The sequence below is a fragment of the Leptodactylus fuscus genome, chromosome 5 (assembly GCF_031893055.1).
Source record: "Leptodactylus fuscus isolate aLepFus1 chromosome 5, aLepFus1.hap2, whole genome shotgun sequence".
Lineage (NCBI taxonomy): Eukaryota > Metazoa > Chordata > Amphibia > Anura > Leptodactylidae > Leptodactylus > Leptodactylus fuscus.
Window position 1 is genome coordinate 190,076,870 of NC_134269.1, and position 123,879 is coordinate 190,200,748.

The window sequence follows — 123,879 nt, forward strand, 5'->3', positions numbered from 1 at the left end:
TGGGGTTTTTGGGCATTGGATCCCCCGACCCCCACCCCCATCAATCACATATTGATGACCTTCCCTAAAGATAGATCAACAATCTGTAAGTTCCGGAAACACGTTAAGGCTAAGGCCCCACGGGCCGTATCTGCAGCACTAAAGCACTGCGGGAAGAACTGCTGCGTGAATGCATTGTGGTTCTTTCCGCAGCGCTTTTAAGAGAACGTTCGCAGAGTTTTCCTCTGCGGACTCTCTCTTAACATTATATATACGGGAAAGCTGCCGGCGTTTCTGTAGATATAATTGACATGCTGCGATTTGCAAAGCCGCAACGGCTTTGCAAATTGCAGCGTGTCCATGCTGCAATCTATTCCGCAAAGTGGGGATGGTATTCGCATGAATCCCATCCACTTTGCCTGCACTGTACAACGCCGCAATTTTTCCCGCAGCGTCTCCGCTGAAGGCAAATCGCAGCATTTCCAGTCCGTGGGGCCCCGGCCTAAAGAGATATTTCTTTTGGCTTAGCCTTGTCTCCATCTCCTGGAGGTGGTCGGTATATGGGAAACGCTGCTTTCAGTTATTTTCTCAACCCCAATCTGGTGGACAGGAGCACCCATATTTCCACCTCGGCCATGTTTGGTTAATATGGTAGGTACCCCTTTAATAATCTCTGCTCTCTGTCACTGAATGGGGATGTTCTTGTTAGCAACAAGAGGCTGAAAATAGGCTGACCTAATACAAAACACAGCTGAGGATTTGCTACAGTTGTAGACAGTCCTTTATCTTCTATCCTTATAGTCTGTTACCATGTATCAGTCTGGAATCTAGGGTGTTTGCTGGCCTGTCGTGAAGGTGTAGGATAAAGAGGTGTCTGACTTAAGATCAGCTTCTTTGTTTAGTTTGCCCTTCTACCTTCCTGCTGTCTAGTAATGGTGGTTCAGAGCATGGCTGATCTGTCCCTTTAAAGGGGGTTTTTTGGGCTTTAATTAATAACCCATTGTTAGGTCTGGTTATCAATTGAAGTTCCGTGGGGGTCTGACACCTGGGACCCCTGTGGACCAGGCGTTTGAGGTATTAGCAGCACTTCATAACCTCACATTCCTTTGTCACGTAACTTATTCAAGTGAATGGGATTGAGCTGCAATACCAAGCACGGCCAGTATGCAGTGTACGACGCTGTGCTTGGTTTTCATTGGAAGGGGCCGCAACACTCTCCAAACATCCGATACCCCTGCAAATCTTCAATTGATAAACTATTCCAACAATAGACCATCCATATCCTGATCCTGAAAATCCCCTTTGGCTTACAGAAGATTGTCTAGACTGGAAACAGTAGTAACAAACCCTCAGTTGTGGTATTAGTATTAGGTCTGTACAGGTCTCAGCCTCTGGATGTAAAGATAAAATTATGTTTTATATACTCATTACCTTAAGATCTATGAATGGGGGGTTGGATAGTATCCAAAATTCTGGTAATATATCGGCACTTAGAAATGACCACCACTAGGGGCAGCTGACTACACATCGAATATATGGTTAGCATTGAACTCAATGGGAGATGTATAAATCCATATGCCTTGGGATCCTCTAGTGGTCGCTGCAGGTTGCTGCAATGTCATTATGAGTTTCGGGTCTTGCCTCATCCCACCACACATTCTTTAGCATTTACATCCCCTGTGTATGTGAAGGACATGAACTCCTAAAATGGGACATATATTGAAGCCACAAGTGCTGTCCTGCACCCGTCGGGGGTTATGGATGTCCTTTTTGGTCATAAGTGGTGGCATTCATGCAATAAACCCAAATACTACTAATAAAGAAATGTTCTTCAAACTGTATTTCTGGTGTCTGCCTTGTGTGCGCCTCTATAGACAGTCTGCAGGGCTTGTTGTGAGGGAGAATATTTCCACTATTTCTCTCACCTCCACTAGAGGGCGCTGTTCTAGCATTTAGACGTTGTTTATTCCATGTGTGAATGCCCTCAGCATTTCGCTCAGTCCTATGTACATGTTCTCAAAACTCCTGACTAGAATCAGCTTTATGTGATGGTGCCAGCCACGAGATCATGCCCTGCTGCTGCGGAGTACAGGTGGTGTCTCCTCCCCACTCCTCTGTTGTTACATAAATATCAGGAAGGGTTTGGCATCATTAATATTCTTACCTTACCCTCATGTTATGCCCAGGCATGCAGCAACCAACTGTCTGGCATCTACATGTATCACTGCAGCAGAGGGTGGAGACTGTCAGCAGGCATGTTAGACTCATATGAATGTGAATGTACAGTGACCAACCAAAGGGATTATATAGAGTGGAACGTACAGCAGACATCAATATAGACTTACATCAGCGACATATATTCTATGGAGATGATGGACAAAATCTACACAACAAATAGAATCACTATATACATATATTACTGATTCTGTATTATACTCCAGAGCTCCGCTCGCTATTCTGCTGGAGCAGTCACTTTGTACATACATTACATTACATATCCTGTACTGATCCTAATATGTATTCTACTCCAGAGCTGCACTCACTATTCTGCTTGGTAGCCGTGATCTTATTATATGATGCATGACCTTGCAAAAGGTTACTGAGTGTTATGGGTTACGCTCCTTCTACTATCTGCAGCAGAGAGTATTTGAGTAGACTCTTGGGCTGCTCTTGTGGGGGTGGCAGTGACCTTCTTACTTCTGTGAGGTGTACTTGTGCCTGGGGCAGTGATATAACCGTGATTGCAGCTGTCACTAGATTGACTATGATGTGTGATGCCATCGGGCTCCTTTGGGTTTTTACATGGTGACTTCACAGAACCTTCTCGGAATCTAGCCACTTAATGACTTGTTTCTCTTCCTGGTAGAATTTGCCTGGCCTGTCATTATCTGGTGACTCAGAGGGTGACACAACCCAAACGGAGGGCATCAGCCCTAAGGTGATGACCATGTAGGGGCCCTGTCCTCTCATCCCATCCATATCAGAAGAAGGGGGACAATTCAAGGCAGACACAATTTGTTCTGTTTGGTGCACGGAGCGGAGCCTAGACTTTGGGCCATGATGGTGACAGACGCCATTGTACTAAAGCTGTGAACTGTTAAATACTGACAACTGCTTTGCCCCAGAACTGAAGCATGACCCCAAAATATCGTGAGACCCTCAGGTGGCTGTGGGCTTTGTTTCTATAAAACCCTGCCCAGGAAATATCATTGGCATCAGGAAAACTACTAAGTCGGGGCAACACGGTGGCTCAGTGGTTAGCACTGGGTTCAAATCCCGCCAGGAATAACATCTGCAAGGAGTTTGTATGTTCTCCCCATGTTTGCGTGGATTTCCTCCCATTCTACAAAGACATATTGATAGGAAAAACAATGTACATTGTGATCCCTATATGGGGCTCACAATCTACATAAAAAAAATTAAAAAAGGAAAACTGCTAAGTCATGAATAATTTACTAATTTTTAACCATATGTCTTGCCTACTCTCTATAGAACATGCCCAAAATCAAAACTACAAATACTGAGCCCAGACCCTAAACATAGAGGCCGTATGCCCTAAATACATATCCTAGACCAGATTAAATACCCTTTATGATCCCCATGACCTGAACCCCTAAACAAACATAGTTCCCATTTGACACTGTTGACCATCATCTCCTCCTCACTATGCTCCGCTCAGTGGGCCTCATGGACCCCGCGCTCTCCTGGTTCTCCTCTTATCTCTCAGGCCGCACTTTCAGTATATTATTTGCAGGCTCTATTTCTTCCCCTCTTCCCGTTGAGGTTCCTCAGGGCTCGGTCCTAGGCACGCTGCTCTTCTCTCTCTACACAGCCCCCATTGGACAAATCATCACCAGATTTGGCTTCCGGTACCATCTTTAGGGCTCATTCACATGGGGCTAGCGAGGCGGAATTTGGACGCAGAATCCACCTCCATACAAAAGTAGTCTGTAGACTGCTAGTGTTCGTTTTTCCACTAGAGTTTTTTTTGCTGCTAGCGGAAAAAAGTGACATGACCTTTCTTGAGGCGGATTGTGCCTCAGGAAATCAATACAAGTGAGTGGGAGGCGGAAAATCGCTAGCTGTTTTTTTTTTGCCAAAAACCGCGAGGCGTTTTGTCAAGGTCCATTCACTGTGCTGGAGGGAAAAACTGCCTCATGTCCAAAAACCGCTTCCTAATTCCTGAACCATTTTTTTTCAGGATCAAATTCCGCCACCCCCTATTCACGTATGAACTAGCCCTTATGCTAATGACGCCCAATTATACAAATCCTCCCATGATGTCACCCCAGCACTAATACAGAACACCAGTGACTGTCTTTCTGCTGTCTTTAATATCATGTCTTCGCTTTATCTGAAACTGAATCTCTCAAAGACTGAACTACTACTGTTTCCACCATCTAATAGATCTGTCCCTGATATATCCATTGCAGTCTCAGGCCTTACTATTACTCCTAGGCAGCATGGTCGCTGCTTCAGGGTTGTGTTTGACACAGACCTTTCCTTTACTACCCCCATATCCAAGCACTCGCATGCTTGTGTCATCTCCACCTCAAAAACATCTCCAGAATACACCCTTAAAGACACTTATTGTCTCTCTGATTCATTCTCGCCTTGACTACTGTAACTCCTTACTAATCGGTCTTCCCCTCACTAAACTCTCCCCTCTACAATCTATTCTGAATGCAGCGGCCAGGCTCATCTATCAGGCTAGACGCTATAGCGATGCCTCTGGTCTGTGCCAGTCGTTACATTGGCTGCCTATTCATTATAGAATAAAATATAAACTTATCACACTCATCCACAAGGCTCTCCATAATGCCGCACCTCCCTACATTTCCTCCCTCATCTCTATCACCCAACCCGTGCTCTCCATTCACTCAATGACCTAACACTTACATCCTCTATTATCAGAACCTCCCACACTCGTATACAAGACTTCTCCCGAGCTGCACCACTTCTCTGGAATGCTCTACCCCGGACAATCAGATTAACTCCCAATTTCTAGTTTCAAACCCAAACTAAAGACGCATCTTTTCAGACAGGCCTATCACAATTCCTCATGTAAATCTTTCCGTAACGTAATTAGAATCCCTAAAATGAACCCTCCTCTGTCCCGCTTTGTATAATGACGGTAACTGCTATTACAGAATTGTCTGACCACTATATATATGAATTTTGTTATGAAGGTGTCCGTTAAAAACCCCCCAAAAATGGGGGACATTAGTGGACACTAATTCACACTTGTGCCCCTGTCCAGTGTTTGCCATGCTGATGGGTTTCCGCCCTCCACCAGCGGTCACCTTTACAGACCCATTCAAGTGAATGGGTTTTAAAACTTACCGCCGTGTTTCCGTTCCCAGCGGAATAGCAAACACTGGACAAGGACGCAAGTGTGAACGCCCCTTTACTGATGTTAATGTGTTTGTTTTTTTAACTGTTCCACTTAATGGATCAATTTAAAAAAAAATAGACACACTAGCATTATGTCCTTTTTTTTCTTTTTATACTGTCTTTTTTTTTTTTTTGTTTCTGCTTTCTGGGCATGTGCAGAAAAAACGGACACAAAATAACAGACTGTAACACAGACTTCAATGTTAAAAAAAAATAACGGACACTTGCTGTCCGTTTTTTTTTAAGGAACAGAAAAGTCCTGCATGTAGAATTTTTTTTTGTCCGCTGGGAAAAAAAACCATACTTCTGACAGATTGGGTGTAAACGGACACAAGTTAAATTCCCATTGAAATTAATGGAAATTTTAACGGATTTCTGACGGTTTAGCTAGTGTCTGTTGCTAAAATCTTGTAACGGACAATAGCCACGGACACTGCTGACAGTCACCAACGGTAATGTGAACACCCCCTTAGTTGGCGCTATATAAATAAAATGTATTATTCCTAGAGCAGACCCCTAAACTAATACAGACCCCAGAACTGAACCCCAAACTTATACAAACCCCAGACCGGACCACTAAACTAATACAGACCCCAGGCTAGACGTGTAAACTAATACAGAAAACAAGAACTGAGCCCCAAAACTTATAGGTCAGGGTCCCACAGGACGTAAACACTGTGATTTGTCCGCAGCAGAGACAATGCGGGAAAAATCACGGCGTTGTACAGTGCAGGCAAAGTGGATGGGATTCATGCGAATCCCATCCCCATTTTGTGGAAAAGATCGCAGCGCGGACACACAGCGATTTACAAAGCCGTTGCGGCTTTGCAAATCGCAGCATGTCAATTATATCTACGGAAACGCCGGCGGCTTTCCTCTAGATATATTGTTAAGTGAAAGTCTGCAGAGGAAAACTCTGAACTTTCTCTTAAAAGCGCTGCGGAAAGAACCGCAATGCATTCACACCGTGGTTCTTTCCGCAGCGCTTTATTGCTGCGATTACAGCCCGTGGGGCTTTAGCCATACAAACCCCAGACCAGACCTCTAAACTAATACAGACCCCCAGACGAGACCCCTAAACTAATACAGACCCCAGACCAGACCCCTAAACTAATACAGACCCCCAGACGAGACCCCTAAACTAATACAGACCCCCAGACGAGACCCCTAAACTAATACAGACCCCAGACCAGACCCCTAAACTAATACAGACCCCCAGACGAGACCCCTAAACTAATACAGACCCCCAGACCAGACCCCTAAACTAATACAGACCCCCAGACCAGACCCCTAAACTAATACAGACCCCAGACCAGACCCCTAAACTAATACAGACCCCCAGACGAGACCCCTAAACTAATACAGACCCCGGACCAGACCCCTAAACTAATACAGACCCCCAGACGAGACCCCTAAACTAATACAGACCCCTAAAGTAATACAGACCCCAGACCAGACCCCTAAACTAATACAGACCCCAGACCAGACCCCTAAACTAATACAGACCCCCAGACGAGACCCCTAAACTAATACAGACCCCCAGACGAGACCCCTAAACTAATACAGACCCCCAGACGAGACCCCTAAACTAATACAGACCCCCAGACGAGACCCCTAAACTAATACAGACCCCTAAAGTAATACAGACCCCAGACCAGACCCCTAAACTAATACAGACCCCCAGACCAGACCCCTAAACTAATAAGTTCCGTGCACCAGCCCCAAACTACTACAGACACCAAACCAGACCTCTAAACTAGAGACCCTGAACCAATATTGACACCCTAAATTGCTAAAGACTTCACACCTAGCTCCCTACACTAATACAGACCCTAGACCTCCAGCCCTGAGTAGATCCCTTCATCTAACGTTAAGGGGTTGCCCTTATTCACCAGGTTCCATCTTTCTCATCTCTTGTAGGCAGCTCCTGATTGGCTGAGACCTCCGCTCTTTGCCATGTGACCGGCCCCCGATGAGCAGCCCCTCTCATGCCCTGCGAATTTATTGCTAAGCATCGCCGTTACCTTGGAGACGCTCGGCTCCGCCTCCCAAAACTCTCGCGGTTTTTTCCACTAACCAATAACTTATGTACGTCGTGTTGTGGGCGGGGCAGAGTTGACAGGAAAGGGCGTGGCCTGTCGGAGGGCTCAGCAGTCGGAGCCGGCTCCGGCCAGGAGTGCGGGTTCCTCAATGCAGGCTGTTGGGGAGAATCATGTCCGTCAACGGGGGGGACGGGGAGGAGCTGCCGGGTAAGTGTCCGGGGGGCAGCGGACGTATAGTCTCCGTATACAGTGTATCGTATATAGTAATGTACAGAAAGCTATAGTGTTATACAGGAGTATACGGCAATCTGTATACATAAATCTATACTAGTAATAAACAGCACAGAACATGAGTATACAGCCATCTGTAGTAGTATATAGATGAATATACAGTAGAGTACATAGTTATACAGCAATCTATGGTAGTATACAGGAGAACACAGCCATCTATAGTAGTATGCAGCATTGTACAGTAGTATACAGCAGCCTATAGTAGTATACGGAACTGTACATGAGTATACAGCAGCCTATAGTAGTATACAGAACTGTACATGAGTATACAGCAGCCTATAGTAGTATACAGAACTGTACATGAGTATATAGCAGCCTATAGTAGTATACAGAACTGTACATGAGTATACAGCAGCCTATAGTAGTATACAGAACTGTACATGAGTATACAGCAGTGTACATGAGTATACCATGCTGAGTAGTATTATTCATTTATATATATAGTAGTCTAAAGCTGTATACAGAAGCATACATCTCTCTGTAGTAGTGTATATATAGTGTATATATGTATACACCTTCATGATGTTTCCACAGCGCTACTACATCTAAACAGCTGTTGAGCTCATTATACGTTATACATGTTACAGACACAACACACTCAGCTCTGCTACATCTCATGGTGTTGTGCAGGTGAATGTATTACAGGTGCAGCCAGAAATGGCGCCTTGTAGCTCTGTACTATAACAGTGTAATGTGAATCGTGCTGTATATGGAACTATCCAGTATAATCGTCCCTGTAGTGCACCATGTCTGTATTCTATCTCTATAGCACCTCTGTATGGATATATACTGATCCTCTATATATTTCTTGTGACACAGTGTATAAACTTATATGATATATACTGTTTCTCTATATACTCTGCGTGACACTGTATTTAGATGTGTATGATATATATACTGCTCCTCTATATAACCCTAATGACACTTTATATAGATGTGTATGATATATACTGCTCCTCTATATACTCCTAGTTACACTGTATATAGATATGTATGATACACTGCTCCTCTATATACTCTTAGTTACACTGTATATAAATGTGTATGGTATATACTGCGCCTCTAAACGCTGTTACTCTGTATATAGATATGTATGATATATACTGCTCCTCTATATACTCCTAGTTACACTGTATATAAATGTGTATGATATATACTGCTTCTCTATATACTCCTAGTTACTCTGTATATAGATATGTATGATATACACTATACTGCTCCTCTATATACTCCTAGTTACACTGTATATACAGTAAATGTGTATGATATATACTGCTCCTCTATATACTCCTAGTTACACTCTATATAGATATGTATGATATACACTATACTGCTCCTCTATATACTCCTAGTTACACTGTATATAGATATGTATGATACACTGCTCCTCTATATACTCTTAGTTACACTGTATATAAATGTGTATGGTATATACTGCGCCTCTAAACGCTGTTACTCTGTATATAGATATGTATGATATATACTGCTCCTCTATATACTCCTAGTTACACTGTATATAAATGTGTATGATATATACTGCTTCTCTATATACTCCTAGTTACTCTGTATATAGATATGTATGATATACACTATACTGCTCCTCTATATACTCCTAGTTACTCTGTATATAGATATGTATGATATATACTGCTCCTCTATATATTCCTAGTTACTCTGTATATAGATATGTATGATATATACTGCTCCTCTATATATTCCTAGTTACTCTGTATATAGATATGTATGATATATACTGCTCCTCTATATACTCCTAGTCACACTGTATATAAATGTGTATGATATATACTGCTCCTCTATATACTCCTAGTTACTCTGTATATAGATATGTATGATATATACTGCTCCTCTATATACTCCTAGTCACACTGTATATAAATGTGTATGATATATACTGCTCCTCTATATACTCCTAGTTACTCTGTATATAGATATGTATGATATATACTGCTCCTCTATATACTCCTAGTCACACTGTATATAAATGTGTATGATATATACTGCTCCTCTATATACTCCTAGTTACTCTGTATATAGATATGTATGATATATACTGCTCCTCTATATACTCCTAGTCACACTGTATATAAATGTGTATGATATATACTGCTCCTCTATATACTCCTAGTTACTCTGTATATAGATATGTATGATATATACTGCTCCTCTATATACTCCTAGTTACACTCTATATAAATGTGTATGATATATACTGCTCCTCTATATACTCCTAGTTACACTCTATATAAATGTGTATGATATATACTGCTCCTCTATATACTCCTAGTTACACTCTATATAAATGTGTATGATATATACTGCTCCTCTATATACTCCTAGTTACACTCTATATAAATGTGTATGATATATACTGCTCCTCTATATACTCCTAGTTACACTCTATATAAATGTGTATGATATATACTGCTCCTCTAAATACTCTTAGTTTCTCGGTATATAGTTGTGAATAATATATACTGCTCCTCTATATACTCTGTTGCTGTGGTTCGGGTTCTCTCATGTATCCTTAGTCATTGACTAATTGCTATCGGTTGAGGTGATATTTGTGAGTCACATGACCTGCAGCAATAATTAATGAAGCCATCATATTACACAGTATTACTGGCTGGACCGGTTGGTGTGTAAATCCTGGAGATGCTCCTCACGTGTGCAGTAGACGCTGGGTAAAAATAACATACAGTTGGCATTACAGTAACTGGCCCATCGGGGGCGGTACTCAGCTCCTTATACCTTGAATGTACAGTATGTCACAGACAGAGGACAGGCAACACTGAGCTGGTACTTTTTGCAGCTGAGGGTTTGTTACTATTGTATCCAGGCTAGACGGTCTCTTTTAAAAAGACCTTTCACCACATCCACCAGTGCTTTCTATCCTTAAAGGGATCCTATCACTCAGACACAATTTTTTCTAGGTACCACATCGGAATAGCCTTAAGAATGGCTATTAGTCTCCTACGTTTCGTCATCTTCTCTGCGCCGCCGTTCGCCTACAATCCCGGTTTCTCTCGGTATGCAAATTAGCTCTCTCACAGCACTGGGGGCGGGCCACATTGCTCAAACAGCACTGGGGGCATCCCCAATGCTGCGAGAGAACTCTTTCCAGCACCGCCTCCATCTTCGTCAGCAGCGGCCTCTTCTTCCGGCGGTGGTTTGTAACTTCTAGGCCTCGGGCAGAGCAGACTGCGCATGCCCACAGGCCACAATACTGTGCAAGCAGCCATTTTCTCGTGGCCTGTGGGCATGCGCAGTCTGTTCTGCCTGAGGCCTAGAAGTTACAAACCACCGTCGGAAGAAGAGGCTGAAGAGGACGCTGCTGACGAAGATGGATGTGGCGCTGGAGAGAGTTCTCTTGCAGTACAGGGGATGCCCCCAGTGCTGCGAGACATCTAATTTACATACCGAGAGAAACCGGGATTGTAGGCGAACGGCGGCATGGAGAAGACGATGAAAGGTAGGAGACGAAAAGCCTTTCTTAAAGAGGACCTTTCACCACTTTTGGGCACATGCAGTGTTGTATACTGCCAGAAAGCCGACAGTGCGCTGAGTTCAGCGCACTGTCGGCTTTCCCGATCTGTGCCCGGTGTAAAGAGCTTACGGTGCCGGTACCGTAGTGCTCTATGGTCAGAAGGGCGTTTCTGACCATTAGCCAGAGACATCCTTCTGCCTCGCGGCGCCAATCGCGCTGTACTGTGGAGCGGGGAGGAACTCCCCCCTCCCGCTCCTGGTAATGCTTGTCTATGGACGAGTACTGCGAGCAGAGGGAGGGGGGCGTTCCTCCCCGCTCCACAGTACAGCGCGATTGGCGCCGCGAGGCAGAAGGATGTCTCTGGCTAATGGTCAGAAACGCCCTTCTGACCATAGAGCACTACGGTACCGGCACCGTAAGCTCTTTACACCGGGCACAGATCGGGAAAGCCGACAGTGCGCTGAACTCAGCGCACTGTCGGCTTTCTGGCAGTATATAACACTGCATGTGCCCAAAAGTGGTGAAAGGTCCTCTTTAAGGCTATTCCGGCGTGGTACCTAGAAAAAATTGTGTCTGAGAGATAGGATCCCTTTAAATAGCCACTGATTCTGACACAGTGGGAATTTTTCTCTCTAGCCCCCACCATTCCCTGGCAATCACTGCTGTTAGTTTTGGTGCCTGATATGTAACTAGACTCTCTAATGTCCAGTGGGTGGTGTCTGACAGGAGCAGGAAAATGTGTGAGTGACTCTATCCGCCTCTGATTGGAGCTCTGAGCCGCGCCCCCTTCCTGCCTGACACCACCCACTGGACATTAGAGAGTCTAGATGCATATCCGGCACCAAAACTAACAGCATTGATTCCTCGGGTATGGTGTGGGCTAGAGAAAAAAATTCAGCTGCTCTGGAATGTCTTCCTGACAGCAATCAGAAGGTTGGATAAATAAAGTTCTCCAGATTTCTTAAAGACTTTGTATTCCTGTTTCTAAGATTCTTGCTTGCTGTTGGTGAATGCGAACCTTCCTGATCCATGCCAATTATGTTTCACAGCTGCGGGTTTGTTACACCTCTATCCGGTATAGACTGTCTTCTGTGAGCTAAAGCCACAAATCTCTGCTGGTTCTGATAGTTTGTTACAATGTATCAGTGCAGGTCAGCTTTTTTAGGCCTGGTTCACATCTACGTTCCATTTAGGAAGTTCACTTGCGGACCCCCAGAACTGAATGCCGAATGCATTGACAAACGGTGAGCACTGAGGGCACACGGACCCCATAGAGTATAATGTTTTAGGGTGATATCTCTGCTTGCTGTCAGCAACCCTGCACAGACCTCATTCTTGTCACAGCTGAGGGTCTGTCACTAGTCTCAATCCTGTGTGAGGTGCCAACATGAACAGCACAGAACATGGGCGTCCTGATCTTTCTACCCACACCGATACAGCGTAACAAACTATCAGGATGGCAGATGAGACGAGTGTACCAGACCCTCAGCTGTGACAAGTGTGAACAGGATTATCAGCATCTTCCAGTCATTGACAGCAGACGGAGATCCTGAAACTGATGAGAGAATCTAGTAGAAGCATCTGCCATCGCCTTCCCTGGCACATGGGCACGGCTCCTTCACACCTGTGCGCCTGGCCATGAGGATCCAGGCTATTCCGGGGATTGATAAGATCAGGTGACGGCACATAACCTGTTCACATTTAGCAGTAATTCTTTTCCCCCCACAATACACAGGGTGAGAACATTTGCTGATAGGCTATTGTTCCCTGATGTCGGCCTCTCCTGGCCGGGGCTTACAGGACTTTTCTATGCCGTGTATTAAACCCTTCCCCTTAATCTGGTCTTTGTCACTTCCTCAAAAATTTCCAAATCTGGCTGCGTTTCGAGCTCTTGTGTAAGTGTTGCACTGTGATGAAATGGTGTTTGCCAGGTGTATAAGTAGACGCGCCCAGTGGATGGGTACGACGATATGCTGTCCTTATGGCCCCCTACATGTAATCGCTGGCCCCCAAACCTTACTGCATGATATGTAACCTTATATACGTTTCCTACTGCCATGTGTCAGTCTATACTGTAGTGCTCAAATTATATTCATCCAGGTAATAGGCGCTTCAGACTCAACAGAGATATGGGAGCCTTATAAAATGAAGAAGCAAGCTGTTTATAAGACGCTGAATTGTAGACCGTGAATGTATACCAGCAGCACAGAGTATTTTATCAGAAATGGACTGAGAGTTGTACAAAGTGTCCCTGCGACACAGAGTGTTACAGGAGAGGAGTGTTCTGATATTGGGGGAGGTTACATGGTGGAAGCAGCAGGGTCTCCAGCAGCGCAGAGGATTACAGCAGGGGAGAATGCTGATGTTTGGAGAGGTTGTTTGCTGAGTATTATATAGTGTAAGGAGAATGGTCCACAGCAGTGCAGAGGATTTTAGGAGAGGAGTATGCTGATCTTGAAGCTCTCAGACTGAGTGTCCAAATAGTGGATGGAGAAGGGTTTCCAGCAGCACAGAGTGTTTCAGGGCAGGAGTGTGTATTGATTTTATGGGAGGTCATAGGTTCAGTGCTTTATAGGAGAAAGAGCATTTGAGTCTGCCAGCAGCACAAAGTATTTTAGGGCAGCTGAGCGGTGATCAAGTGAGAGGTTATGTCCTATAGAGCAAGGCTTCCAGCAGCACCGAGTATTTCAGGAGAGAAGCGTAATAGTCTATGAACCTCCCCCTCAAGATCGAGAGTTTTATAGTAGGAGCAAGGTCTCCCAGTGGCACAGAGGGTTTCAGGGGAGGAGAGTGGTAATCTCATTAGATGCCATACTGCAAGAAGCAAGGTTTCCAGCAGCACAGAGTATAGGGTTTTATAGGGCTAATAGGATGATGGGTTGTATTGTAGAAGCACAGAGTATTTCAGGAGAAAAGTGTAATGTCCTTATGAGAGTTGCATTATGTAGGATGTAAAGTCCTCTTGCAGCACACAGTATTTCAGGAGAGACGTGTGACTGTCTCAGCTCTACTGCTCCAGAACGCACAGGGCGGATTCTCTGTGGTTGAAGCGGGAAGTGGATGAGGTGCCGGTTTTGCAGGATTGATGCGATCAGTCAGGATGGTCTGTGACTAACCAGTTGTATCATGTCGTAGTCAATGTGATGTCTGTACTATGCATTCTTCACAGCGCCCCCTGGGGGTGTTTGTGGGGGTACTGTGTACCCACTCACAGCAACGTTTTTGTCTCTGGTGGGAGCGATTAAATAATCAGACAAGTCCTTAAAGGGGCAGTAACACTAAGGGCAGTGGGCTTTCTCCATGTTGACTTAATAGTGATGAACTTCCTAAAATAGAATAAAAGGGACAGAATTCTGGATTTTTTCCCTACACTGGTAACAGTTGATGCCAACTAATAACAACCTGTGCAATGTTCATACAGGTTGTCATCTAGCTGTCCACACATCTTTCATTGTGTCAGTCTTCACTGTGATTCTGGCATTCTATGTATGAACCAGAAGCTAGGGCTGCAATGCCACTTATAACCTGTGGACAAGTGTGGCGCTGTTTATGAAAATAAAAATATCCATTAAAGAAAAAAAAACAAAAACAAATCCTGCTGATTTCTATCGGATATGTTTGTCTCTTGTCCTCTGCAGCCCCTGCAGTCATCCTTCCTTGTTTCTGCAGGTAACATTATGCAGGGACATGACTGCTCTGTAACGCTGCCAGCAACGACAAGGAAGCGCGGGCATGTCCTGAAGACAAAACATGTAGTGTCGTCTTCACAGGCCGTCTTAATACTTCCTCACGTCTCTGGAGAAGTAGGTCAGGGTGTGGTGCTCACAAGGAGGCATTGTGTGGGGATCGATCACCCGCTGAGTGTGTGCGCCAGCCGCCCGCCTATACGAATGAGGCCTTTATTGGAGACAAATGATTGCGGTTTATTGTCATGTCCCAGTGTTACAGCAAATGTGCAAAGTTTTTTTTTTCCATAAATTGATCCAATACATCTCTTTCTGATATATGGCTCCAAATCCTCTATATAGACATCAAATTCTTATTTTTCTTTTTTTTTTTTTTTTTTTTTTACCTGCAGCCACCATTAGAGGGCGCTCATTGTGGACTGATTCTACATTGATCTCCATAATAACACAGTATGCATTAAGCTCCTGAGCTCCTTCTAGTGGTGAAAGGAGGCAAGAAGTATTTTATTCCATAAAAATGGAGCTGTGATTACTATAAAAACATAGAAATTAGTTGGCACAGAATGTTAAATGGATGATCCCTTTAAGGCTGTGGGGTATGATGGGAGTTGTTGTTGTGAAAGCTGAACTCTAGGCTAATGCCCATCACGATTCTTCCCATAACGCTTTTCATGGCAAGTTCAGAGTTTTCCTCTCCTCACTTTCTGCTTCCATTATACCTATAGGGAAACCACCAGCATTTCCGTAGGTATAATTGACATGACGCGACTTCCAAAACCGCGACGGACACTTTTCTCAAAAGTTCAAAGGAGGTTGGAAAATGGAGCTTTTATGGTGTTAAATTGCTAGGTGCCAAAAAAAGTGCCGTTTTATTCTCCACCGCGGGGGTGTCAAAAATTATTGCATTACAGCCCTCACACTAGATGGCGCCAATGCTGCCCTAAATAGTCTCCCGGAGGTAGGTTAAATTCACACAGCAGAGTTTGGATCTGCCACAAATTGTTGTTCACGTGACTGGTCCTTACACTGATTTGGCCCCTTAGGGGCTAGTTCAGTGCACTGCATAGGCATCCCATCGCAGCCGCCATGACGGAATGTGTACATGCGGAACTCCATGTGAACTAGCCCTTAGTGTAAGAGGTTAATCAGTGAGCAAAATTGCAGCAGAAAGCCAGAATCTGAGGCAGAAAAATTCCTCCCCAAAATCTACCATGGCAACCCAGCCTTACTGGAACAAAAGCTTGTCATGTGGACCCCCGGCCCTTCTACAGAGCAGCAATGACCCTGATCGTGTTTATAATGAATTGTATATTATTATTTATGTCATGGCGCAGGGTCAGCAGAAACCGGAACCAAAAAGTGCAGGTGCAGAGGCCCGGTCACAATACTGCCGGCACCCATTGAAGTTAATGGGATCTGTTTTGAAGCTCCTCGCTCTGACATGTATTTACGTGTCTAAATGAGTGGCGCATTACTCAGTGGGAACAGAGCCTAAGACAGAACGGAACACACGTCAATGATGTAAGCCTTATTGTGGTGCAGTGGAAATCTTTGTAGGTTATAGATTTTCTTTTATTTTTTTCTCCGTGCTAAAATTCTAAATCTAGCGATAACTTTTTGGTTACAAAAATATATTATTAAAATAATAAATTCTATTTAAAAAAAAAAAATGGAAGAAAAGCTGTGCCCGAGATCCCGTCATAACCAGAGGTCAGAGAGAATTTTTTTAAATTCAGTTTTAGTTTATTCGGCGTGGTCATTTTAATTTTTTTTTCCACTGTACTGATAGGACTTTGCAAACACAAGCATGTGACATTGTTCGATCTCCAGAGCAACTGATTGTTTTCCTGCATTGCTCTGTAACTTACCATATGGCAAATTTTTATATTATTTATGGAGCGATGTCCCCCCCCCCCCCCCATAGGGAAATTCATTTAATACTTTTCTTGATGTGTTTTATCTAAAAATAAAAAAACTCATTTGGAAATATATGGTTTTCTTTTATTTTATAATTGTAAGATTTCTATTTCTAAATTTGAATAACTTTATCTGTTCTTTCATTTTACATTTGCGTAAAAACCAAAAAATAATTTTATTTATTTTTCTAATTATGGTCTCCCCCCCACCTCTTACAGAGAAGTGTTTAGGAAACCATCTAAAATAAAACAACGGATTGAGAGCGTAGCTCAATTGGCAAAAAAAAATTGGGAAAGTACAAAAAAAAAAATTAAAAAATTCCACACGGACAAACTGCGGCCTGGAATCACAGGAACGCTGCGTAAAATGGGCCTAAATACTATACATTTTTCATACCCGTTTTGCACCTGAGGGGCGTTTGGTTTCACTGATCCCTCTTATATTTCAGTGAGAGATTTGGTAAAAATAGGACATTTTCTAGGTTTTGACTTTTGGTGAAAAATGAACGTCAAAAAACCTGTAATGTGAACAGCTCCACTTGACATACAGGGAATTAAAAAAAAATAAAAAAAAATAAAAGAAGTCGTGATTGTAGGCTAAAGATTACTTGTTATTGGATGGGACTGAGATTACCCTGAGCCTAGCAATATAGGGGGTCATGCTTCTGTTTTAGGGGACCCAAACCTGGCGACTGTACCGATCCCCTGTTGCTCCCATTCTGACCCCTTTTAAGTGCACCCATAATCCATGTATATGATGGAAGATTGCCATGTTGACTTGACGTACCTTGCGTGAATCTTTTTCACGTGGCCACAAAATGGCCGCCTCGGCCCTATGAGTCAGATCCAACGTAAAATTTAATTCGGGAGCTTTAGATTAAATAACGAGTGACGCGAGGATTAAAATTATAGCTAATAATTACCCCGGGCCTGCGACTAACCTCATATTAATTAGTAGATAATTACCACCCTCATCAGTGCCGACTGTACACACTACACATAAATACTTCATCACCGTGCAGTGATCTCACATCTCCTGTCTGAACACGTGCCTTATCTGTGTTTTATAGCCTGTCAAAGGAGGGGGGGCTTTTCTTGGCAGTGGTCTTTCCATAACCCCCAGTGGCATAACTAGGAATGGTGGGGCCACGTGACGAACCTTTGACATGTCCCGTCCCCCCCCCGACTGACGCCTGCCATAGACCCCGACCGACCCAATTCCCCCCCCTTCCCACACACACACATTCCTGCGCTCTCTTCCTGGCCTCTGCACAAAGTATTATTTCCCTAGTGGCCCCTGCACACACTATTATGCCCCACTGTAGACACCCATTAACAGTTATTATACTGTGTATAATAATCGGAGACCGATAGGGGATACAAACATAAAAAACAATGTTACTTGCCTATCCCCGGCTCCCCTGCAGTCTTCGGTGGTGTCTGCCTTCATTAATGACGTCCGGGACGTCACATGACTGGGCCCGGAGCGTGGAAAGGTAAGTAACATGTTTACACCTTTACCTCCCCTGGACCTCCGATCATTATACTTGGTATAATAATGATGTTTATGGGGCCTGCGGCGACACTTACTGATCCCGGCCACTGCTAGGATTGGTAAGTACATTTAGCAAATTTAACTCCGCCCACATTTATGTTGACTCCGCCCATTCTCGTTCATTTTTCCTGTGCTCCCACACAGTATAATCCTCCTGCAGTCACCCGTAAATTATATATCTCCATCTCTCCCCCAGTTTCATATAACCCCTCCATCTCTGTCCCCAGTTTCATGTCCCCCCTCCATCTCTGTCCCCAGTTTCATGTTCCCCCCATCTCTGTCCCCAGTTTCATGCCGTTCTCGCCTCTTCATCTACTCATGGTTTCATGGTCCCCCTTCATTATGTTCCCCTCAATGTTTAACACAAAAACCCCACTGATGCTCACCTTCTAACGCTCCCCCTGCCACTCTCTCCGTGGTCACTCACATAGTTGTAGGCGCGATGTGACATCATCACATCGCGCCTACACATGCAGAAGCCAGAGCGCAGTGTTAAAGCGGGAGCTGAGCTGTGACAACTCCGGCTTTACTCACTTATGTGTTCAACTCATCGGCGTCCTCCGGACACCGATGAGTTGAAACCGGGACGTACCTCCCGCCAACTGGAACTACGGGACAGGACACCAAATTCGTGAATGTCCTGCGGAATTTGGGACGGTTGGGAGGTGTGGGTATCGATCATCGGTGATGGCCATGGCTGCTTGTGATTTCATGTTCCTGCTGGCTACAAAATGAGGGGCTCCGACTTTTTGGGGTAATGTAATTTGTTAAATTTCAGTATAATTTACTGTTTCTTATGATACTTTCAGTACCGCACGGATAATACACACAGTGATGTCACAGTACAGGGATAATATACACAGTGATGTCACAGTACAGGGATAATATACACAGTGATGTCACAGTACAGGGATAATACACACAGTGATGTCACAGTACAGAGATAATACACACAGTGATGTCACAGTACAGAGATAATACACACAGTGATGTCACAGTACAGAGATAATACACACAGTGATGTCACAGTACAGAGATAATACACACAGTGATGTCACAGTACAGAGATAATACACACAGTGATGTCACAGTACAGGGATAATGCACACAGTGATGTCACAGTACAGGGATAATGCACACAGTGATGTCACAGTACAGGGATAATGCACGCAGTGATGTCACAGTACAGGGATAATGCACGCAGTGATGTGACAGTACAGAGATAATACACACAGTGATGTCACAGTACAGAGATAATACACACAGTGATGTCACAGTACAGAGATAATACACACAGTGATGTCACAGTAGAGAGATAATATACAGAGTGATGTCACAGTACAGGGATAATATACACAGTGATGTCACAGTACAGGGATAATACACGCAGTGATGTCACTGTACAGAGATAATGCACACAGTGATGTGTTCATTATCCCTGTACTGTGTGTATTATCTCTGTACTGTGACATCACTGTGTGTATTATCCCTGTACTGTGACATCACTGTGTGTATTATCCCTGTACTGTGACATCACTGTGTGTATTATCCCTGTACTGTGACATCACTGTGTACATCTGGGGTAGGCAACCTTTTTTGTTTGGTGTGCCGATTTAATTAAAAAAAAAAAAAAAAAAATCGAAGATGAGGTCCTTGGAGTGCCGACCAATAATTGTAAGGCTGACAGTCCCTATACTAAAGTTATATAGCACAAACCGTAACAGCTATACTGTGCTCCCAGCTACATGTGTTTCTGGCTATTTGCATGCATACACATGTACTTTTCCATTAGAGGCATTGTAAGTACATTTGTAACCTGCAATTAGTGATAATGTAGATGACTGGTAGCAGAGTGTGGTAACACCTGTAGGGGGTGACACAATATGTACCTAGATTCTGCATGTAGCCCCAGTATGTCGCTGGTCGTGTGGAGCTCCTCTAAGGTTGAGGGCCCACTGTGCAGAAATGCAGCTTTTTTTTATTGCAGATTTTGCTGCATTTTTCTGAACCAAATGCAAGTAGTGGACTGAGCAGAAGGGAGAAATAAGAAGCTTCCTGTATATTTCCCATTCCTTTTGTAGCCATTCTTGGCTTTAGCTCAAAAAACTACAGCAAAATCTGCAACTAAAATGCTGCGTTTCCACAACATGGGGCCTCAGCACACGACCAGCGACATACCGTCCTGTACTGTAATTGATACAGGGCAGAATGTTGCAGGGAGGAAGGCTCGTCTGTGAGGAGGTGGTCTAAGATCGGACCAGAATAGAGACTGCAGTGGACCGATCTTAGACTCCGCCTCCCCCGACAGAACCAGCGTTGATTGGCTGAATGCTGTACTCTGTATGGCATTCGGCCAATCAACGCTGGTCAATGCATTCCTATGGGAAAAAGTCTGCTCGCACATATCGCAAGCTGACAGGGATCCCGACCAGATAGAGACCAGATCCCGACCAGATAGACCCCAAAGAACTGTTTGAGTAACATTCCCCCCTAAATAAAGGTAATCCCTAGCTATCCCTGCATGTAGCTCTATCCCTGTCTCCCAGTCACATAGTTCACTGTCTAAAATTAACCGAATGTTAAATCCACCATTCATATACACTGGAGGTCACCTGATTTCGGCCGCCAGTTCCTTTTTCCGATTTTTTTTTTTCCGATGCCTCCGTTGTCGTAGTTCCTGTCCCACCTCCCTTCAGTTATTGGTGCAAAAAACGCGCCAGGGAAGGTGGTAGGGGATACAAATTTTTAGTGCGTTTTCCTCATGGTATTCGATTGTAATCGAATACCTTGAACGGCCTGATATTCGATCGAATATCTATTCGATTGAACAGTGTTCGCTCATCTCTAATAGTGACATGTAGTCCTTGGGGTCTTGGGTTAGAATATTTGGGGCACTGTGTAGCAGGTATTATTCTTATTCTTCCAGAGCTCTGCTGTCAGTCTCTCACAGCACCCCTGCTGACTTCTGATTTCCCTCTGGAGCTGGGGCTACTGTATAGATTTCGCCGTCCTCCACTAATCCCTGCTCCAGTTTCTCTCTATGGCTGCCACCGTCTGTCGTGGTATTTTTAAGTATTTGGGTTAGTGGGTCTCGCCAGGTCTGCTCGCGGCTTAATCTCAATTGACAAAAAGGATTTTGTATTTCAAGAATTTTTATTTTTACCACGTTCTTGTTGTCAGTCGTGCTGGCCCTGGATTTTATTGCTTTTTTTCTCCCTCTTTCTGCCCCCCAGGCTACCCGAAACTGCGTCATCTCGATCAATGTTACATTGGCCTTGTGGATTTTCCAGAATTCCCTGCTGTATAATTACCCACAGATTAAAGGATTGTGAAATGATAGTGTTATTACCCGCAACTGGGTCACATGGTTCCATGTCTATGTGTATACAGCTTCGGAATTCACAGTGCTGTTTTCTTAAAGGGGAAGTCCACCCTAGTGTGAATGACATTGGTTAAGTTGCAGTGGAGTGTAGATGGTGTAGGCCTTAGAGAATGGGGAGGGGGGTTTGACTCTTGGAGAACGGGGTTCCATTTGCTCAGTGTGACTTGTGTGGTCTGTTTTGCACCTGAGGGGAAACTTTCTGCTGCTGCAAGATGTATATTCTGAACAACTTCTTTAAGCCATATCCTATTGTTGCTCACTGAAAGAAATGAATGCTACCGTCTAGAAAATGGGACCTGGGGAGCTCACTTATTAGATGTTTATACCAAAATACAGTGCTCCAACAATGGTGACATATGGTGCCATATACAGAATTTCCTAAACAATACTGTCACTTAGTGTACAAATAGTACCATCACATTTCTCCTACACAATACTGTCATAGAGGGCATTCACACGGAGTAATGCCGGGCGTGTATCACAGCCGTACACGCCGGCGTTACGGCAGACTGCCAAACACTTCCCATTCACTTCAATGGGAGCGCTCGTAAACGCCGCTGTTACGAGCGCTCCCATTGAAGTGAATGGGAAGTGTTCGGCAGTCTGCCGTAACGCCGGTGTGTACGGCTGTGATACACGCCCGGCGTTACTCCGTGTGAATGCCCCCATATAGTGATCAAATATTTCTGCCATATATTTCACATACAATATTGTCCTTTAGTGCTTAAATGATACTGCTGTATATCTCCTGTCCCAATAATACCGCCATATACCTGCCACATGCTGTCTTGTAGTGTTAAAGTAAAACTGCCATATAGCTCATACAAAATATTGCCATCCAAACAATGTCTACTATACAATACTGTCATGTAGTAATGAAATAATACTATATTTGAGTCTGGAGCTTTGCAGATGCCCAGTAGACCACATGGGCCATGATCATCATGTGCACTGTTCTTCCTCCATTATTCCTTTACGGTTTTATCTTGCTCAGGAGGTAACAAGGTGCTCGATGTAAAGTTCACTATCCTAGTAATATTTAGGACTAGCTCCCGACTTGGTCCCTTTTAGTCCTGTTCCTTGGAGTGTATGGTAAATGATCCTGTTGTTACTGGTATGGCAGCGCATTATTAGACCTAAGCTTTATGTAATCGGCAGTGCGGGCCGAGCTGATCGGAGGCCTATTATCTCCAAGCTTTAGTGTATTATGTTGTGCAGTGTAGCCTGCGGGGTCAGGTCAGACGGCATTTCTAAGAATGGTTTAATCTCCTGTAATGACAGTGTCAGATCATGAAGAGCTCCGTGTGAGCACCGCTTCACCTGGACATGGCGAGGAGGAGGAGGAGGCCGAATTAGGATTACTGCCGCGTGAGACTCACATTAGTGGATGTTAAAAATATCTGGTTCTTGGACAGCTGGGTTTCCAACCATGTTGGCTGGCATAAGGGCTCTTACAGGTCTCTCAAGTGTCACAGTTGCTCAGCAGTGTAAACATTGGGGATCTTGAGAAATGATAGAATTAGAATGGATACTGGTAATGCTCCTGTCCTTACATCTCCACAGCTTTCCTGTACTCCAGAATGGTAAACCTCCCTAGTGATACGGCCGGGTAAAAATTCTAGACTATCAGGTTATGGTTTACTAAAGAAGGTTGACTTTGTTCTGAGATGCTCTGCTTGTCTTGAGGACCAGGGCCTGCCTCTTGAGGTCCAGGCCCCTTTAGTATTACTTTTTCCCCAGAAGTGACTTCATCTGTTGGTAAGTACTGATCCCTAGAGATCAGCTCATCGCTGCAGCACTTCTATTGGTATAGGGTTGTCTTCCTGGGATTGATACCGGATGCATCGCACATTGTTGGTAATGCCTTGGCTATTGTTGAAGACCACCAATGTGTGAGGATATAAACTAAATACTGAGCTAAATCTTATATTTTACCTTCATATTTTTTGATTTTCATGGGTTGTGGTCTCATGACACTGTCATCTTCTTCCATAGACACCCTGATAATGGAACCAAATCAGTGCCTGGCCGTCTCCAGCATTCTGGGTCCTAAACCCGGCTCTACGAATATCTCCTCCAGTTCTTTCTCTTCCCTAATGGTGGAATATCCTCGGAAAAGGAAATTAAGTGAATCGGATAAACAGTAAGTTCCTCTCCATCCTGGGCCTCGATTCTTCCTCAATACACAATGGGAATTAAAGGAACTTCCTTCTCACAGTTCTCAGTTTGACCGTATAACTGTCTACAGCAGGAGCCCCCCAAATACCCTGCCTCGCTGCATTGACTAAACCCCATCCAGTTACCAGTAGGAGCTCACTGCATGTAGATTTTTTTTAGCTGCCATTGAAACCAGTAGAAGCAATATAGAGTCATGTAATATGTATACGGCGCCTGCTAGTGGTGGCGACAGTTATTTTAAGGGAATGATCTGGGGTGCATAACAGGCTGTCTTGATGCCTTCTATATAAAATTGCCGTATTTGCCTTGGCATCTTAGTCATGCTCCCTCTATGCTTTGTCTTGCTGTAACACAACTGGCCGCAGCAGGAGCCTCTCCCCTTTTTTTTTTTTTTTTTTTTTTTTTTTTTTCTACAGTAGACAGTAGAAAAACACCACCACTGTTCAGATCAGGTCTTCCTACCTGTTTTTCATATAATAATTTTCGAATGTGGGAGCAAGAACCACCCAATAACAAAAAGACAGAAGGCATCACCCACCACATGTCGTGTGACAACCAGTGTGAGCGCGTTTCATGCTCAGAGCAGCAGTTGTCGTGTCTCCTCTGTATATCAGATGCCGCTTTTGCAGCCTTTGTTTTCCCTGTAGACACAGGATTATTTAAGGGCACATTCCGAGGAATACAACAGGATATAAAATATTCACTGCCAGAGCCAAGTCATTTCAGCAAAACAATTCACCCAAACTAGGAAATATTCTCTGCCGATTCAATCCAGATGTCACCCATGTTTGCGAGGAACAGGAATTCTTGTGTTTTTCTAAAACATGGGTGTCTGTAACAGGAAGATACGAGTCATAGGGACTTTGTGTAGGGATGTGTAATGGGCCGTAATAATAGACCTAATCAGTTTAAGTACTTCCATTGGTCATGTTCACCTTTTGGTTGCTATAACTGGTGAAATAATAGCTAGGAGGATGTGTAGGTGTCTGCTCCAATGTACCCAAAATAAAGAAAAAAGGAAAGTGTTTGAAAATTGTTTTGATTAAAAAAAACTTCTGTTTTGTATGTATTTCCATGGTAACAGACTACAAACAAACTGTGTAGTCTGACTCTGCAGTCTTGTCTTACACCACTCTTTACTGTGTGTAGGTTATCAAGGAGAGGAGACTGAGGGGGCGGAGTCTCGTCCAGTGATTAACCCTTGCTTGTATCTTCTGCACCATGTCATTTTTTTTTTCTCCTATAGAGTTTCTGAAGGCACTGATGGCAGTGATGTCCAAAGCAAGTAAGAGAAACATCTGCAGTGTAGAGATCCTTAGTGCTCCTGCCCCTTCCCTTCCTCTTTTCTTTTTTTCCTTTCTTCCTTCCTTCATGTAATATTTTTCTCTATTTATTCTACTTTCCTTTTTCACTTAATTTCTCCTTCACACCTTCTGTCCATATTTTTAACATTTCCTTTTTACTCTCCGTCTCTTCCTTCTTTTCTTTTTTCCCCTCTTTTCTCGCTCACTGTTTCGCTCGTCCTCTTTCGCTCGTCCTCTTTCGCTCGTCCATTGCTCGCTCGTCCATTGCTCGCTCGTCCATCGCTCGCTCGCTCTCCATCGCTCGCTCTCCATCGCTCGCTTTCCATCGCTCGCTCTCCCTTACATTCATTGTATTTCGCTCACCAGACTGTTATATTCAGTATTTTTGCCCTTTGCAGACAGGCTCACAGTGAGACAGAGAAGAGACGGCGGGATAAAATGAACACCTTGATTGAAGAACTTTCCGCCATGATTCCCCAGTGTGAGCCTTTACCACGCAAGCTGGACAAACTGACAGTACTGAAGATGGCCGTCCAACACCTGAAGTCACTGAAAGGTATGTCAGTCGTGCAGTGGCCGCTATATGGTAGGCAGAATCCTTTTAGCTGATGCCCTGTGGGACACTTCACTTGGCCCCTTCTTGGTAGAAGGTTGAACACAAAACACCTAATTTTTTAGGTTAGTATTAAGTGTTGCCCTAATTGAGAGTAACCAGAGCCTCAGCCTCAGTGGGGATGGGTCATATTCACTCATATGACCACTAGTTTTCCTCCATTTAGCATTGCAAAATTATTCAACCCTCTTTTCAAGGCTTTAAGGGAACATGTAGTCCAGGGGGAGTAAATACTTTAAATACTTTTTTTTTCCTCAGGCATTATTCACGTTACTTCTGCTATTTTTATTTTTTAGAATCACGTTAAGCAAAAACTTTTGCGTTGCAACAGCGCCCCCGTAGTCATAGGATTGATATGTTGAAAACCTAGCCGTGCTGAAGTGCGATGTTTGTCATGTGTGTTGTCTGCTATCATTTCAGGATCCAGCAACTCATTTGCAGAGGAGAGCTACAAGCCATCGTTCTTACGGCAGGATGAGCTGAAACGGTTAATTCTGAAGGTTTGTCACCCCACTTGATTTGTTGAATGGGGTCCTCGTGGATGGGTGGTAGACGGACCACTGCCATGGGGGTATGGGAGTGGTGGACATGCTTCTGGCATGTGGCCCCAGAGGTGGTGGATGTGCTTCTGTTATGGTGACACCTCACATGGTCACTATGGGGTCTCTTCTATGGCTTGATGTTGGCAGGCATGCTTCTTCTGCTATAGGCCCTGGAGTTGGTGGATATGCCTCTACCATGGTGGGCTCAAGGGTGGCGGATGTCCTTATGCTATATGGTGTCCTCTAGAACTTCAGCCACAGGCCCTATGGGGCCTCTGCTATGGGTGTGTTCTGGGTTTTGACAGACCTTTGCTATGGGGTACATTCAGGGGTTATATGGGCCTCTGCCATGTGATGTCTACAGGGGGCTGGGAGGTCCATTACATGTAGTGCCTTCTAGGTGTTGGATGATCAACTATCCAGGGAAGCTCCACTGTTATGGGCCCCCTAGGAGTTGAAGCGCCACTGTCATGAACCCCCTATGAGTTGAAGCTTCACTGTCATGGGCCCCCTAGGAGTTGAAGCACCACTGTCATGGGCCCCCTAGGAGTTGAAGCTCCACTGTCATGGGCCCTCTAGGAGTTGAAGCGCCACTGTCATGGGCTCTCTAGGAGTTGAAGCTCCACTGTCATGGGCCCCCTAGGAGTTGACGCTCCACTGTCATGGGCCCCTTAGCAGTTGAAGCTCCACTGTCATGGGCCCTCTAGGAGTTGAAGCGCCACTGTCATGGGCCCTCTAGGAGTTGAAGCGCCACTGTCATGGGCCCTCTAGGAGTTGAAGCGCCACTGTCATGGGCCCTCTAGGAGTTGAAGCGCCACTGTCATGGGCCCTCTAGGAGTTGAAGCGCCACTGTCATGGGCCCTCTAGGAGTTGAAGCGCCACTGTCATGGGCCCTCTAGGAGTTGAAGCGCCACTGTCATGGGCCCTCTAGGAGTTGAAGCGCCACTGTCATGGGCCCCCTAGGAGTTGAAGCTCCACTGTCATGGGCCCCCTAGGAGTTGAAGCTCCACTGTCATGGGCCCCCTAGGAGTTGAAGCTCCACTGTCATGGGCCCCCTAGGAGTTGAAGCGCCACTGTCATGGGCCCCCTAGGAGTTGAAGCGCCACTGTCATGGGCCCCCTAGGAGTTGAAGCTCCACTGTCATGGGCCCCCTAGGAGTTGAAGCTCCACTGTCATGGGCCCCCTAGGAGTTGAAGCTCCACTGTCATGGGCCCCCTAGGAGTTGAAGCTCCACTGTCATGGGCCCCCTAGGAGTTGAAGCGCCACTGTCATGGGCCCCCTAGGAGTTGAAGCTCCACTGTCATGGGCCCCTAGGAGTTGAAGCTCCACTGTCATGGGCCCCTAGGAGTTGAAGCTCCACTGTCATGGGCCCCTAGGAGTTGAAGCTCCACTGTCATGGGCCCCCTAGGAGTTGAAGCTCCACTGTCATGGGCCCCCTAGGCCTAGGAGTTGAAGCTCCACTGTCATGGGCCCTCTAGGAGTTGAAGCTCCACTGTCATGGGCCCCCTAGGCCTAGGAGTTGAAGCTCCACTGTCATGGAGCGTTGACAGGCCTGGTTGTTGACTCCTCCCTTCAGTTCATACCTTGGGATAACTTTTACAATCTCTACTCCATCCTCCTCTAAATTCCTAAAATTTGCTTCAGGTTTGCAGAAACTGTACATATAGATTTGTTCTCCAGTCACATCTAAAGCTAGAGTAAAATTTCTGCTTGTTACCCTTGGAAACAGACTTCTGTTTATCTCCTCCCTGCTGTCAGACATCTGACTTGGAAGCAGAACTGTCAAAATATAACCATTATGTGATCCCCCATAATGCACTGCCCTCATTTGACATCAGAATTTAGAATTTAGCTTTTTATGTGCTTGGAGAGAATCTCATTAAAAACAACAAAAACAAAGTTGTTCAACGTTATGGTGTGTGATCTGCGCCCTCTTTGTCTTATAGGCAGCTGATGGGTTCCTGTTTGTGGTTGGCTGCGATAGAGGGAAGATCCTGTTTGTATCTGAATCCGTCTCTAAGACCCTGAAATACTGCCAGGTGCGTTACACTGTTTGCTGCCATCTTCCCCAAGCTGGACTGTGACCCGGTTTCCTCTTCGAAAGAGTCTTTGTGCCCATTCAACCCTTCAATAACCCAGAAAGCCAAGTGGCCTACTTTAATTGTCTCCCCTGCGGTATTGTGTATGAAACCCTGTAGGACATTGTCAGGGTATAGCACTCTGCAGGGGGGATCTAGAGAAGTCAAAGCAAATCAATATATATATAATGACAGTAATCGAGTGGGGGAGGAGAATGTTTAATGGAGAGGTTTGTTTACTGTAAATGACAGTGTCAGTCTATTCTAGCCCAGCTTTCCAAGTTTTGCAGTTGAGAAGCAGAGGAGAGAACCAGTCTGTAATAAATATGGGGGATAGCTTATATGATACTACATAGTAATGTATGTGCACAGTGACTGTACCAGCAGAATAGTGAGCGCAGCTCTGGAGTATAATACAGGATGTAACTCTGGATCAGTACAGGATAAGTAATGTATGTACACAGTGACTGTACCAGCAGAATAGTGAGTGCAGCTCTGGAGTATAATACAGGATGTAACTCAGGGTCAGTACAGGATAAGTAATGTAATGTATGTACACAGTGACTGCACCAGCAGAATAGTGAGCGCAGCTCTGGAGTATAATACAGGATGTAACTCTGGATCAGTACAGGATAAGTAATGTAATGTAATGTATGTACACAGTGACTGCACCAGCAGAATAGTGAGTGCAGCTCTGGAGTGTAATATGGGGTGTAACTCAGGGTCAGTACAGGATAAGTAATGTAATGTATGTACACAGTGACTGCACCAGCAGAATAGTGAGCGCAGCTCTGGAGTGTAATATGGGGTGTAACTCAGGGTCAGTACAGGATAAGTAATGTAATGTGTCACGGGATGGTTAGAGTCTATACTATAGGCAATGTGTAATATATATTTCATGTGGAATGTATTCTCTAACCTGTTATATACATCAATGTGTAGTTGGCTGATTAGGGTCTAGTGTGTTAGCACATTGTATGCAAATACCTCTAACTAGTGAGGACCAGTGAGGACAATGGGTGGAGATAATCTGATCAGTGTCTCCAAGAAGATGTTGGATGGTGCATTGTCCACAGGAGACAGGGAGTCTGCTCTCCTTGGTATAGGTGAGGGGGGGAAGGATCTGTGACTCAGCCCTTCCCACCCACAGATATAGGTGTAACAGTCTTAGTATATAGATGTAGCTAGCAGTTAGTATGTGTTAGCCGGCCTGTGCACAGCTCTGTAGAGAGCCAGGATTTAGTTACAGGACCAAGGAGCCAAAGCTATCATTGGATTGTGACTTCTGTGGACTTATTGTTATTACGGTTGATGTGACCGCCGCCGGCTACTAACTTTGTGGATTACAATAAATTGCTGTTGTCTCCCGACCTCTTGCGTCCCTGTTGATTCAAAAGACCATCCGGAGGAAGACGTATACCTTTGCTCCGTGACAACTGGTTGGCAGCGGTGGGATCAACAGCGGACAGCGAGATGGACTACAGCAGCCCAGCGATTAATGGAGCCACAACCTCAGAATACAGGAACTGGACTATGGCAAGTCTACAAGTAAGGGCCCGGGAACTAAACCTGAGTTATCAGGGAAGAACGAAAGAGCAACTGATCGAGGCACTGGAGGAGATGACCCTGCAAAGCGACCATGAGGAGGGCTGCCCCCAGGAGACAGTAGAGATACGGGAGTGGCAGGTACAGACCCAAAAGAGCAGATGGGTTGTTTTGTATGAGGAGGAGTTGGCAGTGCTGGGGCTAGGAGCAACTGCAGAGCAAAGGAGTAGAGCATTACAGAGGGCTCAGGAAACGGAGAAGGAGGAACAGAGAATGGCGCATGAAAAGGAAAGAATGGCGCATGAAATGCGAATGGCTGAGATAACTACGAGGAATTATAATCAAACGTCGACCCCCAGCCCAACAGTGAGAGAACCACCATATGTCTCCCATAAACACTTCAAGACCTTTGATGAAGCGGCTGGGGATGTTGATGGATATTTTCAGGACTTCGAACACCAGTGCCACCTGATGGAAGTCCCAGAAAAGGATTGGGTCCGGTATCTGGTGGGGCACCTACGAGATGGGGCTGCGGAAGCTCTCAGAGCCATGGACCCTAGTGATCAGCGGGACTATGAGGCCATTAAAAGAGCGGTGCAGAAGTATTATGCAGTCACTCCAGAGACCTACCGAGTTCAGTTCCGCTCTTTGTCTTACAATGGGGGAAGCTCCTTCCACATGTTCGCCCACAAGTTGAAGCAAGCATGCAAGCGCTGGCTAGAAGGAGAGGAGGCTGTCACAGTCGATAAGATCCTCCAAGTCATACTTAAGGAACAGTTCTTTTCCCAGTGCCCCGCTGAGATCCGTGAGTGGGTGCTGGAACGGAACCCAGCCACAGTGGAGCAAGCTGCTTCCCTTGCAGATGAGGGCCTGACCATCAAGCCGCAGTGGAAGAGGTTGTTTGCAGAGGAGCGGAAAACTACCACAGTCCGCCAGACACCCTTCATCCAGCCACCCACCTTTCGTGCCCGGCCTCAGGATTACAATTCCCCCTCTACCCCTGCCCCAGCCCATCGGCCTCCAGCTATGAACAACCCTGTCCCTAGACAACGACCTACTGGAAGAATGCTAGAGCGCAGATGTTTTGGGTGCGGGCGGCCTGGACATTTGCAAGCTAGTTGCCCTGTTAACATGGGGGCACGGGCCACCGTGGCATCCCGGCCTATTCACTACCTGGGAACCACCCCTAGGACAGAAAGTGTGGCCCCATTTCCAGATGACTCCATGAATGACCCATCTGTTCCACCTCCAGGGGTCTAGGGGATTCAGCCTTCCGCCACACATCCCGCAAACCTTCAGCGGAAGCACTTGCAGGAGGTCCTACTGGATGGCCGAACAGTTGTTGGATTCCGGGACTCGGGAGCTTTCCTAACGGTAGCGGACCCCCGAGTCGTTCGACCCGAGGCCCTAGAGGAGGGCCCTGGCCTTTCTATCGAGTTGGCAGGAGGTACTCGGAAACGTATTCCTAAAGCTACCGTGGAACTCGACTATGGTTATGGACCAAAACGATGCACAATTGGTGTGATGAGCGGGCTGCCGGCCGATGTTCTGTTAGGCAACGATGTTGGAAATCTACAGTGCCACTTTGTGGGAGCAGTGACCCGAAGCCAAGCTCAAAGAGACGCCAACATGGATCCACCGGATTTTCTGCCAGATGCCAGCCCTTCAACCCTACAACTTTACCATTCAGTACCGCCGAGGGAACCAACACCAGAACGCAGATGGGTTATCCCGGCAGGAGGACATATGAGCTATAGAGACTGATGTGCATTCCCCAATTTACCTGTGTAGGCCAATTGTGTCATGCACATGTTTTGAGAGGGGGAGGGGTTGTCACGGGATGGTTAGAGTCTATACTATAGGCAATGTGTAATATATATTTCATGTGGAATGTATTCTCTAACCTGGTATATACATCAATGTGTAGTTGGCTGATTAGGGTCTAGTGTGTTAGCACATTGTATGCAAATACCTCTAACTAGTGAGGACCAGTGAGGACAATGGGTGGAGATAATCTGATCAGTGTCTCCAAGAAGATGTTGGATGGTGCATTGTCCATAGGAGACAGGGAGTCTGCTCTCCTTGGTATAGGTGAGGGGGGAAGGATCTGTGACTCAGCCCTTCCCACCCACAGATATAGGTGTAACAGTCTTAGTATATAGATGTAGCTAGCAGTTAGTATGAGTTAGCCGGCCTGTGCACAGCTCTGTAGAGAGCCAGGATTTAGTTACAGGACCAAGGAACCAAAGCTATCATTGGATTGTGACTTCTGTGGACTTATTGTTATTACGGTTGATGTGACCGCCGCCGGCTACTAACTTTGTGGATTACAATAAATTGCTGTTGTCTCCCGACCTCTTGCGTCCCTGTTGATTCAAAAGACCATCCGGAGGAAGACGTATACCTTTGCTCCGTGACATAATGTATGTACACAGTGACTGCACCAGCAGAATAGTGAGTGCAGCTCTGGAGTATAATACAGGATGTAACTCAGGATCAGTACAGGATAAGTAATGTAATGTATGTACACAGTGACTGTACCAGCAGAATAGTGAGTGCAGCTCTGGAGTACAATACAGGATGTAACTCTGGATCAGTACAGGATAAGTAATTTATGTACACAGTAACTGTACCAGCAGAATAGTGAGTGCAGCTCTGGAGTACAATACAGGATGTAACTCGGGATTAGTACAAGATATGTAATGTATGTACACAGTAACTGTACCAGCAGAATAGTGAGTGCAGCTCTGGAGTATAATACAGGATGTAACTCGGGATTAGTACAAGATATGTAATGTATGTACACAGTGAGTGCAGCTTTGGAGTATAATACAGGATGTAACTCAGGGTCAGTACAGGATAAGTAATTTATGTACACAGTAACTGTACCAGCAGAATAGTGAGTGCAGCTCTGGAGTACAATACAGGATGTAACTCGGGATTAGTACAAGATAAGTAATGTAATGTATGTACACAGTAACTGTACCAGCAGAATAGTGAGTGCAGCTCTGGAGTATAATACAGGATGTATTATTGAAGGGAAGTATATCGGAGTTCTGCATAACTCTTTCTGTGCTGAAACTACTTCCAGCATTATACAGGCTGCTTATCTTCCTTGTGTTTCCTCTCTCAGGCTGATCTTATTGGACAGAGTCTTTTTGACTATCTGCATCCCAAAGACGTTGCCAAAGTTAAAGAGCAGCTTTCTTCCCCTGATATCACCCCAAGGGAGAAGCTCATTGATGCCAAAAGTAAGACAAAAGTCCACAGTGACACATTCCGCATTTGATTTTTATTTTGTCTATCTCGCTCTGGAAAAGCTGGGTGACGTGGTATTGCAGCTATTACATGCCCCACAGGTGTTGTCACCTAGCTTTCCTGAGTAGCCAGCCTGCACACTTATCTGATGATATTTCTTCAGCAAAGCCCATGTGTTCTCTGTATTGTCTGATTCTGGCCGCCATCTTTCTCTTTGGCCCCTTATTGTATTAAATCAATTCTTCCTTATTAATCCAGATGAGATCTGACACAATCTTATTATACTTTTGGAAAGCTGGACTACAGGTGCACACTCACTTCCAGACCGGCTGTTCTCGCCTGCACTGGGGGTCCAGGCGCTCGTTCTTTTGCCGGATGAAGGTGGGCCGAGCCTCCGGCAAGGAGGGCAACAACTTCTTACCAGGCCCAAAGAAAAAAGGTGATTGTGTGTACTTGAGAGCCACCTGCAATACCACTGTCTACCACAAGTGGGCCTCCTACATTGCTAAATTGTTTACATTTATTACACTACTACTGTCTACCACTAGAGGTCCCCCATACTGTTTCCACTACTACTGTCTACCACTAGAGGGCCCCCATACTGTTTCCACTTCTACTGTCTACCACTAGAGGGCCCCCATACTGTTTCCACTTCTACTGTCTACCACTAGAGGGCCCCCATACTGTTTCCACTACTACTGTCTACCACTAGAGGGCCCCCATACTGTTTCCACTACTACTGTCTACCACTAGAGGGCCCCCATACTGTTTTCACTACTACTGTCTACCACTAGAGGGCCCCATACTGTTTCCACTACTACTGTCTACCACTAGAGGGCCCCCATACTGTTTCCACTTCTACTGTCTACCACTAGAGGGCCCCCATACTGTTTCCACTACTACTGTCTACCACTAGAGGGCCCCCATACTGTTTTCACTACTACTGTCTACCACTAGAGGGCCCCCATACTGTTTTCACTACTACTGTCTACCACTAGAGGGCACCCATACTGTTTCCACTATTACTGTCTACCACTAGAGGGCCCTCACACTGTTTTCACTACTACTGTTAGTACTAATATTTATGCTGCCTTCTCCCACACCACCTATTTACATTACCAACACTATCAGTGACTGCCACAGAGGGGACTCCTACACCGATTGTATACAGAGGATGAATCCCTAACACCCACGGGCTTCATTTGTTACACTAGCAACTTATGCCACCTGATGGCTTCGCGCACTGTCTACATTTATCACACTACCAATGTCTGCCACCAGAGGGCTTCCTTTACAAACAGGTTACATATATTGCACTAAACACGGTCTACCACTAGAGGGCCTCTCACACTGTCAGTTTACTTTTATCGCGCTACCATTATTTACCCCAGAGGGCCTCCTGCAGCGGCGAGTTTCATTCATCATTCTTCTGGCTTCTGTTCACATAGAGCATCGGCGGTTCTGCACCATCCACTGCACGGGGTACTTGCGGACCTGCCTTTCCAGCGAAGTTGGGGTTAAAGAGGACTGTGAGGCGGACAAAGAGTCTTACAGCTTCAGCTGTCTGGTAGCCATTGGTCGGTTACACCCATACATTGTTCCGCAGAGCACGGCGGACATTAAAGTGAAACCCACAGAGTTTGTCACCCGTTATACCATGGATGGTAAATTTGTTTATGTAGATCAACGGTAAGGAGCTCCTTCCGCGCATCCCCAGGGTAAAAAAAAAGTCCCCACTGCCCATGTGGTGATAACTTAATACGTATCCCGTTATATTGTGTCTGTGTTACAATATTATTGGGGTATTAAACTGTGGCACATTATGAAATTAATGTAGGGTTTTTTAAAATGTTTTTTTTTTTTTTGTTTTTTTTTTTGTTCCAAAAACTTTCCAGGAATATAAGTTTTCAAAATTTTACATTTTGCAGCTTTATTTCTGCATCAAAATACAATATTCTCTTCTTCCAGAGCTACAGCCATTTTAGGTTATCTTCCACAGGAGCTTCTTGGCACTTCCTGCTACGAATACTTCCATCCGGATGACCACAGCCATCTTACAGAGCAACATAAAACAGGTAAATGGTTTTGATCTGATTTTTTATTTTTTATTTTGTCAGCTCTCATGATTTATTTTTTTTGTTTTGTTTTTATATCTTTTTTTTTTTTTTTTTTTTTTATTCTGAACCCTTGCACCTCATTGTAAAATAATCCTTTTTTTTTTTCTTTTTTTTTTATTTAACTTTGTTTATATTTTTATATGTGGGGCCTTGTTTTTAGTGTTTTGTTTTCAATGGCACTCTATAATGAACTAAGGAAATTTTAAAAAGAATAAAAAAAAAAAATTGAGGTCGAATTAGAAACAATTTTGCCTATTTTTTTTTTTTTTTTCTCTTTCAGCTTCTATTTCTATAGTGGTCATTGTGCGGTGAAAATTACATGTTATTCTCTTGGATAGTATGATAGTGGAAAAAACTAAATTTGTTTTTAGTAGTTTTTATGTTTTGCTACTTTTAAGAAATAGAAAATCTCAATTTTTTTTAAATTTTACGGCTTATGTAGTAAGAGGTTATTTTATTTGCAAACAGAGCTGTAACATTTTATGGCCATATTTTGAGTTTGTCTATCTAACCCCTCAGTTGCTAGAAATGGCAGCATCAGAGGAGTTAAACAGTTCAGGTCAGAGCTATCTATTAATCCCTACACTCTCTTGTGGCCATATCAAATGTATAAAATGGGTTAAATCTTAGTAATATGGGTTCTCTATTTCACTGTGATCCCTCCCCTGCTGGTCACCCATCCGTAGACCCCACCCATGCTGATCTCCTTCTTTTCTCTTCCACTCCCAGTACTACAAAGCAAAGAGAAGATCCTGACAAATCCGTACAAATTCAAAGCCAAAGACGGGTCCTTCATCATTTTACAAAGCCAGTGGTTCAGCTTCATCAACCCGTGGACCAAAGAGTTTGAGTACATCGTGTCCATCAACACCGTAGTGTCGTAAGTATCACCAAAGCATCATGGAAGTTCAACAAAAATGGTCATCAGGGTTGTCAGTTACGCTGTGTTCACACCAGCGTCCAGTCTCCATTCTGAGGTTTCTGAAAAAAAACAAAAAAAAAACGTTTCGCCGCAGAGAGCAAAAAACGCTCACTGCCAGACACTTTTCAAACCCATTCAAATGAACGGGTTTGAAAACTGCCTGCTGGCTTCCGTCTCCAGCCCAGTTTTGGGCAGGAAACGGAAACCTGAAATTGGAGACCCCGGGCGCAGATGTGAACAAGCCCTGACATGATGGGTGGAGTTTTACTTTACTTTCTTGTGTTACTCTTATATATTCTTTTCTGCTAGAGGTCAAGGTTCATCGCTGGAAACAGCATCCCTTCCAGGTAGCTCCCATTCCTCAGAAGGTAAATGACCACTTGGGTGTTCTCCTGGTCAATGAGATGAAGCATCTTCATGTTACTGAGTCGTCTTTGTCCTCTGTAGATGGATCCAAGCGTTCTTTCCTCAACGTCCCCGGGATGTCAAGTGGAACACTGCTTGGTGCGGCAAACATCGGCAGGGAGATTGCAAAACAAATTGTTGAACTTCAGAGGTGGGACACAATTCCATATAGTCAACCTTAAAGGGGATGTCCAGTTTGGATAGACCTCACTGGTTAGAAGGATCTGCTATCGGTAGTCTGATCTCTACTAGATGCTAATGAAACCAAATAGTTGCAATCTGTGTCGAACCTGGCAATAAGATTTCAGTTTCCTTTATAGCGCCTCTAGTGGAGAAGTGAAGTATTAGCTATTATTTAAAGGGATCCTATCATAGAACCCCCTTTTTTTTTCTGAAAAGAAGAAAAGAAAAAACCCCCGGCACCGAGCCGTTCCTTGTGTAATACCTTTGGTATATGTAATGAAAAGGAAAAAAAGGTATGGAAAAATCAATACAGGTGTCCGCTCACCTGGCTAGGTTGTGTTGGACACAACAACCTATAATCGTAGCAATCAGAGAACCAGTGTGTTACTGGCAGGCAGCCGCTGATGGCAGTCACGTAGACGTCAGGACAACAACCAAAATACAGGACCAGCCTCGCGGAGAAAGGCAGAAAATCAGCGCTCACCCGGTTTGGAATAGGAAAGGCAACTTTATTTGGCACCATGCGTTCCGGGCAACAGGCCCTTTTTCAAGTGCAATACAAATCCCACCACTGTGGACAGGTTGCTTGAGCAATCAGCAACCTGTCCACAGTGGTGGGATTTGTTTTGCACTTGAAAAAGGGCTTGTTGCCCGGAACGCGTGGTGCCAAATAAAGTTGCCTTTCCTATTCCAAACCGGGTGAGCGCTGATTTTCTGCCTTTCTCCGCAAAGCTGGTCCTGTATTTTGGCTTTTTTTTTTCTGAGTAACACGTCGGAATAGCCTTAGGAAAGGCTATTCTTCTCCTACCTTTTGTTGTCTTCTCTGCGCCGCCATTCCGTAGGAATCCCATTTCTTGTCAGTATGCAAATGAGTTCTCTCGCAGCATTGGGGCGGGCCCCAGCACTCAAACAGCACTGGGGGCGTCCCCAATGCTGAGAGAGAACTCTCTCCAGTGCTGCCTTCATCTTTGTCAGCAGCGTCCTCCTCTTCTGGCGGTGGCTTGTAACTTCTAGGCCTCGGGCCTTGGGCAGAGCAGACTGCGCATGCCCACAGGCCACGAGAAAATGGCTGCTTGCACAGTATTGTAAGTGGCCATTTTCTCATGGCCTATGGGCATGCGCAGTCTGCTCTGCCCAAGGCCTAGAAGTTATAAGCCACCGCCGGAAGAAGAGGATGAAGAGGAAGCTGCTGACGAAGATGAAGGCAGCGCTGGAGAGAGTTCTCTCGCACCATTGGGGACACCCCCAGTGCTTTTTGAGCGCTGGGGCCTGCGAGAGATCTCATTTGCAAACCGACAAGAACCGGGATTCCTATGGAACGGCGGCGTGGAGAAGACAACGAAAGGTAGGAGAATAGCCTTTCTTAAGGCTATTCCGACATGTTACTCAGGAAAAAAAAAAGGGTTTCTATGATAGGATCCCTTTAAATCAGTGGGTGGTATTGGATGATATGTCGAATCCTCCAGAATTAGAGATGCTTGTTTTTTTAGTTGTACATCTTGTAGCTAATAGATGGGTGTCCTGCAGTGCCAGTCGCAGCCACTATACATTGTATGGGGCCCATTGATATAACCCCATTAATCTCATCTTTTGGACAGTTTATCAATATCATAATCCCAGAAAAACCCTTCAGTTATTGCTGGGGAGAATGACTTGACCATCTCACTCACATTATCTCTACCCTCTTTAGATCTGACATTATTAGAACTGTTGTAATAGAAGATGATGAGAGCATTACTCCATGCGCCCTGTTCTATTATAATCAACAGGTTGAACTCTCCACCGTTCAATGGTAATATAAGTCCCAGCGAACTCCTGAAGAAGTCTCCTCCAAGCCTGGAACTGCCACCCTGTGAGGTAAACATTAACTTTGTTTGCAGCAGTGCAGCGTATTTCAAGAGAGTAATGGAAGTTCACAAATTATCCTTGAAGAATCAATTCAGGCAGCACATTATACAGATATTAGACCTTATATATATATTATATTGTCATAGGAATGACATTCCTGTGGATTCACATTTGCCTTTCTCCAGGTACAGAAGGATGAGTTAGTGCGGCTGTCTCCCTCAGAAATTGAGAAATTGGACTCCTCTTCTCATAACGACCTCTTGCGTTCATTCTCCATTCCAGACCACTTACTAAGTAAGACAAAAAGGAGTTAATTTTAGTATCCTGAATGGTTTATGGCAGTGAAAAGGTTACTCTGCTCCCCTGGCACCAGGGTTGTCCTGGCACCATGGTATTGAGCTGGGATGTAAGAGAGAACCATGCAGCCAGACACTCAAGTAATGAGAGGAAATAGAGAGAACTGTGAAGACAGGCATCATAGTAATGAGGAAATAGAGGGGAACGTACAGCTAGGTATCATAGTAATGAAAACAGAGAAGTAGAGAGAAATGTACATCCAGACATCATAGTCAGGAGAATATAGAGAGAACTGTGCAGTCAGACCTTACAATAATCGGAGCCGGGAAGGAATAGAGAAGACACTTTGACGAGGAAGCTTTGATTGTACAGCTGCACAGTTCTCTTTATGATGGGTCAGAGCAATTCAGGAGTATTTGATCTGATCATTAAGAGGAGTCTGCACCATAGCTTCTGAGTCTCACAACTTAGAAGGAGCAGTGCCTGCATCTTTGACCAGCACCCACTTCACCTAGTCAAGACTCTTTCCAGATTTCACCATTGAGGAGTCTAGGAAAGCTGGGTAATTCATTTTGGTAGCTGTAATGTCAAGTGATATGGCTTCTCACTTAACTGTCCGAGAAATGGATATAAATAAGAAAATTTTTCAGAACCTGACAGAAGGGGGCTCACATCGGTAACCGTATTGTCTTTGGTCGCCTAGGTGACAGCTCGGCGTTTGATTTTGAGAATGACGAAGCCGCCCTCATGAACTTTCTAGAAGCAGACGGCGGATTGGGAGAAGCCGGAGATTTACACGACTTACACTGGTCAATGTAGAGGGGCGGCCGTGGACTGCACTGACACGCACAATGCAATGTACTGTAACTACAGGGCTCGCAGCGAAAACTGATGTTTTTGTATTTTTGTTACCTGCACATTGAAGCATTTCTTACCTGACTCCTGGCTGCGCTGCATTGTGGGAGAGAGAGGGAGAAGCGCAACCAGAGCGAAAGATTTTCATACTTGTTAATAAACAGATCCTGACTTGTATAAAACCTGGGATTGTGTGTCTGTAGATTAGTGGGGATTATGTGCACAAAGGCCAGGCAAGGTTCATAGGCACATACACACGTATATAAACCGTCTGCCATAACATTAAAACCACTGACAGGTGACCTAACAAACGTGGATCATCTGTTGACAATGGCGCCTCTCAGAGGTAGGATATATTAGGCAGCAAGGGAACAGTCAGTTCTGAAAGTTGGTGTGGTGGAAGCAGGAAAAGAGAGCAAGCGTAAGGATATGATAGACTTGGGCCAAATTGTGATGGTGACAACTGGGCCAGAGGATCTTCAGTATGGCTGGTCTTGTGGGGTGTTCCCAATATGTGGTGGTCAATACCAAATGATAGAGGTCCAAGGAAGGACTGATGGGCTCAACTGTAGTGATGGATAAGGGCTAGCCTGGTCCGATCCCATGGAGAGCTGCTGTAAAGCAAACTGCTGAAAAAGGTCCTGCTGACTATGATAGGAAGGTGTCAGGACATGCAAGGCATTGCATCTGTATATGAGACTGTGTAGTCGCTGACCAGTCAGTGCCCATCACCAATGACCACAGTGAGCTGGGGGGCATCAAAACTGGACTGTGGAGCGATAAAAGAAAGTAGCCTGGTCTGAACAGAGGGGAAACCTATAGAATATGAGGTCAGAGAATTCATAGGAGCCATCTAACTAGATCCGTACCTGGTTCAGAATGTGCCCTTTGGGGTTATCGCCCTAGGTTTACTCATATAGCTGGTAATGTAATGTAGTGTGACATGGCAGCCATTTATGGGAACTACAACGACAACTTGAGGGCAAATGTGTCCATAGGTTGAACATAATGGGGGTAGTGTGAGTGGCAGCCATGAGTTACTAGGTCTTCAGATACTGAAGTCCTATCCTATACTGTTAGATTGGGACATTTTCAGAATGTCATGTTGGCCTCCTCCAGCAGATGGTGCTGTGAGCTAACCTACACTGCTTCACCCTGGAGCCTGATATAATGATCGCTGCTGATTTTCCTGTTTTTTGTATTGTGCTCCAGGTTACTGGTGAGAAGTTATAATTTGTGAACATGGCGTCCTGTGTGCGGAGGAGCTGGGCAACGGCCCAGGGTACAGAACCTGCCATTATGCCTGTAGAAAGTGCACACAGCACTGAATATGTGCCAAATACTCTGCAAATAATCCTCAGTAACATGGGATCTGTAGCATTGATACCTAACACCTAGCTTTCCTAATCTTCTGATTGGCATTGAGCTGCAATACTACAATAAGACAGATAGCCCTTTAAAAGTTGGGGTGACAACCTTTGTGACGGCAGACATATTAGTGGTCACCCAGCTTCCCAAGGAATGAATAGAGAGTCATTCTACTGATGGGGGTGGGGTGGGGAGAAATGTATCATTAAATGATGGCCTTTTAGGGATCTTGGAAAGCTGGGTGACCATTCTTTTGTTGTTAAGGGAGTCATATTGGATATCACTCAGCTTTACCTATGACTGATAAATTATAATTGTGACCCAGTTTCTCCAGGCTTTGAATGGTAAATCTTCCTACTTATACAGTGGTGTGGTAGGGGATGTATCGGTACACCTTGACTGCTCAGGAATCTAGGAAAGTTGGGTGAATTACTCTTTGAAGTGGGTGGGGGTATCCTATTGCTCATCACCCAGCTTTCTGAGAAGCTGATTTTAAGGAAGGTTACCTGTGTGACTATAAGTTTCCAGCCCTGTCTTTATATCAGCGGCTCTCAGGACGGCACTGCCTGCCTCGGGCATGAACTGGGTGCGGCTCCCCCACCTCGTCTCTCTCACCCAGGGGTGTTCTACTTAGAACTTCTGTCTGTCAGCGAACAATTGACCTCTGCTCCCCGCCCTGCTCAATGTTGTTTTATCTCACGTCTTCGGCGGCGAGATGGCGACTTCTTCATGGCAGATCACATGTACACTAGGCCAGGTGTGAACACGCCATTCACCCCCTTAACAATCTCTGTTTTGGGATTGTAGACACAAGACATTAAGGATTAGTTGTGTTTTGTCTCCACAGCGGGAAGAAGCCAAGAAACTCCTGGAGGAGGTAGTAATGGCAACAGAAGGAATAATCCAAGTAAATCACTTGGCTCAAGATGGAAGAAACAAAAGAAATCAGAAATATTGTCCTTGACTCTCTGCCCAGTCTGCAGAATATCAAATCCATTAATCCTCTGGCTGATACAAAGCCCCAAGCCCCCTGCCTGGACATAGAGTGAAATTTTCAATCTCTAACTGCATGCAGTTTCCACCAGGGGGCGCTCACGACAGACAGACTATACAGCCACCACTAGAGGGTGCTCACTTCATTCTGTTAGGAATGTGAGGACTATAAATCTGCATGGACGGAGTTCCAGCTATTGGTGGCTGTATAACTATGTATGGAGTGAGCTCCCTCTAGTGGTGGCTGTGCCAATCTGTATGGAATGAGTTCCTTCTAGTGGCGGCTGTATCAATCTGTATGCAGCAAGCTCCCTGTAGTGGCAACTGCAGACATGCAGCTATAAGGGGAATCATTGACTTATCTTTGTAGGTGATTTGCATTCTGGGAAGTGTCCTTACAGCAGGCTCTGTATAGCTGTGTAGTAGACAGATATTAAACCTATCAGTATTTCATAGGTTAATTATTACTAGACAGAGGAAACAGACTTTACCCCCGTTCTACAAGCACGTTTGCGTTGTCCAGGTGACTTTATATTGGATTGTCATCGCTGTTATAATATTTCTTATCATTGTGATCTCCATGAAGAATTTGGTCACCTATTTAAAGGGAAACTCTATACTTATTGTCATGTACTGGGGTGAGGGCAAGGAAGGTGACAACCACGGAGAGTCTTTCTCCTCCCTAGTGGTTAGTACTGTGTCCTGCAGCATTGGGGCCTGAGTTTGACTCTGTGCTCATGGTGTTGGTGGGATACCTCTCACTCGACCTCCATCATGTCTCTTCTCTCCTTTGGGTGATTCTTGTACGAAAACATCAACACTGCGGACGTTGTGGCTTCAGGCATTTCCGATGAGATATTTCATCCCCGTCATGTCCTAGAGCAGGAACTCCCACCAAATTATAATGGGCACCGACCTGCCGCAGCCTGTACCGACAGGGACGTAGTTACTGCGCACTACAGGCGGCCTAGTCTGCAATGGCTGATAACAGAGAACAATACCTTGTATTTACTTGTGCCAACAGCTCCTCAGTCTAACATAGTGAGGCATAGATTGTAAGTCCTCCTTCTCCCAAAAGGAAATCAAAGAGAAGTTGGAGGTGGGCCCTTCCATTGCTGCAGGTGATTCCTTGACAGGGTTTTGCAACATCTTATCAGATTTTTGTCCTTAGTCATACGAGACTGCTGTGAGTCACAGTAAGTCAACGGTGGCGCAGACCTTCTATACCGCCTGGTAATATGTGCAGATGATAGAAGGGTAATAATGCTACCAGTGTATGGGATCTGTGCCAAGATGAGTCAATGTCTATGCGTTCTCCCATCACCTAGATAGACGTATGAATGATTGAGGTGGAACCTTGTAGCTATCATTACTGTGAGTGGGGCCAAGGGTCAGACTGAGGCCATGATGGGCCCCTAGGCCAAGACTAGCTCATGCTACTTAGTTGTTTTGGGCATTTGAATGTACAAAGTTGTAGGGGGCTGGAGAGTCCCACCACTGGTCTACTGTATGTGACTACTTCAGTACTAGATCTATCTTTGGTCTACATGCCAACTGTAACATGAGGTCCACAACTGGTCTACTGTACACGCCAACTTCTAATCTAGATCCACCACTAGTTTACCTGTTAACTTACGCACTAGATCTATCAGTGGTCTACCTACCAACTTTATGATAAAGACCACCACTGGTCTACTGTGCATGACCAATTCAGTATAAGATCGACAACTGGTTTACATATCAACTTTAAGATGAAGTCCAGCACTTCTGAACATGCCACCTTCGAGATGAGGTCCACTACTAGTCTACCTACCAACTACAAGATAAGGTCCATCACTTGTCTAACATTAGTCTACAAGACCTCATGAAAATGAGGTCCACCACTGTCTATTTGCCTTCTTCAAGACCAAGTCTGCCACTTGGCTAAATGCCATTTTCAAGACAAATTCCATCACTAGTCTAGATGCCACTTTCAAGTTGAAGTCCAAAACAAGTCTACATGATGTCTTCAAGACACGGACCAACACTACTTTACCTTCCAACTTCAGTATGAGATCCATCGCTAGTCTACATGCCAACTTCAAGACAAGATCCAACAGTGGTCAAATTTCATGATGAGGTCCAGCACGGTATCTTCTGCCTGTTACAGGTCTCACTACCTGCATAGTCTCATCCTGTTACTATCTGTTACTAGGTTCTGTCAACCAGTTACGTTTTTCATTGCAAGTGGAGGGACCCAGTCTCATGTCCACTACTGACCCAGTCATCTGTATGACCCTGTGCCAGCTTCAAGGGTAGGTCCATGACTGACCCTATCAGATGGACCCACCCTGCCACCATCCTACTCTTCATTTCAATTAACTTTATTTAAAAACAAAAAGCACAATGGAGATTCCCTCTAATCGTGACAACTGAACATCAAAGACAACGGCTCGTAACTGGATCAGCACTGCTATATCTGGTTCTACCCTGGAGGCATTTGCTCCTCCCAAATCTTCACATCTCCGCCCTGGAACGTTGCCAAGTCTTGATGAAGAAAAAAACCTGAAAATGATCCGCCATCGTGACCTTTACGCTTGTCAGTCTGCAGAAATGTGCAAATTTCTCACTCTTACTTTTTTTTCACTTTTTCTGCCTGAGGTGAAGAGGTTTTTTTTTTTTTGAGTAAAAAGCGTTATGCTCCTCTCACAGCCAAATCTGCTTCACAATGCTATTGTTTGCTTTTTTAAAAATACTCCTTTCCATCCAATTCATAGACTATAACCCAACAGCTAAGCTGTCATACGTTCTCCCACAATGCATTGCTCTCTAGTAACAGGAATCTGCAGCTCTGGATGTGACTTGAGTATAAAACTAAAGTCACCTCCATTCTGTGAATTTCTCCTTGAATTTTTTTTTTCTTTTTCTGCCTGAGGTTTTTTCATAGTGGAAAGCTTTATACTCCAGTCACATCCAAAGCTGTTTCACAATTGCTGTTGGAAAAAGGACTATTCTCAACCATTTCATATGTTTTAAATGCTAATTTTAGTAGTGTGACTGTCGCGCTCCTACAATGCATTGCTCCCTGGTGTACCGAATCTGCAGCTCTGGATGTGATGGGGTAATGGAGAAATTAATGTGCAAACTGCTCTCTGTGAACATGAATTGAAACGCTTTATACTCCACTCACATCCAAAACTGTTTCACAATTCTACAGCTCTGGGTGTGACTTGAGTAGACCCCAACCGCATTACCGTATAGAGCTGCGTCAACCGTTCTGCTGCTCCCACTTTGAATAAATAAGCTGTATACAGACATACGCACAGCTGGCGGCTTCATAGTCTGGTGCACAGCATTGTGGAAGATGTATATTTACTCTGTATCAGGTTACCCTACACAGTGCACCGCAGATGGACATGCTCAGTGCTAAACCTGGACCAGCAGGTGGCAGCAGAGACACGTAAAGCCATACTGACAGCAGACAGGACTCCAGCAGGAGTTTGAATGCAGCTTTGGCTGTGTTTGGAGCATAATGTAACAGGATCGGTGCACAGTAGGTAGACACAGACAGGACGGTGATAACTGTTTACAACCCTCTGACTGTATTATTATGGGTTTTAGCCTGGCCTGTCTGTAATCATAGCTCCGGCGGGCATCCTGTGTACATTGGCTGTGGCGGTAATCTGGTATTAGCGGACCGCCTGAGTATAGGACGCCATTGTCAGGAACAGGTTCCTCCAGTCCTCCGGCCTAATCACTATTTATTTTCACTTGCAGGTTCACAAGTTTCCACAGCTCTGCACGTAACGTCAGTGTCTTGTATGCGAGGCCACAGAAGGGAATGTTCCTTTATTTGTATAAAAGGGAATTTACCCCCAAATTTTAAAGAATTCCTAAAGTCGTCCTCTATTCAATGCTTAATACAGCGGAGCTACCCAGCTTTCCTAGATTCTGAATCTGACTTCTTCTGTTCCCATAAATTATCAATTTTTAAAAAATTATTTCCAGGGAGAGCGCCACCCGTGTCCATAGGTTGTGTCTGGTACTGCAGCTTTCTCCATTTAAATCAATGAAGCCGCAATACCACACGCAGCCTGTAGACAAAAGAGGCGCTGTTTGTGGAAATAAAAGACCCAAAACCTTTAGGGTCAATGCATATGTGCCATAAATTTTATGCCATGGACAAAATTTGTAAAATTCTGTAAAGTATCCACAGCCAAAGCTGCATGGAAGATTTAGTATCAGATTGTCTGTCATAAATAGGGTAGTTTGATAGTCATCCAAAATTCATAACTTTTTTTTTTTTTGTCTACATAGCTATGTGAGGGCTTATTTTTTTTGCGGGACTAGTTGTACTTTTATTTGGCACCTTTTTGGGGTACATTAGCGTTTATGTTTTTGGGGGTCCATGTGAAATAACACAAAATTCTATCATAATTTTTTGCATTTTGTTTATACGCCGTTCACTTTGCATTAGGCCGGGTTCACATTACCGCCACTGTCCGCCCCAGGTTTCTGTTGTAAATTCTGGGTAAACTGGACAGGGGGCAGCTTGCTTTCATTTGAATGGGTTTTTAAAGGTGACCGCTGATGTCGATATGTGGCCTCTCCGCTTGGAAGCAGTTTTTTTTTTTTTTCACGGACACAAATAATATGAGCTCCGTGTACTTGCCGCGCACTGCCTGCACGAATGAATTGTGCGGGCAGTGAGCGGCAAGCACACGGAGCCCATTATAGTCTATGGGCTCCATGTGCTTTGCAAGCACATCACTTGCAATTGCGATTGCATTCTGTCTCCATGCGGACGGAATACAAGCGCTAGTGTGAACCAACCCTATGATGTTCTTAGTTGTGACCAAGTTTTCTCAGGAACAGATATGTTTGTTTTGTTGTTTTTTTTTTTTTTTTTTTTTTTTTTTTTTTTTTAAAGCAAGTGGCACCAATAATAACTTTGAAGCTGTCATAACTGCTGATTTATGACCAGCACAGACTCTGCTCTAATGAAGGGTTTCACCCCAATCTAGATGAAAAGTTCTACAAATAGACATTTAGTCATGAGGTTTCACAGCAATAGAAGAAGAAAGTAAAAGTCGCCCCAGGTTAGGAATGAGCGAAAGTGGGTTGAAAAAAATAAATAATCACAGGAGGGTGTTTTTTTGATCCTCTTAGAGGGGTACCCTACTTGTATACAACAATTAAACATAAGTTTAGAAACTTTACAAGATGTTTTGCTTATACCACACTTAAAGGGAATGTCACCAGAACCCGACATATCAACCTAGCCACATATATAGAGAGGTTAGGGTCACCTAAATCATAGTGTTTTCCCCACGTGAGTGGGTGCCTCCTTTGCAGAGATACAGTGTTGGCCAAAAGTATTAGCACCCCTGGTGCCATTGTCCTGCTGAAAGACCCATGACCTCTGAGGGAGACCCAGCTTTCTCACACTGGGCCCTACATTATGCTGCAAAATGTGTTGGTCGTCTTCAGACTTCATAATGCCATGCACACGGTCAAGCAGTCCAGTGCCAGAGGCAGCAAAGCAACCCCAAAACATCAGGGACCCTCCGCCATGTTTGGATGTAGGGACCGTGTTCTTTTCTTTGAAGGCCTTTTTTTTTTTCTTTTTTTTTTCCTGTAAACTCTATGTTGATGCCTTTTCTTACTTTTGTCTCATCTGACCAGAGAACATTCTTCCAAAACGTTTTTGGCTTTCTCAGGTATGTTTTGGCAAACTCCAGCCTGGCTTTTTTATGTCTCTGGGTAAGAAGTGGGGTCTTCCTGGGTCTCCTACCATACAGTCCCTTTTCATTCCGACGCCGACGGATAGTACGGGTTGACACTGTTGTACCCTCGGTCTGCAGAGCAGCTTGAACTTGTTTGGATGTTAGTCGAGGTTCTTTATCCACCATCTACACAATCTCTTGTCAATTTTTCTTTTCCGTCCACATCTAGGGAGGTTAGCCACAGTGCCATGGGCTTTAAACTTCTTGATGACACTGCGCACGGTAGACACAGGAACATTCAGGTCTTTGGAGATGGACTTGTAGCCTTGAGATTGCTCATGCTTCCTCACAATTTTGCTTCTCAAGTCCTCAGACAGTTCTTTGGTCTTCTATTCTTTTCTTCATGCTCAATGTGGTACACACAAGGACACAGGACAGAGGTGGAGTCAACTTTAATCCATTTCAATTGGCTGCAAGTGTGATTTAGTTATTGCCACCACCTGTTAGGTGCCTCAGGTAAGTAACAGGTGTTGTTACTTACACAAATTAGAGAAGCATCACATGTTTTTTCAAACAGTGCCAATACTTTTGTTCACCCCCTTTTTTATGTTTGGTGTGGAATTATATCTAATTTGGCTTATTGACAATTATTTTTGTGGTTTTCCATTGAAGACAAATTAAGTGAACATAATAATACCAAAGAATTTGTGATTGCAATAATTTTCTGGAAGAAAATTAGTATTATCTGACAGAATTGCAGGGGTGCCAATACTTTTGGCCAACACTGTATCACCATTTTTGTTAGATGCAAATGAGCTATTTAGCCAAGAAGGGCGCCTCCATTGCTCTAAAGAGCTAATTTGCATATGAGATGAAACCCCCCCCCCCTGCTATATCTCAACAACGTGGGCTCCGATTCACAAGGGGAAAACACTGTTTGATTCAGGTGCCCCTAATCTATCTATACGAGGGGCTGTGTTGTTCTGGTCACATTCCCTTTAAGTTTTTTTTTATGTCTTTTCTATTCAGAGCTGCATGTACAATTCTTTGCAGGTTTCCTGTAAAAAAAACAAAAAAAACGGAATAGTCACATGGAACTTTGCTGTTGGGCTTCATGCAGACCATATAGGGCAAATAGCTGGTTGGTAATTGCAGCTTTGGATGTGACTGGCGTATAACAGGCACTGTAGCTCAATATAATACTCATCTTTTACTTCTTATAGCTGGTATTATAAGGGAGAGTTTTTCTGATTCGGGGATTATATGTAATGTATATAAACAATAACAGGGTGCCTTTAAGACTCCTGGCGTGTCCAGATACGGAATAGTTAAGCATCGTGGCGAGTGAATACGCCGCTACCTTGTGCAGAGAATTAACAATGAGTCACTTGTGAAAACATCTTTTGTCTGGTGCATTCCTGTAACGTCTTGGTGCTTGTCGCTGGCAGGTTTTCCAGCTGCGCTATTGTTCACTTTTTGCCTTCACCTTATTATATAGCAGACAGCTTGGTATTAAGCAAATACAGGGCGTGCCAGGATCCATGTTTTATTCTCCAGTTACGGCCAGAGCTGCATTCAGACTGTCATTAGTTGGAATGAAGTACTACTACTAGTACTTTATAGACTGATAGATATGTAACCAAGTTCCTGCAAAAGGTAATGGGAAGCCAATAGAATTCAAAAGCAGCTTTGGATGTGAATGGAGTATAAGATATGGTTTAACTCATGGTCTGTACAACATAAGAAGAGCAAAATATGTGAACAATGTATGTGCAACGCTACTCAGCATGAGTTTTTTTTTGGGAGTGTTTACTTAAAAAAGCCCCTACGCATGAGTCACTTTTTTAACACATGAAACCACATCTTGAGGTTTTACAACTTTTTATATCGGTAAATGGTCTGAACGGAGCGGGTGATGCCAATGAAGCAATGATACAAAGATGCTGAGCGGAGTAACAGAAAAACTGCCCAAAATCACAAAAAAAGCAGAAAACGTCTGAGATCTACAATGTAAGAAGTTTATCTGGCACAAGCTGGGACCTTCCTACGAATGGTGGTGAGGCCCAAGACCATGGTCAGCCATAGACATTAGATAGATATTGGTCACCTCATTTGGCCGTGAGCTATTCCACCTGGGCTACCCATGAATATGCATGCTCTGCTTTGGGGAGTAAACTGTAAGCTTTTACCAAACACCTCTAGTGGTGACTTATCTTCTCAAGATCAAAAAGATTAGGCAAATTAAAGTCTGAAAACCCAATACTTCTCTTTCAAACATCTGCCATGAGGGAGAGGTGACCAAGATTAATCTAATGTGTATGGCTAACTCATGGTAGCAACAGCAGATGTGGTTGAGCGCTGCTCTACAACCCAAGCGTGTGATCGGTAATCCAAAGATGCCCATCCTTACACTACCACCATCCAAGGACATATGTACCAAGGGGACAGCTGCTATTGGAACCATGAAGAGGAGAGACTCTATGTTAAATGTGGATCTACGTTGGGCTACATGTGCCACGTCATTCTACTTTCCTACGATAGGAATGGGGGTGGAGAGCAAACCATGGGTCCTCTTGATGTAATATGGACCAGTTTGAGAAAAGGGCTTGTTTTATTGCCTGCTAGGTCATCCTCTTGCCAACTGTATGCCAGTTCTAAATATTGGAAACCACCAAATTGTATAACTGCTGTTTGGCAGTGGGCTTGTTTGGTAGGACCAGTGACAACACCGTTCTATAAAATTCATTAAAACTAACCCCATTTCACAGGTCACACCATCACTTGGTGGTCATTTACATCTCCTCCCTCTCCCATGTAGAACAACATGGCATTTTGACCCTCATTCTACTACTCCATGTCTTCTTCTGTTGGCTGTGGACCGTTTTATGTTGGTTTGACCCAACCAAGTTGAAGACTCTTCCCCTCCCCATGGTTCCCATTGCAGCTCCAGGGTCCTACACCATGGGACACATGCACTGCCCCAAACATAAAGTGTGTTTTCAAAAAACAAAAGCATACTAAACATAAGTATAACACAACTCAACAGGATCTGTAATTGGGTTACAATAGTTCATGTGGGCATGCTAGAGATAAGTCCTACATTAACCTCCTCCAGAAACTTCTTGATACTTTCTTCACAATATTCTGGTTTCTGCCTCCAAAAAATTGAGAGATGTCAGGATCCTTGAAGGGCCAAGACTTGTTTCCATGTTCTATTTATTCTGGGTACTCCTTCTGACAGGTCGTTCTTACACTTACTAATACTTTACATCTGGTGCTCAGCTCGGAAAATTTTTGGAAAGACACTTTCAGAGTTCAGTCCATGGATCAATGAACTTTCATCATCCCATTAACAACAATAAGTCCGTAAGATCATAAAAAAAACCTCAATGGGGTGGATGGAGAACTTTCCAGAAGAACATGTTATTTTGAGATATAATATTGGTGCTCTTATTGGTTCTTTTTGCTTGGTCTTGTAAAAACCAAGGCCGCCATGTAATTGTGGCGTATTTGGATCGAGTATTTTCCCGTTTCTTATTAACCATAATGGTAAGGAGTTGACTTGTATGTCATATTGTTGATCTTTGCTGAGGTGGGTCCATCATGGTTATGGCCAGTAAAGGGGACGTATGTGATGCGTGATGGGAATGAAGTAAAAAATACAAGGGCCCAGTCAGCTTGGCTAGGTCAATGGTTTGGTCTCTGGCCACAGAAAGTGACGAGATCAATGACAAAAAAAAAATTTTTTGGATAATTTGTATCTAAAAAAAAAATTCCTCGGGTTGTTGTTAATTTCAAAAACAAGAGCATTAAAATGGGAAATCCCAATAAAGTCCTGAGCTTCCCAGTCCAATGAGTCCATCGAGCCAACTTTCCAATACAACAGCCCAAGAGGTTCGTTAAAGGCATCATTAAGGCAGTAAGCGGGATTGTGGGTAACGCGGTCAGGTGTCTCTTTTTAGTCCGTTAATAGGGGTGCAAAAAGAAGTCTCCTGTATAAGCGACATAATCCACCAAGGAGGGCGAGTCTTCTCACAGGGAGTGGTGGGCCTTTGATGTTCTGGGATTGACAAAATCTGTCTTTTTAAATTGTGCCTGTTGGGTCAAAAATAGAAAAATGGTTATAACAATCCTAATCCTCGTATTAATGAGGGCTCCAAAGTTGTACCAACTGCGAAAAAAACTAAAATTCTACTTTCACCATGTAGCAACAGACAACTACAGAATTGTAATGCTAGTTTGCATGATTGCTAACTACAATTAAAAAGACTCCATCTTGGTGAAATTTTTGGATTTTATATAGCATTTGATATATTTTTATTGCATATGGATGCAGATATGAGTCAAGGCTTCCACCATTGACATACTTCTGATACAAAAGGTGTCCCCATTTTGGTTCTAACTTTGGGATACCAATATTGATGGGTGGGATAGATGCTGGAGATGATACTAACCCAAATTTGTCTTACCTTCTTATAAGCATTGTGAAGATCCTGGTGATACCAAAGGTTGTAGAGCACAAGGGAAGCAGCTTTTCCAGTCTTCGTGACCATGCCACTAAATGGGAACACAAAGGGGAAGTTTATTTTTATCTGTTCCTTGACCGGAGGCCCATAGCAAATGCAGGTTTGGGAGTGAACCAAGGTTATGTCCTATTACCAATGGCAGTCTCATTAGTTTGGTCCTTGGCTGTGGTAGACTCAGATCTTAGCTCCTGATGGGTTTTATAATGTGTTATTCCACGTTGCAATAAACCACAGCCTCACTTACATACACCTACCATTGAGACAGCCCTTGGGGCTCGGATGAGGCCAACGGCTCATGGTTTTTGTAAGGGATGGAGGAAACTCTGCAACATTGCCAAACAAGATGGAAGGAAATCAAACCAGAGAAGACTTCCACCAATATTCTTTTGACCTCAAAATGGGAATGGAATGGGATGAACATTATACACCTTGACTCACATGTCACTATTGCTGATATCAACAAGCTTGCTGATGCCTCCATATTGAAGCAGCATCTTGGCGTTGTTGGAGCTATTGCAAATCAGGTTGTTCAGTATGTAACATATTGATGCAGAAGTCTCGATGCCGATGTTGGAGTCCGGGACACGGTCTGGCAGGGCTCTCACCAGATCCCCCATTAGTTCTTTGGCTAGAAAATGGAGAACAAATTTGAATAAACAGCCAAAACCCTAATATTAGCCAAAGACAACCTCAGTTCATAGGTGGAACAACATGGTGTTCATCCAGACAAGGTTGGGTTTTTCTCTGTCTCATCTTTTACTGGTTCAAAGATAAGAAGTTCTAGACATGTCCGCAATGGTACTAACCAATCTCATTTTGCAGGGAAGAATTACGAGAGAGATTTCTCAGGAGCGAGACGGCTGTTCTCTTCACCCCAGGGTCATTTGAGAACAACATGTTCCGTATATGTTGCAGGCCGCTTTCCTTCTGGACAATGGTCTGAGCCACAGAGTATGGAATCTGTCAAGAACATAAAAAACCTCCATTGAAAACCTCCACCAACCAAACCAAAGACATAAAAGTCTAGTTGTACACGTCATTTCAGGTAGGCATTATTGGGTTATGTGCACATCAGTTAAGAGGACTTTTCACCATCTTCACCAACCTCAACTGTTTGGGGAAAAATTCCATCTGTGCTGGAGACAGAGGAGCAGCTTCTACTGAAGTATGCAAAAGGTTGGAGTTGGTGGAGGTGATGTAAAGCCATCTAAGTTTATGGCAAATTTCTGCTCTTTCCCAGGGCAACCATCAGATAGAAAGGCTTGTACCCATGAGGTCGTTGTCCAGCCATCATCCAGGGTACCATTTTCAGGCCAAGATATCTAGAGCTCTCCCTAAAAATTAATGACCTTCTGGACTAAAGTCTTTCTGGAATCATGGTCTTTTGCCTCCTGAACAAAGATGTGTGACTAAATGCAAGAAAGTCCTTTTACAATTTTAGACTACTTCTGATGTTTGGCAGAGTGATGACTGTATAGAGTGGGAGGAGTTAAGTTATTCATGGGAGGAAACAAAGAAAATGGGGAGGGGCTTAAAATTTTAAAATTAATGTCTTATCTCTGCAGGTTTTAGCGAGGATTGTGATGTACTTGGAGTTTTTGGAGGGAGCCACAGAATGTGAATGAGAAAAAAAAACTTTTGGAAGGTTTGTTATATAATATTGGTTTTTCTTGTTTTTGTTTTCTCACACTTGTCTCACATAAGAAGAATGCTTATGTAACAGCTGGAATACATCTGCTGACAAAACACAAACACAGGACCTCCCTGTACCAGACAGAACCACCCCCGCCTGGTATTTAGCCTAAAGCAACATCCTAATATCAATGTCAGAGGTCAAGCTGAAAGTGACAGGAGTTAAATACCACACAGTGTAGACAGAGGACAAAGGGCAGAACATCCATCACAATGACCCCCCCCCCCCCCCCCCCCCCCCCCCGTGAAAACACAACAATATATGCTAGAGATACCCAGGTTATACCAGCATGGCCCTTATCACTATATACAAGAAGATGTCTAACTTATACCAACTATACCTATGTAACTATATACAGCAGACACCCAGGTTATGCCAGCATGGTCCATATCACTATATATAAGAAGATATATAACGTATACCATCTGTATCTATATAACTATATACAGCAGACACCCAGGTTATACCAGCATGGTCCATATCACTATATATAAGAAGATATATAACGTATACCATCTGTATCTATATAACTATATACAGCAGACACCCAGGTTATACCAGCATGGTCCATATCAATATATACAAGAAGATGTCTAACTTATACCAACTATGCATATATAATTATATATAGAAGATGCCCAGGTTATACAGCATGGTCCATATCACTATATGCAGGAAGATATATAATTTATACCATCTGTACATATATAACTACGGTATATACAGGAGATACCCAGGTAATACCAGTATGGTCTATATCACTATATATAAGATGTATAACTTATACTAACTAGGAAGGAATATGCAAATCTGTCTCCAAAGATGTAAATAGGGAGACAGTGCCTCTGTCTACGCTGTGCTGACGAGGTCCAACCAGACCGAAACGACCGTCCGACTCCGTAGCTAAGATATTGACTTGGTAAAAATCCCACATCATGCAGTAAAGGCTTCTGGGAAAGTCGGGCATGATGTTCAGGGTGCTTCCCATAGAGGGCAGCATAACAGATGCACTGTCTCCTTATTTACATCTTGGGAGACAGATTTGCATATTCCTCCCATGTTCCCTTGCAGTGGAGCGACTATGGCTGTATAAGTCTCCACACACCTGAGAAGGTGGTCTCTCCCTAAGGATGGATATCCCCATAATCTTATACTTACTATACATATGTAACTATATACAGGAGATACCCAGGTAATACCAGCATGGTCCATATCACTATATACAAGAGAAACTATGTTATATCAGATACATATATGAATAATCTGTTGAATGTTTTCTCTGATTTCCGTTCCCTTTCATCTTCTGCACTTTGTGTTTTTCTTGCTCCTCCCAGTGACAGCGAAACAAAGAGAATATTTACAGTCACTGTCACTAAGGACAAGGATACGGGATTTATCACCAGGCAGTAAAAGATCACAGTTCACAGGTCTGGTTTTAGTAATAAACTCACGAAGTGCTTAGATACAGAGTTCAGCAGACAGTATCACACATAGTAGGCTTAGATACATGGCTCAGCAGTGCTTGGATACTTACGGGCCCATTTCCAGCTGTAAGGTTCTGCAGAGACCCCAGTGACGCCTCCTGGGTGTAATTCCGAGTGCTCTTTGCAATGAGTGACAGGTAGAGCCGAACCAGTTTGGAGCTCCACAAACACTCCACCCCTCGGGGGTTACTGGTTTCCTCAGCAAGGGGGACGTCTCTCCAGTCCTGTTGTTGGGGGCAGAATGAGAGAAATCTTATTTATTGCCCCAAAGCACCTTAAATAACTACTGACAAACTTTGTGTCTCCTTGGTTACAGACTACAAACAAGTCCTCGTGTAGTCGGATCCTACAGTCATGCACTATATCACTCCTTCCACAATATTCCTAATTTACAGACTAGATTGTCATCATGGTGAATCAATGGCATGCATAGGAGCTGTATACACAAAACGGAAAGAGTTTTAAACCAAACATGGACACCTACCTCCTTGAGCTTCCTGCTACGCGAGCCAAAACAGCCAATGTTTGTATCGCTGCGTGTCAGGTTCTGGTTCTGTGAGTGGAAGTTGTGACTGTATCTGCTGGAAACCTCCGACTCCAACTGGTAGGACAGGTTATGTAAAATACACACACAGTTCTCTGTAGCCTGGAACAAAATGATGAAAGTAACCATGTAGCGGCATGTAACGGGACGGTGGTTGTATATACTTCTGGGAAAGCTGGTCAACAACCAATATGGTCACCATTACAGCTACCAAAGCAGTGGTCAAACGGTAGTCCCATTACCCTGAAACATATGCCTAGTTATGTGGAGAACTGTCCATCTACCCTGTAGGACTAGCACTTACCCTGTCATCAGGCTTGTAGTCAGCAACACTCCGACTAATGTAATGTACCAGAGAATCAATCAGTCCGTCACATTCCCGCAAAGCCTTCCTGCCCTCAGGCCCAGCAGAGCTCATGTTCCTAGTAAGGAGGGACCACAAAATTAGTTATATTCTTATAAATAGGGGAGAGTACTATATTAGTTATATTCTTGTACGTAGTAGGCAGTATTATAGTAGTTATATTCTTGTATATAGGAGCAGTATTATAGTAGTTATATTCTTGTACATGGGGGCAGTATTATAGTAGTTATATTCTTGTACGTAGTAGGCAGTATTATAGTAGTTATATTCTTGTATATAGGAGCAGTATTATAGTAGTTATATTCTTGTACATAGGAGTAGTATTATAGTAGTTATATTCTTGTACATGGGGGCAGTATTATAGTAGTTATATTCTTGTACGTAGTAGGCAGTATTATAGTAGTTATATTCTTGTACATAGGAGCAGTATTATAGTAGTTATATTGTATATTGCAGCAGTATTATAGTAGTTATGTTCTTGTACATAGGAGCAGTATTATAGTAGTTATATTCTTGTACATAGGAGCAGTATTATAGTAGTTATATTCTTGTACAGAGGAGAAGTTTTTTTTTAATGTAAATTGTGAATCCCATATAGGGATGACAATGTACATTTTTTTTCTCCCATCAGTATGTCTTTGTAGAATAGGTGGAAATCCACGCAAACATGGGGAGAACATGCAAACTCCTTGCAGATGTTGTTCCTGGTGGGATTCAAACCCAGGACTCCAGCGCTACAAGGCTGCTGTTGCTAACCACTGAGCCACCATTTTGCCCAGTTATATTCTTGTACATAGGAGCAGTATTATAGTAGTTATATTCTTGTACATAGGGGGCAGTATTATAGTAGTTACATTCTTGTACATAGAGGACAGTGTTATAGTAGTTATATTCTTGTACATAGGGGCAGTATTATAGTAGTTACATTCTTGCACATAGGGGGCAGTATTATGGTAGTTATATTCTTGTACATAGGGGGCAGTATTATAGTAGTTACATTCTTGTACATAGGGGGCAGTATTATAGTAGTTACATTCTTGTACATAGGGAGCAGTATTATGGTAGTTATATTCTTGTACAGCCTCCTGCAGTATCTCCATATTATATAAGCTTTTCCACGTATTCCACGTATTCCTATCTGACTAGTCACTGTTGATCAGCCAGAGGGGAGAACCCTCTTATGTAACTAGGGGATTGTGCAGACTATGGAATGCCCCAGTCATTATATGTCCGCTCTGAGGCAGGTGTTACTTGCTCATTAACTTTCTTACCTGTCTGGGAGGTATAACTAGACACCCTGTGAACTCGCACATTTCTACTGACATTCCTCTGGTGGATCAAAGTGATATTAAATATCTTACATCAAATCAGGTAATTACGAGTTTGACTTTCACTGCCCTCACCCAGCAAACTCATAAATTTTATATGGGTTATGGGTGGAGCCTCCCTTATGATTGTGGTGGACATCATTGAATTTATAGGTACAAGCAGTGGAATCAGAAATAAAGGTTTGCTAAAGGTGTAATCCACTCTTTCATTTTGTCATTCAAGTGTCATTCTGCTGGGATCTCAAGCTATCTGTGGGCTAATCTGGCAGTGTTCAATTCCTCTGCAGTGCCCTCGCAGGAGGTATGTGGTATTACACCATATGATTGAATTGTAATGGAATGATTGTGTAATGTATGGACTTGCTGGGTCCTCCAGAGCTAGGGATGCTCTTTGTATCCCCTAAGCTGAGAGCTCTGAAGCTGACCCCCTGTAGTCGATCAACTTTACTACATTTTAATAATCTTTATTAATGTTTCACAATCGAATACAGCACAGTCCTCCTCACTGGAGTGCTTGAGACCCCTCCTCTGGTGATGTGACACCTGCTCACTCTGCTCTTTTTGAATTATTAATACTTTATTGTGCTGTTCGAAGGACATATAATTCTCTTGTAAAAGAGAGCAGCTGCAGTCTGGGGTGGAGAGGGGGTGTATGTTGACACATAGAAAAGTGATTCCAATATTGCTTACCAAGATAATAAAACCAATTTTTTATAGATGTAGCATGGCTCTTTGTGGCTGCAGAATTTCTGCATCATGAAACCAGTGCCCGGGTACAACAGACCACATCATAAATGCTGAGAGTGCCCTCGAGCACTGGGCAGAGACTGAGGATATCATGATGCCTTTTTTATGATATTATGTAATATCATTGACTGTCAAAATAATGAACTCTATTGAGAAGGGGGCCTTTATCTTTGTAGAGCAGAAATGGCCTCTGGCCATCAGGCTATTGTGCGGCAACTTTGTCCCCCTGACATGGGCACAGAGCCTCGTACAAATGCATTTTGAACCAAATTGCTCTATAAAGGGTGCGTAGGTATTCGAAATTCTATAACTTTTTATTGCTTTGCAAAACGAAACATCTCGATAGTACAGATGTATCTCCATGGTGACAGACTACAAATCAAACTCTGTGTAGTCTGATCCTCTAGTAATGAGCCATTTCATTACACTGGAGGGTGATTCTAGTTAGAAGAAAATAATAAACTCGCCCTCCCTAAAACTGCTACCCCTATAGTAAGGTAAGGTGCTACCTGAGGTGAAATTGTACTATAAAGTGGAGGTACGCATGACAGACTACACATGGACTGTCTGTAGTCACATAGGTCTGCATAGGAGCTGTATACACAAATGGATGGCAAAGTGGCTTCATTTGGTAGTATTAAAGCATGGGAACAATACAAAGTATTTGCAGAAGTATACACGCTCTGTAGACATCTGGTACCAGGAAGAACTGGAGTCGCCTGCTTGTTGTGACGTGCACCGTGCCCCTTACTAAGAATTCCAATCTTTCAGGCCCCGTTGTCCGTGGATTTATTTAATTGTTTATGCCTGAAAGGTCGATTGTAACCAGACGATGGATCAATGCCAAATCTGCCAACCTGATTTACAGGAAATGCCAGGAGACCTGGTGGCGCAGCACAAATGTCTACTCCCCCCGCGAAAATACTAAAAACCTCTCATCAGCTACTTGATTAATCATTCTCATTGTTTGTGGAGAAGTTTCTGATGTGACATGCCGCACCCTAACATGGGTGAGCAGAAAAATGGGCCAAGGGGGAGGCAAGAAGTTGGCAAAGCAAAAATCAATTAAATTAACCATTGAATGTTAACTCCTAAGTAAACTCAAACATCTATCTATCTATCTATCTATCTATCTATCTATCTATCTATCTATCTGTCTCCTATCTATCTATCTATCTATCTATCTTCTATCTATCTATCTATCTATCTATCTATCTATCTCCTATCTATCTATCTATCTATCTATCTTCTATCTATCTATCTATCTATCTATCTATCTATCTATCTATCTTCTATCTATCTATCTATCTATCTTCTATCTATCTATCTATCTATCTATCTATCTATCTATCGATCTATCTGTCTATCTAATAGGGACACCTATACTAGAACACCTTGCTTAGGCCCCATGCACACAGCCAAGTATGCAGCAGGATACAATTGGGTGACACTTGGTGTAACATCCGATGTGCATTCCATGATGTCCCCACCTCTGTAGGGTCTTGCAGATGATCTGTTCTGCTCTATGTTCATCGGAATGGAATGGACCATGGGTTTACACATTTGGTTGTATGCATTAGACCTTAGTGAAATAGTAACGGCTGGAGGTTATGACATGACCTTCTGCCATCAGAGAGTTGTCTAACTCTTCAGACCCTGAAGGTTTAAAGACATTGATCCTTTCTACTATGGCGATCACCCCTACATACCCTATATACAGTCCATACAGCATGGTATATCATGTCCTCACCTGAGGCAGCCAGTGGCGTTGTAGAATATATCGGGGTCAGACATTAGCTCGTTTTTAGAATACTCTCCATCTCTCCATCCAGAGCCGGGGATGATGATATTGTTAGTCAAGGTTGGCAGAGCATCACGGATCAGCATGACCTTCAGCTGGTCATTAGAGGACAAGTTCCACATTAACCCTAAAGTATCAAAGAAGAAACATTACACAATGGGCACCATGTATGACCATGGCATGTAAACAAGTGTACACAGCCAATTTAAGTTTTCTAATTATTGCAGAGGGAATGTTCTCAACCATACTGCCCCCTACTGCAGAGGCTCTGATCCTCCTCTGATAGGCAAGGAAGAAAGCCACTTCTATTGGTTGTTCTTATGCAGTAAACTCCCTCTAGTGGTGACTGTAAATAAAAAACTCCCTTTAGTGGAGTTTATATAATCTGTATGCAGTGAGCTCCCTCTAGTGGTAGCTGTATAATTTGTATTTAGTGAGTTCCCTCTAGTAGTGGCTGTATAATCTGTATGTAGTAAACTCCCTGTAGTGGTGGCTGTATAATCTGTATGCTGTTAGCTCCCTCTAGTGGTGACTGTGTAATCAATATGTAGTGAGCTCCCTCTAGTAGTGGCTGAATAAATCTGTATGCATTGAGCTCCCTCTATTGGTGGCTGCAGGTAAACAGAAACAGAATTTTATCATGTAAATCCATGTCATTGCCAGTGAATTTGGAACTCTGTATCAGCAAAATTTCTCTGGCTGCTATAAAAGTCCATGATGAATATAATCCTGACAGTTTTTCTTCAATTTACTCAGTGTTTCTAAGTTTTCCTTCTGTCGCTTCTGTTCCCAGCTCCTGACATTGTCATCTTTTGTGAATGGAAAAGAACAATGTGTTTTTTATCTCCGGGATGTCGGGTGTAACTAATAGCTTCTACGACTGCTGTACATGAGTCATCACAATCTCAAGACTTTGGAATTTTAAGCCTTAATTTTGACGGGGGAGATCGGTGAGAACTTCTCTCCTAGCAGTGTGGACGCGCCCATAAAGGCAGGGTATAAAATGTATCAAAAGGGAGTAGCTATGTATAAGTCCATATACTATGAGACAATGGAGATATGTCGCATGGGAGAGCAGTAAAACAAGGATGGTATTTGATAAAAATGATAAAATGCTGTCTGCCTACAGTCACCACTAGGGGATGCTCACCATATATATGTGGAAAACAATATAAATAAAGACATAAATTCTAGTTCCCCCTACTGGAGTCTACTTTTTGGCTAGATGGGTATTATTCTTTACCCTTCCTACCATCTGTACTCTACCACACCCTTCTAGTACATGATTTGGCAGTTATCAACTTTATGAGACGTCTGGATAAGAAAAGCAGATTTGCTATTCTATTCCCTCATTCACACCAAGCCTCATATAAACCTATCTGGGTTGCCATGTCATGACTGCCGATATGGACATTGGATCTTATTACTGTGCATCATATATAAGTACCACTAAAACAAACTATATATATGGCGGTATTACTTAGTTATGTAATACGCTCGTATCACATTGAAAGCAATAGGGAAAAAAGCAGCCCATTCATTTCTATGGGGAGCGCACGTATGCCGGCTCCCATAGAAAGCAATGGGATCTGTTTTAACGCCGCTGATTCGGAACGAGTTACACATTCAGAATCAGCGAGCGTATACTCAGTGTGAATGCACCCTATGGTTGTCATCATTAGGGTCTATTATTTGACTAATTTCAAGATCTATTCTATCTGGAACAGGGTAGGGGGTTGATACTCTACAGATATTTTTTGATTGAAAAGTTTTTCTCCTGGTGCCTGCACAGGTTCCTATCTGAAATCTGCTTCAAACTATCTGGATTGGAGGGAACCATTCTGATCATAGGGCCAAAGAATCCCTTTCGGTACGTTCTCCCCCCTACATTCACAGATATGGACATTGTTTACTATTATTGACCACTGTATGGTAGTATTATTTGAACACAATATGTCGGTATTACTTAGTCTCGGCACTATCTAGCACTATTATTTCAATCATTGTCAGAGCTATTTTATTATCTCCTTCTCACTGTAACAGAAAAGGGAGTTTGATGTCTTACATATGTTTTTGCCCCCTAGACATGTTTTTGCCCTGGAACCTCCAGAGTCCTCACCTGTAATCTGCTTCTTTATCTCCAGATCCCGGCTCTCCTTGAGTAGGTTCAGAAGAATGGGCATGGCCCGCTGCTCGCACACCTCTAGCTTATTGTCATTGTCCTCGTACACCAGGTTTCGCAGTGCGGCACAGGCGGCTCGCTGAGTGTCCACATTGGCGTTGTTCAGGAGCTGAATCAGCTTGGGAATGGCACCAAGAACGTATACCTGTAAGACAGGGAATGGGCATTGTAAAGAAGATGTTCTAAAATCATAGAAACCATGCTCTGCGCCAAATTTACATAGTGCATGCTTTGTGCAAATTTGAAGGGTTTTTCCATTAAGTTGTCTCAGTGTTGTGACACCCAGTGATCAGCTATCATCTATGCACGAACCTGACAGTAAGTTTTCAATTTCCCTGCAGCATTCCCGCTGGTAATATGAGGTATTGCACTGCTCTCAGCTGCCTGTGTAATACCCCCCTTCCCCCTTCCCTTCCTTAGCTGAGCTGTTCTTTCTGAAATAAGTTCTGGGATCAGATTCTGAATTCCAGAAGGGATTACAGGCGACTCCCTGACCAAATATCCGTGTGTCCTCTCCTAGACCTACAGTCCTGGTGTGAAATTCCAGTCATCAGATCAATCTCCATCACAGGTCTCTTATTGAACTCATGGAGTACAGATAGTGAAGGTGAGAGTCACACTAAAGGAAATCTTCTGAGTAGTATGTATCTATATAAAAATCTATGAGAAGTCCATCCATCTATCTATGTATGTCATCTATCTATTAATCCATCAATCTATGTCCGTGATGGTGAACCTATGGCACGGGTGCCAGAGGTGGCACTCAGAGGCCTCTCTGTGAGCACCCATCTGTAGAGCAAATTGTACTGTGTTGGGGCCACATTGCAGCAAATTATACTGTGTAGGGACCAATGTGGAGCACATTATACTATGTGGGGGCCACTGTGGAGCAGAATGTACTGTGTGGGGAACACTGAAGCAGATTGGACTTTGTGGGGGCCCCTTCACCAATTATATCACACAATATCTGTTTTATAGCAGACATGATGTTATTACAGGTCATAATAACATTGCACGGTCCCTGTAAAACAGATCTGTGCGATGTAAATTGTGAACATTAATTGTTCAAAATTATAACAAATTCAGTACAAAGTTATTTGTATTATTGAAAGCTCTATAAAGCCCCATTCACACAATCGTATTTTGCGCGTCCGCAATTGTGGATCCACAAAGTATTAAGATTAAATTTCCATGTTGGCACTTTGTGGTAAATGAGTGGGTTTTGGGTTGTAGTTTGGGCATTCGGTCTCTAAAAGGTTCGCCATCACTGATCTATGTAATAATTATCCATCTCATATCTATTTCTTGCAGCCCCCTATAAACCGAGTGTGTCCCTGGTAGTCATAGAATGTTCCAGGCTTGATATGAATGCAATGAGTTTTATCAAGAATTATCTAATTCAGCGGAAACTATTTTAAGTTTTTTCTAAAAAGTAACATTTATAACAAGGATTAGTCACCATGTGCTGGATGTGAGGAGCGGATACTGGCAGAACACCAGGACTCCCAGGATGCCGAAAATCACAATCGCATGAGAAACTTTATCATGGTCACAAGGTTACTTTTTGCTTCTGTCTGTTTAGGGAATGATTAAAGTTACATATCTATCTATCTATCTATCTATCTATCTATCTATCTATCTATCTATCTATCTATCTGTCTGTCTGTCTGTCTGTCTGTCTGTCTGTCTGTCTGTCTGTCTGTCTGTCTGTCTGTCTGTCTATCCATCCATCCATATCATATCTTTCCATGTCATATCTATTAATTTATTCATCCATCTTCTTTGTGTTATCTCATATCTAACTATATCAAATTACCAAATCCACCCAGCTTTCCCAAAAACAGATTCAATTAAGGAATAATTCACTGTAATTTATAACAATTTGACCGCAGAGGATGACGGATGTTTTTTAGGAGACCACCTCCCCGCAGTTACCCTACCTTTTTCCTGGACTCTGATTTCTGGAAACATTCGTGCTGTATGTAGCTAGCCGCAGCTGTCAGCCAGTATGCCGTCGTGTTGTCATTCTGTAGTAAACTGACAGCTCTCTCTAGAGTCATCTGTACCTCTGATGTCATCTGGGCCTCTGATGTCACCGCGGCAGAGCTGGAACAAACATAATGACAATGTAAGTAATAGGGCGACTCTGACTTTTGGGAAACTCAATTACTGTCCTGCATCCAGAGCTGACTTTATAGGGGGGCGACCACTGCTGGTGCAAAGAGCGCATCAACAAACATTACTGATAACTTGGGCATTGGGTGCTTGTCCCCCAGATCCCACATTGGGCAGTGTACTAGCTGCCATTTAATTGTAAGAGATCCTGGAAATCCTAGGTCAAGAGTTGAAGATCTGAGTGTCAGACATGACAGATTGGTTGGATTGTCACCATTCTAATTGCAAAGAAGGAGGATAAACCTTGGTAACATACTAGTACATGCCAACATTTATAATATCTACTAGGTGGGACCAGTTGTGGACTAACCCAATAAAGTATCAAAAGATCCTCTGGTGTGCCAAGGTACTAACACAATAGTTGTCCAGCAAATTTGAAGGATACTCTGATCTATTTTCTAGGGGTTGTTGGAAAGTGGGCCCCATTATTTTATCTGGAGAGCCCAATGAACCTCAGTCCGAAACTGGGTGGGTTGATCTACTACATTGGGACCTACTCTTGTTTAGCGACTCTCCAGTCCAGACAGGTGGCCCGGGGTGGGGGGGCTTTCCTCTATGATCTCCATATACCCTAATATAGCACCTAGTGCTTCAATTGAGGCAAACACCATTTGATGATGGGGTGCTAATGTGTTGCCATGGCAACCAAGATGAGAAATTGGGGAAAAACATACACACTATTTGTAATGAAGCTACTGACTTACCCCACAGCATTTCCAGAATCCCGCTCAATAATATTTCCACTATTTGCTGCCGCCATCATACCGGCTGTCATAGTAGCTCTCTTTCCACCTAAATCAAAGCCACTGGCTGCTGAAGGAGACTGGATGTATTCCTTTCGGTAAGTCGAATACTTTGCGGTGGTCTGATGCGTGTCAAATCGGTTGGACATTTGGGACCTTCCTTGGCCAACAGCTCCAGCAGATTGGGTCTGGTAGTGCTTCTTCTCTAAGAGGTTATCCATACTATGGCTGTTCCTCTGTTGGTAGTAGGGTCTGGCGGGACTGGTGGGGACACTATTTATGAACACTGAATCTTGGTCGGAATGTGTGGACTTCTTGACAGTGCTTTGTCGAGGCCTAGTTCCCTGATTATACTCAGAGCGTGAGTATCGCACAGTGGACGCATTGACTGGCCTGGACACCGCATATCGCAGGCTGGCCGATGTGTTTCTCCACTGCTCATAGCCACCCATGGCTGCCTCTTGTCTTTCTGGGGAGATATCCCTTCTCACTAGTGGTCTTCTCTGGCCACCATCCTGCTCGATGCCCCATTGACTGTAAGATGAATAACTCTTGGACCATCCATTTTCATTTCCTCTCTGGCCATACTGTGCATGACCACCACCCCAACCATTCTCATATACAGATGGTGAATAGTTCTGTCAATGAAAGGAAAACATATAATTTAAAGACGAGTAGGATATAAAAATCAAGACAATACAATGGCAATTAAATTTTTGTTTGACTGCTCATCTTCTCTATCATCATAAACATGCAGGGTAAGACGTCTTGGCCTACTTCTTTTGGTATGTAAACATTCAATATCTACAGGTATGTCTTACTCTGGGGGTAGGAGACCAGCCCTAAGGAATGTTTTCATTTTTCAAGGGCCATTGAACAAGGGACAGATGAGTGAAGACAATGTTTGAGGGATGGGTCAGATTTCAACAACTGAAAAATATGGCTTCAGCTCAGGTTTAAAAGCAAAGCTCACCAAGAAGATGGTAAGGAGAATGATGAGGAAAGGATGATATGGATGAAGAGTATGGTATATTTCTATTAACCCTTATGGAAATATTCTTAATATACAGACATAAATCACAAGGTCTTCCTATTGGGTCCATATACTGAATGATGAGCATCTTTCACTGATTTCTATGGCAGAATATGGTTTTAATGCAGCCATATGAATTGATGAATTGACAAGTAGGGAGAGGAACCACCAGAAATAATTTATAATCAATAGACTATGATTTGGAGGGCCTTAGAACCTCAAATTTCAAGATCCATGATGGTCCCAAAGCTCACACCCCCACCAGTCAAACATTTCTATTTCATATGGATATGTTGTATGGATCCAACCATCATCTACATCATATATGTGGAAACACTAAAGTATTTGGTGATTTAGATACATTCAAAGTCTCCATAACAACAGAATAAGAAGAGGACAATTGTCTTAGAATCTCTCAGTAGTGCAGCCTCAGGCTTGCAACTTCATGTAAAGAAACCTGTTCATCTGGTGGATGAGAGGAAATCTTTGATTTGTCGGCACATACAGCCATTCTGCCATGAGTCACCAGTTAACAGATGTTCCCTTACCTTTATGCTATCATATTTGATAGGAGATCTCAAGGTCTCTCTGTGCAGAGTCGAGGTGTGAAGCACTTGATCTGGGATACTCACGGCCCGGTGAATTGTCCCTGGAAAGAAATATTAAGTATTAAATGTTGTTGTTTTGATATGTTCAACCATATTTATGGTCTCACCTCACTTATTTTAACAACTGGGGTGACCCAACTCCCATTGTGGAGCCAGTAAACATAGAGTTAGTCTCCCATGTATAAGTGAGACTGCACCTATTGGACATTTATGGAATATCCTGTGGATTTGTCTTAAAGGAACTCTTCAACACTATTAATAACACCCAACCCTGCCGATAGATAGGTTAGGGTCACCTGAATCAAACATTGTTTTCCCCTTGTGAATTGCTGCTCCCATTGCAGAGCTATCACTATTTCTGCAAAGACCTCTTGAGTAATGGTGGCGCCCTCATTGTCCAAAGAGCTCATTGGCATACTGACAAAAACAAGGAGAAAAGAGTGATTGATTCAGATGAACCTAACCTATCTATCGGTGGGGCTGGATTGACAAAATGGGTGGGGGAGAAGAGTCCCTTTAAATGTATGAGATGGGAATACACCTTTAAGAAGCACATGAAACTAAATATAAAAGAACACACAAAAATGGAACAAAGTTGCCTTTGGGCGTGCATTTGACTCACGGCGCTGGTTCTTATCGATGCTGATTTGTATGGCCGTCTATTTGAATAGTCAGGGATAAACAGCAGACATTTATACTTTATGCCAGAAGATTTTTTCCTATGTACATAACCGACTGGACCTGCAGAAACTTCTCTCACTCTCTTGTGCCATCTATCCATTTAATCTTGTAAAGAATTCTGCATTCCAGCCACAATTGGTTCTCTTTTATTATCATTTAATCCTAAAATTCTCCCTCCTCCTAGAAGATTATGGAGATCAGGAATCTGTCCTTTACTACAAGTACATTTATTGTGCAGTAATACAGAGTATGAAGTAACCTGATATAGAGTAATAATACCGTATAAAAGACAGCAAAGGCATCGGCACCTCCAGCAATAAGCAGGTGCACAGAACATCTCATATAAGAACCTGGCACAACAGCATTGCTCAGATTCTTGGAGATCTGCAAAGTTTAAATTAAACCTTAAGAACATATTTACACACGATAGATTTAACTATGGAGACAGCTGAATGCAAACAGTGTCATTATAGCGCTATAATGTACACACCAACACCTGAGAATGACCATAGGAATGTAAATGTAATGTTGTAGCTATATTATTGTATATATAGTATTATATTAGTTAAATTCTTTTACATAGGGGGCAGTATAACAGTAGTTATATTCTTGTTTATAGGAGACAGTATTATCCTAGTAATACTCTTGTACATACGTGCAGTATTATAGTAGTTATATTCTTGTACATAGAAGCAGTATTATAGTAGTTATATTCTTGTACATAGGAGCAGTATTATAGTAGTTATATTCTTGTACATAGGAGCAGTATTATAGTAGTTATATTCTTGTACATAGAGAGAGTATTATAGTAGTCATATTCCTGCACATAGGAGGCAGTTTTGCACTAGTTATATTCTTGTACATAAGAGCAATATTATAGTAGTTATATTCTTGTACATAGGGTAGTATCATAGTAGATATATTCTTGTACATAGGAGTAGTATTATAGTAGTTATATTCTTGTACATCAGAGCAGTATTATAGTAGTCATATTCTTGTTCATAGGAGTAGTATTATAGTAGTTATATTCTTGTACATAGGAGGCAGTATTTGTAAATAAGAGCAGTAGTATAGTAGTTATATTCTTGTACATAGGAGCAGTATTGTAGTAGTTATATTCTTGTACATAAGAGCAGTATTATAGTAGTTATATTCTTGTACATCGGAGCAGTATTATAGTAGTTATATTCTTGTACATAGAGAGAGTATTATAGTAGTTATATTCCTGCACATAGGCGGCAGTTTTGCACTAGTTATATTCTTGTACATAAGAGCAATATTATAATAGTTATATGCTTGTACATAGGAGCAGTATTATAGTAGTCATATTCTTGTACATAGGGTAGTATCATAGTAGATATATTCTTGTACATAGGAGTAGTATTATAGTAGTTATATTCTTGTACATCAGAGCAGTATTATAGTAGTCATATTCTTGTTCATAGGAGTAGTATTATAGTAGTTATATTCTTGTACATAGGAGGCAGTATTATAGTAGTTATATTCTTGTACATAGGAGCAATATTATAGTAGTCATATTCTTGTACATAGGAGTAGTATTATAGTAGTTATATTCTTGTACATAGGAGGCAGTATTTGTAAATAAGAGCAGTAGTATAGTAGTTATATTCTTGTACATAGGAGCAGTATTGTAGTAGTTATATTCTTGTACATAAGAGCAGTATTATAGTAGTTATATTCTTGTACATCGGAGCAGTATTATAGTAGTTATATTCTTGTACATAGGAGCAGTATTATAGTAGTTATATTCTTGTACATAGGAGTAGTATTATAATAGTTATATTCTTGTACATAGGAGTAGTATTATAGTAGTTATATTCTTGTACATAGGAGGCAGTATTATAGTAGTTATATTCTTGTACATAAGAGCAGTATTATAATAATTATATTCTTTAACATAAGAGTAGTATTATAGTAGTTATATTCTTGTACATAGGAGTAGTATTATAGTAGTTATATTCTTGTACATAGGAGCAGTATTATAGTAGTTATATTCTTGTACATAGGAGGCAGTATTATAGTAGTTATATTCTTGTACATCAGAGCAGTATTATAGTAGTCATATTCTTGTACATAGGAGTAGTATTATAGTAGTTATATTCTTGTACATAGGAGGCAGTATTATAGTAGTTATATTCTTGTACATAGGAGGCAGTATTTGTAAATAAGAGCAGTAGTATAGTAGTTATATTCTTGTACATAGGAGCAGTATTGTAGTAGTTATATTCTTGTACATAAGAGCAGTATTATAGTAGTTATATTCTTGTACATCGGAGCAGTATTATAGTAGTTATATTCTTGTACATAGGAGCAGTATTATAGTAGTTATATTCTTGTACATAGGAGTAGTATTATAGTAGTTATATTCTTGTACATAGGAGGCAGTATTATAGTAGTTATATTCTTGTACATAAGAGCAGTATTATAATAATTATATTCTTTAACATAAGAGTAGTATTATAGTAGTTATATTCTTGTACATAGGAGTAGTATTATAGTAGTTATATTCTTGTACATAGGAGCAGTATTATAGTAATTATATTCTTGTAGATAAGAGGTAGGGCACTATTATTGTGGTTATATTCTTGTACATATATTTATATGAAGCCAGAAAATCCCTTTAACACTCATTCTGACTGCATTTGTCCTGTAATAAACTCAGGAGTCAGGACCTCGATCGCCCACACACAATTTCCTCAGGAAAAAAACAACTTTCGCTAACCACGGCAGCTGTGAATAAGCACAGAATTGGAAACACGATTCAGTGAAAGTTATTGATGGAAGTTATAGGCTGAAGTTTATATAAGTGTAATATAGCATGATACGGATATTTGTACAGGGATTTACTATCACACAGCAATCTCCTGTAAGTCTTAGCGTGTTACAGACGTGTATCATAGGCAGCCGGTTCCACCACGTCTCAGACATCTTTGTCACAATATCCATTAATTTACCAGTCAGGGTTTCAGGTGACTGGATAAGTGTTATCCTCGGCTATTACGTAAGCTTATTATTATATAATAAAAGGAGCAGGAAATGAGTGTGACACAAATCACTACTACGTAATACTAGAGCGGCTTCATTGTAAATACTATAACAATAATAAGGGGCCATTATAGAGGTGTTCCCAAAATATCATGGATTTTTCTGTTCAGTCCTTATAATTATTATGAATCCAAATTGTGTGTGTATATATATATATAGTCAATATAAAATATAATAAACCTAATATTATAAATATATGTAAAAAAAATACCCAGCGTATGCCTCATCACATTCTGTCTTAGCCAGCGCACCCGCTTGATCCCCATGTTCTAATGCTGGCACATGCTTGCTAATTGGTTGATCTGGGGCACGAGACACTAGTGTACGCTTATTTATAGTGGTTTTATAGTAGGTTGCCATAAACCTGTAGTGATTTACAGTTCTGTGGAAGTTCTTATGAAAATAACATGCTGTATACAAAGTTCACTATAGACTGACTCTCAGAATGCACTGGGGATGATTTACTAATATTCTAATAGTTAGACTGAGCCGCCTAAACATGCGCTATCTTAATAATAAACCCTGGCATCATTACATTGTGTGGTCTAACTTTACACCTATTAGTTGGCTTTGTTTATCCCAAAAAAAGCAGCAAAATTTTTGTACACTTGTCAGGCTGCCAACAATATGCTAAACAGCTGTCAAAGGTTGAAGATCTCTGGTCTCCGGCGCATGCGCACTGCACACAATGAAACCAAGGTCAGTACATGCCACTTCATGCGCCTCTTATTGTACTGAGCATGCACAATGAAGCGGGGTGTACTCACTTTGCCTTCACTGTGGAACATGCGCATGAGCTATAGTTCCTCAGTAGACATCGGGGATCTTCATTTTTTGACTATAGTACCAGTGGAGAGTAGCGATAGGATATAGAGGTTTGGGGACACTAAAAACTAAGAATGGTGTTAAGTCTTCAGACACAATTTTTTAATGAATTTGATGAATTGTTCCACATTTGACTTACAATGGCTGTCAGCCACTTATAAAGGAGTCAGAATCTGACCCATGATCAGGTATCTGCTTATTTATTATTATGGCATAATCTCAGCCCCCCCAAAATAAAACAACATTACTTTATAGTTCTGTGAAAGTTCTTATCAAAATAACAACAGCGCCAACATAATAGTGAAAAAACTTTCTAGATGCCCCTTGTTCAGTTCTATAGATCTAGTTACATGGAGGTGACAGAAGGGGATAAAGTCACGGCCATATTACTAAGGTTAGGTTCACATTAGCACTTGCTATAAATTCAAGGTTTCCGTCTTCCGACCTGCTTAAAAAACGTGAAGAGGACTTTTCTCTGCACATTTTTCGTTTGGAAACCGCGGGTCACTGCTTTTTAAACAGGGTAGTTTTCAGGAAGGCCGATTGCTAATGTGAGCCTGGCGTAAATTTGACTAAGCTTGGCCTGGGGCATAACTTGATCTTGTGCAGAATCTGTAATGGGGCCACTACCTACTTTGTGCCATTTAGAATAGTGGTTTATTTTATGTGGCAGAGGGACCATTGCGACCCCTTCAGAGTCTAGAGCCCAATAGTGACTGCTGCCGATACCTCCTATAGCTACACCTCTTAGCCTGATGAATTAAAGGAGGTTATACATGTCAGATTGAGATAAGCTCCCCATGGCCATGGGGGGTGGAAAGAGTTTAGGCCTCACGCACAGTAGAAAAAAGCGCGTGTCTAAGGTCCATTTTTAGAACACTGAAAGTCAATGAGCATTTTTACATATTCGTTTTTTTAATGTCCATTAACAAATTGGACATGTATTTTACATGACTGAAACTAGGACGTCAGTGAGTCCATTTTTAATGGTCATACTTTGCTCTCCCAACTATCTGATATGTGTCTGGAAGAAGAAGTGTCTGTGTTGAGAGCACACGTGTATGGTGGGGTCTGGGGAAATAGCTGTCGGACAAAAAAGAGTGGCAGCTGTTTACACCTCCACATTCTTTACTTGCTGCTCCCGGATCTGATCAGAGATTGGGAGTTACCTATAATCGCCTCCATCAGAGACTCCAATGTAGTATATATGGGTGGTATCCTTCTTTCTCCACAACACATCTCATGACAACAAACATAAACGATAGGTGTTGGCAATCTTATAGTCCAGAATGAGTAATTCATTTACCAGATATTTCTACCATAGAAAACTGGCTTGTCTGGGTTATAAGAAAGACCATAGTAAAAAAAAAAAAAAATCTTAGTTAATAATGGGGAGGAAGGGGGAAGGATGTCACTTTTCAGTGAGTTTAGGACTACAATATATTCTACGATAATATTCTAAGGATGTTGGGCATGCTCTTTGTAGAATAACTCTAAGATATCCGTACATGTTGCGGCCAAGTACGTATGGATTGTGTTAATTGCCGTGGTTTCCTGAGAAGTATGAACAAAGCCGGACAATTACAGATAATTCGCATGTAGTTACCGCAGCTCAGCCACAATGTGTATAGCATCCTAACTTTTTTTTTTATGGAGCTTTTTAAACTAGACACACCCTCTAAAAAAAGGCTGCACTATTTTTTCCGCCATTGATGTCTCTTTGGTGCTGCCCCATTTTTCCTCTTTTTCAACATCTCCAATTCAAGAATTTTGAAAGGAGAGACTGACGACAGCTTGTTCCCTTCTTTCCATTGAGTACAAAGGTTTATTCACCAAGCCCAGTGTGCATGTGTATGAAGGAGGGCAGAAGAAATGGCTGCCGGCTGAATGAGGTGTGGGCCAGCTTTAGACTGGATTACTTGTCCTTATGGGCCTTATAAACCTAGCTGCATCTCATACCTCAAATAATTCCCACAGACAACCCAGATATCTTCAATCTCATGAATGACTGTTTTGCTGACGTAGCAGAGCTATAAATCTGTTTTGTTAATCTTGTGACACATCAAAAAAACCTAAAAAGCCTCAAAACCGGGAGCCAGATTAGAAAAGTAATTTTTCAAGTCTGGACGTATTTTACTGAAGGATCATAACAAAACACAAACATAACAAAATTAACCCATAAAGAGTCTTTTCAGATCTGTCTATCTCCACTAAGGACTCCACTTCCATGGAGGTCCACCATCGACCCACTCTATCTAATCTGTTGGGAGGAAAACTTTGGGCTCACTCAATTGATGTGCCTGGAGAATATTCACCATATTTGTTTTATCCAAGGCACAAAGCAACAACCTCTTCAACTCTAGGAGTCAACTTGACTTGGTGGCCACCAATGGTTTCCAGTGGGAACTGTCAAGCAGGTCAAGAGAAAACAATCCTAAAAGTTTAACACTAGATACAATTTTTTGAACACTGTCTTAAGATTAGTGCAAATTAGGGCATTTATGGGAAGAACCAAAGGAATATGTTCCTATTATGATCTACATTATAAAATAAGCTCTTTTGAACAAAAATGGAAGGATCCAGGTTGATCACAGTAAAAGATCCTTTTAAGGTCACCATCATTGAAGGAATGTGTAACTTTGGGCTCACCATAGAAAATAATGTTGAGGAGCCCCATGGGGATTTGCTGTGGTTATCTTGTCAGAACCTGGATTCTCTTGGTCTTCCAGTAGGCTAAGTCCACCCACAGTAGCCATCGATATTAGATTTATCTATCATGTCATATTTACAAAACTACTTAACCTTTTGGACAGGATGAACTTTTATTTGCTCTGACCCAACGTAATGCCTACTTTCTTGTGTGGTGACACCTGGTGCCAGATTCCACCATGGATTGAAACACACGTGTGAGGACCCACTTAAGGAGATTTTTGAACGTGGACATACTCTTTACATACAAACTTTTGGGTGGTAGAGACATCCATGGCCATGGAGAGTGGGGAAAGAGGCTAAAGAAATGTGATTTTGATTGCCTGCCAAGGTGAGGACTGAAGACCTCTTGACATATGTTAATGTTGACATAGGCCAATTATCATACAAATGGGTTGTGGGGGCTCCCAGATAAGATATGCTGGTAAACCTATAGTTATGGGCCATGTCAATACAAGTTCTCCAATATCTCAATCTTATCCAGAAGGTTACTCATGGTCTAGGGATTTGGAGAAGGTGATGATGATCTGTAAAATGTATCTTGTGATAGACAAAACAACCAGTGGAGCAAATCCTATAGATCTTTGAACTACCCCTATACAATGTATTATACCCCCCTGTACTTTGTATAGGGTGAGAATGACTGTCTTTCAGCATACAGTTTCTTTGCTCAAGTATTCTGACTATGGCTGGTCTATAGCTATAATTGTTAGGTATCAGCAGGAACGCCTTGTGACATATAGTTTTAGTACTTCTCGAAAGCAGGACACCAGAGGAATGGAAGAAACTATTGACTTCTTTTTGCTGGTTGATGCCACCACGATCTCTCTTTTCTAGCACAAAAGGAAATGTTTGGTACCCCTGTCAAGGTCAACTTCCACTTAGGAGAACTTCGCCCACATATGTATTAGAAGGTCACATCATAAAATGAAGGTGCTAAAGGCAACACATTGGGGTTCCAGGATTTGGGAGACCCCCCCCCATGCTTAGCTTATTACCAAAGGCATGGTCCAGCTGAAAAGTAAACGTAAGTGTGTTCCTGATACTGTCATGGGGCACTGTGTGGTTGGTATTGTCATATGGAGCACTGTGTGTATGACACTGTCATGGGGACACTATGTGGCTGGTATTGTTATGGGGGAACTGTGTATATGGCATTTTAATGGAGATAACTGTGTAGTGGTATTCATGATACTGTTATAGGGAGCACTTTATGGATGATACTGTCATTAGGAGCATGGAAGGATGGTACCACCATCAGAGGAAGAAAGGTATTTTCAGGCTGATGAGTCCTATCATAGAAAAGCAATATAAAGGAGCCATTAGGGCAAAACTGTCACTTTGTTATGTCTAGGGCAAGGCCTGAAGAAACGATACTTGACGTCTACTCTTTAGGAATCTCTGTGTCATGTTCTGCCCCCTCAGGCTCTCAGTATTATATATTGCATCAGCTTTATTCAGAGACTTGTGAAGTGTTGATTAATATAGATGTCTTTGGTGAGGGTCCTCTCTGAACTGCAGCCTTTGGGAGCAAACAAGGGTAGTGCTCCCTCCCATATACAGACTGATAGTGTCCGCACTCCATTGTTGAAAACAATGATTTTGTAATTTTTAGTACACATTTGACCTCTTGGCCTTCAGACCATACATGGACAAGTAAATCTTGTAATCTGGATGTCTGGTTATCTACAGACTCTCATCTACTGGATTGTGTTTACTCATGGAGCTGTTAATGCTCCTTATCCATAGCCAGTGAATGACTGAGAAGATAGGGGACAAGTATAACTAAAGCTGCAATGGACATTAGATGGATGTCGGCCAACACAGGCTCTATTATCATGAGTACTCAATTTGGCCAACCATGAGGAGCTGCCTAATGTCTCTGGCGTGCCTGTCTTCAAGAAAAAATATTAAGCCTAAAAGGTTCCCATAGCTTTTGTTGTAGTGTGTCCGGGAACCTTTGTGGTGGCCACTCATATTAGGTCAATGCAGATCTTGGCAATTTTGATGGGATTTGCCAACCATCTATGTCTATGAATGTGTCCTGGGCAGGCTCTTCCTCGATGACATAGTAATGACATAGTATATTGAATATTATTGGAATTTAACATGTTCAATCCTTTCTTTCTACGTAAGATATTGGACCATGTATGGGCACCCTTAGTGTCAACTCTCCCACGGATGTATGTACACAGAAACGACTCCTATGTTATAAGGTCATAGAGTCAGTGTGTCTAGCCTATTCTCTTTCCTATTTGGTCATAAGAACCTGTGCCAGTATGTGCCTCTATTATATTAGCGCTGTATGGCAATATTATCTGGAGATACTTCTGTGGTACTACTATGGGTACTGTATGGCACTATTATACATGAAGCCACATGGTCCTATTGTGTGAATGTTATGTCACTCACTCATTTCTACTTATTACATGGCTATTAATTGGGCATTGTGGGACACCATTATTTATATATTTAGTATGTATGTGGAAATTTACATAACATGTCTTTAACAATATGTGCCGACCAGTATCCGTGAGATATCTATTTCACTCCTGGAGTAGTGGAAAGGCAAGCCCAACAATAATACCCCATACCACAGACATCCATAACCTTTTCAGAGCTTAACAAAAAAGTTGAAAAATATCCAAAAGTTCATGTAGGTAGGTGGGAGGCACCCTGAGGGGCAATTACTGGCACCATAAAGGGGCACGGTTTTGTTCCCTTGCCCATTGCACCACAGGGAACTAAAAAATGAGACGTTAATATTGCTGTATCTTACGCTTCAAAGAGTTTCAGTGACCCCATGCTGTGAATATCTAGGCCACATCGGCCGTGACTTCACATAAATTCTTAGAAGCTTCTTTGTATATGTGACATTTGTTACTGTAAACTGATTTACTGCCGCGGCAACATGCGGTGAGGTCTTCAGTGATAGAATATAAAAAAATTTTAAATAAAATTTTACTACTACCGGATGATTTGCTAGTTCTTGGTAAAGCAACCCCTCAGGCCTCCTGCTGAATTTTTCGGCCTGCCTTGCCAATACAAACATCTTGACTAAGCAATGAAGTATAGAGTCTCTTCTTGTATCTGTGTGTGGGAAAGCTCAGACACTATGGGAGCCCCAATGGAGTATGAGACTGCTGAGGACCATCCTACCACCATATTGGCCCCACGTCTACACTTTCGCAATTTCACATGACATGGTCTAGTATCAAATATTATAAAGGGAAATTAATATGCAAATAAGTCCTCTTGGGTCCAAATAAATCCTCACATATCATGCTACTAGGTTTCTGGAAAACCAGTCATTGATCTATAGGGAGCTACCTTCTAGAAGTTGGCACTAGATCAGCTATCACATTTCCACCATGGATAAAAAAAAAAAAAGAAAACTTGCTCTAACACCAATTTTTGGAAGGTAACTCCCTATAGTTAAATGCCTCTTTTTCAAGAAACCTAGTGGCATGATCTGTGGTTAAAGCCAAGCCATTGCCTTTTTCAGGACACCTTTTTGGGACTTATACAGGTCCTGCTAAGGGTCCTAGGAGAAGAATATATAAATAAGTCCTCCTTGGTGGACAAAGGAGAACTTCCTCTAGCACCAACTTTTCAAAGGTAGCTCCCTACAGAACAAATTTTGACATTTCAGAAACCTAGTGGCATGATCTGGGATTAAGAAGGACCTTTCACTACCTCTACCAACTCCAACTCTTTGCATCCTTCAATAGGCGCTGCTTCAATGGATTCTTTTCTCTAGTCCCCACCATTCCTGAGCAATCATTACTTTTACTTTCAGCTCAATTATGCCTTCTGCTGTCAGGTGGGTGGTCCCTGTCTTTCTGGTCCAGCTAGGGACCGCCCACCTGTTTGCAGAGTGTATGATTTTTGATTAACATAACAGAAGTGATTACTTGGTATTAGTGAGGGCTAGAGAAAAAAAAATCCAAGTGTGCCTGAATCAGTGGAGCAGTATCTGTTGAAGGATGAAAAGAGTTGGAGTTGGTTCAGGTGGTAAAGGGTCCTCATTAAAGCCAAGTCAGACTATCTCCTCCAAAAGGGAGAAAGACCCATCCACAAACAGCTGTTTTGGGGTTATTGCCTCTCATCAGTTCAAAGCTAAGTGTTGGCTGGTTAGGTGAGAAGTCTCGAGAAGTATGAGTATGAGTCTCTCTTCCTTTTAGAGGAAATATTCTGGCTTGGCTTTAATCCCAGTTCAAGCCACTAGGTTTCTTGATCCATAGGGAGCTACCTTCCAATAGGTGGGGCTAGAGCAAGTTTTCTTTTTTTTTCTACTGATGAGAACTGAATTGGATATTATTTCTCTCAGAATCCTTAGTAGGGCTTGTATAATCTACAGTATTTAAGGAGACATAGTATCCCTAGGAAGATAGTGAGATGTGGAATAGTACATAAGATTGTGGCAGGTTGCGTTTCCACCACCGGTAACGTGACACCCAATTCAATATTTACTTTGTACATAAATAGATATAAAATTCAAATACTATACAAATGTGTGGCGCGGACCTGGAAGAACAATGTATCTCAGCCTCAGACACAGAGTCACTTCCTCTCGCTGCAAGCCATCGTACGAGCCCGCTGTGAATATACGCAGAAGTTTTGGGTGTGTCTTCAAGTTTACCTTCAATCTGACTGCCTGGTTCAAAGCACGCTTTAATACCTGAGCAGTCATGTGACAGTTATAATAGATGAAGGCACGGCGAGGAATGTATCACTCCTAATAAATTACCGCCTACTTTGCTGAGGGCCATGCCGCTACGGGATGGGCTTGTCTGATCAGGCTGGTAACTGTACCACCGTGCACACAAAGGCACAGCGTGAAACTATGAGCGTAAAGGGCGTGAAGACCAGCATTACTTTTTAACAAAAGGAACTTTTGAAATAGCTGTAGTAAAAAAACCAAAACTACCGTTTGACTATACAGCATTAAGTCTTGTGTCGTCTCTGTGGTAACAGACTACAAATAAAGTCTGTGTGTAGTCAGATCTTGAAGCTTTGAATTACAGGGGTAACCTGCCCATATAATATCCAAAATAATACAGAGTGGACCTTGGAGATTTGCTCACTCTTCTGGGGCTCCAGGGGGTCACCCCTTCTTTTGGGACCCTCCTGGACATTCTGGGTGAGTTGGCAAAGCCTATTCCTGTCTCTGATTACAGTAGTCGTACTGTATAACGGTGTTATTTAGGCAACTATATGGAACTGTTATTTAGCCTTTATTAGGGCACCACACTGTATAGTACAGTTATTTGTACCCTGTATGGCAGTGCACCATACTAAAGTGGGACTGCAAATTGGGGAACCATCAAGTGTAAGGTCACTCCTACTAGAGTATATGATCGATCCTGATAGTCCATCTAGTCTTCTCCACACCCAAGGTGCCGAATGGCTTCTCTATAGTCTCTGACTTATCGATTGGATATTGCACAGAGGGTTTGCCAGTGAATACTGCCCTACAACAGATAATAGAATCTAATGTGCTGGCGCTAAGTGATTACAAGTGTCAGGGTCAGCCCATATGGTGCCATGTGCTTCATGGGGTGAGGTGTGCCCTCACTTTAGCTCCATTGCTTCTCTCCGTTTGGAAGCCTCGTCACTCTGACCCTGTACACACATAAACTATAACCTACATGCACTTAACAAGGCAATCTACTCAGACGGCAGACAGTGCAAATACTTCCCAAGGAGCTGCGGCACATCAAGTTCGAGGGCAGGTGTTTTATAACAATAGGGTCATATTGACATTCACTTTCGAGTCTTAGACAGAACAAGTAGTTTTTGTAAAAACACTAGGAAGTTGTCAGCTGATTCAGTGAAAGAGGGGAGATAAGTGGCTGCCTTTGGTACAGATTCTCTCCACAGGCAACAATAGGAAATATCCATCCCATCTTAAAAATGCTCGACTTTGCCTATGGCATCCCTGCCAACCGTCTCGGATTCTGCAGGACGTTGTGACCAGCTGTCCCGGTCAGCGGGAGGTATGTCCTGGTTTTAACTCATCTGTGTCCTGCTTCATGGCTGTGCTTCAGCCTTGGGAGCTGTAGGCGCAATGTGATGACATCACTCACATCGCGCCTACAGCTCCAAGAACACTCTATGACTGCAGACAGAGCGACAGAGGAGCGAGGAGAGGTGAGTATCAGTGTTTTTTTGTTAAACTTTGAGGACAAATTGAGGGGGAGCATGATGAAGGGGACAGATGAAACTAGGGGAGGATGAAAGGGGGGCAGATGGGACATGAAACTGGGGCAAAGATGGAGGGAGAACATTAAATTGTAGCAGATATAGGGGGGCATGAAAATGAAACTGGGGCAGAGATGGAGGGGTATATGAAACTGGGGGCAGATGAAGGGAGCAATTAGACTGGGGGCAGATGAAGGGGGGCACTTAAACAGGGGGGATATTAGGAGGGACATTAATCAGGGGATAACTGGAGGGGGGACATTAAACTGTGCGAGTAGTTGGAGGGGGACCTGTCTGCCTCTAGTTGCCCCACTTTAATGTCTCCCTCCAGCTACCCCTACGGCTTAATGTCCCCTTCCAGCTGCCTGAGTTTAATGCCCTGCTCTAGTTGCTCCTAGTGTAATGTCCCGTTCCAGTTGCTATTAATTTATTGCCCCCTCCAACTACCCCCATAGTTTAATGTCTCCCTCCTGCTACCCCAGTTTCATGTCCCCCTCTAGTTTCCCCCAGTTTAAATCCAGTAAAACCAGTGCTAGGGCCCCATTGTCACCATATAATGGGGTTGTATCTTATTATGCCTTCATTTACCTCAGGAAACGTCTATTGACTCCATGCTGCAGTGTAAAGCATGGAGGAAGAACTAAGCAGCAGCACAGAGGATGGGGTTTGTTTCTGGAGTATTTAGGGTTTGGGGAGTTTTTCTTCCAGTTTGCGCAAGACATTATCCTGGAATAAGTAATGATTCAGACACAGCGTGATTCTTAGGAGTCTGTGCAGATAGCGCAGTTTTCTGCCGATGTCAGCACATCCCTCATTCTATAAGAATGTGCTGGTATTGAGGGCTCCTGAATGGTCACAGCAGACTGTCTAAAATACTGTATGAGTCATACAAAACAGCTCAGAGTGCCCCGCAAGATCGGCACAATCAGAGCATGAAATCCTCTGTGCCACTATGTAATTCTCAGCGTGTGACTTGTCTCCACCATCCTTATCACACGCAGCCCAGTCATTACCAACATCATCACATGAATAGACAGGTCACTGCTTCCTACAAGAACAGTGCACGTGTCCCCTGAAATCCTCTGTGCCGCTGTGGACCTTTCTCCCCCCACCCTATTTAATGAAACCCTCTGTCACTCGCATCTACTACCCCCATCTTTGCCAACATCTACTTCCCCTGTCCTTGCCAACAGCAAGAAAAACTTCTGAAATCCTCTGTGCTGCTGTGGATCCTTCTGCCTCCACTATATAAACTAGTGTCTCTGACTTGTATCCACTACCCCTGTTTTTAACAACATGACCACATATGGAGAGGTCACTACCATCTACGAAATTAAAACAATCATCTCCTGAAATCCTCTGTGCAGCTTTAGAACTTGACCCTACCACTGTATGTACCGGTATATGTTTCAATGTCACGATGCTGTCCCTATCACATTCAGCCATTCGTTCACTAACATTAACACAAGTGGACAGGGCAATGCCCTTAAAAGACTGTCACACTCCGCTTCTGAAATGCTCTGTGCTGCTGTGTACCTTGCTCCTTCCTCTATGTGGCCCTGAAGCTGAGATCTCTGCCTTGCCTCTCTCCTCGTTCTGGCACCATGTTACATATGGCACTGTGCTCATTATGTCACAAAATCAGTACCCTGGTATCCTGAAATACTCTGTGCTGTAATGTCATTGCCATCCACTGATTTCTGCAGAGGTGTTAGCCAAACCCATCATCTTATCTGCCGGCTGAAGGTGACGAAAACCAAAAGAGGTGCATTTTATTTTGGGAAAGGTTCTTAACATTCCCCTAAAGCCCCTTATCTAGTCAACGGCCAGTACGGCCAATCCAGAGCCAGAACCCCATAGTGGCCCCTGCTCCATCACTCAGGACATCCTTATCTCCCCCTACCAGTATGATGTATAATGCACTGTGGAATGGCAAAGCTGGGGCCGAGAGGTCAAGACAAGAATGCAGGACTCAGTCCTAGGAATGTGCGGCTACCCCTGGGCCCCACCTGCAGACAAGGACCACATTTTTGCAAAATAACAAGAAATAAAAGTAATTTCATTGTTATAGCAACTTCCAACAGACATCCACTAACACCAGCCATTACGGTGTCCGCAGGGGTCGTTACCTAGCTCTCCACACACCAAGAAGCCTACATTATCCAACTGCAACCTCTGCCTTCATGGGTGTCAGTCTTTACTGACAGTCTGGCATTCTATTCCTGTTGGAATTCAAATAATAAGATGACAACATGGTGCGGCTTTCATTACTGGCTTGTTACTGGTTATTATAGGTTTATTACGGATTCTTTTTAGAAACATTTTATGTGCGAGCCGGAAAGCCGTAAACGCCGTGAGGTCAGGAGGTGGGGGTGGAAATTACTGGGAGTCACTTACACCCACTACTCACCTAATGGAAGGTTAATCCGTTAAACATTGCGCTTGTGTATGTCCCATCGCTAGTTACAACTAATGCTCCTCAAGCTTTAGCTAGCTGTAGTTTATTCAGCTCACAGCTATAACCCCATAGACAGCTATAACCCCCAATAGACAGCTACAACCCCCTCCATAGACAGCTATAACCCCCCCCATAGACAGCTATAGCCCCCCCATAGACAGCTATAGCCCCCCATAGACAGCTATAACCCCCCATAGACGGCGATAACCCCCCCATAGACGGCTATAACCCCACCCCCCCATAGACGGCTATAACCCTCCCCTAGACAGCCATAACCCCCCATAGACAGCTATAATCCCCTATAGACAGCTATAACCCCCCCCCCCATAGACAGCTAGCTTATCTTCCCCGAGAGTGAAGGATCGGACATGTTCAAATTCAACATGTCTTATCCTTCTTTCCCTTAACATCGTCTGTCGTAGAAACACGGCCGCCATTAGATGGTCAGCCAGACCGTCCAAAATTCATGGGTTTAACAAGCCCCACATCCTGGACCCATTTTGACACACAGGAAAATGCAGAAATGGTCAGCCAATCACTGGCTGAGACTGATCATGTGATTGGAATGGTGATGGACATGCACTACTCCATTCATTTATTGGATATCTCCATCATTCCCATTAAATGGAGTGGAGCAGGGAGCAGAGGCGTACCTGTCTGACCACCTGGACCAAAACACCCCCATTCTCATGATCGGTGACGGTCCTGCACAGCGCCCCTCTTGTCCATACCCTGTACATGAGGCCCCTACCATTTCCAACTTATCCCTTATTCTAGTGTTGCTGAGATGGAAAACCCCTTCAAGGATTGGTAGGTAGTTGCTAAGCCTAGACTTTATTACAAAAAATTTACTGCCGGAATGAATCGGAATGAATATTTTGAGGGGAACGGAAACCATCAACAATGTGGATCTGCTACTCTAATGTTGTACCTATTTATGACTGTGATTTTCAGCTAATTTTTATTGGGTTTTATTTATGTTCTTGATCAAACTGGGTATTACATAACTGCTGCAAAAAGCAGTCAAAAACTTCTTTGATGGGTAGCTAGCCTACTTGTTGATTGTTTCCAAGTAGAAAGAGGAAGATGTCCCTTAAGTAAACTGGAAAATCTGAAAACAAACTTGTTGCGCTTTATATTTGTTGACTATATTTTTGCTTTTTTAACCTTTACTTTGTAAGCACCCATCCCCACCTCCCCCAATAATGCTCGAGGTGTCTTCATAGTTTAGATAACATTTTATCTCCAGTTTTGACAAGTCACTGCCATCAACATCTCCACACGTTGTTTTTTTGGATGCCTGACTAGAGAGGAAGGACAACAGGTCCTTGTAGGCTTCAAAATGAACACTGCAAAATAACCTAGATTTAACAGGGACTGGTTTTGGGGTCTAGTACAAAATCTGCAAAGTGGACAGCTTTCTGTGCCTCCACCTGAACTTGGAGATGGCAGCACTTCAAGTTGTCCTACAACTCCCAGTATATGGGCAGCTTTAGGCAGGCACCGATGGGCATCAACACATTTAAAGGAATCGAACACATAAGGAGCAACTTGGGGCCATAGACTGAATCTTAATCTGTCTTCAGAGGTTACAAAACCTTTTGTTGTCTTCTAGTTCCCCATAGATGGGCAGGTTTAGATGGACCTCAACACAGATTTAAAGGGACCAAATACATAAGGAGCAACTTCTAGTTTTTGGGGTCCATATAAAAAAGTGTGCAGCCTTCTGCGCCTCCACCTTCTCTCGGAGGTTACAATATCTATTTTTGTCTATCAATTATCCCATTTGCTTATGGTACCATATATGGGCAGCTTTAGGCAGGCACAGGTGGGCAGATGGTTACGACGGGCAGATGGTTACGACAAGCAGATGGTTACGGAGTCTAACTCACCATTAGCCAAGCTCTTCTTGGTTGTCTTCCTCGCCATGGTGAGCTGGACTTGGTGCTGGATCCTCATGGCTTTCTCCAGGTCCTGGCGGCTGAAGGCCAGCTTATCCTCTGAGGGCAGTGCCAGGCTGGAGCTGTCCAGGTCCATGAAGTGATCCTTGCTTAGGACGGTCTTGATGTACCCCTGCTCAGCGCCGGGGGAAGCGAGGACTGCCATTCTGAATGTGTTGGCTACTGTGGCCACCTGTAAACACGTTCTAGATCCCAGCGGTGGACACTCAGCCCCAGTGCACACCTCCACACACACAGCTTCCTCACTTAGTGACTGACATGACGCCTCCCTCCTTGTATTCCCAGCCTGGGATTCCTCAGATAACTGAGGGGAGGTTTTAGTGTCCCTTAGGTTTAGGGTTGGGCCGTGTGCAGGAGGGGAGGGGGAAGGGGGGAGCGTAGCAGAGGTGCACAGGACACAGACCCTCCAGGATTAGGGAGGGGTGGGGTGCGGCTCAGCTGTGTAGATCACATATCACATTATGTGCACACTTGGAGCAGGTCCAGGACAATGCATTTCCCTGTGCACGGTGTTGTGGTATACAGCGAACTTTACACCAAAGCCAGAAAGGGGTGACTTGTGCCGAGCGGCGTAAAACACTAAAGTCACATTAAAGGGTCACGGACTTTATCAATGACCATTGGCGAGGGTAACATGTCCAAAAGTTAAAAAAAAAATTTGCCATACAAGGGGTTGGCGCTGCATTTTACGGAGTATTGCTTGACAAAAAGTCACACAGATGTCCAAAACAATTGTACGCCTTGTGGGTGACTTACGGTTGTGTGATTTGGCTGTGACAATATCACACAAATCCCATAAAGTTGCATGCAAAAAGTTGTCTGTACGATCAAAATTTAACAAACCTGGATTTCCTATGACCGTCGCACTGCAGGATGTCACATATCGCAATGTGACACCATAGAACTAAAATGTTGTCCGGCACAGGTCACCTTGGATCTCAAGCCTAAAATCAGCCTATAATTTTTCAGAGCTCCCTTTGACTTCTTCTATTTTATTGTTTAGGTTCGAAGGAAGTTTTTCATTTTTTGTCTCATTCAGAGGCCAGAACTTTTTTATTTCTCTGCAGATGTAGTGATACATGGGCTTATGTTTTTAGGGACCGGTCATATTTTTTACTACAAAAATTTTGGGCTATGTGGACATTTTTTATTTAAATATACGGGGATAAAATTTGCAGAAAAAGATTTAGCAATTTCATAGCAGATTATTCGTTCTTTTGTGAATTTACCCGTAAATTATTTCTGAAGCCAACTCTTCAGGAATATCCAGGAGGCTCCCCAAAAAAGAGGCCTTTCTGGATCTATGTAGAGACCCCGGAGTCTCCATCTTCTCTCAGCCCGCTCTGCTGTGTCTTTGGAGACGATCCTCTGAAGTATTCGGTGATATAATGGACCTGTTATAACATGTGTGATATAACCTGGAACAGAATATATTATCACAGGAATGACAGAGCTTCTTCCTCAGATATTACACCTGGTTCAGCTAATTTCTCTGCCAAAAAAATTACACAAAAATGACCCCAAAATTTAATTTGAGTCAGTTTTTATTCAGTCTTTATTTAGTTAAATTGTTTCACTGGGGAAGCACCAATATGGCCGCTTGCGAGTTGTCAGCAAGCGCCACCGGACCGCAGCAAATCTACTTAGTCAGCAATTTCAGAGTAGGGGATTTGCCGTTCTGAAGACTGAGAAAGCTGGGTGATAATTCTCGTCATTTGCCATGTCTGCCCCCTAGCTTTTCTAGGTAAATAAATGTTACTAAGAAAGCTGAAAGAATTTTTGTGAGGCAGGAATGCCCCCATAGCTGCGCCAATGGTTTATATCTGCCCGCTCCTTTACATGTTTATTTTTTTTGGAGTTTTGTCTTGAAGTTGCTGAAAGTGACGTAAAAATGGCAGGCCTATGTAATGACTATTGTTGTTTCCGGGAGCTATATCTACTGATATGGTGGTCACCGAGACAGGAAGTCAGGATGTTGCTAGGCAACCTGCTCAGGGAACACTAAAGGAGAGCTATAGGATGGATAAAGTCAAGTGAGGTTTCTTGGGCACACCAGTATGGGGGAACAACCTTCCAAGACCAAAGTACTCTTCAAATTTGGGTGTCTTCTGCTGGACCATTATTGTGTTAGAGTATGGCCCCACTGAAGGATCCTCTGGTACTCTGGTGGGAGTGGTCTGATACTGGCCCCCTTCACTATGGCTCTCATCTATGGGGAGAATATGGGTCTAGTGATGCCCATTCATTGGTTTTTGGCCACTAATGTCCATAGGTTTGAAAGAAGAAGTGGCTATGCTCTGTTAAAGTTTATGGGCATTATGGAAAGGGCCGCGCAAAGAGCTTGATGTTGCGTAACCGCTGAATTCCAACTTGACTGGTATAGAGGGCGCATAACCCTTGGACACATTAGGTAGACAGTGCATAGATGACCCATGGAAGATCAGATCCTCTGACTAGACATTTTAGACCCGATAACCCATTAGACGGCAAACTAGGAGATAAAAAGCAAAGGAAATGATGTCGCTCATCAAGGTAGACCTTTCAACAATATCCAACGTAGTTTTTGGGGCTATCAGGGGTCAAGAATACTAACTGCTGAATATTCCCTCTTACCCCTAAAATTGGCAGGTTGGGTTAATGTTCATCTAATGTGTACAGTCAACTTTATGCAAACTTCTACCCTGAGATATCTCAAAGTGAGATCCGTGCTAGTCGTGAGTGACAACGAAACTCTATGCATTCCTTAGGATATTGTCACCTTCTAGTCTCCTCCACCATGACGTTGTGGTTCATATCATCCCCTATGAAGGTTAAGATTTGGTGTAATGACACTAATGACTATGGCAAATTATCGATGATGTAACCATTCACAGATGGGTCATCACCCGATGAAAAATTGTGATTTCATAAAGAAAAATGACAAATTTCTGAAGGATTGAAGATGACGATCATTATTTAGAAAAAGATACCCACTTGGCCGAGGCTAAAGAAACTATGATCCAGGGTTCTAGTCATCACAGCTCTATGAATAGTCGGCAGGGATGATGCTCGAGTGACACATACCACCACCTGAAGGTAGTCTTAGGTAATAGGTCTATTTTTACTTGTTCACTAGTTTGGAACATAATTTTGTAAGCATAGAAATATTTTTATGGAGAATTTAATAAAACTAGCATATTTTTCTGTTGCATCAGAAGTTCCTTCAGAACAGGTCAAGCTACTAAGTGGTGGATTACTAATAGCAGACCTGAATGGATAAGCATTCATGGATGATGGTGGACTGTCTGAAGATCTGTTCTAATACCAGCTTACAATGAGTAGTCCATCTCTTGAGCCTCAGCAACCTAGGTAGAGCAGTATTAGAAGCTCATAGATGATCCTCAGCTACTTGAATCTTTCTTCTAACAGGTTTTTACTCTGACCAAAGCTCCTGGTCGACAAAGCAAATCTGTAAAAGAGCCCCCACCAGCTATCATCTTCTAATGTTTTAGAAGGACCTTTGGACCTTCTCAGATACCACAGCTCAGGTGCAACTGCGACACCTGTATCCCCTATAACTATAATACCTTTTCCTTTATGTAGACCATAATTGATAGTTTGACCTGTCTAATCCTAGAAGGACTGAATGATAGTCCATTGGATTTCCAGAAACAACCACAGATGACTGATCTGGTGGTGAGTATAAACTTTAGGCTCATCAAGTCCTTGCTGCAGCTTTGTAAGGGACTTTGGATCTAAATTTCTACATCCAGGAAGAAGCGGGTACAGTGTTGATCTGGGATTCCTTGGCCCACCAGATAAGATGATTTTGGGGGCACACCCTCCAACAACCTCTACAAAGTAAACAATTTTGGGTTTCTTCTGCTGGATGATGTTTTTGTTAGAACCGGGGACCTTTGGAGAACCTCTGATACTTTTGTGGGCCAGTGCAACAGTGGATGGATGATACTTTTTCCACGTGTCCTGTGTCTTTTACATGCCTAATCCCATTGACTGCAATGTAATATACCAGATAGGACAGTGGATCTGTCTTCCTCATCTACAAACGTCTCCAAAATGCTGCACCCTCTGCCATCTTTTCACTTCTCTTCTTGACATCCTACCTTGACAGCCTTTCTTGCTCCTTAACTAAACCTTTCTCTTGTGCTGCACTTGTGCTCTATAATGCATTAGCTCGCAAGATCAGGCAAAATCAATGAAATGCTCCATCGTAGCTCTTATTTCTCTGTGTCCTAACACTCACCCACAGCTTTTCATTTTTGGTCTTGTAACTGTTCTTATTCTTTACATCCGCTGTACTCGCTTTCATAAATTATATCTGGGTGGTTCTTGCACAAAATAGATTCTCCACTCAGTGCGGATCAAATATGCACACTTTGGATGTTCAGGTCAGGCCATCGTGGCCAGTGGTGCCCCCTTTCCTATTGACTGGTAATGCACAGCCCACAGGCCAGAATACGTTCATGGCTGATTATTTTTTGATGCCAAAAATACTATGGAAACCGAATAAACTGGCAGATGAGTGTGAAAGGAGCCAGAGGAACAGAGGAACTTGTGTCAGATCTTCCATCCTGTGTGTACAGCTGTAACAAAGGTTATAAGTGAGTAAAGACCGCCATCTAGCGTCATGTGGTAGAGTACACAATTATCCAGTCTATGACATTATGCTGCATAGATCTGTGTACGCTGAGCCTAGATGGAGGGGCACTGGTTCTCTGTGGTAGACTATAGTTGTCGGTGCTCTGTTTGGTATCTCCGTATGGCGTTGTATTATATAGATATTCCCAGTTCGAAGCAATACAAGTGAGACCAGAAGTATTCTGAATACTACAAAAACATACAGGGGTACAGCATGGCCCCATAATGTCAGATAGAACTGATACTTGCATTATATTTACGCAAAAATTTGGTTTGTTTGATGTGATGTGTACCGTATTTTACGGACTATAAGGTGCACTGGACTATAAGGCGCATTGCCCATGAGCGCCTTATAGTCCGTCTCGGTTCATATATAAGGCGCATCGGACTATAAGCCGCAGTCCGGTGCGCATTATATGTTATTGAAAGCGGCGGCAGGCAGACTTTGCCAGCGGCCGCTTAACCCCCCGCGTGCCAGCCGCTTCTATTGGAAGCGCTCGGCAGGCGAGGAGGGGCTCTATCAGCAAAATCATGCTGATAGAGCCCAACCGTAAAAGTTAGATTAAACTACCCCCCCCCCCCCCCCCGTTTTAAAATAAAAGCCTGAAACAGAATGTGAAACTTACCGAGCGGTGCAGGGTGGGCGGGCATTCAGGCCTCCTCTTCCTCCGATGTTCCGTCCTCCTCCTCCAGCGCTCGCTAACTGATAATGGCCTGGGCGCATGCGCAGTAGCCGTAGTAGAAGCATTATGATATTGCGCATGTGCCCAGGCCATTATCAGATCGCGAGCACCGGAGGAAGTGGTCAGGACATCGGAGGAAGAGGAGGCCTGAATGCCCGCCCGCCCGCCCTGCACCGCTGGGTAAGTTTCACGTTCTGTATCAGGCCGGCGTGACAGCAGGGCTGCCGGACACTTCCCATTCATTTCTATGGGAGTCGGCATGCCAGCGCTCCCCATAGAAATGAATGGACTGCTTTTTTCCATTCATTTCTATAGGGAGCGCTCGCATGCCGACTCCCATAGAAATGAATGGGAAGTGTTCGGCAGCCCTGCTGTAATGGCGGCGTGTACGGCTGTGATACACGCCGGCGTTCCGTAGTGTGAATGCACCCTTACGGTGCCTTTTATGTATGTATGGAAGCGGCACGCAGACTTTGCCGCCGCTTCCATCCATATATAAGGCGCACCGGACTATAAGCCGCACTTACGATTTCTGAGGAAATCGTAGGTTTTTATGTGCACCTTATAGTCCGGAAAATACGGTACAGTCTGGATAAAGTTCTCTCACCTCATAAAACAGTCACCAAGGAAAATGTCAAAGGAACAGACTAGGAATATTTAGTATAGTGCTGTGCCACCTAGTGGCAGCTGAAAGGAGAAGAATAGGAATATTCAATGTTCTGTGCCTCCATGTGGCAGCTTAAAGGAACAGTACAGGAATATTCAATATAGTCCTGCAGCACCTGGTGACCACTGAAATGAACAAAATGGAAATATAAAGTGTAGTGCTGAGCGACCTAGTGGCCACTGAAACAAACAGGAATATTCAGTGTAGCAGTGAGCCACCTAGTGGCAGCTGTAGGGAACAGAATAGGAATATTCACTGTAGCACTGAGGCACCAAGTGCCAGCTGATGATTCTGTATACAGTTAGGTCCAGAAATATTGGGACAGTGATGCAAGTTTTGTCATTTTAGCTGTCTACCAAAATATATTCAGGATACAGCTATATAATCGATATGCAGTTAATGTGTAGACTCTCTGTAGCTTTAATTTGAGGGTATTCACATCCTATTTGGAGGAAGGGTTTAGGAATTATCCTAAAAGCAATTTAACGGGCTCCATGGGCTATTCCCTCATTAATGCATTATCAATTAAGCAGGTAAAAGGTCTGGAGATGATTCCAGGGGTAACATTTTCATTTGGAAGCTGCTGCTGTGAATCCACAACATGTGATCAAAGGAGCTCTCAATGGAAGTGACACAGCAACCATCATATTCATTAGACTGATAAAAATTAAGAAATCCATCCGAGAGAGGAAACGTTAAGCGTGGCCAAAGAAACAGTGTGGTACATTATGGTAAAAAATAAAATAAAGAGCGCACTTGTGAGCTCGGGAACTCAAAAAGGCTTGGATGTCCACAGAAGATAAGAGTGGTGAATGACAGCGGAATCTTTTCAATGAAGAAAAACCTTCACAACCTCTACTCAAGTGAAGGACATTCTCCATGAAGTAGGTTTATCAGTGACTACATCTACTATAACGTGAAGGCTTCATGATAGCAAATAGAGGGTTCACCACAAGGTGCAAACCATTCATCAGCCTCAAAAATAGAAAGGCTGGATTCGAATTTGCCAAAAAACACCTAAAGAAGTCAGCCCAGTTCTGGAATAGCATTCTGTGGAAAGATGAAACTAAGGTCAATCATTACCAGAATGTTAGGAAGAAGAAATTCTGGAGAAGACTTGGATAGGCTCATGTAAAACACAGTGTGATGTCTTGGGCATGCATGGCTTCCATTGGCCCTGGGTCACTAGTGTTTATTGATGATGTGACAGAAGTAGTTGGGTGAATTCTGAAGTGTACAGGGATAGACTTTCTGCTCTGATTCAACCGAATGCATCAAGGATGAGTGGATGTCGCTTCACAGTACAGATGGACAATGACCCAAAATATGCTGCAAAAGCAACCAGAAGTTTAATGAAGAAGAAGTGGAATATTCTGCTATGGTCGAGTCAATCACCGATCTCAACCCGATCGAGCGTGCCGCACACTTGCTTAAAGGGATTCTACCATTAATCATTTTTTCTCATTGACACGTAGGAATAGCATTAAGAAAGGCTATTCTTCTTCTACCTTTAGATGTGTTCTCCATGCCGCCGTTCGGTATAAATCCCGGTTTACTTTGGTATGCAAATGAGTTCTCTTGCAGCACTGGGGGTGGGCTCCAGCACTCAAACAGCACTGGAGGCGTCCCCAATGCTGTGAGAGAACTCTCCAGCGCCACCTCCATCTTCTTCAAGAATAGGGTCTTCATGCATCTTCTTCTGGCACGGGCGGTCAAACTTCTAGGCTTCGGGCCTCGGGCAGAGCCGACTGCGCATGCCTGCGGGCACAAGAAAAATGGCCGCTTACACAGTATGTAAGCGGCCATTTTCTTGTGGCCTGTGGGCATGCGCAGTCACCCTTTGTATTAAACATGAAAGTCTATACTTCAATTGAAGCCTTGAGATGGTTGGCATGTTGTAGATACTTAGGTTGAATATTGGGGTCAGATGTAGAGGGGGGAAATTTGTTTTCTGAACCCCTTGGACCAATTTGACATTATTCATCGTAATAACGATTATTCTGTTAGTTACTATCTATTACTATCTCTGGGCTAGGGCCGTCCAAGGTATAACTACAGGAAATCTATATAGATTTAGTAACTGAATCTCTCATTTTACATACTCTAAAATTGTCTGCTTTTGCATCTGCAGCTTGACATTGAGTACACTGCGTTCAGTTTAGACAACAGTAAAAGCCCTTTGAAAGTTCATAAGGTGAGAACATGGGATCGGTGCTTTCCATCTTCTGTTTATTGACCTGATCTGACCTGAAAATCAGAAGAGACAAAGAAAAACAATTGCGTTTGTTGCCACAAGGATGCGGCCGGACAAGATCCTCCGATGGGAAATCAAGCTGGGATATTAAAACACTGACCCACCCGAGACGTCAACGCCCCAGAAAAGTCTCCGAGCGCCAAGCACAACAACAATAACAGCAGCGTTTGATCCTGTTTACAATAAGCATAACTGGGGGGGAATGGGATTGCTTTCATGCAGAGTTGTCTCTGGGGATCCTGCCAGGGTAAACCGCATGGACCGAGCCTTGGGCATTAGTCATGCAAAAAGGGGAAGAGCAGAATCTAGGTCTACAAGTTTACCCATTTCCATTTAAAAAGGACCTCAATATGATAGTTAACCCTTTAAGTGCCAAACCAACTTTGGTTCCGATGCTCATTTATAGTTATTTTTAATTCCAAAAACTCCATGAATGGTCCATATAAGCTTCCAGATAGGGGAGGCCTCTCGCTGCTACATAAACACATCACCAAAAATACCAGTGTCAGAAAGCTACGGCCAAGAAGCTGCTGGGAGTACATGGTAAGCGCATGGTAAGCGCCCTGCCGCATTTCCGTGATGGGTTGTGTGTTTCCGTAGCAAATAAATAATTTGGATGGGAAGCTAAGCGGTTTGTAATAAAAGGATTCACACCACTATGCAGGGGAATGGATGTGACCATTGTGTTATGTTGGGACACTGATAGGCAACTGCGCTAAATGGGACCACTGATGGGAGCATTATCATGTGGGAAAATTGAAGGAGTTATCCACCTTTTTAATATTGATAGCCTTTTCTTAGGTTAGACCATCAATATTAGATCTATGGGGGTCTAACAGTGAGGATCCGCACAGATCAGCTGTCCTAGGACAGTGAAGCTATTGTTTATATGCTACTCACTGTCTGAGGTGTAGTGGCATGTTCCAGTGCTGCAATGGTGTCCCATTGAATTGTATGGGATACCACTGCAGTACCTAAACCCACCACAATACATTGTGTGGTGAATGATACCCAATACTGATATCAGGTGACTTTCCCTGTAGAACTGTACTGGGTTGTACTGTGATGTCGCTGTGTATACTACTGCTATCAATGATAGTGGTACAACTGTTGGCACAGTTGCTACTATTGCTGGTTCTATTAGCACTATTACTGCCGGGACTACTGTTAGCACTTTGACCATATCTTTTTCCTACTATCAGTTACTTAGGGGATTTCTTCCAACAACCTGGTCACACTCACTGTAGAGACAAATACCAGGATCTTTTTGATGGTAGGAGATGCAGGTTCTTAATCTACAGTGAGATCTTTTGGCATTATTGTAGAAGAGGACATTGAGGACTTCTACTCCAGGTATGAACTGTAACTAACTGCTCTGCTTCTTAGAGAAGTCTCCTACTAAGCAGAAGCAACGAGAAGAAACTCTTAGGGTCCATTCACATGGAGGAAAATGGTAAGGAATTTGATGTGGAATTTTCCACGCTGAAAAAAGAGACTCCCATTGATTTCAATGGATTCTGCTAGCTTTTTTTCTTAGCTAGATGCTACCTTAGGTGGTCCATGTCCTGTAGTTGATGGTGCAAGATGATACCTTAAGGAGGTCCAAGTTTGGTAGGTGAAGACACAAAATACATCCTTCCGGCAATCCACAGCCTGTAAGTGAAGGAGCAGCCACTCCCTATGAGTTCTTGCATGATTTTGGTATTGTTTTTCCTTGCCACCCCATTTGTAGCTTATATATCCCAATGGTGACATAGCAAATAAATATTTTCTATGTTGATCCAGAGGAAGACAAAAAAAGAAGGATATTAGGTGGCTTTAGGTCCCGATGAAGAATTCCTTTTCTGCGCAGGAATTGGTTAAACTGCTGCTGCCTGATATCACAGAAGACAACAAATACGTATGAAAAGTAACTGGGAAAACATCTGATATAAGATATCATGCTGCAGCAATGTAACCAATTGCCGACGTTCAGGTTAACTCTGCTACGTCTGTTTAGGTCCTGGGTGCAGGATCTCTGCCGATCAGTTATTGATAACCAATCCTTAGAATAGGTCAATAATTTGTCAGGAAAACCCCTTTAATTTAGCTATAGTGTCGATACTCAAGACAAGTTAGCGCCCTCTGTGTAGTGGTATGAATAGCGGTGTATATATGAATGATATGATTGTTTCTTCAATGATTTTCTGTTTGCTGTTTTCTTTTACTTTGTGCAAGTTACCCAGCTTTCCTAAATTCCTGAAAGGCTAGCTATGTCATAACTTGGAAACATAGAGAAGGATTTATGTAGGTAGATTTGGATCTTCTATTATAGCATTAACTGCTGTGTTATCCAGCTTACCTGGGACCCTGAGAAGTATATCTGTCAAGGAAAACAATTACAGAGCAAGTAGTGGGTTTATAGTTAGGCATATTTATTACTCAGAAGTCCCTATTACAGTATTACTTGGTATGTGACCCAACTTTCCTGGGAACAGAAAGGAATATTTGGCAAAATACCCCCAAATGTCCATCTTTTGGAGGGATAATCCTTATTTCTGACTAGAGATAGGTGAACCTCAGGAGATTTCCTGTATATTATTTTTTTTATTGTAACAGGAGCTTTGTTAAAAATGTATGCATGATGGTTTGTTTTTAGTTTATTAGTGCAATTATGGGGTACATACAGCTTTATATAATTTATGTTTAATAATTTAATAATATTTATATATTTCATTTTTTTTTATTTTTGTGATGCAGATTTTGCAGTGTTTTGTTTGAGCCAAAACCAAGAATGGCTATATAGAAGGAATGGGAAATATATTGTGAGCACTTACACTTCTACCTTCTGTACAATCCACTCCTGGCTTTGGCTCAACGCAGCAAAATCTGCATTAAAAAAAGCTGTGTTTCCGCAATGTCGGGCCTTAGCCTAAACTGTCAAGAACCTGGAGGACCATACTAGAAAAACTCATATAGATAGATAGATAGATAGATAGATAGATAGATATATTTTCCCCCCATTCCTTTTGTTGGCTACTTCTTGGCTTTGGCTTAAAATACCACAGCAAAATCTGCAAAAAAAAAAAAAGCGGCGTTTCCACAATGTGGGGCCTTAGCCTCAGTGAGATCTCCAAAAAGGAGGAGCAGGAGTCACTGCCCATCTCTGTTCTGATCCAGAGGCTGCTCATAAGATTGAGCCGTCCAGGAAGATAAGACACATTGAAAAGCTGAGTAACGTGACTGATCCACTGACTGTTTTAGGCTCTGTTCATATCATGTTTTGAGCCTTCTGTCAGAAGTATATCTAGACCCTTGATGTTAACCTCTGATAAAAGGCTTTGGCACATCCTTATCCCACTGTACAGACATAGTGAGATTCTTTGCTCAAACAGCCTCTCTTCCTCTCTCCAGAAGATCCTGCAGTGACAAGGAATGAAGGTAAAATAACACATAAAGGGCCCATGCACACGGCGTAAACGTGCGCTAATTTTTGCATAACACACGTGTAAAGAGTACACGTGTAAAAATCAGACTCCCATTGACTTTAATTAAATTTTTTCACGTGTAAAAAATGCGCCAAAAAGACGTGCATTTTTGGCACATTTTTTGGCGTGTTTTTTACATATGTAAAAACTGTAATTGAAGTCAATGGGAGTCTGATTTTTACACGTGTATTCTTTACACGTGTATTATGCAAAAATGAGTGCGTGTTTACTCCGTGTGCACGGGCCCAAACAGTGATCATGGTCTTTAAAACCTCTCTCTGCTCACGCCGAATACATGCGTATGTCATTGTGCACATTCATCGGCTTCCTTCACTATTAACCCTCTCCTCACTAATGCTTCAGCACCACATAGGCAGCACAATGCTCATGTAGTGCATTCATGCTCTGCTTCTCCCATTACAAAGCAATCTCATGGTTTCTTCTCCCACATCTGAAGTGTGACTGATGGAGAGTCCCTGAGAGACTCCCGTCTGAGAGAGAAAGGAGAACTTCTCTTCTTGCCAGTTATGGCTATGTCTAGACACTCCTATACAGATCAGCCATTAGGAGAACTGGCAGGTGGGAGTTGACGGGAACGGAGGGTCCTCTATCCGCGCAATGTCATTGTACAGCTGAGACTCGTAGTCCCATATTCAATTTGCAGGCACTTAAGGATCACGTCGCTTCTTGCATGGCTAATGTTTCCCTATGCTAATATGGCGGTCTCTTACTCCTCCTGACCCACGTCAATAGCCACTCACCAGGCCAACCAGTACTCTGCTCTGCATCAATGCGGAAGACACTTGGCTTATATTCCAAATCATGTCACAAAGCTTCTTGAAAGTCAGACATTGGGAGCTTCTTTCCAACAGATCGCGCTAGAGGCACCTGATTTTTCCATCAAGAAAAATGTGCATACCTTTTCCCAGAATGCCAAAGGGGCATACATGGCTAATCATTTTCTCTATGTAGATGTGGTGGTCTCTTCACTGAGACAAAGTACCCCTCCCTCCTGATCCTCTTCCTCTGTCTAAAACATGTGGCAATCGGGGCACACGTAGTAAAGACAGGGTGCAATAGCAAACTGACTGCCGCCCAGCCCCCACACGATATAATGCCTCAGTTACTGGCCTCCACATGGCATGTTGCCTCCTTATCAGACCTCATACAGTTTGCTGCCTCCTTTACTGGCCACCACATAGTAAATGCCCCTTTAATGGCCCTGCATAAAGTATCTGCCTGATTTACAGACCCTTATACACCCTTAATATATACCTCCTTTCCTGGCCTCCCCACATAGTATATGACCACTTTATAGGTCCCGCACCCCATACAGTATACTGTCCCTTTTGCTATGTCCCCTTTACAGGACCTCTACATAGTATATGCCCCATTTATATGACCCAATACAGTAAGGGCCCCCCCATAGTCACTTTAGACTATAACTTGTTGGATTACTCTAGCGGGTAATGGCCAGTATTTATTTACTGACAGATCGCCGATCCTACAGCTGTCTCCCCTTCCCCATCAGTCTCCAGAGGTCTTGTGCACCACACTAAATAGCGTCAGCAATGACAAGTGGGATGCACTGAGCCCCCTGGAGGGCCATGAGCAGGAGCGTGATCAATAAGTAAATAGCAGGTAACGGCCTATTTTAAAAAATTAAAAGGACTGACCGAGCCCGCTGAGGATGCAGGTTCATAGTAGCTGCTATGGTGGCCATAGTGTTATTTCCGACTCTACTGGTACTTAAGATGACAGATTACTATAGTGCTTTATGTATTGAGTTTCCAGGATGACTTATAGGTTATGCACGGTATAATGTACATGGCGCCATAAATGACTCCTTTTTGGTCTGAACCCACCCAACTGTACTCACAGAAAGGTTAGTTATTAAGGTATTCGTTCTTGTGTACTGTGTGCCCCTAATAAAATGGCGGACTAAACGTAATTAGAAATCTGTATGCAGTAAACTCCTAAGGTCCCCCAAGTGCTAGCTGCAGGCAGATAGGACTACATGACAAAATTCCATGTCTTTGCAGAGCATTTGGAGCTTTGTATCAGAAAAGCATGTTATTAAAAGATGAAAAATCCCTTTAATTCTGCATTTGTATTGTACAAAATCCAGTGGTTCAATGAAAAAATATACAATGCAATTTTTTTTGAAAATTGGTTATTGGCTAAGAATTGTTTGTAGAAGGTCCTGAAGATATGTGATATATAGTAGTCATAATGGTGGTCAGGGATGTTTCTGCACTCGTCAATCGTCCCATTCATGATTATTGCAGTCAGCATGTTATACTAGAATGTGATAGGAAGAGTGGTTGATATCAGTCATAAATGTCTCTGGAACGTCTTAGGGAGCGTTCACACTACCGTCGGTGTCCGACATGTAGTGTCCGCTCCTAGTGTCCGCTCAAAATCTGTCACGGACACTAGGAGCGGACACTAGATGTGTCCGTGACACCTGTCATTCACTTTAATGGGCAACGGGTGCGTTCTTTTGCACTCCGTGCCCGTCCTTCACTGTCCGCTTGTAAAGATGTCCGACTTCTCAAGCGGACAGAAGAACCCTGCATGCAGGGTTTTTCTGTCCGCTTGAGAAGTCGGACATCTTCTCTTGCAGACAGGAAAGGACAGGCACGGAGTGCAAAAGAACGCACCCGATGCCCATTAAAGTGAATGACAGGTGTCACGGACACATCTAGTGTCCGCTCCTAATGTCCGTGACAGATTTTGAGCGGACACTAGGAGCGGACACTACATGTCGGACACCGACGGTAGTGTGAACGCCCCCTTAGTACTAAAGATTTGTGATTTGCAGTAGTCCTCATGGAGGTCAGGGACGCTCCCCCATCTCTTGTCAATCATCTCATTACAGAATATTAGAATCAATAGCTTAGAATAGAGTGTTATATGAGGGAAGGCTGATATCAGTCATGTATATGGATATAAATGTCTCTGGAGCATCTTGATATAGAAGATATGTCATATATAGTAGTCATCATGGTGGTCAGGACTTTTCTGCACCTCCCTTCAATCATCCCATTGAAGAATATTACAGTCAATCTGTTCGGCATAGGGAGATGCAATTTTAGGTTCAATGTCCACTCAAGATTTTCTTGGACGGTTCCATGATCAAGTTCTTCCCTTTGATATTTAGAAACTGAGATGAGAAAATTACTTGACGATTCGAAGAATGGTTCAGAATTTGCTGGCTATAGAATACAATGGGAGACACAACAGGCCAAAAACGAATCAGAAACATGGTGAAAACATGAATATGCCAAATAATATCCGTGTCCCTATATAGAATGTTTAACAGAATATTACATATTTAACATACAGGTGCTGCATATACAGGAGGGATTCGTTCAGAGGACGATGTGCAGCAATACAGTATATAGATATAAAAGGACTTTACATATTAACATGTGGAAGGGTAAATGTATATGTACAAGCAGTCCCATTTTTCTTAAGACCATCCCACGTACCAGATCATAAAGGGCGGAGATTATGCAAATTAGCATAACATGTTTTTGTAACAGGATGTGGGTGTGGCTTAAATGTGGGTCTAGTGCTGACTACTGAACATGCTTTCTCTGGAGGACCTGGAATGCAGGCGAATGCACTTTGGCGATTTTGGTATTTCCACAGTGCTAAGGTCACACTCCAACATCTCCCGAATCCAGTGATCATCAAGAGAGCCGTCCACAAACTCCTGAAGGGTGATGACGGCTGAAAGATAAAACAGATAAGTGAAAGGTTATTGATAACATTCAGTCTGCCTGAAGTCACCATAGCACAATGTACAGTAAGCTCTAGAGCTCCATCTAGTGGTGGCTGCAGACATAAACACATTTATAATATAATTGTGTAGCTATGCAAAGCAGACAGCAATGGGTAGGGAATACACAAATAAGACCTTATTAGTAAACAAGAGGAATTTCTTACTAGCGCCATCTACTGGAAGGTAGCTCCCTATAGATTAATACCTGGTTTTCAAAGAAACCTAAGAGCATAATCTGGGAATAATAGCTAAGCCAGTATGACTACTCCAGAAGGAAGAGGTTCCCATCTGCAGACTGCTGTTTTGAGGTTTTTACCTCACATCAGTGCAGAGTAGGGAGATGGCGAGTTGGGTCATAAGCCATGTTGCACACAACCATGTAATAACTGCCGGCCGTGAATGAACGGCACAGGTGGCGCATGGGTGACAAGGGATGTCATTCGCATGCCACCTGTACACCGGCTTCCGCAGCCCCTTGCGGCCCAGACTGCCAACCCCACATACGGGATTGTGTAATTCACGGTCATGTGTACAGACCCACAGAAATGAATGGGTCAGTGTGCTATTCATAAAAAAAACCGGATAGCACACTGTCCTTTCATAAGGTCATCTGCACTTGATTCTTTACCATCATGGTCTCTGTCCAGGCGAATAAAGATACGATTTGTGCACTCTTCTGCTGTCATTGGGTTGACCTTCGCTATTGAGGCGGCAACACTCATTTTATACACGGCCTGTAAAAAAAAAGGTCTATAAGTATCTATAAACCTTACAGAATCACATTTTTTTTCAATAGCATCCCCAAAATTTATAGAAACATCCTTAACCCCTTCCCAACATCCACCGTAATAGTATGGAGGCCGCTCTGCTGCTCAGAGCTAATGCCCATGCTCAGAGTCCACTCTGATCATGGGCATTGCAGTCCAGGACCTCTCCCCCAAAGTAAGAAAATGTCTCTGAGGGCAGGTCCACACCAACCCTGTGCCTTTATTGGTGTAATATGGCTCCCACGTGGCAATATTGTGGGAGGTGTCTTGTTGCTGCGGTAGCCTAAAGCCTTCTGAAGGCTTCCAGGCCCGCAGTAGTAATATTGTTATTGAGTCTGGTAGACCCACAGTTGTATTGCAGTCTATGGGAGCTGCAATCAAAAGATTGCAGGTTCAAGCCCCCTAGGGGAGCTAATAAAATAATTTTTTTTAAAAAAAAATGTGTTAATAAATATGTTAAAAATTTGAATAAAAAGTAATCAAAGCGATAGACATTTCCCAAAATAGTATAACTAAAAAATACACCAGGCTCCACAAAAAAGACACCCTTATCCATCCCCGTAAACAAACGCTATGCCCTCATATGTCTCTGTGAATTTATAAATAAAAAAGTTATGGGGTTCGCAAGTCAAAAAAATTAAAATCGAAAAATACCACTGGAAGGAGGGGGATAAACCTATAGTTGGTGCAGGGATAGCAGATGCAGTGGAGCCTCAGAGGCTAGAAACCATCTAACACCAAAGGAGACACCGGTATAATAAATGATAGACGAAGGGTCACTGGCATATATTTCTACAAACCTTCATGATTTCCAACATCTCCGATCGGGTGATGGCTCCATCTCTGTCCTTGTCATATAACTTGAAGGACCACTTGAGCTTATCCTCGGGAGTCCCATGAGCAAGCATACTGATAGCTGTAACATATTCCCGGAAGTCAACTATTCCATCCTGCAAACAATAAAGCACTTCAATATACTTAAAGGAGTTATCCAGGATTAGAATACATGGTTGCTCTCTTCTTCCCAGGTAGTGACATAACATTTGCAATGTGATGTTTTGGAGACCTAGCGTCGGAGTCTTGTGGGTGCCAATAGTATGTAACATTTAGTGGAAGCTTTTAGAGGGCTTGTTCACCGCACATCGGTACAATGCAATGTTTTTTTTCTGTGACTTAATTTACTAAACCGAACATTTAGTTTCCCTAAATCTGGTCATTTCCCCACGTTGGAAAATGGTAATAAAAACCCATTCCATTTCTAAACCAGCCCCCAAACTAGAATTTTTTTTCCACTTCTCCTGGAACAAGAGTCATTGAGAGAGGAAAGAGGTTATGGGTCTTGCAAACTAGATGATGCATCCAAGCCACTCAAACACTGTTAGGGAAAGCAACTACAAGTAACATTCACCACTTAGGGATGAATTCAGGAACGGTGTGAGACTCCTACTACTGCGACATGTTTTGGTGGCCAGATAATTTACATTGAGGACTATACATGTGTGGTGTCAAGGATTGGTGGAAAAGGAGGAAGAAGCACTGAACAATTAAGTGAAAGATTGTCCATCCATGAGACACCAAGGGCGGTGGAGAGGATTCTGAAGCCCTTGTCTTGGACACATAAAAGTTCGGCCTATCCACAGAGCCCCCATTGTAAATACATTATGTGATGAAAGATGTTTTTGAGATACTGCTCTTACCCCATTGTTATCCAAAGTTCGGAAAATCTGCTCAGCATATTCTGAGGATTCGTTTCCAACAGTACAGTCGCAGAAGTACTTTCGAAATTCATGAAGGGTGATGAGACCACTGGGACATTCCTGGACAAATTTTCTACAAATTAAGCAAATGGTCAAAAATACATATGTTGTCTCCAATTGGGAATTTCTTAACTAAAAGGCCTAGTTCTGTCATATTTTTTCTATGGAAAGAGTCACAGAACCAAGTCAATTTTATCATGTAATCCAATAAAGAGCTGGGGATTTGGGTCACTATCAAAAGTTGGAGCTCCCATAGTATTCATAAAAACCAGCCTTTCCTCTATGGTGGTGAAGTGGTAATGCAACATCCCTGGTGGCCATTGGTAAGGAAAGAGTTGTAGAATAAGATACGGTGTTAAGTTAGAAAAGGGAGTAATGGTGATATCTTTGTTTTTTCTTACTAGTGAAGGGGCAATAAACATCTGTCATGGTCAAAGGTAGTAAAGGGGTTAATTCCAATATTCATGGAGGCTAAAATTGTTGACGTATTATGCTGTGCACCTGCTAATTCCTCTGACCAGGGGTGGACTTTATGATCAGTAGATCGAAAGAAGTTGGACACAGTCAATGGCAGTCATCTTCTTGTCATTTACAGAGTCTGAAGAGGTAGGTAACCCAACATGGTAGGAGTTAAACCCTTCATTACCGCCAAGGATATTTCATAGATAACTCAGGACTGTTACATTCACCCCATCATACACATAGAACATCAAGAAAGTTACATGAAGACCTTCACTGGTCTGATCCACCAAGGATGCCAATTCAATTCTTCACTTCCCTTGAGTACTAGGGAATTGTACATTACCACTTTACTACTCAAGATCACCATAAATCAGATCTCAAACCTCTACACTACTTGAGACTCCCATTGCTGGTCCAGAATCCCTTACTACTAGTTGAAAAAGATGATTCATGACCTTAAAGTTCCACAAAAAATAAAAATAGGACACAGATAAAAGGAGGGTTAATAACGTTATCTATATTAATATCATTAGTAACTCTTCTGAGATGTTGGATTTAATTCCTACACTACTAGAGATGTTACGGTGAATTTCTATACTACCCTAGACCACTAATGATATTCATAATGTGACACAGATATGCTATGGTCATGGACAGTATATATGACTACTTATCTGGATTCTGTGGGTATACACATTTTAACATACCGGTAGTAAATTTCCTCTTCCTGAGCTAAATGCCCAGTGTTATATACTATCCATGCCTATATCCATGCCTGTAAGGAATCTAAATATCTGTGCTTACTTCTTCATCCAGCAGTCACCATTTTGTTTTAAGTTATTTAGTCCAACTTTGGCTGTGTCGGTTCAGTCAGTCAGTGGTTCCAGATGCAGAACCAACCAGGACTGAGGCGGGAGATTTGTACATGACTCTTACTCTGATTACCTGCCTGTGATTGCCTTTGTTTTCAGGCTCTGTGTTCTCATAATTCACTCCTTGTATCTTTCCCCATTTTTCTGCTTATTCTGTGGTTTTCTGATTTTGGCTTGCTTTCCTGATTATCCCCATTTTTTCTTGATCTGGCTTCATCTGTAACTTCTTGAACGTTTGATATCCCCATGCTTTCATTATGGCTTTTCTAGTACTTTTTTTTAATAGCACTGTTTAGGCAGAACTCTGTTGCCTGCAATAGGTTTTTGTTTTGGTGTTAGGCATGCAAGTGCACCTATGTGCACCTTGTTCTCAGGTTTTAACCTGGGTTCCTGAGTTGCCAAGTCCATCCTACTTTGGTGGCCACTGACGACCTTAGACTTCTGAACAAGAGTGCATTCTGAATCTGGATTATTTATAAAAAAAAAAAAACTTGGTGCTGCTTCCTATCTAGCTCATGTTCTCCCTAAATACCCATCTGACTACAAACTCTTACAGGCAGCCTTATATATGATACCTTTCAGCTCTGCCAAATAGCCTAGATAGCACAATGAAGGAAAGGATATTCAGAAAAAAATTGTTCCAGCAACATAAAAACAAGAATGAATCTCACAAAACAGAATTCGAGAAATGGCAATATACCCTAAAGAATCTATACATTCAAGATTTGATCAGGAAAACCTTCTAGATACCCATAAAATAAAGGATCAGTCAATTCCAACATTTGGTCTCACACCCCAGTAGGACACTCCATTCTTTCAGCTCGGGGAACCAGGGTTCAAATCCATCCAAAGGCAACATGTAAAGGAAACATGTACATGGAGACTCTATGCTTTACCTGTACTATGGTGGAATTCCTATGAATTCATTGGTGTCTATGAAATTAATACATGAGTATATGAGATATGGTATTTGAACTATGACCCCCCCCACACACACACACACCCAACCACAGTGACTAATAAGTAATGGCAATTGTTGCACAGGGCAAGCACACAGTCTTGGCAAAGTGTACTAACAGGAATTAGCAAAATGGCAAGTGCATGGTGGGTAAATCCAAAGACCTATATTTTCTATTAAGCAGTATACACACAAAAAAATTACCTATACCATTCATGAAGCTCCAAAACGTAAACTCCATTCTTCCGTGGTATCGATGCCGCTTGACCCATCACTGAGAAAACATCAGTAAATTTGTCTCAGCCCCGACTCCAGCCAAAATTTATACAAGCTTACGGATTAAGGGTCGTGCATCTCCCAAATTACATTGCAAGTATTTAATCTGCTCAGACGTGCTGCCCTGACACTAATGTGATTACACCTACTATAATCCACTTTAACCACAACACAACATGGCCTGAACCCTGACGGCTGGAGAACGTCTTCGCAAAGATAACAGATGTTCCTAATATGGCATTTTACCGCTTAATGGGTAAGGAACAAAAAGTCTCAAGTTTGGGTTCAATTTAGGGAATGCTTCTAGTAGGAGACCAATAATGAATTAAACATTTGGAAATGGACCCAAACTCAATGATCTGGGAGCTTTTGTAGGAGTTGAGCACAAGTGACTCAAGAAAGCTTTGACTGAACCCTTTACTTTGGTTTTTTCATAGGCTTCCACCAACATATCTTCCCATGCTTTGAAGTCTAGTCTTGGGTCATGGAGATGACCTATGGTTATAGACATCCTCTCTAAACCCTTTGTTGGGAGGCTTGTCATTTCCACCAAAACTGGCCAGGCCAAAAAACTTTTTACTCCTTTGTATATGGACACCTTAGGAAGATGTCAGCCTAAATTTGACCCGACTCTTGAAAATCTTGCTTTAGGGAAGAGCATTCTGAAGTGCAAGGTATATTTATTTTTACAACCTTACATGGATATAAATAGCGCCCCCTCTGAATTTTCAAGTCTTCTTCATCTAATCTCAGTGGAATTGGGAACTAGTCATCAGGTTTGGAGGCAAACTACATTACCACAAAATGTGATTACTGAAAGCTAGATTGTTTTTGGACAGAATCCATTCTGTGAGGAGATGAGAAGTACAACACATGTTACTAGGTAACGTAATGAATGGATTTTGACTGGATCTTTAAGCCTCTGTTATGAATGAAGCAATGACGTCTGCACCTTTGTCCGAGATCTCTATTGACGCAGTTAGACCGGCCAAAAATACTCTGACATGGCTAATGCTACAAAAATCTGCATTGATCCTTGTTAGTAGAATTTGCCTAATCTAATCTTCAAAACAGAAACACAATCTATTTATAGAGATTCTATAATGCTATTACGTTTTTAGTCTTTTTTGTTTTGATTTTTGTGTATATATATACATCACATTATTCATACCGTAGAAATCCTGTATACTCCAGAGCTGCGCTCACTATTCTGCTGGTGCAGTCACTGTGTACATGCATTATATTACTTGTCCTGTACTGATCTTGAGTTACATTGCAACGGTTTTGCAAATTGGAGCATTTCTACTGCAGGTATTTTTCAGCAATTTTGTAAAACGCCCATGTGGAAAGACATAAGATCCGACTCCTGATGTGCCAGATCCACCCTCCACTCACAGGACAAATCATCAGAAATCTCCATGTTTTCTCATCATTGGTTTTTATTACATACTAGCAGGAGGACCCGGCTTCACACGGGTATATTTCATTTTTTGTTTGTGTAGTGGCCCCATAATAACTGCTCAGTTTTGCACTGGTGTATTTTGTATGTCATTTGTGTGTGTCCATAAGTGTCATGTGATCATGTGTATCTCAGTTTGCATATCACTAAAAGAATTGCAATCGGTTTTTATGGATACCTGTATGCTATGTATTTAATCCTCTGATGTGTGCTGATCTGTGTATCTAATCCTCAGATATGTGCTGATCTGTGTATCTAATCATCTGATGTGTGATGGTGTATGCTGAGCTGTGTATCTAATTCTCTGATGTGTGCTGAGCTGTAGATCTAATCCTCTAATGTGTGATACTGTGCTGAGTAGTGTATCTAATCATTTGATGTGTAATACTGTGATGAGCTGTGTATCTAAATCTCTGATGTGTGTTGGTGTGCTGAGCTGTGTATATAATTCTATGATTGGTTAAAGTGTGTGTTGAGCTGTGTATCTAATCCTCTGATGTGTGCTGACCTGTGTATCTAATCATCTGATGTGTGCTGACCTGTGTATCTAATCCTCTGATGTGTGCTGACCTGTGTATCTAATCCTCTGATGTGTAATACTGTGTGCTGAGCTGTGTATCTAATCCTCTAATGTCTGATAGTATGTGCTGAGCTGTGTATCTATTTCTCTGATTTGTGTACCTCAGTTTGGATATCAGTGTTGGATTATGCATATGGAGTGATCGTGTGTATGGCAGTTGGAATATGAGTGAAAGACTTGCAGGTTTGTATTGGCTAATGCAGGTCATTGTTTTTGGAATACTGTATCTCAGGAATGGTTGGTCCAAGAGAGTTGAGACCCGGTCTAAAACCTTCTTGGACACCTGATGTATCAACTTTACCAACTTTGGTGAAGATCAGTCCATTCATTTGATTGCGCAAAGAAGACTGACAGTCAGAACCTCATTTTTATATATATGAGATATACTGAATTTGTCAAGCAGAAAATATCTGCTTTAGGAATTTGATAGTTGTATTTTCTACCTCCCATATATATCATATTCCTCTAATCGTGGAGGAATATGATAGATCAGGGTAAAGCAGACAGTTAGGTCAGGACTAAATTACAACTTTGACCAGACTTTGTATTTTTGACCTCCAGAGCACCACAGTCACTATAATGCACCTGAGGGGTCCTTAAAGATTGCTGTACCACAAGTCTAAATGGAACAAGGTAGGTAACAGCCCCATTACCAATGTTTCATTGGGGCACAGGAGCATTAAGTTGTGGATGGAGCGTTAACGTTTCCAGGGCTTCCATAGACTTCTGTGTCTGAGATAAGTAAGATAAAGAGGAGAACAATACTCTAACAAGTGATGAAGGAAATATGTTTAATTAATACAATATATTAATATATTTTCTAAGTTTCTTATATTCACCTATACTATTAGATGGTTTTTAGTTGGAGATACTCTGTTCTCTGCTACCAATCCCATGATGTTTAACAAAGGATCGCATGAGCAGCTACAGTCAGTACCATCTAAACCTGCCAGAGGACAATGTAATAATTCTTTTCTCTTTATATTCTCTTAAATATTCTAAAGGGCCAAATGACTAAGGGTGCATGCACACTACGTAACGCCGGGCGTGTATGAGAGCCGTACACGCCGGCATTACAGCAGACTGCCGAACACTTCCCATTCACTTCAATGGGAGCGCTCGTAACAGCGGCGTTTACGAGCGCTCCCATTGAAGTGAATGGGAAGTGTTCGGCAGCCCTGCTGTAACGCCGGCGTGTACGGCTCTCATACACGCCCGGCGTTACGTAGTGTGCATGCACCCTTAATGTTCCTCCAATCAGAATAATCCTCTGATATCACCAGTTTCTATAATGATGACTTTTCCCAGGTTAGGCTCTCACCTATTATCTTTATATAACCTTAATATATCCTTTATATACACTTAAGGCCGAATGAAGAGGCTCAGTGAAGGTGGCAGTGAAGGTATATAAATGTTTGATGGGGGATCGCAGCTCATAAAAGGAAAGCCGCCCGGCCTCGTAATCCACATATACCCTGACTCTAGCACCAGAGATCTTGTGAGGTAACTGAATTTCTTTACTGTCATGTCTCACTAAATACTGGTCATTATACCATAACTCTCCATATAAACACCAGGACTTGTTATTGTATCCGATGTATGACTGGCGCCCCCTCCTGTCTATAGAGGGGTAACACATCCCCAGCCTCCACTGCACAGATTTACCAATCTCCACATCCCAGTAATGTTGCCCTGAGGAACATTTGCTGCTGCTCATAACCTGACAATCCTGAAATCTCTCTGCTGATTTTGGATGATTCTGGTCTAAATGGGTCCAGGTTGCAGTTTTCAGGTCGTCTGATATAAGGATATTATCAGCAGCTGTATCTACATCCAGTAATATGTCTGCAGGACCTTCCACATAAATCCTTCCCTTTCCCGTAGATCGGCTGCTGGAGGTTTGTGGCCTCTTTTTTTTGGGCTTTGCAGGTGAGATGGTTTGTAGATATGTCATGATATCTAATACACCTGCATGTAACATCCCTGTAATTATATCCATATCTACATCATGTGTCTTATCAGATCCCCCTGTGTCCTCATCACCTCCCCCCTCCTCAGGATCACACAAGTCACCTATGTCTGGATCCTGTAAGACAGTCAGTGGATCAGTCAGGTTACACAGCTCCTCAATGTGCCTCATCTTCCTGGATAGCTCGTCCTTCTTTATTTCCATCCTCTGGATCATATCAGACAGTGACAGTGACCGCTGCTCCTTTTGCCTGGAGATCTCACTGAGGACCCTCTTCTCCAGGTTATCCAGTCATCTCCTGAAGTCTATAAAAAGGGCAATGATTTTCTCAGCTTCTCCAAATGCTTTTTCTTGGACTTTTCTCTTGTGCTCCTTCAGACTCTGGACTCTTTCCTCAGTCTCCTTGCTCTTTATGATCAGTTTCTGGAGAACACTTCTCAGTCTCCTCTTCTTCTTCTAAGAGGCCTCATCCAGTATTTCCACCTTGTGTCTTTGATGTTCTCCAGCTAAACTGCAGGACACACAGATACAAGTATCATCCGTAATACAATAATATTTCAAAAGTTCCTTATGTACAGAACATTTCCCTTTCTCCAGGTTAGTGTTGGGATTGGTGAGGACATGTTCTGGTCCTCTACTGTGGAATCTCAGGTGGTTGTCACATAGAGAAGCTTCACAGTGTAGACAGGATTTAACGGCAGGTACAGGAGAGTGAATACAGTAAGTGCAGCAGATCCCGGTGATCTCCTCCTGATGGGGCTCAGTAGACAGGTAATTCTCCACTACATTACATAGCGTTATGTTCCTCTGCAGTACCGGCCGCTCCTGAAACTCTGCTCTACACTCCGGACAGGAATAAACTCCAGACTTGTCTTGAGTATTCAGGACCTGGTCAGTGCAGACCCGACAGAAGTTGTGTCCACATCTCAGGGTTACAGGATCTGTATAGAGGTTCAGACAGATAGAACATTCCAGCTCCTTCCCAAGACCAGCAGACGCCATAACTGAGAGCAGAAGGAAGAAGAAACAACCAGTGTGTGATTCACATTTACCAGAAAGGGTGCAGCTGAACTTGTCACTCCGGGCGTATCTACAGACCCAGTGGTAACAATAATTTATGCAAATATTTAAATTGTATTTTTCGCTATCGTTACCAAGTAAGAAAATATCTGTAATGGGACAAAAAAGATAATATAGTATTAATTATTATTCATTTCCACACTCCATAGAAAACAGATCGCTATTTCACATGTTCTCATAATGCTAACAAGAAAATATTCTTCAGCAATTAATATCTGGTATTGTCACATTTTTCTGCTGCAATTGATACCATGGCTGTGAGCAAGACTATGGGACAGAATATAAGAATGATCAGACGACATGGTTTATTGTTATTGGTTGTTATTACATATAAATCAGAATAACAGTAAATTAATCATTGATCTATACAGATCATATGCAGAAGAATATAATAATAGGCTTTGGGTCCAGTAGACTCACAAGGCTTTCTTGAGAGTCTCTCGGTTTTCAGGCCACCTCACCCGGTCACCCGAGCAATGTTTATTTTCACCCAGCTGCTGACTTACTTTTATTCACTGCATTGTGACATCATCTCAGTGCAATGAATATTGAGGTCCCCCATCTATTTAAAGGTTTGACCTATTTATTCATGAGGTGAGAGACAAATTTTATAGCCAGGATCACACCTAAATGATATATGGGATCAGTGACTCTACTGGCAGTGCCACTGCTTGCATTAGTCTCAATGGGAGGTTTTATTCTTACTAAACCTCAACATTATTGTAACATCTCTGCCTGCTCTGGTCTCTGCGCCACCCTCTGTTCACATGCTGCACCGCAGGAGGCGTGTGCAGTTTAATAACTTGCTTAGAGTTTTTGGTTGCATTGTCTGAACACTGTCCTATTCCTTCACCTTGTTAATTGATTTTCCACCACACCCGTCTCCTTCACCTTCATTTCCCTCTGCTCTTCTAAGGGAGGGTTCACACGGTTTAACGTGCCGTGTGATGTGCACGTCTACGCCGCAGGAGCTTTTGCTGGCCGTTCACGCTCCCATTGATTTCAATGGTAGCGTGGATCGTATGCGCCGCAAATACACGGCCGCAAAATAGCGCGGTACATACGATCCCCGCTCCCATTGAAATCAATGGGAGCGTGAACGGCCCGCAAAAGCTCCCGCGGCGTAGACGTGCCACATCACGCGGCACGTTACACCGTGTGAACCCTCCCTAAGAGTTAAGTTTTGTTTTGCCCTGTGATTGACAGCCTGCCTTCCTATCAGGTTCAGGGCAGGTTCTTCCTCCCTATTTATTCTTGGCTCACTTTCACATTGATGCTTGCTATTGCTTTGTGCATGCTGGCTTTTTCTCTTGCTGTTTATTAGTATTTTCTGATTCTTGACCCTTGACTTTCCCTATTGACTATTCTTTTGGATATCGATTTTGACACTGCATTGCTTGACTATTACTGACCCCTGGCTAGCTGACCTCCCTTTGTTGTTGTTTGTCTTGTCTGCGTTTTTTGTGTCACGTATATAGGAAGGGATCACAGGATAGGACCGGCAAGCAGGAAGGGATAGTGGGGGGGGGGTTTCAGACCAGGGCTCACTGTCTTTTGTGCCCCTTCCTCCAGGGTTCAGCAGCTACTGGGGAATTGTCCTAACAATTCCCAAACAATTATACACTAGTCTCAATGGGAGGTTTTACTCTTACTAATCTTCAATAGTATACACTAGTCTCAATGGGAGGTTTTACTCTTACTAAACTTCAACATTATACACTTATTAAGACAAAAGTTCCCATTATCATTAGGTGATTGTGATTCTGGGTTTAATTACTAAAGTTAATAAAAATTATATAGTAGGAAATTAAATTACAAAAAGCCCATTTTAATAACAATTTTTTATTAAATGACCACCACAAAATACAGAAAGTAAATGTATTCAACAATCGCCATAACAGTTACGAACTACACAATAAAAGTAACACAATATTTGATATGATCACTGAATCGTATAAATAAAAAAAGTGAAATTGTTCATTTTATTTTAATCATTAACAATTGGGAATCCAATATTATTATATGGGGAGCAAGTCTATTTAGTTGTGCCCTATTATAAAGGCCATGCCCTTTGAAAAGGCCACTTCTTACTTTTGCTGCAAAATGCCATTTGCTCTCCCCTCTGTGAAGGCCTTTCCTAGGTTGATGTCTCTGCATACACATTGTAAGTCTTTAGTATGTTCTTATTTCCTCCTGCCTGTTGAGAAAACATGCAAGCTCTCCCAACTCACTAGATATACTGTATTAGACATTTTTCCTGACAAAACCTTGGCTAACGTGCTTTACTCCAATGTTTTGTGCACAAAAATCAGTCATATCATTGATAAATTGGGCACACTTTATGCCTTTTTAGATACTTTTAGACCTTTCAAAAAAAGAATACAAAAATGCCTATAACATTTGACACAGATCATATGTAGCCCACCATTAGTGCCAAAAATTCTGGCACATTTTACTTAACAAATTTTTCCCAATATTCTCATAAAGCCAACAGCATTTTTTTTTTTACAGAAAGAAATTGTGAAATGTTGTATATTGTTAAAAATTGCCATCCTTACCACCTGACACAATGCGTTCATACATTTATGGAGCTGGCGGGATATTTTGCTGTGCCGTGAGCAGCAGCTGCCAATGAAAACTACAACTCATCCATGAAAAAATGAGACCTTATAAACTTACATTGACGACAAACAGGAAAAGGTTCTTCAATTAAAAAAAAATTAGGGTATGTTCACAGTGGATATGCTATAGGTGAAATAATTGGTACCAGCGCATGACCTCAGACTCATGCCGCTTCTCCCTCCTCTTTCATGTTCACAGATAGTTACCAATATTGTGGTGGCTGGCTTTACTATTATAATGATGTATTCAGCCAGTCCGCATAGTACAGGTAACTAGCAGTGAAATCGAGAGAGGACTGAGGAGACGGAGAAACGGGTCCAATAATGGAACCAGTCTGTAAACACGTGTTTCCCCTGAAACAGAATTTAGGGAACTAAGTATAAAAACCTTCCCTGAATAACCCGTTTAAAGTATCATACTGCATATAAACTCCCCTAAACCCCCTAAAATAGTGCCATTATAAAATACAACTAGTCCCACAAAAAACACCGATGTGGCCCCTTCCACTGCTGCATCCTATAGGGTGAATGCTCCACCAATCATATTTCTCACCCTCTGATGTCTGTGGTCAGCAGGGGCATCAATAGGTCAGGACCCCAAGTATTTTTACCCAAAAGTATATTATAATAGAATCACATCGGGAAGGGAGGTGCTTTAATAAATGTAACAATCTAATTTTTATCAATGCCAGAAGCAGCCAGTAGAGGGAGCTCTATTTAAATGACTTTGCCAATGAAAACAGACTCCTCCTTACAATCCTGTGGGAGACCCGTGACTTCCTGCTACGTTAAATGGCCCACACAACCCCATAGAAAATAATGGTTCGGTTCTATTCAAAAAGACCGTTAAGACTTTACTAATGACTTTGGTGAGAAGTTTTCCTCTTTGATGAATTTATCCCAACTCTTCTCCCCCTCTAATATCTTTATATAGCCTTTAAATACCCATAATACTGCATGAAGGGGCTCGGTGAAGGTGGCAGAGAAGGTGTGTAAGTGTCTGATGGGGTCACACAGCTCATAAAAGGACAACTGCCCGGCCTCATAATCCAGATATATCCTAACTCTTGGACCGGAGATAAAGGGAGGAATCTCAATCGCTTGAAACTCATGTAGCACTGAACATTGATTATTACACACAAGGCGCTCTCCACACAAACACCAAGACTTGTTATTATACCCAATGTATGACTTATCTCCTCTCCTGTCTATACTGGGATAACACATCCCCACCCTACCCTGATATGATCCACTAACCTCCACATCCCAGTAATGTCGCCCTGAGGAAAAACTGTTAATACTCATCACCTGAGAACCCTGGAATCTCTCTTCTGATTTTGGATGATTCTGTGTCTTGCGTGTCCACGTTGCAGTTTTCATGTCATCTGATATACGGATATGATTACTAGCGGTATTTACATCCAGTAATATGTCTGCAGGACCCTGCCTATAGTTTACTCCATCTCCTGCACCCATTACCTTCCCCCCAACACCCCCAGTCCTGACTATTACATCATCGCCCCCATATTTTGCACCTGATTCAGGTAAATCCTGAATGTGACTGGGCAGAGATAGAGCACTGTGGGGTTGTGGCCTCATTTCTTCTGGTTTTGCGGGTGAGATGGTCTGTAGATATATCATTATATCAGCGAATCCTGCATGTAACATCCCTGTAATTCCATCCACATCTACATCATATGTCTTATCATGTCCCCCTGTGTCCTCATCACCTTCCCCCTTCTCAGGATCATACAAGTCACCTGTGTCTGGGTCCTGTAAGACAGTCAGTGGATCAGTCATGTTGCACAGCTCCTCAATGTGCATCATCTTCTTGGACAACTTGTCCTTCTTTATTTCCATCCTCTGGATCACATCAGACAATGACAGTGACTGCTGCTCCTCCTGTCTGGAGATCTCACTCAGGACCTTCTTCTCCAGGTCATATATCTGTCTCCTCAAGTCTATAAACAGGGCAGAGACTCTCTCTTCTTCTCGAGGTGTTTTTTCTTGGACTTTTCTCCAGTGATCCTTCAGGCTCTGGACTCTTTCCTCAGTCTCCTCTCTCTTTATGACCAGTTTCTGAAGAATATTTCTCAGTCTCCTCTTTTTCTTTTCAGAAGCCTCATCCAGCATTTCTACCTGATGTCTCTGATGTTCTCCAGCCAAACTGCAGGACACACAGATACAAGTATCATCCTTAGCACAATAATATTTCAAAAGTTCATTATGGATAGAACACTTCCTCTTCTCCAGTTTAGTGCTGGGATCAGTGAGGACATGTTCTGGTCCCTTGCTGTGGACTTTCAGGTGGTTGTCACAAAGAGACGCTTCACACATCAGACAGGATTTAACAGCAGGTACAGGAGAGTGAATACAGTAAGTGCAGAAGATCCCAGGGACATCCTCCTCATGTTGCTCTGTAGACAAGACACGTTCTACTACATTACGTAGAGTTATGTTCCTCTGCAGTACCGGCCGCTCCTGAAATTCTTCTCTACATTCAGGACAGGAATAAACTCCAGACTCGTCCTGTGTATTCAGATGCTGATCAATGCAGACCCGACAGAAGTTGTGTCCACATCTCAGGGTTACAGGATCTGTATAAAGGCTAAGGCAGATAGAACATTCCAGCTCCTTTTTTAGACCAGCAGACGCCATTGCTAAAAGCAGAAGATAGAAAAGAGCAAAATCATCCAGGGGGTGTGAATCAGATTTCGCAGGGTGTGACTGACTTTGTTCTTTGGATTGTATCTACAGATTCAAGCTAAGTTCTCTATACTGTACAGAAATATTTCAGGTTTTTTGCTTGTGCCTTTACTTTAGACCAGGGGTAGGCAACCTTCGGCACTCCAGATGTTTTAAGACTACAACTCCCAGCATGCATACTTTCTCTGCTGTTCTTGGAACTCCCATGGAAGTGAATGGAGCATGTTGGGAGTTGTAGTTTCACAACAGCTGGCGTGCTGAAGGTTGCTGACCCCTGCTTTAGACCAATGCTAAAATACAACCTCTCCCGTGTTCTCAATTGTTGCCTCTATAACCTGGAACTTACCCGTTGCTATCATTTCTATTTGTGTATTATTAGGGGCATCACCAGGCTGTATTGTAGGAACTTGTAGGATACACTGAGATGTGCGATATTAAAAGGGTTAATCTCATGTACAGTAGACTACCCAAATACATGTCTTATTAGAGCATTGACATGCCACAAAGCCTGGCTCAGGATCTCCCTCTACGAACCACAACATCTATATCTTTTTAGGCATTGTGCTATATAGAACTCGCTTTCTTCAGTGACAATTCATTAGCCCATTCTCCCTCCATTATTTATTCCAAAAGAGGTAAAGTGTACCATTGAATATTTCCCATGAATTAACTGTTAAAGGGTGGAAACTAAGAGGTGGTCTTAAGCTTCTTCATTTTCCAGGCCTCTGACTCCCTCTCTGAAGCAGAGATGAATGAGTCTATTCAACGGAGTTTCTCATGGCGCAGGTTCTTCTCCACCGCAAGAATGAGCAGAACGATTTGTTTTTAGCTTTCCTGCTTCCGTCTCTGCCTCCCATTGTATTCAAAATGTAGAAACTGTTGTTTTCCTCTGCGGACTTTCTGCTCCCAGTATACCTATAGGTATAGATTTCTCTCGCAGAATTTGGGACGCCCCCAGTGCTGTGAGAGAACTCATTTGTACACCCAAGAAAACCCGGATTTCTACCGAACGGCAGCACGGAGAAGACGTCTAAAGGTAAGAGAAGAATAGCCTTTCTTAAGGCTATTCCTACGTGTTAGGGAGAAAAAAAAAAGGGTATCCAATGATAGGATCCCTTTAACCCTTTCACTGCCAAGGGTCTCTGGAAATTTTGCACCTCCAGTAGCCAGAGCAATATTCACAGTTTTGAGATGGACAAATCAATCCTAAATTCTTCTCGGCCTTTTGGCTAAGATCAAGTGTAGTAACTGTTCTTATCAGAAGCAGACCCTGAGAGCTCTCATCGCCATGGGGGGACCTGGAGCCTGGGACTGTGGAGATGGGAATAAGAAAACCACTTGTGGCGTGTTGCTGGAAGAAGTAGCTAGTAACCGATTCTGCCAGTGGTAGCGGTGGGCCACTATAGGGGACCACTGAAGACTATGGATGCTGGCAACATGACCACCAGGTGCCACAGGATGGGTGCTTGAGGATCTTGGCTGGGGGTCGAGGTAGCGTCTTGAAGACCTCTAGTGCAGTGCCCTGGGGATGCCGAGTGACCCCTGGGGTGCCTTAAATCACTGGGATGGGATCCACTGGTTTTCGGCACATTGCTTCTGCACTATTACACCTTTGTGACACCCACTCCCTATGCCTGGTTTACCCAGTGCTGGGAAATTTTTTATAGATCTGGTGGGTAGACCGGGCCTGATTGGGCACTTTACCCACTTGTTAGTCTTTTTAACTTTGTTTTGTCACTCTCTGTCACTTTTTTGTGTGTCAACGAAGGGATACTGTATCTTTTTGGAACTCTCCCGACAGTCTGTGGGGGGTTGGGAGTCTGTAATGGGCTTCCCTCCTTCTTTTTTGTGACCTGCCTCTGCTTCGGCTGAGTGGAGAACTTATGCCTTCTGTGACCTGATGGCACCTGCGGCACCTTGCTATGATGCCCCTAGCCGTCACTACCTCTGTTGGTGTGCTGTCCCCGCCTTGTGCCAGCACGTGTCCCCTAACATTAGTCGGGCCCTGAGTTCCGTGCTTTGCTGTAAGGTCCACTTGACCACTGACGCATGGACAAGTGCCTGCATTCATGTACACTGCTTCTCTGTAATGACAGGCTGGGTGAAAGCTGGGGTGGCCTATCTCCTCTCCCAGCCCAAAATTCCTGGCAGGGCCTCTCTGAAAGCCTACTCCTCCGCTGCAACCTCGACCACACCTGCGACCTGTAAGTGCTTCAGCACTGGGGTGTGGAGACGTCAGCAGGTTACATAGTTACATAGTACATGAGGTTGGATGAAGACATCAGTCCATCAAGTCCAACCCATAACCCTACAATCCCCTACAGTGTAGCCTTAAGCAGAGTTCCCAACTTTCTTGTATGAATCTCAGTTTGGATTGCTACATTACATAAGGGGTTCCATTAGGACATGAAGCTTCTCAAACCTTTCACATCTTTGGCTTTAAGAATATAGAGTAGCTAAAACTAATTTTTCTCAGATATCTAAGAAATTGATGTTCAGCTACTAAAATATGTAGGAGTCAGACAAGCCAATGATTTCTAGCTGCTTTTATATTCTGATTTTAGCTTCATTTTTTTTCTCTTCATTTGCAAAACCACAGAGTTATTTAATATGAAAAAGAGTTGACAAACTGCTGTACATTTAAAGAAGCAGATAAGAATATTCTACCCAAAAGAAAATAAGTTAATGCAGCTACCTGAGCCTTGTATTTGTCTGGGGATGGAGCAACGGCAATGTGTGGTATTCCAAGGGATGCAGGTGTTATAGTAGGACCTAATGGGGGTAGTAGTCCCTCTGATAGATGAGCTTTTATAATGGTCACGGTAGCTGTAGTGGTGGTCCAAACTGCGGGGCACCTCTCATAGGACACAGAGCAAGTCAATTTTCAAAAGAAGGATAGCAAAAGACACAGTCCTTTGTTAACCAAAAGTTTCTTTACTGAGGACTCTCATAAAGTGCCGCAATACCTCACCATGATACAGTCTCATGTACAATACAGCGGGTGCATGTGAGGAGACTATCATATAGTGCCGCCATACCTCCCAGTGATACAGTCTCATGTACAATACAGTGGGTGCATGTGAGGAGGATTACCATATAGTGCCGCCATACCTCACAGTGATACAGTCTCATGTACAATACAGCGGGTGCATGTACGGAGGACTACCATATAGTGCCGCCATACCTCACAGTGATACAGTCTCATGTACAATACAGCGGGTGCATGTACGGAGGACTACCATATAGTGCCGCCATACCTCACAGTGATACAGTCTCGTGTACAATACAGCGGGTGCATGTGATGCAGGATTCCCTTGTACACTGACAAGTAATGGCTGATGCTGACACAACTTTCCTCAGATTTGGTATTTAGAGTATTGAGGAGACACAGTCCAGGTTATAGCTACAGAAGAGGGATCTTCACCAGTTGGCTCCCGGCGGGTGACTAATTTGGGGTATATGTAGTTACTCACGGTTACTGGGCCGCGGTATCCAATAGCCGGACGCAGACCTAATACATGTGGCCTGGAAACCACGGAACACTGGACTTGACCGGAGGCCTTCTTTAGGTCCAGGGATGCAGAAAGGCTCCTCTATAGCTGCTCCTTTCTGTCAGGTTCTCTCCTTCTTGGAGGCAGTAGAAGTATGGCTGTTATCCCCTCTGTATGGACTGGTGAATGGTCCTAGGAGACTCTGTATCTTACATGAGTTGTGAGAGTCACCATGTAGCTCCTAGGGTTTGGCAGGAGGAATCTGAAGGTTCTGCCTGGAGTTGGAGTAGCAGCAGGTGCTGTTACCTCACACACTACACTCTCCACAACATGGCTGCTCTGGCTTCCTTTCTCCTGCTAAGAGGAAGGCGGGGCTAAAGTCTCCACCCACAGCTTACTAGAAAGTTCTACAGAAGCTCGTTGTGCTGAAGCACATCAGCTTGGCCAACAGAAAAAAAACTTCCCCCGAGGTTAGGGATGCCATCCTCGATGTGACGGCAATGTGGTTTTCCCCGTTGCACCTGGGCCCAGGCATGTTGACATATGTGATAATGGCCGGAACCTGGTAGCAGATCTGGAGCTTGCCAGACTCAAACACGGTCCACACATGGCCCACGTTTTCAACTTGTTAATGCAAAGGTTATTTGAAACCTACACCGTTGTGCCTGATATACTGGTGAAAGTGCGGCCATTTTTGTAAGTGAAGAGTAGCCTCTGCTAGGCTGAAAACATTCAGAGCACACTCCTGTCATCTTCGCACCATTGGCTAGTGGAGGAAGACGAGGGAGATGAAGTGGCATGTCATGTCACTGTCCCACACGAGGCTTGAGGGGAAGTTCAGTGCATCCCATTGCTTCAGCACGGATGGTGTGAAGGGAAGTGGAAAATGGAGGAAATGGAGAGTGACCCTTACAGTTGGGGGCAGCGAAGTCATGCCAAGTAACACACTACCACACATGGCTGACTTCATGTTGGCTTGCTTTTCAAGAGACAAAGGCATAGTTCACATCATGGAGAGCAAACAATAGTGGATTGAACAAAAAATTGGATTGAGCTTATATAGCGTGACTGAATTGCTGTGTATTCCAGGTAGGTTTTGGGGTTAAACACCGTGAAAAACAGGATTGAGAATATGTAGTCTGACTGAATTGCTGTGTCTCCCACTTAGCTCTGGGGGGTACAGCATTAAAAACAGGTTTGATCATACATTGCCTGACTGAATGACTGTGTCTCCCACTTAGCTTTGGGGGGTACAGCATGGGAAAGCTGGATTTCGCGTATATAGACTTACTGAATGGCTGTGTCTCCCACTTAGCTTTGGGGGGTACAGCATTAAAAACAGGTTTGACCACACATGGCCTGACTGAATGGCTGTGTCTCCCACTTAGCTTTGGGGGGTAGAGCATGGGAAAGCTGGATTTCGCGTATATAGACTGACTGAATTGCTGTGTATACCACTTAGCTTTGGGGGGTACAGCATTGAAAACAGGTTTGACCACCTATGGCCTGACTGAATGGCTGTGTCTCCCACTTAGCTTTGGGGGGTACAGCTGAGGAAAGCTGGATATTGCGTATATGGACTGACTAAATGGCTGTGTGTCCCACTTAGCTTTGGGGGGTACAGCATTAAAAACAGTTTTGACCACACATGGCCTGACTGAATGGCTGTGTCTCCCACTTAGCTTTGGGGGGTACAGCTGAGGAAAGCTGGATATTGCGTATATGGACTGACTGAATGGTTGTGTATACCACTTAGCTTTGGGGGGTACAGCATTAAAAACAGGTTTGACCACACATGGCCTGACTGAATTGCTGTGTCTCCCACTTAGCTTTGGGGGGGGAGGGGGGGTGCTAGACACTTAAAAATTGGATTGCGCTTATATAGCCTGATTGAATTGCTGTGTTTCCCAGGTAGATTTTGGGGTTACACACCCTGGATATTTAGATTGAGCATACATAGCCTGACTGCATTTCTATGTATCCCACTTAGGTTTTGGGGGTACACACCATGGATATCTGGATTGAGCGTACGTAGCCGGACCTAATTGCTCTGTATCCCTGTTTTGGGGGGACACCGCCTGCAAAGCTGGGTTGAGCGTATATACAGTCCTATGAAAAAGTTTGGGCACCCCTATTAATCTTAATCATTTTTAGTTCTAAAAATTTTGGTGTTTGCAACAGCCATTTCAGTTTGATATATCTAATAACTGATGGACACAGTAATATTTCAGAATTGAAATGAGGTTTATTGTACTAACAGAAAATGTGCAATATGCATTAAACCAAAATTTGACCAGTGCAAAAGTATGGGCACCCTTATCATTTTATTGATTTGAATACTCCTAACTACTTTTTACTGACTTACTGAAGCACAAAATTGGTTTTGTAAGCTCACTGAGCTTTGAACTTCATAGCCAGATGTATCCAATCATGAGAAAAGATATTTAAGGTGGCCAATTGAAAGTTGTTCTCCTATTTGAATCTCCTCTGAAGAGTGGCATCATGGGCTACTCAAAACAACTCTCAAATGATCTGAAAACAAAGATTGTTCAACATAGTTGTTCAGGGGAAGGATACAAAAAGTTGTCTCAGAGATTTAATCTGTCAGTTTCCACTGTGAGGAACATAGTAAGGAAATGGAAGACCTCAGGGACAGTTCTTGTTAAGCCCAGAAGTGGCAGGCCAAGAAAATATCAGAAAGGCAGAGAAGAAGAATGGTGAGAAGAGTCAAGGACAATCCACAGACCACCTCCAAAGAGCTGCAGCATCATCTTGCTGCAGATGGTGTCACTGTGCATCAGTCAACAATAGAGTGCACTTTGCACAAGGAGAAGCTGTATGGGAGAGTGATGAGAAAGAAGCCGTTTCTGCAAGCACGCCACAAACAGAGTCACCTGAGGTATGCAAATGCACATTTTGACAAGCCAGCTTCATTTTGGAAGAAGGTCCTGTGGACTGATGAAACAAAGATTGAGTTTTTTGGTCATACAAAAAGGTGTTATGCATGGCATCCAAAAAAAACAGCATTACACGAAAAACACTTGCTACCCACTGTAAAATTTGGTGGAGGTTCCATCATGCTTTGGGGCTGTGTGGCCAATGCCGGCACCAGGAATCTTGTTAAAGTTGAGGGTTGCATGGATTCCACTCAGTATCAGCAGATTCTTGAGAATAATGTTCAAGAATCAGTGATGAAGTTGAAGTTACGCTGGGGATGGATATTTCAGCAAGACAATGATCCAAAACACCGCTCCAAATCGACTCAGGCATTCATGCAGAGAAACAATTACAATGTTCTGGAATGGCCATCCCAGTCCCCAGACCTGAATATCATTGAACATCTGTGGGATGATTTGAAGCGGGCTGTCCATGCTCGGTCACCATCAAACTTAACTGAACTTGAATTGTTTTGTAAAGAGGAATGGTCCAAAATCCCTTCATCCAGGATCCAGGAACTGATTAAAAGCTACAGGAAGCGACTAGAGGCTGTTATCTTTGCAAAAGGAGGATCTACTAAATATCCTTTAGACCAGCCGTAATAGTAATATAGCGATGACAGGCCTGGGAGCCTTCATTAGGCTCCCGGCTGTCGTCGGAACAGGTCGGCTACTGCGAGCTCGCTGCGCAGGAGCCGGCCTGCAACTTTAAAGGTATGGGGCAGGCCGGAGGGGGGAGGACATCTCCGGAGGGTGCCAGGGCCCACAGCATCGCCACGCTCCTGCCAGGAGCGCGGCGATGCTGTACATTAAAATCTGCAGAAGTACTTACGGTACTTCTGCTAGCAGGGCAGGAAGCAGACATGCCGGGTGTGGGCCTGAGTTTACGTGGCTACGTCACCCGGCGTGTGATGGAGCGGTGGGGGGGCGGGGTCTGCTATCCTGGCCTGCTAGCAGAAAATTACCGTAATGACCCGAATATAAGCCGAGGAGCACTTTTTCAGCACAAAAACTGTGCTGAAAAACTCGGCTTATACTCGAGTATATACGGTACATACAATTTAGAGTGACTGAATAAACAGTGGCCCAGATACTAAGCCCTCTCCTCCTATGTTGAGTTACACGGGTTGTCCAGGAATTTTTATTTATTACTTAATCTTATGATAGGCCATGAATATCTGATCGGTGAAGGACCAAAAACTGGCCCCCAAATGGATTAACTGTTAGGGGTGTGTTTGGTCTGTGTACTATACACTGTATAGTTTCCAACTTTTTGCCAATAGGGTTGGGATTATTGGGAAATGGGTATGGCCTATAAGAAAGAGACATTGCCTGCCATGCAACAACATGCGC

General features: G+C 43.1%; 5 protein-coding genes and 2 pseudogenes across 6 annotated transcripts in view; 3 read left to right on the top strand and 4 right to left on the bottom strand.

Annotated features, from left to right (window-relative positions):
* Positions 1–150, top strand: part of STK38L (serine/threonine kinase 38 like) — an 18,113-nt gene extending 17,963 nt beyond the window's left edge. For both annotated transcript variants that reach the window (XM_075274891.1, XM_075274892.1), the window contains exon 14: positions 1–150. This exon is cut by the window's left edge and continues 1,224 nt beyond it. The gene's annotated coding sequence lies outside the window, so the exon portion shown is untranslated.
* A 7,355-nt stretch (positions 151–7,505) lies between these two features.
* BMAL2 (basic helix-loop-helix ARNT like 2) lies at positions 7,506–40,390 on the top strand. The gene is made up of 16 exons (XM_075274814.1): positions 7,506–7,622; positions 23,746–23,893; positions 25,175–25,213; positions 25,631–25,788; positions 26,266–26,345; positions 28,334–28,426; positions 33,144–33,261; positions 33,564–33,707; positions 34,717–34,957; positions 35,237–35,343; positions 36,115–36,265; positions 36,617–36,675; positions 36,755–36,863; positions 38,665–38,752; positions 38,929–39,037; positions 39,744–40,390. The coding sequence occupies exons 1-16, from the start codon at positions 7,586–7,588 to the stop codon at positions 39,857–39,859; spliced, it is 1,797 nt and encodes a 598-aa protein (XP_075130915.1). The 5' UTR covers positions 7,506–7,585; the 3' UTR covers positions 39,860–40,390.
* A 9,435-nt stretch (positions 40,391–49,825) lies between these two features.
* PKP2 (plakophilin 2) lies at positions 49,826–85,433 on the bottom strand. Its single transcript, XM_075274858.1, has 13 exons — positions 85,025–85,433; positions 67,130–67,230; positions 65,510–66,186; positions 64,571–64,736; positions 62,568–62,775; positions 60,398–60,575; positions 56,513–56,630; positions 56,149–56,310; positions 55,715–55,888; positions 53,294–53,447; positions 52,926–53,115; positions 52,431–52,518; positions 49,826–52,056 (listed from the first exon to the last, which is right to left on the bottom strand). Exons 1-13 carry the CDS (start codon positions 85,236–85,238, stop codon positions 51,994–51,996), a joined length of 2,493 nt encoding a protein of 830 aa, XP_075130959.1. The 5' UTR covers positions 85,239–85,433; the 3' UTR covers positions 49,826–51,993.
* Positions 85,434–99,604: 14,171 nt separating this feature from the next.
* On the bottom strand, positions 99,605–105,718 carry LOC142203845 (guanylyl cyclase inhibitory protein-like). The gene is made up of 6 exons (XM_075274929.1): positions 105,613–105,718; positions 103,057–103,189; positions 102,160–102,309; positions 101,221–101,326; positions 100,414–100,540; positions 99,605–100,020 (listed from the first exon to the last, which is right to left on the bottom strand). Exons 1-6 carry the CDS (start codon positions 105,678–105,680, stop codon positions 99,903–99,905), a joined length of 702 nt encoding a protein of 233 aa, XP_075131030.1. The 5' UTR covers positions 105,681–105,718; the 3' UTR covers positions 99,605–99,902.
* Positions 105,719–109,053: 3,335 nt separating this feature from the next.
* LOC142205054 (E3 ubiquitin/ISG15 ligase TRIM25-like) lies at positions 109,054–110,722 on the bottom strand (annotated as a pseudogene).
* A 3,517-nt stretch (positions 110,723–114,239) lies between these two features.
* Positions 114,240–116,051, bottom strand: LOC142204578 (E3 ubiquitin/ISG15 ligase TRIM25-like). The gene is made up of 2 exons (XM_075275893.1): positions 115,028–116,051; positions 114,240–114,865 (listed from the first exon to the last, which is right to left on the bottom strand). Exons 1-2 carry the CDS (start codon positions 116,049–116,051, stop codon positions 114,240–114,242), a joined length of 1,650 nt encoding a protein of 549 aa, XP_075131994.1.
* Positions 116,052–117,308: 1,257 nt separating this feature from the next.
* LOC142205682 (U2 spliceosomal RNA) lies at positions 117,309–117,439 on the top strand (annotated as a pseudogene).
* The last annotated feature ends 6,440 nt before the right edge of the window (positions 117,440–123,879 follow it).

What these genes read in the sequence shown, in the direction of transcription:
- LOC142203845 (XM_075274929.1), bottom strand. Translation starts at nt 105,680, where the DNA reads ATGGGTCAAGCGGCATCGATACCACGGAAGAATGGAGTTTACGTTTTG. An exon ending in GAACTTTGGATAACAATGGG is followed by an intron (nt 102,310 to 103,056) that starts GTAAGAGCAGTA and finishes TATTGTTTGCAG; the next exon opens with GATGGAATAGTTGACTTCCG. An exon ending in CCTGGACAGAGACCATGATG is followed by an intron (nt 100,541 to 101,220) that starts GTAAAGAATCAA and finishes TTTATCTTTCAG; the next exon opens with CCGTCATCACCCTTCAGGAG.
- BMAL2 (XM_075274814.1), top strand. Translation starts at nt 7,586, where the DNA reads ATGTCCGTCAACGGGGGGGACGGGGAGGAGCTGCCGG. An exon ending in TACAGAGCAACATAAAACAG is followed by an intron (nt 35,344 to 36,114) that starts GTAAATGGTTTT and finishes TTCCACTCCCAG; the next exon opens with TACTACAAAGCAAAGAGAAG. An exon ending in TCCATCAACACCGTAGTGTC is followed by an intron (nt 36,266 to 36,616) that starts GTAAGTATCACC and finishes CTTTTCTGCTAG; the next exon opens with AGGTCAAGGTTCATCGCTGG.
- LOC142204578 (XM_075275893.1), bottom strand. Translation starts at nt 116,051, where the DNA reads ATGGCGTCTGCTGGTCTAAAAAAGGAGCTGGAATGTTCTATCTGCCTT. An exon ending in ATTCGCTGATATAATGATAT is followed by an intron (nt 114,866 to 115,027) that starts ATCTACAGACCA and finishes GGAAGGTAATGG; the next exon opens with GTGCAGGAGATGGAGTAAAC.
- PKP2 (XM_075274858.1), bottom strand. Translation starts at nt 85,238, where the DNA reads ATGGCAGTCCTCGCTTCCCCCGGCGCTGAGCAGGGGTACATCAAGACC. An exon ending in AATCAGAGTCCAGGAAAAAG is followed by an intron (nt 62,776 to 64,570) that starts GTAGGGTAACTG and finishes CCTGTCTTACAG; the next exon opens with GTATACGTTCTTGGTGCCAT. An exon ending in GATATCAGCAATAGTGACAT is followed by an intron (nt 52,519 to 52,925) that starts GTGAGTCAAGGT and finishes GTTCCCATTTAG; the next exon opens with TGGCATGGTCACGAAGACTG.